Source organism: Manihot esculenta, chromosome 16 (genome assembly GCF_001659605.2).
Source record: "Manihot esculenta cultivar AM560-2 chromosome 16, M.esculenta_v8, whole genome shotgun sequence".
Lineage (NCBI taxonomy): Eukaryota > Viridiplantae > Streptophyta > Magnoliopsida > Malpighiales > Euphorbiaceae > Manihot > Manihot esculenta.
Window position 1 is genome coordinate 28,711,386 of NC_035176.2, and position 142,265 is coordinate 28,853,650.

The 142,265-nt window shown below is 35.3% G+C and overlaps 12 protein-coding genes and 1 pseudogene across 13 annotated transcripts; 5 read left to right on the forward strand and 8 right to left on the reverse strand.

Annotated features, from left to right (window-relative positions):
• Window positions 1–11,666: 11,666 nt before the first annotated feature.
• LOC110608232 (probable leucine-rich repeat receptor-like protein kinase At1g68400) lies at window positions 11,667–14,159 on the forward strand. The gene is made up of 2 exons (XM_021747441.2): window positions 11,667–12,983; window positions 13,089–14,159. Exons 1-2 carry the CDS (start codon window positions 11,720–11,722, stop codon window positions 13,766–13,768), a joined length of 1,944 nt encoding a protein of 647 aa, XP_021603133.1. The 5' UTR covers window positions 11,667–11,719; the 3' UTR covers window positions 13,769–14,159.
• Window positions 14,160–38,926: 24,767 nt separating this feature from the next.
• On the reverse strand, window positions 38,927–39,568 carry LOC110603283 (LOB domain-containing protein 7). Its single transcript, XM_021740981.1, has one exon. It carries the CDS (start codon window positions 39,566–39,568, stop codon window positions 38,927–38,929), a length of 642 nt encoding a protein of 213 aa, XP_021596673.1.
• Window positions 39,569–41,235: 1,667 nt separating this feature from the next.
• Window positions 41,236–43,262, reverse strand: LOC110604075 (acyl-lipid (9-3)-desaturase). The gene is made up of 2 exons (XM_021742151.2): window positions 41,425–43,262; window positions 41,236–41,389 (listed from the first exon to the last, which is right to left on the reverse strand). The coding sequence occupies exon 1, from the start codon at window positions 43,017–43,019 to the stop codon at window positions 41,676–41,678; it is 1,344 nt and encodes a 447-aa protein (XP_021597843.1). The 5' UTR covers window positions 43,020–43,262; the 3' UTR covers window positions 41,236–41,389; window positions 41,425–41,675.
• An 11,120-nt stretch (window positions 43,263–54,382) lies between these two features.
• On the reverse strand, window positions 54,383–60,823 carry LOC110603725 (ATP-dependent zinc metalloprotease FTSH 4, mitochondrial). Its single transcript, XM_021741607.2, has 7 exons — window positions 60,448–60,823; window positions 59,216–59,303; window positions 58,602–58,865; window positions 56,901–57,137; window positions 56,693–56,817; window positions 55,781–56,257; window positions 54,383–55,371 (listed from the first exon to the last, which is right to left on the reverse strand). The coding sequence occupies exons 1-7, from the start codon at window positions 60,472–60,474 to the stop codon at window positions 54,454–54,456; spliced, it is 2,136 nt and encodes a 711-aa protein (XP_021597299.1). The 5' UTR covers window positions 60,475–60,823; the 3' UTR covers window positions 54,383–54,453.
• Window positions 60,824–64,918: 4,095 nt separating this feature from the next.
• Window positions 64,919–68,328, forward strand: LOC110603284 (annotated as a pseudogene).
• Window positions 68,329–70,646: 2,318 nt separating this feature from the next.
• On the reverse strand, window positions 70,647–71,480 carry LOC110603335 (glutaredoxin-C6). Its single transcript, XM_021741033.2, has one exon. The coding sequence runs from the start codon at window positions 71,375–71,377 to the stop codon at window positions 70,943–70,945; it is 435 nt and encodes a 144-aa protein (XP_021596725.1). The 5' UTR covers window positions 71,378–71,480; the 3' UTR covers window positions 70,647–70,942.
• Window positions 71,481–86,349: 14,869 nt separating this feature from the next.
• LOC110603569 (heat shock factor protein HSF30) lies at window positions 86,350–88,093 on the forward strand. Its single transcript, XM_021741326.2, has 2 exons — window positions 86,350–87,051; window positions 87,148–88,093. The coding sequence occupies exons 1-2, from the start codon at window positions 86,737–86,739 to the stop codon at window positions 87,868–87,870; spliced, it is 1,038 nt and encodes a 345-aa protein (XP_021597018.1). The 5' UTR covers window positions 86,350–86,736; the 3' UTR covers window positions 87,871–88,093.
• A 799-nt stretch (window positions 88,094–88,892) lies between these two features.
• On the forward strand, window positions 88,893–91,921 carry LOC110604228 (cytochrome P450 711A1). The gene is made up of 5 exons (XM_021742373.2): window positions 88,893–89,234; window positions 89,440–89,592; window positions 90,325–91,105; window positions 91,299–91,394; window positions 91,479–91,921. Exons 1-5 carry the CDS (start codon window positions 89,011–89,013, stop codon window positions 91,806–91,808), a joined length of 1,584 nt encoding a protein of 527 aa, XP_021598065.1. The 5' UTR covers window positions 88,893–89,010; the 3' UTR covers window positions 91,809–91,921.
• An 80-nt stretch (window positions 91,922–92,001) lies between these two features.
• LOC110604230 (protein IQ-DOMAIN 6) lies at window positions 92,002–94,378 on the reverse strand. Of its 2 annotated transcripts, none has more exons than XM_021742374.2 (5): window positions 94,038–94,378; window positions 93,703–93,948; window positions 93,182–93,409; window positions 92,989–93,102; window positions 92,002–92,895 (listed from the first exon to the last, which is right to left on the reverse strand). In XM_021742374.2, the coding sequence occupies exons 1-5, from the start codon at window positions 94,104–94,106 to the stop codon at window positions 92,191–92,193; spliced, it is 1,362 nt and encodes a 453-aa protein (XP_021598066.1). In that variant the 5' UTR covers window positions 94,107–94,378; the 3' UTR covers window positions 92,002–92,190. The 2 variants fall into 2 exon arrangements, with proteins under 2 accessions (XP_021598066.1, XP_021598067.1); XM_021742375.2 differs by having other exon boundaries at window positions 93,703–93,942; window positions 94,038–94,374.
• A 3,910-nt stretch (window positions 94,379–98,288) lies between these two features.
• Window positions 98,289–103,638, reverse strand: LOC110604113 (mitochondrial carrier protein CoAc1). The gene is made up of 7 exons (XM_021742213.2): window positions 102,842–103,638; window positions 102,261–102,346; window positions 101,969–102,176; window positions 100,599–100,725; window positions 99,658–99,842; window positions 99,054–99,182; window positions 98,289–98,599 (listed from the first exon to the last, which is right to left on the reverse strand). The coding sequence occupies exons 1-7, from the start codon at window positions 103,031–103,033 to the stop codon at window positions 98,498–98,500; spliced, it is 1,029 nt and encodes a 342-aa protein (XP_021597905.1). The 5' UTR covers window positions 103,034–103,638; the 3' UTR covers window positions 98,289–98,497.
• Window positions 103,639–113,173: 9,535 nt separating this feature from the next.
• LOC110603357 (cytokinin riboside 5'-monophosphate phosphoribohydrolase LOG8) lies at window positions 113,174–115,514 on the forward strand. The gene is made up of 7 exons (XM_021741061.2): window positions 113,174–113,557; window positions 113,917–114,014; window positions 114,124–114,154; window positions 114,427–114,526; window positions 114,650–114,720; window positions 114,809–114,952; window positions 115,323–115,514. The coding sequence occupies exons 1-7, from the start codon at window positions 113,444–113,446 to the stop codon at window positions 115,413–115,415; spliced, it is 651 nt and encodes a 216-aa protein (XP_021596753.1). The 5' UTR covers window positions 113,174–113,443; the 3' UTR covers window positions 115,416–115,514.
• Window positions 115,515–120,551: 5,037 nt separating this feature from the next.
• LOC110603285 lies at window positions 120,552–120,944 on the reverse strand. Its single transcript, XM_021740983.1, has one exon. The coding sequence runs from the start codon at window positions 120,942–120,944 to the stop codon at window positions 120,552–120,554; it is 393 nt and encodes a 130-aa protein (XP_021596675.1).
• A 1,362-nt stretch (window positions 120,945–122,306) lies between these two features.
• On the reverse strand, window positions 122,307–125,976 carry LOC110604053 (U-box domain-containing protein 30-like). Its single transcript, XM_021742111.2, has 2 exons — window positions 125,970–125,976; window positions 122,307–123,336 (listed from the first exon to the last, which is right to left on the reverse strand). Exons 1-2 carry the CDS (start codon window positions 125,974–125,976, stop codon window positions 122,330–122,332), a joined length of 1,014 nt encoding a protein of 337 aa, XP_021597803.2. The 3' UTR covers window positions 122,307–122,329.
• Between the last annotated feature and the right edge of the window lie 16,289 nt (window positions 125,977–142,265).

The window sequence follows — 142,265 nt, forward strand, 5'->3', positions numbered from 1 at the left end:
ATGGACCCCGGTGCTTCTCATTCCTTTATTGCTTCGAGAGCCATAGAGCGGTTGGGTTTGATCAGTTCTGAGTTAGAGTATCCTCTCTGGGTCAGTGGACCTAGATGTGACCCATCAGTGGCAGTGTCAGTCTGTCGTTTCAGTCCAGTATTTATAGAGGGTAGATGCCTTCCAGCTGACCTTGTGGTTCTAGACTTGACAGATTTTGATGTCATTCTAGGGATGGATTGGCTATCTGCATATAGTGCTACGTTGGACTGTCGAGAAAAGCTAGTGAGTCTCAGAGACCAGGATGGGTCAGAGTGTGTCTTCAGAGGAGACAGGAGAGGTACACCCAGAGGTATGATTTCAGCCCTTCAGGCTCGTCGTTTGCTTAGGAGGGGTTGTCAGGGGTTTCTAGCTCATGTGAGAGAGCTAGACAGTCAGGTGAGGGAACCAGCCACAGTACCAGTAGTCCGAGAGTTTCTCGATGTGTTCCCAGACGATTTGCCAGGACTACCACCTGATAGGGAGATAGGGTTTGACATTGAATTATTGCCAGGTACCAGACCTATCTCTATACCTCCCTACAGGATGGCACCAGCTGAGTTAACAGAGTTGAAAGAACAGTTGCAGGACTTGGTAGATAAGGGTTTCATCCGCCCTAGTACCTCACCTTGGGGTGCTCCAGTGCTTTTTGTCAGAAAGAAGGATGGATCCCTTAGACTTTGTATCGACTACAGACAGTTGAACAAGGTCACTATCAAGAATAGGTATCCCTTACCTCGGATTGATGATCTATTTGACCAGCTAGCTGGAGCAGGTTGTTTCTCGAAAATAGATCTGAGATCTGGGTATCATCAGTTGAGAGTCAGAGAGGCAGATGTGCCTAAGACAGCTTTCCGGACCAGATATGGGCATTATGAGTTCTTAGTGATGCCGTTTGGATTGACTAACGCCCCTGCAGCATTTATGGATCTCATGAACAGGGTATTCAGTGAGTTTCTGGATCACTTTGTCATTGTGTTTATCGATGATATCTTAGTGTATTCCAGAGATGCAGAGGAGCATGCCCAGCATCTGAGGATTGTTTTGCAGACACTGAGAGAGCATGGTTTGTATGCCAAGTTCTCGAAGTGTGAGTTTTGGTTACGGAGCATTTCCTTCTTGGGACATGTAGTATCAGCAGAGGGTATTGAGGTAGACCCCAAGAAGATAGAGGCTGTAGCTAACTGGCCCAGACCCATGACAGTAACTGAGATTAAAAGCTTTCTGGGACTGGCAGGTTACTACAGGAGGTTCGTTCAGAACTTCTCAAAGGTAGCAGCTCCTATGACCAAATTGACTCAGAAGAACCAGAAGTTTATCTGGTCAGACCAGTGTGAAGAGAGCTTTGAGGAGCTCAAAAGGAGATTGACCACAGCACCAGTGTTAGCTCTGCCTGTTAGTAATGAGGACTTCACAGTGTTCTGTGATGCATCTCGAGTGGGATTGGGTTGTGTATTGATGCAGAGTGATAGAGTAATAGCTTATGCTTCTAGACAGTTGAAGAAGCACGAGTTGAATTACCCTACCCATGATCTAGAGATGGCAGCAGTTATCTTTGCACTTAAGATGTGGCGGCATTACCTCTACGGAGTTAAATGCGAGATCTTCACTGATCATAAGAGTTTACAGTACATCTTGAGTTAGAGAGAGCTGAATATGAGGCAAAGACGATGGGTCGAATTGCTCAGTGATTATGATTGTAAGATCCAGTATCATCCGGGTAAGGCGAATGTTGTTGCAGACGCCCTAAGCCGGAAGTCATTAGGCAGTTTATCCCATATAGCAGCAGAGCGGAGACCAGTTGTGATGGAGCTTTATAAGCTCTTTGACGAGGGATTACAGTTAGAGTTGTCTGGTACAGGTGCGTTGATAGCACAGATGAGAGTGACACCTGTGTTTCTGGAGCAGATAGCTCAGAGACAGCATGAGGACCCTAAGTTGATGAAAATTGCCAGGACTGTTCAGTCAGGCAACAATGCAGAGTTCAGATTTGACAACAAAGGGATCCTTCGTTATGGGAGTCGACTTTGTGTACCAGATAGGGGCAGTGTGAAGGAAGACATTATGAGGGAAGCTCATAATGCGAGGTATAGTGTTCACCCAGGAGCCACCAAGATGTATCAGGATCTGAAAAGGGTTTATTGGTGGCCAGCCATGAAGAAAGAAGTGGCGCAGTTCGTGACAGCCTGTGAGGTTTGTCAGAGGGTGAAATTAGAGCATCAGAAACCAGCAGGAATGCTTAACCCATTACCGATTCCAGAATGGAAATGGGAGAACATAGCCATGGATTTTGTAGTGGGTTTACCAGTAGCGTCCAACAGGATAGACTCGATATGGGTGATTGTGGACAGACTCACGAAATCTGCTCATTTTCTTCCAGTACGGAGTAACTATTCTGTGGATAAGTTGGCACAGGTCTATCTGGATGAGATAGTGAGATTACATGGAGTCCCAGTGTCTATAGTTTCAGACAGAGGACCTCAGTTTACTTCTCGCTTTTGGCGGAGTCTGCAAAGTGCGATGGGCACGAGATTGGATTTTAGTACTGCTTTCCACCCACAGACTGATGGACAGTCAGAAAGGACCATCCAGACCATAGAGGATATGCTTCGCCTATGTGTGTTAGACTTTGGCGGTTCTTGGAGGCAGCATCTACCTTTGGTGGAGTTTGCCTACAATAACAGTCATCATGCTAGCATTGGGATGGCTCCTTATGAAGCTTTATATGGGAGGAAGTGCAGATCCCCTGTTTGCTGGGAAGAGATAGGAGAGAAAGCTCTTGCAGGGCCAGAATTAGTAGACATTACTAGTAGAATGGTGCCCATGATCAGAGAGAGAATCAGAACAGCTCAGAGTAGACAGAAAAGTTATGCAGACGTTCGCAGGAAGCAGTTAGAATTTCAGGAGGGTAATTGGGTATTGCTAAAAGTGTCTCCAATGAAAGGAGTGGTTCGTTTTGGAAAGAAAGGTAAATTAGCTCCACGGTACATTGGACCCTTTGAGGTGTTGCAGAGGATCGGAAATGTGTCGTATAAGCTGGATTTACCTGCTTCTATGGAGAGAATTCACCCGGTATTTCATGTTTCTATGCTCCGACAGTTTGTGTCAGATCCGAATCAGGTTCTGAGTGAGCCTGAAGTGGAGATTCATACAGATCTCACCTATATAGAGCAACCAGTGCGGATTCTAGACACGCAGATCAGACAGCTAAGGAACAAGGAGATTCCGATGGTGAAAGTCCTATGGAACCACCATAACCTAGAAGAGTGCACGTGGGAGACGCGGGAGTCTATGCTCCAGCAGTATCCATATCTGTTTTGAGGTTAGTTTCCTCCTTGTGTTTTGTTTTTGTATGTTTTAGGAACATCCGAGGACGAATGTTCTTAAGGAGGGGAGAATGTAATACCCGGCTAGAATCCGGCACCGGAATTCCTATTATCTGGCGGAATCCGGGGTGTTAGGATTCTATCTAAGGGTAGGAGTTATGTGTTACTAAGGGTTATGATGTGTTTTTATGTTTTAAGGTTAAGGGAAGTGAGTTTTGAGTTGAAATGACCTAAGGCAGTTGAGCCAAGTTCGGCCGCCGAAGGTAAGTTCGGCCGCCGAAGGTGTTCGGCTTCCGAAGGTGAGTTCGGCCCCCGAACGATTGCATGGTCTTGCATGTGATTGGGCAGCCGACGATGAGTTGGCTGGTGAGCTGAGTCATGTTTTTTTTGACAAGTGTTGGCCTCAGATTCTTGCCATGGAATGGCCACGTCTCTATGACTCACCTGTTTTGGGTGATCATACAGAAGCTTGAGGTGCTTGCAAAAGTGTTGAGAGTTGAGAGAAACTAAAGTTACGTTTTTGAGAGTTTGAGAGGTTGATCCGTTTTCCTTTGTTCTGAACGTGCATCTTCCTGTTTACAAAGGTAAGGGACGAGTTAGAACCTGTGTATATGTTTTCTGAAGGTTTTAGGGGGATGTATGGAAGGAAATGCATGTTTAGGTTCTTAATGATAGTTTTGTTGAGTTATGCATGGCTACATGTTTATATGTATGTTTGTTTTGTTGTTTGGGGTTATTAGCTAGTTTTGGACCCCTGTGATCATATACATGAGTATATGTATGTTGAGGAGGTGAAGTTGGCATGGGTTGAGAAGTTGAAGGAAAGAAGGAGAAGGTTTGCCGTTGAAACTGAGTTCTGGATGAACTCAGGTTCGGCAGCCGAAGGTTCATTCGGCCGCCGAACCTCTTGCATGGTGGCTTAGGCTGCCATAGTTTGCCCCCGCGAGCTTGTGCATGTTCGGCTCTGTTTAGGGGATTCGGCCGCCGAAGGTGCCGCCGAAAGTTAGAGACTTTCGTCTCTGGAGTGCCTTGTGGCCTCCGAAACTTGCCCCCGAAAGGGTTCGGCCGCCGAACATAAAGATTCGGCCGCCGAAGGTGCTTGAGTTTCGTCTCTGGAGAGGACATCCGGCCGCCGAACCTGCCGCCGAAAGTGTTCTGTCCAGCTTTCCTTTGCTTGCTTTGCATGACTATTAGAGTGAGTGTAAGGGGATTCTTGGGGAGTTTAAGAGAGTTGGTCATAAGCTTGTTTGGTCCCTCATTTGAGTCTTTATGTGCTTATACAGACCAGAGGAACCAGAGAGAGCAGCAGTGAGTACTGCTCCAGAGATTCAGAACCTGCCGAGTCAGTCAGTCCAGTTAGCCAGAGGTGAGTGGAACTAAACTTATGACTTTAACTTGAACTATAAACTGCTTTTAGCATACCACATGCATCATGGTTATGCCATAGGTTGATTTCATGAGTATACACGAATGTGTTGCATTGCATTGTTATTTGTTGATGTGGGTAAATGCTGAATGATCCCATAGTCACAGACAGGAAGTCCAGGAGCCTTTGACTACGCCCTGGCACGTATAGCAAAGTCCAGGAGCCTTTGACTACGCCCTGGCAGGTATATAGTAAAGTCCAGGAGCCTTTGACTACGCCCTGGCAATGGTAAGTTCACAGGTGTTATATACACATATACATATATGACAGGAAGACCAGGTGCTCGATTCTACGCCCTGGCACAGAGTTACTGGGACTATGTGGTGACAGGTTTACTCTTGATGTGGCTTGTCTGTGATATGACGCATTCCATGAGATCATATTTTACTGAGATGTTTTACTGTTCTACTCACTGGGCTATAGAGCTCATCCCACTCCCTTAACCCCAGTTTTGCAGGTTCAGTATTCAGTGTACAGTGTACAGGAAGGGACATTCCAGCAGAGTACAGGAAAAGAGAAGAGATCTGTAATAGCCTAGAGTGGACATGTAATATTAAAGAGATGTAATAGTTGTTGCTTGACCTAGACCTAGTGATGTATATGTTTTGTACATGATCTGTATATGTATATATGTTTTCCTGTATGTGAAAACCAGGCTTAACAGGTATGAGTTAACCCATCTAGAGCAAGCTCTAGTCAGGGATACAGAGTACAGAGTACATGAGTACAGAGTACAAAGATAGTGCATGCACAGGTTAAGCCTCGGTTCAGAAAAGAGTTTTATTTTCACTGAACATGTATGATCATGTATGAATGTTGCAGGTACACAGAGAGTATAGCAGGCTTGCTACGGGTTCTGGCGGCCTTAAGCCGACCTGAATCCTAGCGCCGGTGACGGTCCTTTTTGGGGTCGTTACAGGTCTACCACAAACACTCCCTTATACCCATTCTTCTTTTGGACCTTAAAAACCTTAGCTTTACTAATGATCGTTTCCATTAGAAAGACAAAGTTGGGCTTGTGTTGAGTTAGTTGATCCCGTAAGGATAGAACTACACGTGGGTTGCCCAATCCACGATAGTTCCAGCTTAAAATACTCATATATCTTGGCGAGTCTGGAAACTAGAATCTGCCCATCTTTTGGCCCATTTGCAAGAGAATCGTGAAAAAATCCTTCCTCTAACCCATTACTAATCAAAACCATATCCACATCCAAACCACCTTCCCGTCTTCTGTACTTTGGGTCTAATACAAGTAAACTCATATCTGATAAGTTCTCATTTGAGTTAAAAGCTAAGGATAAGCCAACTGTTTTTTGCAATCCCCCCATATCTGTCCTCTTTTCAAATTGGTTAGCTTCAATTTGAATTTCTTTATGTAACGATCCGGAAATCGAACCGCTACCGGCGTTAGGATTCAGATCGACTTAAGGTCGCCGGGACCCATAGCAAGCCTAACATACATCCTGTCATACCTGATAAATCCCATACATGATCATACATATTCATAAAACTTTAAACTTTTCACATATACCAAGCTTGATCTGTGCATGCACCATAACTGTAAACGTAAAACCCCTTACTGGAGCCCTCATCAAATGCTCCAGTTGGGTCAACATCTCATATGTCAAGCCTGGTTCCACATGTCTCATCATTAAACATTTACATCAAGATCATGTACAACAGGGATTTACAATAAACATTAGGACCAAGCACAATACTAATCCTCATTATAATACTTTACATTACATCATTTTACATTTCATTACATGTCCACTAACACTCTATTACATGACATAACCATGGCCATTACCCTTGCTGACTCCCTGTGCTATCTCTGGTCCTGCAAACCTGGGGGTTAGAGGAAGGGAGTGAGCTACCAAAACCCAGTGAGCAGAACAGTAAAACAATTAATTAAACACATGCTTTTATGAAATGTATCACATCACAAACAATTCACAACAAGGATAGATTTGTCGCCACTAACCCTCTACATATCCAATCGTGCCAGGGGCGTAGAATGGGCCTCACTGGACTTTCTCTTAACATAACATAACATATCCATTATGCCAGAGGCGTAGAATGGGCCTCACTGGTCTTTCTCTCACATCGTGCCAGGGGCGTAGAATGAGCCTCACTGGACTTCCATACCATATCATAACATATCATATCGAGGGCTAGTAGGTCATCCAAAATCCATCCACATCAACATCATATTATACAATGCATCAAGTTCGTGAGTACTAATGCAAAACAATCTAGTACATATCATGGCATTCCTGATGCATGAACATGCTAAAATTTTATTTACTTTAAAACATAGTTCAGTTCTACTCACCTCAGGCTGACGCTTTACTGACTCTATAGCAGTTAGCTCACTATTGAACACCCCGGTTCCTCAGGTCCGATCCTACACAAGTGGGGTCAAATGAGGGACCAAACATACTCTAACATAACTCTAAACATCTCCTCAAAAACCTCCTAAAACATCATAAAACATGCATGCAAAACAGGCAAAGGAAGACTGGGCAGGGGACTTTCGGCGGCAGGTTCGGCGGCCGAAAGTCCCTTAAGAGTCGAAAGTCATGCACTTTCGGGGGCAGGGTTCGGCGGCCAAAAGTCCTTCCAAAGCCGAAAGTCACAACCTTCGGCGGCAGGTTCAGCGGCCGAAACTGCCCTCCAGAGCCGAAAGTCCAAACTTTCAGGGGCGAGTTTAGGCGGCCTAAAGCTGCCTCCAGGCAGGTTCAACGCCCGAAACTGGCTTCGGCGGCCAAACCTGGGCTCTCCCAAAGGGCAGAACCCTAGCCTCACATGCATATCCAGCCACCCCAAAGCCTCTCAACTCACACCTACTCACACAAAAGCATGCACAAACATATTTTCAAGCATTTAGGGGCTTAAAACTAGCCTATACCCCAACAAGCATCACATGGCATCACATTAAGCATAAAACTAACATAAATCCTAACATTCTAGATCTACTCTAAAACATACATCATATACCCTTAAAACCCCTCAAAACTTACTTAAAACATAAGAGAGGGTGGGGATCTACTCTTACCTCTTGAGGATCGAGAGGAGAGGCGATCCAAACTTGGAGATTAGGAGGAAAAGAGCTCCGGGGGTCTCCAAGCTTCAAAACCTTGATCTTAGCTTAAAATCTTCAAAACATGGTAAAAACTCATAAAAACTCTGGGAGATTTGAAGGAAAATATAAAATCAACCATAGAGGGTCAAGAACTCACCTTTGCCCGAAAATGGAGAGAGAAAAAACTCGTCCATTTTTGGACATGGGGCCTTTTATATGTGGCTGGCCAGACCACCTTCGGAGGCCAAAGGTGCTTCCACAACTCCACCATATTCGGCGGCCGAACTTGAGGTTCGGCGGCAACAAAAGGGAGCCACCTTCGGCGGCCGAACATGAGGTTCGGCGGCCGAACCTGGTATTTCCCTTCAAAACTTTCTTTTCTTTCAAAATTCAATTTTCTTTCTAAATCAAACCATAAAAACAAGTAAAAACATTTTAGAAAACCTTTATTTTACCCTTCTAGAAGGCTTCCGACATCTGAAGAATTCCGAATTCCAACGGAGATTCCACCGGAAGGTAGGAATTCCGATACCGGAGTTTAGCCGGATATTACACTTTACCCTTAGCCGAAACCCTTATTTGATTAAGCATATCACGATACACATGCTTATCTCATTAAGTCCCATTCGTCTCCACAACTGATCTTCCTCCCTGAATCCATTCATCATAATCAAACTCTGTCTTCAACCATGGAGCTCCAATTTGATTTTTGTTGCCTGCTAGTCACACGCAACCATGGGCCATAGGGAAAATATTCTCTAGGAATTCTAGGTAAATCAAACAATTTTGCACAAAACTAACCAGAATGACCAATAATGCCACAAAAATAACAAAAATTTGCCAGTTTTTCATATTTGAAATCTACCTAGAACCATTCTTCCTTTAGCTTGGTTAATTGCATCCTTCTTTCCAATGGAGCATGAACATCCATCCTTACCCTAGTGCACATGAATTCTTTTCAAAAAGTCTGAATAGTTTCTTGGATCAGAAATAACATATTCTCCGATATAATTGCCAAATCTTTTGTCACAAATTCAAATATGAAACTTCCACGTAAATTATGCACTTACACCCACATTTCAAAGCTGGTAAGTTCCATTGCTTTTGGATTATCACCTAGTGCTAATTCACATAAAAGTATAATATTATTGGAGAAATGCCATAGACTACCCTTCACCACTCTCTCTACATCCATCCCATGGAAAAATTGAAAAAGAAAGGCGTTGTTTCTGAGATTTTTTATGACAATACCTTTAATTGGTCTCCATACGCTAGCTATTGTCTACTGGAATGCTGCAAAATTGATTGGTTTATCAGTCAACAATCTACTAACCAAACAAAACTTCCAACCCACATCACCACCATCATTTGTTTTCGAACTACCAACAACTTTCAATCTTGTATCTTCTTTCTGTAGCCGAAGTTGTTCGATAATCTATGCTATTATGGCAGTTGTCTCAGCATCATTTACCATAATAGTTCAAAGAGAAACTAGAGAGAAGAGAAGAGAAAAAGAAAATAAATAAGAAAAAGAGAGAAAGAAAACCGATAAAATAATAAAGAATTAAATAAAAAAACTTGTTACAAAGAACAAGAAAATAAACACTTACAGGTTTAATTTGATGATAAATGCATCTGAGTAACTCACAGATTTCACTAGGTGGTAAGTGTATCTGAGTAAATCTGAGATGTCTCAGTTTTATTCTCCTAACCTCCAATTTCCATTTCAAAAAAAATAAATAAATAAATAAAAACACTCATCCTACAAGAGAAGAGGAGAGAGAATAGTTCAAAATCATTTAGAAATTATAATTTACTTTATTTCATCTCATTCCATAGTTAATTTCTTTATTTCATCTCATTCCATAGTTACTACATGGATATTAGAAATCTTATGAATTAATTTTACAGATTTTTATATTTTAATTTAAATATTTAAATTTTAAATAAATTATTTAATTTTTATAATTAGAAGTAATTTTAATTAATTTTGAATTTAAAATTAAATATAAAAATTTATTTGTTACACATGTCGGTAATATTTTTAATAATGATAAATTTTATTTTACAATAATATATAATTATAAATATTTTATAGTAAATATATATGTAATAAAATATTTTGAATTTAAATCGTGTGTATGAAGTATCTGCAAAAATTAAAAAAGAAATTTTACGCCTTTAATTAGCCTGTTAATATATATAAAAAAAAAATGTCCAAAAACCTCTCGTTTTGGATTTCACCTTCCATTATATTAGCTTAAAAAAAATTTTCATTCACTCTAGTCAAACAGTGTTAAATTTCTGATATGCGTGCATTACATGGCATCTCTGCTCTTTCACGCCACCAATCTCCACCACTCACCAAATTCTTTAACACTTGGACGATATTTGACACACTAAATTCTTTTTAAAATATTGCAAAGTTTAGGTTTTTTTTGGATATTCAATAAAAAAATTTTAATATTTAAATTAATTCACATTTATATATAATATTTTAAGATTATAATTAAACTTTTTAATTTATTATAATTATAGTAAAAATTAAATTTAAAAAATTAATGATAAATTATAATATAATTCTTAAAATTTTACATTATTAATAAAATATATAATTTTTTAATTTAAATTTTATATTGATTTAAATATATTATATTGAATAAATATTTATTATAAATAAATTTTTATTATGTAAAGCATCATATATAAATAATATATATTAAAATATTTTATTAAATATTTATACATAATATTATAAATTATATATTTTTATATTTAAAAATTTTACTTTTTATAATCATATTTTAAATAAAATAAAATATTATATATTTTAAATTATAAATTTTATTTTTTTATATTTTAATTTTTATTAATATTTATAATATTATATAAAAGTGAGACAGAAAATGAATAATAAAATTAATAAAAATTAATGTTATTATAATAAAAATATATATTTAAAAATTATTTCTTATTTAATAAAATTTTAAAAATTATATTATAATTTATTATTACTTTATATAAATTTAATTTTCTTAATTATAATTATAATAAATTAAAAAATTAATTTTATTATTTAAAATTTAAAATATTAAATATAAATATAAATTATCATTAATGTTTAGATTTTTTTATTTAATAATCCGTCCTTTTTTTAAAAAAACTAAGAATTATTTTAGATGTGGTCAGAGTAACGACGAGAACCCGGGAAAGATGGGGTCCTTGAGGTAAATAAATACCCGCCGAATTGAAATCGGGCCAAGAAGCATCCGACCCGACTGTGATGAGGGGGTTAAAAAAAAAGTGGTGTCCACGTGGTTTTGGTTCCATTAGACAGGGGCAGTTGGAATTTTGCCAGATATTGACAGTTTTCTAGAGCTCTGATTCAGGGAGCTCAATTACACTGAGCTTGAATGCTTCTGTCCAAATATGATTGGTTAATAAAACTAAGAGGTGGCAAAATTGAAATTTTATTTCAATTCTGTCAGGACTCGGGAGATCCAGTTGAGTTTACACGGCACACCCCAAGAAAGATTCTTTACCCAGTGAGAGACAGACCGACCGACCGACACTTGGTTAAATTATCTGCTACACTTGTCTCTTCGACGATGTAACGGTAATGGAATGGGTTGGGTTCGTCCAATAAAAGTGGGTTGGCCTGGGCTCTGTTCACTTCGTTCGACGGCTAACCTTGGGCTCAAACTTCAGCAGCCCCATTACGGTCTCGCTAAGGTTTAACGGCCCATACTGTTGATCCATTTCCTCTCAAGCTCAACGCCTAGGCTATTTATAGTCTACTTCCCGTCTTCACCCTCTGTTTCTTTCTTTTTCTTTCACGAGAAAGTGAAGAGCAAAATGTTGACTCGGAATATCTGGATTTCTTTCTTCTTTTGTTTGTTCGTTTCTGGGTTTGCTTCGTCTTCGAACATTGATTTATCTGCTTTGCTATCTTTCAAAGAATCTTTGTTACTGCCATCGCAAGTGCTTTCTTCTTGGGTTAACTCCAGCAACCCCTGCTTGGACTCTTGGTTCGGTGTCAAATGCAACCCCATAACTCAGAGAGTTACCCGACTCGTTCTTGATAATCTCAACCTCACTGCCTCTATTCACCCCCTCGCTCAACTCACTCAGCTGAGACTTCTCAGCCTTAACAACAACCACCTTTCCTCTTCTTTCAACCTCAACTTGTCTTCATGGCCAAACCTCAAGCACCTCTACCTCTCTTACAATCGACTCTCTGGAGAATTCCCTTCCGGGGTATCACGTCTCCGGCACCTTCACCGCCTCGACCTCTCTCATAATTTCTTCTCTGGCAATATTCCGGTAGGTGAACTGGTAATGTTGCCACACTTGCTGACACTTCGACTTGAGGCCAACTCCTTCGTTGGGACTATTGACTTTGTTAACCCATTATCCTCTTCCATTTTAGAATTTAATGTGTCGAAAAACCATCTCGCCGGCGAAATTCCAGCATGGCTAACTCGTTTCCCGGCTAGTTCGTTCTCCGGTAATGATCATCTTTGCGGTAAACCGTTGAGGGAATGCTCTAATCAAACTGTGGGAAGCCAGCCCGTACAATCAGGCAGTCATATGACAGAGAAGAAAGCGAGTAACTGGGTGGTGTTCATGATCGTGGGTATCGACGCCGCGGCAATTGTGGCAGCCATAGCAGCCATAACGTGCTGTTGTTATCATAGGAGAACCAGAAATAGTGGGACCCGCCTAGAAGTTATCAAGAGGAAAGATGGCTCAAATCCCAAAATTGGAGGCTACTACTACGGCGGAGGTGGTGGGCGCAGAGAGAGTGAGGAGATGGTACTTTTTGAAGGGTGCAAGGGTTTTAATGGTGTGAATGATCTGTTGAAATCCTCAGCTGAGTTGTTAGGGAAGGGTTCCGTTGGAACCACTTACAAGGTGGAGATGGATGGCGGAGATGTGGTGGTGGTGAAAAGAGTAAGAGAAAGAAGGCGGAAGAAGGAGGTTTCTGGGTGGCTGAGAATGGTTGGTGGATTGAGGCACAGTAACATTGTAAACCTTAGAGCATACCATAATTCCAAGGATGAGATGCTTTTGGTCTATGATTATCTACCAAATGGAAGCTTACATTCTCTCTTACATGGTTAGTATTTCAAAATCATTCTCATGTGTAGTTTTCTTAATCAATCGTTGAAAATATTATCCTCAGTGGTTCTAATGTCGGTCTCTGAATTTGAATTGATAACAGGGAACAGAGGACCAGGGAGGACTCCATTAGACTGGACCACAAGGCTAAAACTAGCTTCAGATTCTGCACAAGGCCTTGCCTTCTTGCATGGGTACAATAAAGCGAAGCTCTTCCATGGGAACCTCACATCTTCAAATATATTAGTTGATCAGTTTAGCAATGCCTGCATTTCTGAGATTTGCCTCCGCCAACTCTTGCACTCACCCACTTCTTTCTCAAACAATTCCTACAAATCCCCTGAACTAATGCCTTACAGCAGTAACAGTATCGTGCATGGAAATGGAAAGTTCACTCAGAAATGTGATGTTTATAGCTTTGGGGTGATTTTGCTAGAGATTCTGACAGGGAAAATGCCAACAGGGGAGGGAGAAACAAATTTAGTGAGTTGGGTTCAGAGAGTTAAGCAAGAAGAGTGGAGTTGGGAGGTGTTTGATTTTGAGTTGTATAGATCCAAGGAGATGGAAGAACAAATGGTGGCTCTTATGCAGGTAGCTTTACTTTGCTTGGCTCCACTGCCCAGAGATCGTCCAAAGATGAGCATGGTGCATAGGATGATTGAAGATATTAGCACTAAGGGTGTAAAAGAAAGTGGCAGTGCACATTCCATTCTCAATGATCTTTCTTCTGATTCATCTCCTTCTCTTTCAGAAAACGCCATTAACTTCACTAGCAGCAGTTGATTGAAAAATGGAACAGAGCTTGTCGGTGACAATTAAGTTCATTACTAAGTATGCATGTAATATTGTTCAAGTGTTATTGAAACTCTTCCTTCTAATTTCTTAACTGTATGATCATGATCTCGGAAATATCTAGACCTGTTGGCTGGCACACGATAGATATGGCCGTGGGCCGCAGGCTGGTGCCGGTCAGTTGTTGAAGCAGAAGATAGGTTGCAGCACCAACCAGCAAGAAAAATCTAAGTACTGCCATAGAAGGGCTGATATGTTTATTTGCTTGGTGGTCTTGAGACAAGATTTAGCTTTTAATATTTATCATTAGTATTAATTATAATCTAAGATGTTTGATGAAATTGCCCATTTTCAGAAATTAAAAAGGCTTTCGACTTGTCCCCATCTGAATTGTATTATTATTCTTTTATAGCTATTTACGTTCTGTCAACAGTCCAAAAAACCAAATGGGATTATAGCAGTTGGGTTCTGAAAACGAAACACAAATTTCAATGAGCTGTAGAGGGCCATGCAAATTGGACAAAACTAGAAGCTGACGTGAGGACTACTCAGAGCCAATTGAATTGTGAATCGACGAGGTCAAGAGGAGCCAATTTTTTCCTCTCAGGTGATGGTTGGCATTTGGGGTCCACTGCCCACCTAAGGATATTGCTCTAAAGCTGTAGGAGTTGGTCCATTAAAATCCCTTCACATGGTTAGCATTTGTTTGGCTGCTCCTCGTAGCGGTTGAAGGACTATGAAATTGATTCGGCATAAATGGCTCCATCAACAACTCTGCAATCATTGAATGCAACCTCAACTCTAACGTTTACTAAAATCTTTATTCTCCAAATTTCGAATTCGAACCTATTCATCTGTTTATTTTCAAAATATTGTGTGTTTATAAGTCGAAAACGGGGAAAGGGCTAAAAGCAGGAGGCAGCAAGGTGGAAAGGGCTAAAAGCATGAAAGCGAGGCAGCAACATGTTGTGAAGACATTAAAAATGCAATCAACGTAGAAGAGATGGCTTCTCAATTACGCATTACACAAAGAGACAGCACACTCCTTTTGTCAGATTTGATTCCTTTCAAAGCCCTTAATTCAACAGAGTTTTTAGAATCAACATAGCATTAAATATTAATATTTAATATTAAAAATTAAATTTTAAAAATGATTTTTAATTAAAAAGCATAAGTAAATTTTAAAAATAAAAAATAAAGGGTAAAAGGATAAAATGAATTAAGTTTCAGGATTAATTAATGACTATAATCACATAATGTCTTTTATTTTTATTTTTTTCTTTAAACTTCTCATAAAAATTGATGAAAACTTTTTTAACATATTGTTTCTCGTTTTCAATATTTTAATATAAAGATTGGTTTAATTTAAAAATAAAATAAAATAATAATTACTAAAAAATAATTTATAATTTTTAAACTTATTTGTATAAAATTATATTTTTATTTTAATAATACTAAACTATCATGGTATCATTCACAATCTCGTTGTAATATTCACAATTTTTTTATTTTTAATGAACTTTTTAACATTATAATACACTACAGTATTGTAATTTTAACAAAAAAAAAAAAACAGCTAATTTAACTTTACTTCGTTAATAATATATATATAAATAATGACTAATAGTTTAATTGATGGTTGTTAAATTAAATTTTAATAAATATTATAAAAAAATTTATAAAAAAGAGTGTTAATTGATAAAATATAATTATATCTTTTTTATTTTTAAATCTTACATTGAATAAAGAATGAATAAGCTGCCTCTTAAAATTACTATAAATTAATAAATAATATATAGTTACAAAGATATAAATTGAATTTTTTTATTGAAAATATTATATATTCAATTATTATAAAAATTTAATTATTTCAATTATTATCATCATTTTAAAATTATTATATTAGAAAATAATAATTTTTAATTTAAGTTTTGACGATAATAAAAATTATTGTTATTAAATTTTATAACCATATTAATTATATTATTGAAAGACAATTTCGTCATTATTATTATAATATTAATTATCAGTCTTTGTAATTAATATTAATAATTAGTATATAATATTTTTATTAAAATTTTTTAAGAATTTAACGATTTAATGACTAAATAAAATAATTTTTTTAATGATTATTTTTTAATATTTAAAAATAACTTTTTTCTCATTGATAAATATTTTTCTTATAGTATTATTATTTTAATATATTAATTTTCGATAATCAAGTAAACAACATTGTGACATATTGTAAAAATCAATACAAATAATCAATAAAAAAATTTACAAAAATATATATCTAATTTTATTTTATATTAATATAAATTACTAGAGTTTTTTTTGTCTTGCTTCTGCAAGTTAGTTTTCATCTTCCCTCAGCAAGTTAGTTTTTGAATTTGTGTTCTCTTAATCTTATATTAGCTACTTGTTTGTGTGATGGTTCCTTTATCGGGTGAGGCTAATATGGATCTTGCTATTGCTGCTATACATCTTGAAGATTCTAAAGATGTTAGGTGGTTGTCGAAGAGGATGCAATTACGCTTGCTCTCTGTGAACTCCAATTCTGTTTGATTGATCATTTTCTTACGGATAGAGTGATTAATTTTCCTGCAATGACGCATACCATGGCTTCCTTGTGGCGGCCAAGTAAGGGTGTTTGTATTAAGGACCTTGGGATTCCTTGTACTTGTTTCAATTCTTTCATGAAGTTGATATTGAACGTGTGATTGACATGAGCCCCTTGACCTTTGATCAACGTATCCTTTTATTCAAGAGGCTGGAATTGCATGCACAACCTACCCGTGTCTTGCTTATTCATACTTTGATTTGGGTTCAAGTGTATGATTTGCCATTGGGGTTCATATCTAAGCGTGTTGCTACTTCCATTGGAAATTATATCAGGCAGTTTTCGCTTCTGATCCATCCAGTTTTACCTCTCTTTGGTGAACATATATGTGTATTCGGTTTTGTTTAGATGTTTGGTTTCCTCTCAAACGTAAGATGAAGATTAAAAAGCCAGGGGATGATTGGTTTCGGGTCTCTTTCAAGTATGAACGTTTGCCAACTTTTTGCTATCTTTGTGGTAAGCTTAGCCATTCAGAGAAATTCTGTGCTTTATTATTTGATAAGAAAACTTTACTAGTTCCATGACCCTATGGGTTTGGTTTACGGGTGATTGGTCGACGATCATCTCAGCTGATTGGTGATCGATGGTTAAGGGAGGATAATTCTTTGGCAGTTGCAGAGGGCAATGTAACAACAGGTATTTCTCAAGCTAACTGCCTTAACGTAGTGTGCATGAGCAAATTCCTTTTTTGCATGGGTCTGATAAGGTGTCACTTTGTAACCCAAATTCTAATTCTTCTGTGCACGTGACTGTTGTAAACCGTGTTGATGAAGTGGTTGTATGGAGGATGACACTTTAGATGTGATTCCTGAGGAGGGTTGTCTTGCAGCTATGGATGACGTGACTACTCTACCAAAAAACTATGTCTGTCGGGAGAGATGACGATATTAAATTGGAACTGTCGTGGATTGGGCAATCTATGAGCAGTTCAAGTCTTGCATGAGCTTGCAAGAGATACACAACCTATGTTTATTTTTCTCATTGAAACTTTGTCTACCCGGGTTCATTTGGAATCTCTTCATTCTTCTCTAATTGTCATGGGCAAAGTGGTGGTTTAGCTTTGTTTTGGCATAAAGAATCTTATGTATCCCTTATTAGTTATTCTCTTCATCATATGGATGTTTCAGTGTCTGTTCAGGATTTGGGTTCTTTGAGATTGATAGGCTTTTATGGCTCTCCAAATCGTGCTCATCTTTGTAACTCCTAGGACTTGTTACATCAATTATCTATTGTTTCTTCTCAGCCCTGGTGTGTTGTTAGTGATTTTAACAATATTCTGTCTCTATTTGAAAAGCGTGGAGGTGCTCTCAACCAATTTGGCTTATTGATGGATTTCAAAGTGCTGTGGTGGATGCAGACTTAACCGATTTGCCTCTGCATGATAGTGATTTCACTTGGGAGTGAGGCAAGGGTTCTCAAAATTAGATTGAAGAATGCCTTGATCGTGCATTGGTAAATTTTGAATGGTTGTCTAAGTTTAATAATGCAAGATTAAAAACTGTGTCTTACTCCTCGTTAGAGCATTTACCGATTGTTCTAATGCCACAACCTTTACACTAGCAGCCACATTCATCACGTTTCTGTTTTGAAAACAGCCGGTTAAGGGAAGCTGATTTTCGATCTATTGTACAACGAAGTTGGGCTACTTATAAGGGGCAAAATATTTTGACATAACTACATTCTTGGTGGGTTCATCCTAGTGTTTGGAATTCAGCCAAAAAATGAGAACGTTCTAAGATGGTTTCTTTTTAGAAGGATCACGTTCGTGTTCTACGCCATTCAAGACATGTAATTGATGTTACTGCCTTTGATGAAGCTCAACGTAATCTTTAGAACGCAATGCTTTAACGAGAAATATATTGGAAGCAATAAAGTAAGTAATTCTGTTACAAGCAGGTGATGAACATACACGTTATTTCCATACTTCGGCTTCCTCACGACGTCGTAGGGATTGTATTGATAAGTTAAGAGATGCTCTTGGTGTGTGGCATGAAGGATTGAATCCTCTTATGGCTCATATGATTTCATATTTTGAAGATATGTTCCATGGCCAGTTGGTTAATGCATTTTCTATCATATCTTGTCTTTCAACAGTGTAGATGCTCATATTGTTTCTCTATTTGCTCCATTTACTACTGAGAAAGTACGCACTGCTATTTTTGCTATGGCTTCTAACAAGTCTCTTGGTCTGGATGGTTTAAATCCTAACTTTTTCAAAAATTTCTGGGATATTAGTAGCGATGATGTTACTAATGCTTATTTGCTAATTCTTTTTGCAGGCCGATTTCCACATGGTTTTAATGACACTAAAAAAAAAGCCAGCTATAATGAGTGATCTTCGTCCTATCTCATTATGCAATGTTGTTTATAAAATTATAGCGAAGATTCTAGCTAACAGATTGAAGTCTGTCCTTCATAATATTATTGATCCATCTCAAAGTGCTTTTGTCCAAGGTCAAAATATTGTTGATAACTTCTTAATTAGCTTTGAATTTATTCATTATCTTAAATGATGCACTCAAGAATATGATGGTTATGTAGCTTTAAAGCTTGACATATCTAAGGCCTGTGATCGTTTAGAATGGCCTTACCTTCAAATGGTTCTGGACTGTTTGGGCTTTCATGCACATTTTGTCTTATTAATTATGCTTTGCATTTCATCTGTTTGTTATAATATTTTGCACAATAGGAAAGAGTTTGGTCCGATAATACCTTCAAGGGGATTTTGTCAAGGCTGTCCTTTATCACCATATTTGTGTTTTTTATGTGCAGAAGGTTTTTCTGCCTTTCTTAAAAAAGTTGTAGCTCAAGGCAGTATTCATGGTTGTCAAGTAGCTCGAGGGGCTCCTACTATCAGTAATTTATTTTTTGCGGATGACGGCTTGTTATTTTTTAAAAGCAACATAGGTGGAAGCGGCTAAAATTCAAGATGTGCTACACCATTATGAGATGGCTTTTGATCAATCGATTAATTATGCAAAGTCACAGTTGTTTTTAGTGCTTGTGTCTCCTCTTCATCGCCATCGAGTCTCTAATTTGCTTGGTATTGGTTCTTTTTTGAATTTGGGAAAGTATTTGGCTTACTTTCTATAATTGGTTATTTTAAAAATAAAGTTTTTGTATTTATTAAGGATAGGGTGTGGCAAAGGTTGCATACTTGGAAGCAAAAATTTTTGTCCTAGGCAGGCAAGGAAATTGTAACGACCCGAAAATCGGACCGCTACCGGCGCTAGGATCCGGGTCGACTTAAGGCCGCCGGGACCCGTAGCAAGCCTGACATAGGACCTGTAAACCTGTATAATCCCATTCATGATCAACAATAAGCATAAAAATTAAAACTTTCCTTTGCATACTCATCAACCAAACTCAACCTGTGCATAAACATTAACATAACCTTGATCCCTCTGTGGGATCTCATCTGTGCCCTCAAAGGGATAACATAACCTGTGTTGAGCTGGTTTACATAAACATCATCAAAATCTCTAAGATCATGTATAAAGAGGGATACAACATTCTATGGTCAAGCACACACTAACATCCATAAAACTCATTACATAACTGTACTATACTTTTACATTACAATTTGATCATGTCCATTGCTATCTATTACATAAGCATGACTTCTTTACTTTATCCGGACTCCCGCACTATATCCTGAACCTGAAAGCCTGGGGGTAAAGGGAGAGGGGTGAGCTAGAAGCCCAGTGAGTAGAGCTATTAAAACACATTAACACTATGCTCTATGAAATGCATCATAACACAAACAATTCACAAAAGGGTTGGGTGAACTCGTCACCAATTAGTCCAAGTTAACTCTGTGCCAGGCCTGTAGAATGGGGTCCTGGTCTTTCCTGTCAGAACATACATCACTTACCATTTTCCCAGGGCCTACTCTGGCTCCTGGTCTTCAAGTCCCATAACCGTACTAGACCATAGGGTGGAACCCTGGTCTTTCCTTACTCTGTGCCAGGCCTGTAGACTGGGGCCTGGTCTTTCTTACTCTGTGCCAGGCCTGTAGCATGGGGCCTGGTCTTCCTGTCATGGACTAACTGGGTCATCCGACATTCACCCACATCAACAATAATCTATGCAATGCGGCATATTCGTGAAAACTAATGCAATCATCCTATTGCATAATCATGATGCATGAAACATGATAAAGCATTTAATTTAAAAGATTAAGTTTTAGTTCCACTCACCTCTGGCTGACTCTGACAATACCGAAGCAGCTGAACTCACTGCTGAGGTCCTCGGTTCCTCGGGTCCGAACCTACACAGGTGGACTCCAATGAGGGACCAAACATATATAAACATAACTCTAATATATCCCCCAAAAACCCCCTAAAACATTATGAAAACATCACAGGAAATATGCATGAAATGGCTGAACAGGGCACTTTCGGCGGCACCTTCGGCGGCCGAAAGTCCTGGACAGAGACGAAACTCAGCTAGGTTCGGCGGCACCTTCGGCGGCCGAAAGTGCCAGACAGAGACGAAAGTCTCTTTTCGGGGGCAACTTCGGCAGCCGAAAGGCCTGCCTCCCCAGCCATGTTCGACGGCCGAAAGTACCTTCGGCTGCCGAACCTGGTTTCTGCCAAAAGGGCAGAAACTTGGCTCCCTTTGCACATTTCGCCTCCAAACCTTCCAAACATGCATATTTTTCAACCAAAGCATGCATACAAGTTCCTAGGGGCCTCAAACATGCATATACCCCATCTACAACACTTCAAACATACTCAAACAACACACATTGTTCAAAACATCAATATATATCCATAACTCAACATATAACCTAACATGCATTTCTACCCTTAGATCTTGCATAAAACTTGTTTAAAACACATATGGAGCTTAAGATCGGCTCTTACCTCTTGAAGATCGAGAGGAAGACGACCTAAACTTGGAGATCCACGGAAATGAGCTCCTGAGTTCCCAAAGCTCCAAAACTTGTTTCAAAAGCTTAAATCTTCACAACCAAGTGAAAACAAGTGAAAATCTCGAAAGATTTAGAGGAAGAACATCAAAAATGGGTGAGGGACGGCGGAAAGCTCACCTTGGCCGAAATGGGGAGAAAAAGCTCGCCCATTTTCGGCTAAGGGACCCTTTTATAGTGGCTGGCCAGACCACGTTCGGGGGCCGAATGTGCCTCCGCATCCATGCAAATGTTCGGCGGCCGAACATGAGGTTCGGCGGCCGAACCTTGACTTCCCTCACTCATGCTTTCGGGGGCCTAACGTGCCTCCAAAACGCATGCATGTTCGGCGGCCGAACTTGACTTTCGGCGGCCGAACCTGGGTTTTCCTCCAAAGCTATTTCATGCAAAAACTCATTTAATTTCATACTTTAAAACATTAAAATACATGAAAACATTTAATAAAACATGATTCTACCCTTCTAGAAGTCTCTGACATCCGAGATTCCACCGGACGGTAGGAATTCCGATACCAGAGTCTAGCCGGGTATTACATTCTCCCCCCCTTAAGAACATTCGTCCCCGAATGTTCCTCAACTAGTACATGCATAGCAATCAATATAACATACATACATAAACACATAGAGACTAACCTCTAAAAGAGATGAGGATATTGCCGGAGCATAGACTCCCGTGTCTCCCAGGTACACTCCTCAATATTGTGGTGGTTCCAAAGGACTTTCACCATCGGGATTTCCTTGTTCCTCAGCTTCCTGATCTGGGTGTCTAGGATCCGTACTGGCTGCTCAACATAGGTGAGATCCTCTTGGATCTCCACATCAGGCTCACTAAGAACCTTGCCCGGATCTGACACGAACTTTCTCAACATAGAAACATGGAAAACCGGATGGATTCTCTCCATTGAAGCAGGTAAATCCAGCTTGTACGATACATTCCCAATCTTTTGCAAGATTTCGAAGGGTCCGATGTATCGTGGGGCTAGTTTACCTTTCTTCCCAAAGCGAACCACTCCTTTCATTGGAGACACCTTAAGCAATACCAGATCCCCCTCCTGAAACTCTACTAATCTTCTGCGGATGTCTGCATAACTCTTCTGTCTGCTTGCAGCCGTCTTGATTCTTTCTCTGATCATGGGCACCACCCTGCTGGTGATCTCTACTAGCTCGGGTCCTGCTAAGGACCTCTCTCCTACCTCTTCCCAGCAAACAGGCGATCTGCACTTCCTTCCATATAAAGCTTCATATGGAGCCATCCCGATGCTAGCATGATGACTGTTATTGTAGGCAAACTCCACCAAAGGTAGATGCTGCCTCCAAGAACCGCCAAAGTCCAGCACACACATTCTCAGCATATCTTCTATGGTCTGGATGGTCCTCTCTGACTGTCCGTCTGTCTGTGGATGGAAGGCAGTGCTGAAATCCAACCTAGTACCCATGGCATTCTGCAGACTCCGCCAAAACCTGGAGGTGAACTGGGGCCCTCTATCTGACACTATTGAAACAGGAACCCCATGCAGTCTGACTATCTCATCAACGTACACCTGCGCCAACTTGTCCACAGAATAGCCACTCCTGACAGGGATGAAGTGAGCAGATTTGGTGAGTCTGTCCACAATCACCCATATGGAGTCCAATCTGTTGGACGTCGCCGGTAACCCCACTACGAAGTCCATAGCTATATTCTCCCATTTCCATTCCGGAATAGGTAGCGGGTTAAGCATTCCAGCCGGCTTCTGATGTTCCGGCTTCACCCTCTGACATACTTCGCAGGCTGACACAAACTGTGCCACTTCTCTCTTCATAGCTGGCCACCAGTAAACCTTTTTCAGATCTTGATACATCTTGGTGGCTCCGGGGTGAATGCTGTATCTTGCATTATGAGCCTCTCTCATAATGTCTCCTTTTAGCCCTATGTCATCTGGTACACATAAACGACTCCCATAGCGGAGGATCCCCCTATTGTCAAATCTGTACTCACTGTCTTTGCCTGACTGAACAGTCCTGGCAATCTTCACTAACTCTGGGTCCTCATGCTGTTTCTGAGCCACCTGCTCCAGAAACACGGGTGTCACTTTCATCTGAGCAACCAAGGCGCCTGTACCAGACAACTCCAACTGTAGACCTTCCTCAATGAGCTTGTAAAACTCCTTCACCACCGGTCTCCTTTCTGCCGTGATGTGGGATAGACTGCCTAGTGACTTCCGGCTTAGGGCGTCTGCCACGACATTCGCCTTACCCGGATGATACTGAATCTTGCAATCATAGTCACTCAGCAACTCTACCCATCTCCTCTGTCTCAAATTCAAATCTCTCTGACTCAAGATGTATTGCAGGCTCTTATGATCTGTAAAGATCTCACATTTTACTCCATAGAGGTAATGCCTCCACATCTTGAGTGCAAAGATTACTGCTGCCATCTCAAGGTCATGTGTGGGGTAATTCAACTCATGCTTCTTTAGCTGCCTAGAAGCATAAGCAATCACCCTCTCATTCTGCATAAGTACACAACCCAGTCCCACTCGGGACGCATCACAAAAGACTGTAAAGTCCTCTCCACTAGATGGCAGAGCTAAAACTGGTGCTGAAGTCAGCCTCTTCTTGAGCTCTTCAAAACTCTCCTCGCACTGGTCGGTCCACAGAAATTTCTGATTCTTCCTGGTTAGTCTGGTTAGAGGAGCTGCTATCTTTGAGAAGTCCTGAACGAACCTCCTGTAGTAACCTGCCAAACCCAAGAAACTCCTGATCTCTGTCACTGAAGTGGGTCTAGGCCAGTTAGCCACAGTCTCTGTCTTCTTGGGGTCTACCTCAATCCCATTCTCTGACACTACATGCCCCAAGAATGAAATACTCCTCAGCCAGAACTCACATTTAGAGAACTTGGCATATAAGCCATGTTCCCTTAGGGTCTGTAGAACTAACCTCAGATGATGGGCATGCTCCTCTGCATTCCTGGAATACACTAAGATATCATCTATGAAGACAATAACGAAGTGATCCAGGTACTGGCTAAACACTCTGTTCATGAGGTCCATGAATGCTGCAGGGGCGTTAGTTAACCCGAACGGCATTACAAGGAACTCAAAATGCCCATATCTGGTCCTGAAAGCTGTCTTTGGCACATCCTCTTCCCTGATCCTCAACTGATGATACCCGGACCTCAGATCTATTTTGGAGAAACAACCCGCTCCTGCTAGCTGGTCGAATAGATCGTCGATCCTTGGCAATGGGTACTTGTTCTTAGTAGTGACTTTGTTCAACTGCCTGTAGTCGATACAAAGTCTAAGAGATCCATCCTTCTTTTTCACAAACAGAACTGGAGCACCCCAGGGTGAGGTACTCGGTCGGATGAAGCCCTTGTCTACTAGCTCCTGCAACTGCTCCTTCAACTCTTTTAATTCTGCTGGCGCCATCCTGTAGGGAGGGATAGAGATCGGTCGGGTTCCAGGCATCAGTTCTATCTCGAACTCTATCTCCCTAGCAGGTGGTAAACCTGGCAGCTCGTCTGGGAACACATCTAAGAACTCTCTAACCACTGGCACCGAGGCGGGCTCTCTAACCTGACTATTTAGCTCTCTCACGTGAGCCAAATACCCCTGACATCCTCTCCTAAGCAACCTACGAGCCTGAAGAGCTGAGATCATACCTCTAGGTGTACCCCTCCTGTCTCCTCTGAAGACAACCTCTGATCCATCCTGACCTCTGAACCTGACTACCTTGTCCCTGCAGTCCAAGGTAGCACCATGGGTAGATAACCAGTCCATCCCTAGAATGACGTCAAAATCTGTCAAGTCTAGAACCACAAGGTCGGCGGACATGCATCTCCCCTCAACAAACACAGGACTACACTGACAGACTGACTCTGCCACTGATGGATCACACTTGGGTCCACTGACCCAGAGAGGACACTCTAACTCAGAGATCATCAATCCCAACCTCTGGACGGCTCTCGGAGCAATAAATGAATGAGATGCACCAGGGTCCATCAAGGCATATACATCTGAACAACCAATAATTAAGTTACCTGCCACCACGGTGTTAGATGCATCTGCCTCTTGCTGTGTCATTGTGAAGATCCGTGCCGGAGCTGATGGACCTTCACCTCTGAAACCTGCTGAAGAAGAGGCTGCTCCTCTCCCTCTGCCTCTGCCACTGGCCTGAGTCATGGCTGGAGCTGCTGGCTGTGCTACACTGCCTGAAGCTGTCTGCTGGGACTGAGCCATCGGGGCCGCTCTTGGACAATCTCGAGCCATATGCCCCTCCTGACCACATCTGAAGCAAGTGTTTGTCCCAAACCGACATACTCCCCTGTGTGGCCTTCCACACCTCGCACATAAAGCATTATCCGCACCAGAGCTTGAGCCACTCCCAAATCCCAGACTAGATTTGACCTTGTTCCAGAACTTGTTCTTTTTACCCTTGGGTTTACCCCATCTCTTACTGCCTGAAGCTGCTGCACTCAAGGTAGAGGGATCTACCCTTCCCCCTCCCGGAGTTTTAGAACCAGAAGCTTGTGCCACTGTCTGCTTAACTGTCCCCTGTACGATGGCACTAGCCTCCATTCTCCTAGCCATGTCTACTATGGCGTGAAAACTCTCTCTATCTGCCGACTGTACCAAGGAGGAATACCTGGGATGGAGCTTCATGATATACCTCCTCGACTTCTTCTGGTCTGTGCTAAGGTCTTGCCCTGCAAATGGCAGCAACTCCATAAACCTGTCGGTATATTCGTCTACACTCATGTCATCAGTTTGCCTCAACTGTTCGAATTCTATCATCTTCAATTCCCTTGAACTATCAGGAAAAGCCCATCCTGCAAACTCGTTTGCAAACTCTTCCCAAGTCATGCTGTCCACTTTCGGGTTCACATAATTCTTGAACCACTCTCGTGCCTTCTTGCACTTAAGCGTGAACCCGGCCATCTGAATGGCTCTACTGTCATCCGCCCCTATCTCATCTGTAATTGCCTTGACCCGCTCCAAGTACACGAACGGATCATCACCGGTCTCAAACTGGGGAGCACCCAGCTTCATATAGTCTGTCATCTTAACCTTGCTCCCACTGGCTGAGCTAGGTCTAGGTGGTTGAACAACTGGGGCTGCTGGTTCTGCAGGTGGTGGAGGTGGTACAACATTTTCTGAGGTAGGGTTTGCTGGATTTGGATAGTAGGGTGGAGGTGGATACATCGGGTACTGAGAGTATGGTGGGTAATATGGTGGGTATGGCATCTGTGTGGGATAAGGGGTGAAACTAGGGTTATCCGATGTACCTCCCATCGAATACCCTGGATGGTGTGAATAGGGTGGGTAATGATGTGGCTGGACATAACTCGAGGCCTGAATGCCTCCTTCTGATTCTCCCATGCCCTCTTCCGGCATGCTCACACCGAGACTGCCATCCCTCCTCTGGTCTACTTCCATATCCTCAGACACTCCTCCTTGCACTGTTCCCCTTACTGATCTGCTTCTACCCAGATCCAAAGACCTTCTAGGGTCTCTTGCTACTCTGTCCCTGTTGGACCTGCTAGACATTGCCCTAGGCAATGCTGGAGGACGGGCGCTCATGCCCTCATCCTCAGGTGGTACTCCAGTCAATCTTGCTGATCGACGAGTTCCTCTCATCCTGCTTTCTGAAAAACAGTGCACATCAAGCAAGCATTAGCACCATATGGTTCATGTGGGCACACATGAACCCTCATCACATATCATAGCATATCATTAATGCACATGCATAAAATCATGGCATTTCACATCATCATGCAAGACAGGACTCCACATCCTATCCTAGTGGACATGATCTTTTCCTATTGTGCTTGACCTTCTATAACCTCTATGAGCCCGACACTCTAGGTCCGACCATATGAACCTAGGGCTTTGATACCATTCTGTAACGACCCGAAAATCGGACCGCTACCGGCGCTAGGATCCGGGTCGACTTAAGGCCGCCGGGACCCGTAGCAAGCCTGACATAGGACCTGTAAACCTGTATAATCCCATTCATGATCAACAATAAGCATAAAAATTAAAACTTTCCTTTGCATACTCATCAACCAAACTCAACCTGTGCATAAACATTAACATAACCTTGATCCCTCTGTGGGATCTCATCTGTGCCCTCAAAGGGATAACATAACCTGTGTTGAGCTGGTTTACATAAACATCATCAAAATCTCTAAGATCATGTATAAAGAGGGATACAACATTCTATGGTCAAGTACACACTAACATCCATAAAACTCATTACATAACTGTACTATACTTTTACATTACAATTTGATCATGTCCATTGCTATCTATTACATAAGCATGACTTCTTTACTTTATCCGGACTCCCGCACTATATCCTGAACCTGAAAGCCTGGGGGTAAAGGGAGAGGGGTGAGCTAGAAGCCCAGTGAGTAGAGCTATTAAAACACATTAACACTATGCTCTATGAAATGCATCATAACACAAACAATTCACAAAAGGGTTGGGTGAACTCGTCACCAATTAGTCCAAGTTAACTCTGTGCCAGGCCTGTAGAATGGGGTCCTGGTCTTTCCTGTCAGAACATACATCACTTACCATTTTCCCAGGGCCTACTCTGGCTCCTGGTCTTCAAGTCCCATAACCGTACTAGACCATAGGGTGGAACCCTGGTCTTTCCTTACTCTGTGCCAGGCCTGTAGACTGGGGCCTGGTCTTTCTTACTCTGTGCCAGGCCTGTAGCATGGGGCCTGGTCTTCCTGTCATGGACTAACTGGGTCATCCGACATTCACCCACATCAACAATAATCTATGCAATGCGGCATATTCGTGAAAACTAATGCAATCATCCTATTGCATAATCATGATGCATGAAACATGATAAAGCATTTAATTTAAAAGATTAAGTTTTAGTTCCACTCACCTCTGGCTGACTCTGACAATACCGAAGCAGCTGAACTCACTGCTGAGGTCCTCGGTTCCTCGGGTCCGAACCTACACAGGTGGACTCCAATGAGGGACCAAACATATATAAACATAACTCTAATATATCCCCCAAAAACCCCCTAAAACATTATGAAAACATCACAGGAAATATGCATGAAATGGCTGAACAGGGCACTTTCGGCGGCACCTTCGGCGGCCGAAAGTCCTGGACAGAGACGAAACTCAGCTAGGTTCGGCGGCACCTTCGGCGGCCGAAAGTGCCAGACAGAGACGAAAGTCTCTTTTCGGGGGCAACTTCGGCAGCCGAAAGGCCTGCCTCCCCAGCCATGTTCGGCGGCCGAAAGTACCTTCGGCTGCCGAACCTGGTTTTTGCCAAAAGGGCAGAAACTTGGCTCCCTTTGCACATTTCGCCTCCAAACCTTCCAAACATGCATATTTTTCAACCAAAGCATGCATACAAGTTCCTAGGGGCCTCAAACATGCATATACCCCATCTACAACACTTCAAACATACTCAAACAACACACATTGTTCAAAACATCAATATATATCCATAACTCAACATATAACCTAACATGCATTTCTACCCTTAGATCTTGCATAAAACTTGTTTAAAACACATATGGAGCTTAAGATCGGCTCTTACCTCTTGAAGATCGAGAGGAAGACGACCTAAACTTGGAGATCCACGGAAATGAGCTCCTGAGTTCCCAAAGCTCCAAAACTTGTTTCAAAAGCTTAAATCTTCACAACCAAGTGAAAACAAGTGAAAATCTCGAAAGATTTAGAGGAAGAACATCAAAAATGGGTGAGGGACGGCGGAAAGCTCACCTTGGCCGAAATGGGGAGAAAAAGCTCGCCCATTTTCGGCTAAGGGACCCTTTTATAGTGGCTGGCCAGACCACGTTCGGGGGCCGAATGTGCCTCCGCATCCATGCAAATGTTCGGCGGCCGAACATGAGGTTCGGCGGCCGAACCTTGACTTCCCTCACTCATGCTTTCGGGGGCCTAACGTGCCTCCAAAACGCATGCATGTTCAGCGGCCGAACTTGACTTTCGGCGGCCGAACCTGGGTTTTCCTCCAAAGCTATTTCATGCAAAAACTCATTTAATTTCATACTTTAAAACATTAAAATACATGAAAACATTTAATAAAACATGATTCTACCCTTCTAGAAGTCTCCGACATCCGAGATTCCACCGGACGGTAGGAATTCCGATACCAGAGTCTAGCCGGGTATTACAGAAATCCTTCTTAAGACAATGGCTCAAGCGCTTCCAAATTACACAATGGGTGTGTTCTTGCTACTTCTTTCTTTATGTTCTGCACTAGAGAAGACAATAAACAATTTTTGGTGGGGTTCTCATAGAGATTCATCCTGTGGGATTAATTAGATGTCTTGGGCAAGGTTGTGCAATGCAAGGAGGCTGGTGGTTTGGCTATAACGACCTGAGAACAGGGCCGCTACCGGCGCTAGGGTTTAGATCGACTTAAAGTTGCTGGAATTCGTAGCAAGCCTACTATACATCCTGTTACACTTGATAAAATCCCATACATGATCACAAGAAAACATAAACATTCCATGAACCCAGGCTCAATCTGTGCATGTATCAAAACTGAGAATATAAAACCCATACTAGAGCCCTTATCAAATGCTCCAGTACGGTAAACATCACATGCTTCAAGCTTAGTTCAAACATAAACTCATAACTAAAACTTTTACATAAGAATCATGTAAACAGGGATTACAAGGTCAAAAACTAGGGCAAAGCACAATTCTAAAACCATAAAGTAATACATGTCCACATCTATACTATTACAAAAGGCTATACCAGCAACTCAGCCGACTTTCCCGAACTAACTCTGATCCTGCAAACCTGGGGTTAGGAGAAAGGGATAAGCTACAAGAGTCTAGTGAGCAGAACAATTCACAGTTCAACAAATATATGATTGAATGAAATGCGTCACAATACAAACAATTCACATCAAGATGGATTTGTCACCAGTAACTCTCTACAAATTATAATAGTGCCCGGCCCACGGCGGGTGCTCCTCAAGACTTCCTCTTAAATATAACATAAGATAATAAATCCATAGTGCCAGGGGCATAGAATGGGCCTCGACATGGACTTTCTCTTACATATTGCTAGGGGCGTAGAATGGGCATCGACCTGGACTTTTGTATACATCATAACATATCATACTTGAGGGCTAGTGGGTCATCCAATATCCATCCAGAAAACAGTAAATTATGCAATGCATCATATTCGTGAATTCTAATGCAAACAACCTAATACATATACATGGCATTCGTGATGCATGAGCATGCTTAAAAAACTTGATTACTTTAAAATAATAGATTAATTCTGTTCTACTCATCTCTGGCTGACGCTCGTCTAAAACTGACGCAATTATCTCACTGCAGACCTCTACGGTCTCCCAAGTCCGATCCTACACAGATGGACTTAAATGAGGGGCCAAACATAACTTTTATAAAACTCTAAACAACTCTCCAAGAACCCTCTAAAACATACCAAAACATGTATATAAAGCAAGCAGGGGAAGGCTGGGTAGGGGACTTTCGGCGGTACATTCGGCGGCCGAAGGTCCTTCATAGATCCGAAAGTTAGTAACTTTCGGGGGCAAGTTCGGCGGCCTAAAACCCTTCGCAGATTCAAAAGTCAGTAACTTTCGGGGGCAGATTCGGTCCTAAACCCTTTGTTAGTGTATTTTCCCTAGGCCATTATCTTGAACCTTTTTGTATGTCGTTTTGGTTATTAATAAAAGAGATTTTTACTATCATTATTATTTGTTTGCATGTTACATAATAATGATTAATATCCCTGGTTACTTATTATTATGTTGATAATAATAAAATATAACTAGTATGGTTATTGATTGATAATCATGAGATGATTATGTATATGTTGATATAATTCAATAATGTAACGACCCCAAAATAGACCGTCATCGGCGCTAGGATTCAGGTCGGCTTAAGGCCGCCAGAACTCGTAGCAAGCCTGCTATACTCTCTGTGTACCTGTAAATCTCATACATGATCATACATTTTTTGTGAAAATAAAAACTCTTTGCTGAACCACGGCTTAACCTGTGCATGCACTAGCTCTGTACTCTGTACTCTGTACTCTGTACTCTGTACTCCCTAACTAGAGCTTGCTCTAGATGGGTTACTCATACCTGTTAAACCTGGTTTTTCACATACTCTGTAAAACATATACATATATAGATCATGGACATAACAACAGATTTACAACACAACACAACTAAATCAAGCACAACTTTAACACAACTATTACATCTCTTTAAGTTACATGTCCACTCTAAGCTATTACAAGTCTCTTTACTCTTTCTGTACTTTGCTGGACTGTCCCTGTACACTGGACACTGAACCTGCAAAACTGGGGTTAAGGGAGTGGGATGAGCTCTATAGCCCAGTGAGTAGAACAGGAAAACATCTCAGTAAAATATGATCTCATGAAATGCACCATATCACAGACAATCCATATCAAAGGTAAACCTGTCACCATATAGTCCCAGTAACTCTGTGCCAGGGCGTAGAATCGAGCACCTGGTCTTCCTGTGATATATGTATATGTGTCTATAACACCTCTGTACTTACCATTGCCAGGGCGTAGTCAAAGGCTCCTGGACTTTACTATATACCTGCCAGGGCGTAGTCAAAGGCTCCTGGACTTCCTGTCTGGAACTATTGGATCATTCAGCATTTACCCACACCAACAATATAGCTATGCAATGCACATCTTTGTGAGTTCTAATGCAATCAACCTATTGCATAAACATGATGCATGAAAGATGCTAAAAGCAGTTAATGTCTTAATTAAAATGAGTCATAAGTTTAGTTTCACTCACCTCTGGCTAACTGGACTGACTCTGCAGGCTTTGAACACTCTGAGCAAGACTCACTGCTGCTCTCTCTGGTTCCTCTGGTCTGTATAGGTACAGAGAAACTCAAATGAGGGACCAAACTAGCGTATGAACCACTCTATTAAACTCCCCAAGAATCCCCTTAAACTCACTTCAAAACTCATGCAAAGCATGCAAAGGAAAGCTGGACAGAACACTTTCGGCGGCAGGTTCAGCGGCCGAAAGTCCTCTCCAGAGACGAAACTCAAGCACCTTCGGCGGCCGAAGCTCTTCTTTCGGCAGCCGAACTCTTTCGGGGGCTAGTTTCGGGGGCCAAAAGGCACTCCAGAGACGAAAGTCTCTAACCTTCGGCGGCCGAATCCCCCAAACAGAGCCGAACATGCAAAACTCGCGGGGGCAAGCTGTGGTAGCCAAAGCCACCATGCAAGAGGTTCGGCGGCCGAATGCTCCTTCAGCTGCCGAACCTGAGTTCATCCAGAACTCAGCCCCGACAGCAAACAAGCTCCTCCATCCCTTCAAGCTCTCAACACATGCATCTACACACATATACTCATGTATATGTGTAAGGGGTCCCAAACTACCTAAGCACCCCAACAAACACATCAAAGATAACACATAATCATGCTTACATGCATAAACCATCAAAACAACACCCTTCATCACCCAAGCATGCATCTCTACCCAACCTTTAGGATAAAACTGTTGTAAACCATTACAACATGTTCAAGATCTTCACTTACCTTCTGTAAACAAGAAGATGAACGATCTGAACAAAGAGAAATGGATCAACTCCTCTTCAAAGTCATAAAATCTCAAAACTCAGCTTTTTGCTTCAAACTTTCAAAACCTTTTGAAACCTAACACAACTTTGCAGGAGCTGCTAATAAATCAGGGGAGACGTGGCCAATCTTCTGGACAGGGTTTGGAGCCAACACCTGTCCAAAATGCTGACTAAGGAATGCTCAATAGTTGGCTAGCCAACTCAGCTTCGGCTGCCGAATCGCATGCAAAACCATGCAACCTTCGAGGGCCGAATCTGAGCTTCGGAAGCCGAACATTGGGCATTTTCGGCGGCCGAACTTACCTTCGGCGGCCGAACTTGGCAAAAGTCCCCATAAACTTTTCTCTTCAAAACACATAGCATTTTAACTTAAAAACCTTAAAACAAAACATAACACTTAAGCAAACATAAAGCCTACCCTTCGATAGAATTCCAACACCCCGGATTCCACCAGACGACAGGAATTTCGGTGCCGGATTCTAGCCGGGTATTACAAATAATAGATACTTGTTAGAGAACAAAGTATTGGATGGACCCGCACTGAGATCACTACATGGGTTATTGTCATAAGTGAATCTCAAAGTAGTTATATCTTAATCCTTTGACTTGAGATTATCATAGTTTCCAATATAAGGACTGTTATGTTTTAACATAATCAAACATTGTCTTTAATCGGACAATCATAAAGGTTATAATTGAGCATAATAGAAATTATGTAGAGGATATTGAACAATCAAGATAGAATTTGTCCCTTTCTTTGAGAGAGATATCTTCTAGGCCCCTCGATAAGTGAGACTGAGAAATGCATGGCCGTGCTCAAATGAATTGATAATGTGATCAATATCATTTGAATTTATCAGTCTACTTAGAGATCGAGAAATCATAAGTTTGAACATTATAAGTTTAATATTGACCATGACTTATGTTCAAACTAGATATCGTGTGACAAAGGGATTAATATATGTTCTATTTAATAGGCTTTATCGGACTATCGATTCTCATATTAATTGGGTAGTCATAATGTCTTGCTAGAGGCCGCTTATGATTTATGGGCCTTGTGGGACTGGGCCTATTGCCAATTAATATGAGTCTATTGGGTCACACATAAAAGAACATTGTTGATGTATTATATTAATGGGCTAAAAGCCCATTAGTATAATTATTAATAATAAAGATGTTATTATTATTAATATTAAATATTATTATGAGATAATAATATTTAAAAAATCAGCAGTCTATCTGTAACTGTTACAGATAAAAGATTCTTCGATTTTTCATATTAAAATAAACTATCACGTAAGATATTAGAGTATCTGTGAGATTATGATAGTGGGTTATACACACAACTCTTTTGCGAAAAGAAGTGTGGAAAAACTGAAAGACTTAAAACGTATATAACTCCTGCTGCGAATTGTGGGGGAGACGTTTTTTTTTTAGAATTCGTTTTGAGCTGCAGATTGAAACACATAGTATATCCATCAGAGAGAGCTAGCACTCTAGAAGGATAAGAGATGTTCGTGTGGATACCATAGCGGGTGTTCGTTGAAAAAGCAGCACCTTGAGTCCGGAATTGTATCTTCTCGTCGAGTCTAACAGGTTAGTAGCTTATCCTTCCTTTCGAATTAAACGAAGCACACGGATCCCGAGAAGAAAATAAGAGATTTTAATTTTTTCCGCTGCGTGTTTGGGTTGCAGTAAATCTCTGGGTTTTCTAACACCCTTCACAGATCCGAAAGTCAATACTTTCGGAGACAGTTTAGGCGGCTAAAAGGATGCCTCTACCTGCAGGTACGGCGGCCGAACCTGGGTTCTCCAGTTTAGGCAGAACCCAATTCTGCCCTAGCATTCAGCCTCCCAAAACACTATAAAACTCATTTGTAAGGACCTCACAGCAACCAAACCTATTGAACATACCTAAGAGACCTCAAAGACTGCCTCTAATCCAACATGCAACAACTTAAACACAAGAGAAAGCATGCATTAAGTACATTTAAACTCAAACCCTACAACGAACAATAAGGACAAACATGCAACCAAAACCATTAAACCCTCAAAACACAAGCTAAAAACCTTTTGAAAACAAGAGAAAAGCAAGGGTTTAGGTTACCTCTTGAAGACAACTATGGTGACAGCAACCCAAACTTGGAGAAAGAGGGAAATCGATCTCTGGAGGTCTCTAAGGTTTAAGACTTGAAATGCAACTCGGATCTTTAAAAACCGTAGTTAAAAACTTGTGAATTCTCCAGAAATTGAAGTAAAACGGCAAGAAGAACCAAAGAAGCGCATGAGATTACCTCTGTCCGAAAATGGAGAAGAGTTTCTCTCGATTTTTGGGCTGAAGGCCCTTTATAGGTGGCTGGAGAAGCCACCTTCGGCGGCTGGAGAAGCCACATTCGGTGGCTGAACCTTTAAGCCTTACCAAAACTCAAATATTCACCTTATAAAAACCCTATTTTACCCTTATAAACATTTTGACTTCGAGATTCCGGATTCCGATGGAGATTTCCATCAGAAAATGGGAATTTCGATGCCAGAATTTAGCCGGGTATTATATTGGCATTCAAGAATCTACACCTTTTTAATATGGTTATGCTTGGTAAGCAAATGTGAAATTTCTTATCCAATCCAGATTCACTGGTTTCAAGAGTATTGAAGGCTTGGTATTATTTGCATTATTCTATCTTGGAAGCTCCACTTAGTAATAATTCTAACTATACTTGGCATAGTTTATAGGCATCACAAGATTTGATTCATCAGGATAGCTATTGAAGGGTGGGTTCAGGAACTGATATCAATATATGGAGTGATCTTTGGCTGGAAAATTTTTGAATCCATACATCTGTACTGCTCCTCCTCTGGATTATGACTTGTACAAGGTTTCAGCCTTACGGGATGTTGATCGTGGTAGCTGGAATGTCTCGCTCATTAACCAATTATTTAACTCTTATGATAGGCAATTAATTTTTCAAATTCCTTTATCTACAAGACAGGTTAATGATAGATTGGTGTGGATGGGTGAGGATAAAGGTGGCTACTTTGTTTGAAGTACCTATAGATTGTTGTGTATTGTACATGTTTCTCCAGTGCCTCAATCCCTTTAGAGAAAGATTTGGTCTGTTGAGGTCCCTGGTAAAGTTTGAAATCTAGTTTGGTGAGCTATGCATGGTGTGCTTCCTACTGCTACTGCTTTGTTATCAAAAGAGATTGATATTGATGGTGTCCTATGCGTTACATAATAAGTAACTAGGGATGTTAATCATTATTATGATGATAATAATAAAATATGACTAATATGATTATTGATTGATAATCATGAGATAATTATGTGTATATTAATATAAATTAATAATCATAGATATTTGTTAGAGAATAAAGTATTGGATGGACCCACATTAAGATCATTACATGGATTATTGTCATAAGTGATGTTTAAGATAGTTATGTTTTAATCTTTTGACTTGAGATTGTCATAGTTTCCGACATAAGGACTGTTATGTTTTGACATAACTAAATATTGTCTTTAATCAGATAATCATAAAGGTTATGATTGAGCATAATAGAAATTATGTACAGAATATTAAACAATCAAGATAGAATTTGTCCATCTCTTTGAGAGAGATATCTTCTGGGTCTCTCGATAAGTGAGACTGAGAAATGCATGGTCATGCTCAAATGAATTGATAATATGATCAATATCATTTGGTTTTATCAGTCTACTTAGAAATCGAAAAATCATAAGTTTGAACATTATTAGTTTGACATTGACCATGACTTATGTTCAAACTAAATATCGTGTGACAAAGGGATTAATACATGTTATGTTTATTAGGTTTTATCGGACTATCGATCCTCATATTAATTTGGTAGTCATAACGTCTTTTTAGAGGCTGCTTATGATTTATGGCCTTGTTGGAATGGGCCTATTGCCAACTAATATGAGCCTATTGAGCCACACATAAAAAAAGGTCATTGATGTGCGATGTCACATTAATGGGTTAAGAGTTCGTTAGTATAATTAATAATAATATTAATTAAGATATTATTATTATTAATATTAATTATTTATAATTATTATAAGATAATAATATCTGCCGTCTATATGTAATGGTTACATATAAAAAGTCTTTTCAATTTATTTTGAAAATGACTTATCGCATAGATATATTGATATCTGCGATTATGTGTCTGTTACGATTACCACAACTTTTTTATGAAAAGAAAAGTGTAAAAACATAAAGTATTTGAGAGAAAACAAGTGAACAAAACACACCTTCTTTGAGAGTTTTACAAAAAGTATGAGGCGAGTTTTTGTGATCGTTTTCTATACTGCAGATTTGAAGTACATAACTAATCCATCCGTTTAGAGAGCTAATATTGTAGATGGAAACGTTCGTGTGAATAGTATTGAGGGTGTTTATTTCAAAAGCAATACCTTTAATTCGAAATAATTTCTGAAAATGTTATTTTTTTTTTTTTTTTTCGAATTAAATGAAACACTTGGATTTTAAAAAGGAAACAAAGACCTTTTATTTTTTTGCTGTGTAATTGTGACTTGCAATAATCTTTAGGTTTCCTTACAGTTGTTGATGTGCTTTTCTCTGTTATTATCAAATGATTGTGCTCTCCTCTTTACTGTTTGAAATTTATGGTTTCATAGAAATAGAAAGGTCTGGGATTCTACTGTGAGTTCTCCTGTTCATATTGCATAATAATTAATTATAATAAAAGAACAATAATCTATTTAAAGCATTATCTATAGGAAAAGAAAAAACAAATTGGAGAAAAAAATTTTATAATATTTTCTTTATAATGGGATTGCATTATATTAAATATGACGTTAATGTATAAATTAAAATTTTTTTGGAAAAAAAAACTCATTTCAAAGCTATTTTAGAATATCATGGTAATGTAGATTTAACAACTAAATAGTTAGATAAAATATAATTAAAATACGAGTGAAAGATAAACAATAAAAAATAATTGAATTATTATACAAATAATTAAGTGAATTTCAAATTAAAATAAATTAAATAAACTTTAAAAATTAATTGATATAACTAAATTAATAAAAATTTAAAGGGGCTCTATTATTATTTCTTGTTAATTAAAAAAATAAATTAAATTAAAAAGAAGACAAAAAGTCAAAATTATTTTATTAAAAATAAAAATATATTAAAAAGATAATAATAATAATAATAAATAAATAAAATTTAAATTTAATAATTAAATAGCTAAATATTTAAATAATTAAAATGACACAAAAAAATAAAAATATAATAAAAAAAAGAGATATAAGCTCAGGTTGCTTTGGAAGCATATAATTTCTTTTTATTTATAAGAGATATGATCTATTTGTATATTATCTTTATCTAAGTAGTTATAGAGAAATTATCTATTTTACTAATTCTTCTTTTGAAATTTAATTATCTTGTATTTATATAAATATATATATTTAGATTTTCTTAATAAATTCTAAAGTTAATTTAAATAATCATTTTATCATCTAATTTCAAAATACCCTCATTTTAAAATTTTTAATTTTATTATATTTTAATATTTATTTTGAGATTTATTTAAGTAAATGTAAAAATAATTTGAATAATAAAAGTAAGAAACAATTTTCAAGATTTAAAACTTTCAACTTGTATTTAGGATTTTTAAAATTAAGGTTTTTGGTCAACTCACCAAATTGATCAAATACCTTTAAAAGAAGGTTATTTTCTTATACAACAGTAAAAAATTATTAAAGTTAAAAAATTATAAAAACCTTTATCTTACGAAAGGTAAAAAATTAAATTCTTGATGATTTACTCGATTAAATTTAAAATTAAATTAAATTAAAAAAATAAAAAATTATATTTTATTTAAAATATAAAATTAAATTATTAATATAATTATATTGAATCAAATAAGTTCGATTCAATTTACATATTTCCTTTAATATAAAACTATACTGCTAAATTAACTGCTAACGGAGAGTAAAACCAAACCTGCATTGAGTTTAATTCTTTAAGAGTCCAACTGTGTTATCTCTCTCATGGAACTCACCAAGAAATGGTTTAACATCTTGGCTTGCATCCACTGCAACAGCCTCATTACCAGATGATGATGGTTGGCTACCATGTCCACTCAAACCAGATAATGATAACTTCTCCATGTCAATATTGGCAACAGCATCATCAATCTGGTAACTCCTCTTCTGAACAATACTTGGTGTTGGATATCCACTAGACTCAAGTGTGGTAGCGTCATATATATCAATTGGGGAGACCTGCAAATCATCATTCAAAGGGAGTCGCTGATGGAATTCAATCTGCTGGCGAACAAGACTAAGCTGGAGCTGATAAAATTCAATTTGATTTTTCAATTGAGAGATAATTCGGGAACATCCGCCAACAGGGTCTCTAGCACGAGCATTAGCTTGATAGATCATAGACTTAATGGCATTCTTCTTCTCCTCGGAAGTGCGTAGCTTGTTGAGAGTTTTCAAGATTTTGCTTACACCAAACAGTTTGTGGGCATTGAGAAAATCAGAGGAATGATTGGAAGGAAAATAGGGGGCGAGAGGACAATCAGCTGCACATTTTTTGCGGAGGTATTTACATGCAGCGCAAGCTTGAGATCCTGTAGAAGCAGTGATCATGATACAGTGTATGGAGAGAAACCAGCAAATCCAGAGACATGGGAAGAGAAAAAACAGCAGCAGAGTTACCTGATTATGGTGAATAATTGCATGCTTAGATTACAATTGAGCAATCTGATCTGCTTCTGTTTTTAAAATTAAAAAAAAAATTATGAAATACATGATAATTAAGTCTAAAAATCAATCCATTAAAAAAAAAAAAACCAACCCCAAGCACTTAAATTCTCTAATCTTTTATTTTTTAAAAGAAAAAATATTCTGAAATATAAAAAAATTTGCATGTAATTTAATTTAATCAAATCAATAAACACATTTAAATTTAAATAATCGTTCGAATTTAAAAAAATTTAAACAAACCAAATTTAAAACTGTCCAACTCAACTAAATTCGTTTACTTCTCTTTTTGCAAATCTTTTAACTCTCTCCCATAATCATTTTTTTAATTTTTTTATCATTATTTTATTAAAATTTTAATTTATTTTATAAACATAAATATTAAAATTTTAGTAAAATATACCTGTATATTGTTAATGTTATATTTGAAATTTTTTAATAATTATTTTTAATAAATAGATTTATATTTTATATTGATAAAAATAAAATAAAAAAATAAAATAAAAATCTCTGCGGAAGAAAACTTTTCACCCAGGAGAAGTCTCTGCCCTGACCTTGTCTCCATGGGTGAGTATGGGGGCCAATACCTGTCTTCGTCCCATCCCACTGTAATTCATACTCAAAAACCAAAGAATCATTTAATTAGACGGATTGTACGGTAAATCTCCATTTAAAATAAAAATAAATAATTTATTTTTTTATTTAAAATAAAATAATTTAATTTTTATCTTAAAGAAATTATTTTAAAATAAATAAAAATCATATTGTATGGTAAATTGTTGAGTGGAAAATTCTTTTAGCAAGGGGACTAATTTTAAATTTTTCCAAATTCATCTCATCTGTATAATATGAAGAAACTGGTGTCAGAAGGCGAACTGGAGCGTGGAAGTTTCCTTTTATATATTTTGAGGATGAGTAGCTTTCCTTCAAAAACTGTCAACAAAAGCCCACAACTCACCTTCACAAATGGGCTCCGCTGTGCAATTACAATTTACACAACTTTGACAAGGACATTACGCTTTATTCCAAAATAATCCATCAATAAAACCATGGAATGATTCCAACAGACATCTCATAGCCTTTCAAACACAGCTGTGTCCAATGGAAACTAGTGGCAGTTGGTCCCAACTCAATCCTTCCAAGTGGAAACTACCCATCACATAAATTTTGTCTTTGGGTTGGGTAACTTATCATCTATAGAACAAAACAAGTGATTCTAACATGCCATCCTTCCATATGTCTGAAAAGTCCCACTTCTAAAGACTACATCAATTTTCAAGAGTAATAGATCAACTAATTATTAGGTTAACTTATTTGTAATAATCAGAACAAGCCCAAGTAAGTCCAATCTCACTTCATGGGCTGGTGTCTTTCAAGTCATTCATCCACTTCTGATGCTGAATTTGAGTGAAAAAGTTGACTGAAAATATGCTTTTCAAGAGTCTAAAGCATTAGCTGCTGAAGGGATATGCAGGCTAGTAACCTAAATACATCAATTATATGTTGATTGAAAGGAAAAATTCAATTGCATATGAAATCAGGAATTGAGAAGCTAAGGAAATTTCAAAAGATCTTCAAAGTTGAAATTAACTCTGGCAATGGACCAATTACTTTACATTTGATTTGTGATAAAAATCAAATGCAAAACAAATTTACAAAAGAAATCCAAAGGATACTCGAAAGCAAGAAGTACAATACTACTACACATTTCGCTAAATCCCTTTTGCTGCATTGTTGAGCAGAAACAAGAGAAGAAAGAACTACGGCAGCCAGCCTGTGGGCAATCGGCAGAAATGATCTTTACAATACTCCGAAAACTACATTAACCAACTTATGAATATAAAGCTCATATAAGAGACAATTGAAGCGTCCAAGAAGTGACAGATAATTACTCTCCCACTGATATTAAAAATGCCTGAAACACAGCAGGATGTTGAATAGGCACAAACAATTGAGGCCCTGCAACCTCGGAAAGCTTCAGAGGATCCCCATCTCATCCATGAGTATTAACAGCTTCCCAAACTAAATTCTTTGGAACCGGATTTGCAAAATCTCTAGCCTGCAAGGCTGCAGCTCTAAGAGTCCTAATTGTCATTACATTAGCATTCCAAAACGATGCACTATGGTAAGGCAAATTATGCTTCTTGCATAGCTCCCTAACAAAAGGTGAGACTTTTCTAAGATGGCAGCGAGGCAATCGAGGAAACAGGTGGTGCTCAATCTGGAACTGCAATCCACCATGAAACCAATCCATCCAGGAAGAGCAATTTATATTGAGTGTGCCCTTTGTTTGCTTCTCAAACCAATCATTTCCGTTAGGAGAACCAACATAAACATTGGATGAGAAATGATTCAGACAGAACTGAACATGTTGAATGCCAGTAACAGTGAAACTGGCAAGAACAAACATCACTCTCTCTCCCCAATTGGGTAAGCAAGAAAGGAGTAAAGGATACCAAATCCAAAACACAAGTACTCCCACAATCTCTTGAACCCTATTGGGTACCTTTCTCTTAGATAACAAGAGCAAGATAGACTGTGCAAACAAATTAATCCTGGCAACACACATAACAGGATAAAAAGTCCAATGCTGATAACTGACCAAGAACCTAGTAACAGAATCGAAATTCATCTTCCTTTCATAAAAATAAGAGGTCAGTGAACTGAAAAATTTCGAAGATACCGCGAAGAAAGGCATGTGCTGCAGATCTGGATCGAAATCAAGACTATTACAAGCAATGTGATGGGCATTGTGGTTCCTCTTCCACCAGCCAATACTAATTCCTGCAACGCAATTGCCAGTGATAATCTGCACTGCGCGATTGAATCCACGGCTTGTCATGATCTGATAATGCCCAGAATCATGTCCAAGCCACCCGCTCTGTATCCACAAACACCCGGTGAAAGCAGCACAGAGCAGATGTACCCATGTGCTATTCGAGCAAAAAATCCCATAAAAAATCAAAACTAGCAACATTGCCATGAAGCATAGAGAAATAAATGTAATATGCCCTTTCTTTTCAAAAAGACCCATTTTTGAGAACTCAGCAACCAATTTTCTATAGTCTTTTGAAACCTCAGAGACAGAGTAGTCTTCAAGATAATACCCAGTAAAGAACTTGTCGAGATATTTCCAAACGGTACCAGGATGGTAAGCAACGAAGGCGTCTGTAGCATCTTGGCCAGCAAGTTGAAGCAACGGAAGGTCACCTCCAGGGTGAACCTTGGACCAATCGGTGACATTATAGACCTTCCCCTGTATCGAGATCCATAGATCCTCAGGCCTATTATGCTTCTGAAGCTCTGCTTGTGAAACGTACTTCTTTGGCTCCGCCATGGCAGAACGAATAAACTAAAAAGATAGGAAATGTATATATATAAAGGAGATAGCTTCCCCTCTGTTCCTTTCACAAGTCAGAAAGGATTGGAGATTTTATGAGGAAGAGTGGGTAATTGGCTACAGCATGAGAAAGATTATAAATCTGTGTCTGTGTACAGTTTCTTGTTGTGAGGAAGAAGAAGCTCCACATGATTTGTTTAAACAGCAAAGCCAACCAATCAAACAAGAGAAAGTGATGTAACAGATAGAGGGATTTTAAGACGATGGTGAAGATATAATAGGCAATTTCCTTCTCCTTCCCAAAAAAAATAAAATAAAATAAATAATAATAGCAGGTGTAAATTACCTTCATTGCTGATTAAGCTTATAATGATTTGTTTCCTTTTTTTTATTAAATTGATTCTTTCTAAGAATTTAAAATTAATTTGAATTTTTTTAAAATAAAACATTATCTTCTAATATATAAATCTTTTTTAAAAGTTTTCTTTTCAGTGTTTTATAGATTTTTTTAAGTTGCAGTTTAGGTTTATTTTATATTTATTAAAATTAAATAATATATTTATTTATTTATTAATCTCTCCTGCTCCAATACTATATATATATTTTTTATTTTCTTAAAAGAATATATATATTTTTTATTTATTTCCTTGAAGGCTAAGTCTTATGTCAGATATAATAGGGTGTGCGTTTCAGCCATTCGAATTTATGAAATTTAGTTATCTTCAAGGCTAAGTTTTATGTAACATATAATAGGGTGTGCATTTCACGATAACTAAATTTTGTAAATTTTTATTTTGAATAATTATTATTTGATATTAATTATAAAATAAAATTTTAATTTAATTAATTAATTTAAATATTTTTATTTAAATCATTTATAAAATTTATATAAATTTAAAGTTCATAACCTTTTTGTACTTATAAAATTTGATGTTAATCTCTGTGAGATGATGATAAATTTTGATTTTTAGAAGGATTTAATATAAATAATTTTTTAATGAGAAAAAAATGAATTCAATATAATTAAAATATTTAATTAATATATACATGGATCATATAATTTATAAAATCAATAATATATATATTTTATTAATAGTGATATAAAATGTCACACCCATTCTCTAATTTATAGAGATAGACATGACCAGAAAAACTGACAGAACTTCTCCTGAAATTTATACATATAAACACAGAAAAACTGACAGAACTTCTCCTGAAATTTATACATATAAACACATATAACCTGCTATAATTTCAAATTATAAAGTATATAGGTGAGGATTGATAGCTGGACTAGTCAATCCATAATATATTTACAATAAACAAAATATATTATCATTAATTTAAATATTAGAATCAAGATGATGGTTTAAAAGGTAATTTAATAAATATTTAAATTTTCTTATAAGATTATAGTTAAGATTTAAAAAATATTTCAGAGACTAAATAAAGGACTTATTCCTTGATAGAAAAATAATTTTTATAGCAATAGTGATAAATAAAAATCTAAAATAATGTAATAATTTTTCATAAATATAAAAAATTATCTGAACAAATAAATTCAAATAAAGTAATAATTTTAAAACTGTTAAATAATCAAAATGTTAAAGATTATATTAATGGTAATGACAATAATTAAAATTTTAAAAATAAAAATATTGTTAGATCTTCCTATATGAGGCAAGTAGTTCAAATCACATATTAATGGATGATCATGAAAAATTTATCTTTTTGAAAAAAAAATATAAATAAAGTTGAAAAAAAAGGTAGTTGCATGAATATATTTAAGAAATTTTATTTTTTCTATTTATTTGTTAATTTGTCATAAATAAAGTTAGATTATATTTTTTTAGACCATCTTTTTTTTGTTAGTTCTATTGTGTGTAAAGTGATTTTTTTATTTTTTTAATTTAATTAGTTATTGAAAATTAATTATATTATATATGATAATTTTATATAAAATTATATAAAAAAATAAATGTACAATAAAGTAAAAAAAATCTGCAAAAACACATTTAATGAAAAATTAATCACTAAGATGTATTTAAGAATTGATTTTTAATGTGGTTGAAACGAATTTATACTGTTATTGCTCAATTTATAAGAAAAATAAAATAATTAATATTTATTCCATGTTAAAATTAGAGGACAAAAAAAAAGAGTGAGTGTAATAAATTTTATAAATTATTTTAAATTTAATATTAGTTGTGTAAAAATGTGTAATTTGATATTTGTATTTTACCGGGTTTTATATTGTAAAAATATGAAATTAATTATTAAATTTCTTAAAAATTCGACTAATATCATCTAATAAATAAGAGATTTTGCGATTATAAAGGTAATGAAATCTGTTGAATTGGGTTCTCTAAAAATAAATTTTCATGAAATCTCATCTTATTGTTGACAGGGCAATGTTAATAAAAAAAATGAAATTTAGAGCATCCGATCTTATTTTTCATGGAAGAATATTATTTAATTAATTTTTTTATGATGTGACCATATTTTCCAGCTCATAGCTAAATTTACCAAGTAAACTATGGATTCTTTTTATTTTCTTTTTAATATTTATATTTAAGAACGTCATCAAATTAATGTAGATATGCAAAAATTAAATCTTATTTTCAAGTAATTTTAATGTTTCTTTTTTCATACTAATAATGCTTTAAAAAAATGATTATTTTTCAATTTTCAACAAAATTATTTTAATTAATAAATTTTTTTCATCATTATCAATTAAATTAAAATTTGCCAATATAATTTATAGTATAAATAAATAAATAAATTTTGTTGCGTGACTATAAATATTTTATAATAAAATTACAATTATTGTTAAAAATTAATTATTAGTAATAATAAATATTAGTGAAAAATAATTTTTTATTGATATTTACAATTTCTTTATTGTTATATTTTTTTTATATATTACTAATTAAAATTATTTATATTAATTTTTATAGAAATAAAATTAATATCATTGTACAATTTTTGCAGCTAATTTTAATATTTATGAATTCTCAATCTCAAGCTTTATAATTTTGAATGGCAGTTTTCAATATAAATAGAATGTTTGGTCTTAGAATCAACTACCAAGTTGGAAGATAAGCAGCTGTATGGTAGTTGGATGCACATTATTGCAAAAGCATCTCTGTCTGTTTTTTTTTTAATTAAAAAAAATATATATAAAATTACAAAACGGTTCGGAGTGAATATTCATTGGGTTTAATTTTAAATCGAACTGAACTAAATAAATCAAAAATTAAATTTTTAATATTTATAAAAATTGAATTGAATCGATTTTAATCATAAATTAAATTGAATCGAACCAATTTAATTTGATTCAATTTAGTTCGATTTGATCGATTTAAATTTTTAATAAATTTTTTATTTTTTATACTTTACCTTTAGTATTTTAAAATTTAATTGTGATATTTTAACTTTAATATGATCTAATCTCTTAATATTATTGAAAATAATATATTATTATTATCGGTTCGATTTAATTTTTTCAATTTTTTTATCAAAATCGAACCGAATTCAAATATTCAAAATTTTTAAAATAAAAAATCAAATCGAACTAAAATAAATAAAAAATCTAACTAAAATTTTAAATTAATTCAATTTGATCAGTTCTTTTAATTTGAACAAAATACCGTTCAGTATTAACTTTAAAAAAATAAATCAAAAATAAAAATTATTTATTTTTATGGTATAATTAACTTTTATTAAAAATTAAATTTGAGAAGTCTTAACTCTAAAAATGTTTTCAATTATTAAAATAAAAAATGCAAATTGTTGATGATTGTTATAGAATATACCCTTTTCAAGTGGATATGCTTGGGTAGCTTAATTTAGCATGTAAAGAGCAAAATATTTGGTAATGATATTATTGTTATTTGTCCTTGTATACAAAACTTATGAAATAAGAAATCTCTTTGCTAAGAAATGATTTTGAAAAGAACATAAAGGGTAAGAGAAAGATCCTCTCACTTTTCTTGCCATACCCATGTTAATGCTGTTCCACAAATTCAACCATGTTTGCAAGGAAATATTTTATTCACGAAAAGACAAAATAATTTTTTATAATTTTTTTTAAATTAAATTTTTTTTTTCCCACCTACACATTTAAAACTCTGAAAACTTTTTGCTTTTTTTCTTTGAAGTTGATATTATTTTTAATTAGAAGTATTTTTTATTTTAAAATGTGAATTGAAAATTAGAGTATAAAATCTTTTAAATTTATTTAGATACACTTATTATCAGATTAAATTTTTGAATATTTTTAATTAAAGGATATAATTATTATTTTTATTGCTTTTATATATTTTTATCTTATTTAAATCTCCTTGATATTTTATTTATGGACCATTATTATTCACATATAAATCATAAAAATGTAGAATATAAATTTATTTTAATTTTAAACCCATAAAATATAAAAAATTTTAGATTTTTATTATTGGTATAAATTAATAATTTTTAAATTAAATGGTTTTATTACAAAACAGTTATTAAAAGTGAAGGCTATCTAAATAGTTGCCTTAAAAATAGAAAGGGGAGTAGAATTTTATATTTTAATTTATAATAAAAGAAATTTATATTAACATACCGTTAATAAAATAAGTTTTTTTCTCTAATACCATTAAATATTATTAAAAATTATATTTTAATTTTTATATTTTTAAATTTAATTTTTTAAATTTTGTTTGATTAATAATCTCTTAATTTAAATTTTTTATTTTTTAATTAGAATTTATCCTTAATATTTTTATTAATTGATCTTTAAATAGTGTTATAATTAATAAATCCTATAGTTACAAATTAATTCCTCTATTTATTTAATTTTAATATTTTATATATAAAAACTAATAAAATAAAAACTAATTTAAAAATCAGATATCTCCCTTTATTCTAATTAAATAAAAAAAATAAATCATTGAGAAGGTGGAAAGGTACAGATAGGGGTCACGTGCCGTATCGGCGACCGGAAAATGTTTTGAAGGGGATGAAGGTGCCGCAGCGGCGCAGCCGGTGCTCTACCAAAGGAAGCTCCTAACTCCGCCACTGGAAGGAGATATACCTAATTTATGAGATTATATCCTTTCACTTCCAAAGTTGGTTCTTCTTTATTGGCCTTTTGACTGGTTTTCTAGTATGCTTCCTTGCTGTAATATATGAAATTTGGACAGTAGCTTAATCAGTGGTTGGACAAGTTGGTTATTCATTTTTCTGACCAATTGCTTAATCAATTAAGGTTGTCTAATTACTTTGATGCGACTAAAAATTAACTATAAGTTAATAAATATTATATTAACTTATAACAATAACTGCAATCAAAGGTAATTAATAATTCAATGATAATACTCATTTGATTGTTTGCTGAAAAAACAAAATAATCATGGAATGTTTGTTGCCTCTTTTGCTAAGCTTTCCTCTTGTTGCTGCAATCTCTAACTTTTCATACTCTTTTCTCCTTGCTTTTTGTTTTCTATCTCTTTTTTTTAAATTGGGTATTAGGAGTTGGGATATAATCTTAGGAAGCTTTTGGCCATAATTCATGACCATTGATAAGGTGAATAACATGACTGTAAACCCTAATGTAAGTTCTTATAGTATAACATTCATTGACATTTTCTGTGTTATGAGTTAGGGAACATATTTGCAATGACCAAGACAAGTCTCTAGTTTAATGAAATAAAAAAAAACATTTGTTATAATGATGTTAAATTTACATAAAATTAAATAAAACAGAATTTAAAATAACTTATCTTTGCTCATATGACATGAAGGACTGTTGTACATTTAAAGATCTTCCTTCAATTGCTCAAAATCTACTGTCAGTTGTCTTTGTTTTCTATCAATACCACAACATAAGCAATGGGAAATATACAATTATTTGGATAATGGCCACTGCTGAAAGAAGTTGTCTCTCATAAATGCCTGTCAACCAACAGCAATTCAAACATACAAAAGGCCTACAACCATCCTTAAAAGCTTCCTTCAAAGCACTTAAGCATATATACATCCCTTGGAATTTACTATTGCCTTCTTTAAAAATAACAGAGCTACCAGGATTGATTCTCAACAGTTCCAATTTATAATCATGCAACATCCTATATTGGTCAGACTCATCACCATTTAAAGCCTTTAATGCCAACTCCCTTTTCCTCCAAGCTTTGAAAAAACTAATGGTGCATCCAAAATCTGACTTCACTCTTGCAATTACCCCATTTATGCTCCAATTTGGATTAGCTCTAAATGTCTTTATGTAATGAGAAGTCAACCACTTGGCTGTTAAATACCAATTTGAAAAAACTTTTCCTCAATTATGCTCAAAATGAATTGTTTTCATTTGAGTAGATAAATTTTAAATATTGGATCAGCCATGTCTCTATTAAAATCAAATTCAAGAAATCTCAAATTTCCTTCACCATCACAATCACTTGCCTCCACCTCATTGAAATATCTAAGCCACCTGACCTATCCTCTGTTGGCTACCCTAAAGGCCTACCACCTTGATTTGGCCACTCATTTTGACCATCACTCTGATTCACCCTTTCATCTCTTTCATTAACATCATGTATCTCATTGAATACATCTTGAACATCAAGATCACCATCCTCCATATCATAATCTTTGTCTACTACATCTTCTTCATCAACCCCTTCTGTGTGTACACTGGGAAATGTTTCATGTGAATTTTCATGCATCCTATTTTCCTCAACAACTCTTGTTTGATCATTAAAAGTTTGACTATTTCTCTTCAATTACTACACTCTTTCTTCTATTTTCAATTTGATTTAACTCATTTCTCAACTTTTTCACTACCCCATGAATAGTTAGATATTCTACACTGCTCCTGCATATTAGCACATTAGCATCACATCATTGTCACTACTTAATATCTTCAGTCCATCCCTCTAATCTTGCCCTGGCATCCTCCAATAATACCTTTGCAGTATGACAATACACTTTCCACACTTTCCCATCATCATAACTTCATTCATTTTATCTTTGGACAATATGTCTTTTCCAAATAATACAGTGATATGGTACAAAACAATGTCTTCACTATCAAGTAATATGGCATAAAATATAAAAAAATCAAAAGAAAACAAATCACTTTATTGCTTACAACTCCAGTGTTTTTTCGTAAAAAAATAAGAAAAAAAAAAAAGAAAGTTTGTTTGTACTCGTAATCGAGAGAGGAAATCAAATGAGAGGAAAAAAGATGAAAGAGAATAGTCTATGAGCGGGATGAAGATTTGAAAAGAGAGGATAATATAATTTCACGTGGACATTCCATGTCAGCAATTAAACAGAGAAATGAATGGAAAATATTGTTGATAAGTTTTACGATATATAAATCGAATTTGAAAATTAAAAAAAAAAAATGAGTGGTCGAAATAAAAGTGACTAAAAATAATGGACTTTCCGTGAAAATTACCCCTAAACTAACCCCAATAAGATGATGATAGGCTAAGCAAAGTGAAAAAATCCGTAAAGAAAATTATAATGACGTCATTGTGTTTTTTAAAATTAATTGCTTAATTTATATTTCAAAATTACTTAATTAAAATATTTATATATTTTTAAATTAATCTCCTTAATTTTTTCAAATAAAAACTTTAACTAATTTATTTAAATTTGACCAAATTAAAAATGAAATTCTATGGTTGTATAAAAATTTATATGAATTTCCTTTTAAATAAAATCAATTATTTCATTTTTATTTTTTAATAATAACAAACTCGATCATTTCAAACAAAGCTTTTAGATCTCAGATGAGTATTTTAAAACTTTTTGTTACACGTGTCTCGCAAATGCCACGGTTTCGTGGACTTCTCGTGTGCTGGTGGGTGACCTGCGACTTCCAAATACAATCTCGTGTTCTTTTAATAAATGCGCTGCCATTTTTCGTTTTGATTTGTTTTTTGTCAAATCCTATTGAAAAAATTCTTATATAACACTGTTATAAATATATATTCAATCAATAAAAAATAATAGTATATTAATTAAAATTACAATAAATTTTATATTTAAATTTAAATTAACAACACTCTAAATATATAAGGATATGTAAAAAATAATTACTCCACGCTTTATCTTTTTCTTTTTAAAAAAAATTATTTAAATTAGATTTACATGAACATATCATTGGAAATGTGTAATGAAAATCATATAAAATTTTATATATTTATTTTATAGATTATATATATTAATTTATATAAAAATTCTTTTTGTTTTTTATAAATGGATTCTATTCGGTTAGTATAGGACTAATTAGATTTTGCTAATAAAACAATAAATATAAAAGAATTTCTTAAAAATGAGAGGTTAAAAATTAAAAATTTTGAAATTTTAATTAAAAATATTTTTAAATAAGTAAAGAAAGATTATTTATAATTTAAAAAATTATAATATAAAAAATTATAAAAAAATTTAAAAATAATCAAAATATAAAATTGAGTGAAATTTCCATTCCAAATTTTATGAAAGGTGTATAGTTATTATCACATTTTAAAAAATTGTAAGTTTTGAATTTTTTTTTTTAAAAAGTTATCGTGAATTTTTATCTGATGTCAATAATAAAAAATTAAATTTGATCTAAATCTATCGTAACGTATAAGACTGATTGTTCCGTATCACCAATTTTCTATTCTTTAAGGTAATCAATCACATCCTTTAGTTTTTTTTTTTTTAAGTTTTCTTTAAAAAGAAAATTCCAACTTCTTTTTGATAATTTTGTATTTGTACGGAATATTGAAATTTGGGCATGTTTCTTACTATCCTCATGTCGGGAAAATATGATCCTTGAACTGGCTGAAGTTTTTCTTACTTCAGATATGGACAGAAATTGCTCTGCTCTTGCTTTTCATTTAGTGTATTAACCGATTCTTTTCATTTCCTGATAAAGTTATTGTTTTCTACGTTCGTTATTGATGTATTGAAGAAATATTGAAATGTGGACATTTGAGAGAAGAAATTTGGATTATTTGGGTGAGGGACATGGTAGAAAAGGAAGTTGATTAGGAAGAGATAAGGTGGAATTTTGATGTTTGGTTGATGGGAAAGTCAAGGGAAAATAAATTCTTATGAATTAGAGATTTCAATGTGGGTATTTAGTAGATTTTAGCTAAGTTTTAATTATGGTTTAATCGTACTTAATGTTAAAGTTATATTTTAATTGTACAAGGGATATAAGCAAGAAATTATAAAAAAGGTTAAATTATTTTACTCAACGAATAAAAAATAACTAAAAGTTTAAATTTATCATGAATTATATAATAGAGATAAAAAAAAATTAAATTTTATTTTTTAATTTAAATTTATTCTAAACTATTATTAAAAATCTATGGTATTAAAAATTATCGTATGAATTAAGCTTATTTGTCCTTTTAATTACATTTTAGGAGTAAATTTAAATTGAAAAATAAAATTTATCTATACTTTAAAAGTAAATTTAATTTTTTAATAAAAAATATAATTAATTAATAAATACTCTAATAAATGAAAAAATAACACGTGTCCTTTCCCTCTTTCTTTCTTAAACTATCTTTCGTAAATTTAATTAATAATAATAATAATAATAATAACAATAATCTATGACAAGTGGCCAGCTTAAAATTTAGTTAAATTTAAAATTTAGTTAAATTTGATTTTAGTTATAATTTAATTTTTTAAAATTAAAAAGTTGAGATATAAAACATATTGATAAAATGAAGATAAAAAATAATCACTATCACTGTTCCATACATGCTCAATAATTGAAAAATTAGTGTTCATATGATTTTTAATTTCTGTTATTTTAATAATAAATAATTTAAATCTTAAAGTGTCACTCATTTACAAAATATCGTCAAAAATGTTAAAAATCATTGTCAGATTACTTTTTTCATTTAGTTTTTAATAAAATGAAAATAAGAAAAATAAAATTAAAATATAGAAAAAGAAAGAACAATTGAATGGATACCGGTACACCCTACTGATACACAGGGAATGGTCATATTATTGTAATTAATTCTACAGATTCTAGTCAATCTCAACTAGGGACCTAAACGGGTAGGGTAACTGCGAAATTGAAGGTACCTAAACCCGAATCCAATTATATATAAAATTTTCCAATCCGTCCCAAATCTGTTTAGTATTTTCATTTTACTATCCGTACCCGTTCTAAATCTGTTTAACAATACCCGTACAATACCCGAATCCGACCGAACCCGATTTTTTTAAATTGAATTCAATGAAAAAAATTTAAAAATTTAGATCTTATAACCCAAATATCAAACCCTAAATTAAAAAATTTGCACATCTGAATTAGAAAATTTGCACAACCTGAATATCAACCTCAATTATCTATTCAACTAAAACTATTCCTAAGATATGCACAACCCAGCATAGAAATATTGGAGACATACCCGACAGTAGAAATATTGAAGACATACCCGGCAGTAGAAATATTGGAGACATACCCAGCAGTAGAAATATTGAGAGAGAGAAAATTTATCGTCGACTGGGGACGGGCGAATGAAGAAAAGAGGAGAATGTGATATCTGATTGGGCCACACAGTCGTCAATGAAGTGGAGGAGAGAGGCCGATTGGGAATTAGAAATTATAGGAAGGGAAGCAGGAGAAGCGCCGATGGAGAGAGGGTAGTGAAAATGAAAAAAAGGAATTATAGATCAGGGGTAAACCCGCCCGCCTCACATCCCTAATCTCAACACTCCCGGATACGCGTAATAATCCAAGCCGAACTTTTTCACCTCTCCAGCAGCAATCAAGCTTCAGTTAAGCACATATCCCCTTGAAAGTCTATTCAAATCCCTATATGCACATTGAATTGAATGGCCAATTGTCAAGCCACCTTGCAAACCCCTCACCCCTTTTCCGAATAGGTGTAAATAAATCAAATTATTCATAAACTAATTACAGTTTAAGTCAATAAAAATTTAATCAAACTTAGCTTAATTTTTAAATGAATAAAAATTTAAATTAATTTTAAATTTATTTAATAACAGCCAAAATTAAATTTCATAATATTTAGCTCGCAAACAGACTCATAAATAATATTATTAAACAAACTAATATTAATATCATAAGAGAACTAAATTTAAATTCTACATATACTTTCAAATCAAATCTAAATTTTCTAAAATTCAGCTAATTTTTATATATGCTTAACTAAAATTATTTAATTTTAAATTAAAACTTAGTATATATATAAATAAATTGAACTATTTGTAAACTATTCGAGACTAAACTCGACTAGTCTAAACTTATTTACTAAATTAACTAAATTTAAACTTATTAATATTCAGTTTAAATTTGAAATGTATAAACTCGAACTCGAGCTTTTGAAAAATTTTATCGAACCAAATTTGATCTCTTCAAAGTACGCTCGGCTCTGTTCATTTACATCTCTATTTGCCAAGATCAAACAGAAGCAATGCTCTTAGCTTTGGCAGCTGCAGTTGCTGCAGCAGCCGCTGCAGCTGCTGCAGCGGCAGCAGATGCAGCTGGATTTGGAGTAGACGGAGGAGGGACTGGGTTAGATTGCGGTGCAAGTGTCTGCTGATATTGCTGCTGTTGTAGTTGCTGTGAATTCACTTGCACAAGTAGAGCCTTGATTTGACTTCCTGTCAGTGTTTCATGCTCAAGCAACGCATTAGCAAGCGCATGATGCTCCATGCTATGGGTGGTGAGGATGGTTTTTGCATTGTTGTAAGCCCTTTCTAGGAAATTCTTCACTTCTTTCTCAATGAGAAGTCTAGTCTCGGTGCTCATGCTGTTTCCATTGTCATCATAATCATGGGCGACAAACCCAACCTCTTTACTCATGCCATACTTGCTAATCATTGCTCTTGCAAGATTAGTCGCTTGTTGTAGATCAGAAGATGCCCCTGAGGTGACTTCGTTTTCTCCAAAAATTAGCTCCTCTGCAACTCTCCCTCCCATGCACACATCGAGCCGCGCGAGCATCTGCTTGCGGGATATACTCGTCTCATCCTTGTCAGGCAATTGGGCAACCATGCCAAGGGACGTACCTCTAGGAACTATTGTTGCCTTGTGAACTGGTAGAGCTCCATCAGTATGAATGGCCACAAGGGCATGCCCACCCTCGTGAAAAGCTGTTAGCCTTCGTGACTCGTCAGAAATCACAGCCGACTTGCGTTCACTTCCCATCATTATCTTATCCTTTGCATACTCTAGATCAGCCATTGTGACTGCTTTAGCACCATCCATTGCAGCCTTGAGAGCAGCAATATTGACCAAGTTAGCAAGATCAGCACCTGAGAACCCAGGAGTCCCTCTAGCAATGATCATCAAATCAACATCATCTGCCTTCAAAACCTGTAATCCCACAATGAATGATCATGTGTATTAGAATTCAGAACTTGATGATGACAATAACCCCCATAAAGATTTCATGGTCACAGAAACTAATGATCCCCTACCACCAAAAACAAAATTTGGACCATGAATACCGTCACTCTGTCCCTAACCTAATTAGAATCACATCTTAAGGCCCATTTATAACATTAAAATAGATCATTTATTATGATTTTACAACTACAGCGATAGAAATATGGTCTTCAAAGAATAGCAGGTAATGTAAGAAATAGAATTGTCATTATGCATGAATGTGTAATATACGTTCATATTCAGGGAGAGCTTCAATTATATATTCAATAATCTGTTGTCAATTCCAGGAACACATTCTAAAGGTATCTTAAATTTCCCTGCAAGAAGAAAATCATACCTTTGACATGTGGGATTCCATAATCTGTCGCCTTCCTTCTACATCTGGATTAGGAACAACTATGTGGCGATCAAACCGTCCAGGTCTCACCAGGGCCTTGTCCAGTGATTCTGGAAAATTTGTAGCTGCAATTACAATAATGCCTTCATTTTGCTTAAAGCCATCCAATTCAACAAGTAATTGGTTCAAAGTCATCTTCATGTACTGCTGATCCTTTGGGTTACGGCTGCTCCCTATAGCATCTATCTCATCAATAAATATTATACAGGGTGACCGTTTCTTTGCCGCAGAAAAAAGATCCCTCACCCTCCGGGCCCCAACTCCAACAAACATCTCCTCAAACTCACTCCCACTGCATGAGAAGAAAGGAACCCCAGCTTCACCAGCAATAGCTCTAGCTAACATAGTCTTGCCAGTGCCAGGTGGGCCAACAAGAAGAACACCTTTTGGGAGCTTACCACCTAAACGAGTGAAGCGCTTTTACCAGGGAAAAAACAATCATTCAAAGGGAAAAATCAATCTTTTAGTGATATCAAATTTACATGATTAATATATGAAATAAAAAAAAGCATTTTGGTGCTTAGGAAAGTATAGTTGAAACCATCTAGAAGCATAAAGACAGACAACTAGGAAAATTTCACTCTTAATGATCATAGAAGATACTACAATTGATACTAATTAATAACATCAACTAGTTTAGGCATAAAGCAGGCGGACTGTGAAACCAATTATTGAAGATTCAAAACATGCAATGAGAATGTTGAGAAAACCATGAGAGGTGTAATTTTTACAAGCTCATAACATTCATTTTTGAGAACTTAATAACTCTATCATCTGTTCAACCTAAAGGGAAGACATCACCGCGTTGTATACAGAGATGATTAATGGAAAGAATGGCATAAGGAAATCTACCTTTGGATCTCGAAGATAATGGACAATTTCTTCTAGCTCTGCCTTTGCCTCATCAACACCCTTTACATCACTAAATTTGGTATTAGATTCCATGCTAGGTTGCACCTCCTCATGTAGACCAAGTCCTGATACGTTGAAAATAGCAAACCAATGAAAAAACTTTACCCAATTTAAGATGTAATTGAATCAGAATAGGACATCATAATACCTTTACTGATTCCTCTGTCCTCAATAAGTGCCCCTGCACCAGAAATCAACAGAAAGGCCAGGGCAATAGTACGAACAGTACGCCAGAGCTGCTCTTTAAAATGCCCTCCTTCTGTAGCCACCATATGAATAGGTGCACTAGCAGTTCCAAGAATACCATCTTTTATAGGTTTTCCCACATTCTTTAAAGCAGAAACACTTCCTATGCTTTCTTCCCGCCTTGCAGAATTAGCAACGCCTACAAATTTCAAAGGAAACATTTACTTAACAGTTCACAAGCATCAACAACTACAAGTGACCAAGGGATAGAGCAAAAACCAACCATTATCAACTGAATTAAAGACACGTCCAAATTAAAACATGAAGAAATCATTCCAAATTCAACCAACTAAAACTTTGTCCAAACATTCTCAGTCAGATAAAGACAAAACTCAAAATATTGCATGTGGAAACATTTTCATGTGCCTTTAGCACAGTACAGCCAGTGATACATTCCTTATAAGTTCATCACATATGGAGAGGGGCACAAAGCATAGAGGTAATTCTACTATGAAACTCAAAGCTAACTCAAGTTACAAATTTAAATGTTACTTTGGGAGAAAAATTGAAAGATCCACTATTAATTCGATAGCTCATTATATACTTTTAAGGAAATTATATAATATCAAAGTTCTTTTCTCAGCACAAAAAATAAAAAAATAAAAAAATATTCAAACTAAATAATCACATAGCTTAAAGTACTAAAATATGATCAAGGGAATTATTTAGGAAAGACAAGATACAACTGGAAATATATATTCCACCGGTATGATTAAATCTGGCCTGAGGCTTGACTGGCAAGGGGATTGCATCAATGAGTCACTGATCCAACCAGGTCACTAAAAATAAGTTAAGATACATATTAAGGTAAATAAATATGTTTAATTAAATAACTTTCTAGTATTTAAAAATAAAACTCTCAACATTTATTAGGTTATATTTATTTTAATAGGTGTTCTTAAATTTATTAAAAATAATCAAATTATTATTATTATTATTATTGTCCAACACTTATAAGTAATACATAAAAAAAATCTAATAAATATCTCTATAACATTTATGAAAGATTAAATACAGGAAAAGTAAAACCATAAACATTATATTTTATAAAATTTATTGTAAAAATAAAAAGGTTTTTTAATGGCTCATGTCTTTTGGGCCTAAATACTTTACAAACATTAGTTCACAGTTTAAGGATTGGGCTTTGTTTTTGGCCCATAGACAAGGGCCAATCCACTTTTCATTGACTAAGTCACTGGTTTTCATTAGTTGCTTCTTTATCCCGTTCAACTGAAAACCCGATCCAGTTTAGTATCCAGGCCATAGGGCCAACCAGCAGGCTGGGCAAGGTTTAACAACATTGATCCATAGCACTAAGGATCCCAGCAAATGTCTGTATAAGACCAGCCAGGAAAGTATGAATTGGCAGCTGTGCTCCAACCTTGGTGAAGGAAAATATGGACACAGATCATCGATAATTTTGATTATGGAAAAGGATTCTGATGACTTGAAAAGAACTCTTACCACAGTGTAAAATATAGATAGGATAAATAATGATAACACAATGGATGGTCACTATTACAGATACATAAGTGCACAATTCAATTGATGTATCAGCAAAAGTAATTTAAAAAGAAAGAAAGAACGGCCTGTCTATGCTTACCTCTCTGCAAGGTCTTGAGTAACTCACTCTCATCAAGCCTGTCAACTCTCACTAATGCCTTTATATATTCAGAAAGTGCAGAAGTGTTATTATGCAATGATGGTTGACTTTCAAATAGTCTTATTACAGCTTCAGGATCATTTTGGTGGTAAAGTTCTTTAAGATGTGCAACTTCACTAGCTTCACCTGCATCACGCACACTGCGAGCTAAATTGCCAACATAGCTTGATCGAAACCTCCTTTCAGCATTTGAAAGCCCACTCCCTGCACAGAAAAGATGGGAAAACTAAAATAAGCAAGCAAGCTCCATATTTTACCAGACCTGCCAATGCATGAATGCAATGCCTAAAATGATTGTGGTTTCACAGATACTGATTTCTATCAAGGTTCATGCAAGGATTCTAAAGTAAATATGCAAACAAATTAAATAAAGTATAATACAGGTTTAGAAGAAATGAGCGCTGCTCTATTACTTCTATATATTGGCAACAGTGTTTTTACAAAGATGTGAGTGCAATGATTCCATAACACCCTAGAGTGCACTGGGTTGAAAAATCAACAACTTAAATTTATAAGCAAATGACATGAACTTTATGATATCATAGGCAACAGACCTGCATCGTATCCATGCTTGTTAACAGGAAAGTATGTTCTGACAAACAAACTTTTGTACTGTCCGAAATGTGATTGATGCCTTGAAGCCTGTTGAAGAATTAACAAGGAATTCAAGAAAACCAAGCAAGCAAGTAAGCATTCTTCGGTGTTCTCCACATAAAACTCTCTTATTTGTTATCATGAGAAAAGATGATAAGAAAGATTGAAATGTGGGGAAGGAAACCATAAAAGCTAAAGACGGGAGGATGTTAAAAAATAACAAATAATTAGACATGCATACAGAGTTCAACAACTTACTGCACTGAGATCACTCTGTTTCACACATGCACACATATAAACTCATGTGTATTAGCACACATACTAATTAGCAAAATGTATCAAAACAGATGCCATTAGTCCCAAGCACCTGGCACAGTTGCAAATTTTACCATGCATATGCTCCCGAACCATCATCCTCAGACGCATAACTTATTTGGAAGCAATAATCACTGATTTGAAGCATTTTAAATTACTTTTTATAGACCAATTACGATTATCAAACACCAAATTTCCCCTAATTTTTCCTAGGTAAGGTTGTCATCACAAGAGCCCATATTTTAGCCCGACAAACCTTAACCAAATGGCTCCATCTCGCCCAAACACATTCCCACATAGTAAATACAAGTATTTGTTAAATGCAATCCCCCAAAAGCCTCAAAAATTTACGAACAAGACTGCTTCTTCATATGACATCTCCGCTTATATTAGCCAATTATTCACAGGATTAAAATATGATACAGACTTCTGAGCCAGAGAGAACTGCATTGAATATGCTGAGGAAGATTGTTTCTCTAATTACTGGAAGGGGAAAAAAGAAAAGAAAAGGAAGTACTAAATACCTTGTACCAATCAAACAAGCGAGCATCCTAATTTTATTTTTTCCATTTCTTGCCTCAGCATGAAATAAAAGACAGAGATTTGGCACTTATTCACGTGGCAAACAGTTTGTAATCAAATACACCTTGATTCAATAACAAATGTAAATAATCCAGTAGACTTAAGCTCGCTCCAGTATCAAACTTTAGAATCACTATGAAAAATCACAAAAAGAACCCGAAGAAATTCAAGTGACTATTAAATTTAGGGCTTTTCTGCATTCCTCAAATATTTATTGGAATAATTAAAAATATACCACCCAGACATAATAAGAATCCATTAACCAAGTAATCTGAGATAAGCAGCATCAACTGACCTGCGTGATTAGGCGCCTCCAGGCCATGCCCCTGGTTAGGAACCAAAAAGGTCTGATCTTCTTTGCTTCCTTGGCTCCTGTCTCTCTCGCTAAGTATGCGTGTGTCTGATTCTGAAGATATGTTGGGGATGCGATGTAAAGTGAAATTCTTTCAGGTGTGTTTGGATGAGGAGAAAAAGAAGGAAATGAGAAGGTCTCGAGCGTTGGGAGGGGGTGGAGGGGAGAGAGCGTTGGAGGTGGGAAGATAGGCTATGTCTTTTGGGCAGGAGAGGGCGAAGGAGTTCCGACTTAACAAATATCTTTTCGCTATTTTCCCTATTTATTTCTTAGCAACTGCAGCAGCTTCATTTGTGGTGGCTGGCTCCGGTGTGAAATGTTATTTCATTGGTAGATTTTTATTATATATATATATCGAAGCATTAGGAGAATTAATATTAGGCTGCTGGTGTCGTTGTTAGTTTATCTTTATTTTTGTAAAATTAATTTTTTTATTTCTTTATTAAATAAATCATTAATTAGTGTAAAAATAATTAGTATAAAAATATTTTTACTAAAAAATCGTATCATTTCATATTCACGTTACACGTGTGAATTTATTTGAATTTTTAATGATAATTTAAATATAAAATTAAATTAAATATTTTTATTTTTTATAAAATTTAGGAGGCGATGATCATATTTTATTTATAAGAAGACTCTTGAGTGCAGCGATGATAAGATCAGCTTGGCCTAAATGATATGGGTATTGCGATAGAGGAGCCTGTTACTGATACGGGGCGTTTTATGTTTTCTTCTTCCATGAGAGCGCTCTTGTAACAGTCACATGTACAACTAGGGGTTAGTTAGCTAAGCATGGAATTCAGTCCCGAAAGTTAGCATTTTAGTTGATTGAATAGCTGTTATGTAGAGAGAAATATGTATTCTATGGAATATCTTTGAACTTTAATCCAATTTCAGCTCTATGTGAGATTTTTCTGCTTGCTTCCTCTCTTTCTTTTCCTGTTTGCATCGAGTCCAAGAAATGATTTCACGTGCCAAAGGTGGAGATACTCAAAATCCCCACAAAATGAGAAAAAATAGGCCGAAGGGGTTGCTAAAGTCGTTGTTAAGAGAACGTGTATGGCAGCCCAATGCAGTATGACAACCGGCTAGGGGTGAGTGCCAGGGGTGACTGAAACTGTTGGGGAAGAAAGGCAATTTCGTTGCCGCAAGATGGGCAGCCAGCTGCGCTGCTGGCAAATGAGAGCCGTGTGCGTGGAAAATTCAAGAGCATGATCAATTGCATCGTCCGTACCGTTAGGGAAGAAGGGGTTATTTCTCTATGGAAATGCAATGGCAGTAGTATTTCTCGCTAGAGGTAACTTGCCCAATTATATGCTTTATGCATGCGAAGTGATTGATAAAATGCCAATGCGAAAGGAATATACCATATTCACATTCATAGCTTCCCAATTTGGATGTACATATCCGTCTTTTTAAAAATAAGAATAATAATAATTCACGCACTCATAGAATTAGATGGAAAATATGTTGTTAAACATGAAGCAAGAGTACCTGATTATATTCATCTACGAATTTCTTATGGTAATTAATTCTTACATGCTTATGTTCATGTTATACGTCTCCTGTTTTCTGTGATTTACAGCATAACTTGTAAAGTTATATTTGCTTGTTACAAAAAGAAAAGAAAAGGCTTGCTTTTACTTGTTCAAACTTGTAAATCTTTTTTTCTTCTGATATGATTAACTTGCGTGTGTTATTTAGTAAACTGGAAATGTCTGCCTTGACTGCAGACTTTTAGAAACCTTATATTCGCAATAGAAATTGTTTACCCTTCTAAGCATGTATATATTTTTTAGTGTTTACCTGTAAAAAATGTACGATAGTATTAATACTTTTTTCCCATTATCATCCTCCTACTTTTGAGATGATCTTTTGCTGCCTTCATTTGGTAACATTTTCCTTTTGGACCTTTTCATACCGATAACATATTTTTCATACCGATAACATATGAAAAATAGGACCATTTATATCATGATACATGTACATGTGATTCAGAATGGGCACGTGAACCTTTCCATCTGGTTGGATTGGGCAGTAGAAAGTATTGACTTTTGAGTATACCTCCTCAAAGGCTGTAGAGGACGAGCAGACTTCTTCAAAGCTTGGATTACAATGAGACTTTGAACGCAGACGTGGCCGACTTCAATGGTCGATAGGAACTAACCTCTATATGGGTCGGATGAACCAATAGTCGAAAAGAACTGACCTCTATATGAGTTGGATGAACTAGGCACGACCTGATAAAGTAAGCGTAAGAATGTCGATCTCTCACGCCATGGTCGTCTCCTTGGTACGGCACAGGGGTCATCAATAAGGTATGAATTAGCCAGCTCCATATTTATTGTCATGTCGTCCATCATTAATATGTCACTTAACAATGCCCAATACGATGGGATACTACACTAGGAGCGTCAGCGATTAGAGGTATATATATCATCGAATTAGTCCAAAAAGAGGGGGCTTCTGCTTCTCCAAGGGGAAAACACTCTCTCTCTCTCTCATCGTCGCACAGAGTCACCATCACACAGAGGGAAACATAAAAACTCATCCTCCATCTCTCGGGATCGAGCTATTCTCTTCTCCTCTCTGTCTTATTTTTCTTGACAATTTTAAAGTTTATATCTAACTTGAGCATCGGAAGGTCTTCACCGGAGCACCCCGGTGAACCCTTGACCTTTTTCCATATTTTGATAGTCCTTTTTTCAAAATCGGTTATAGAGGAACCCATATGAAATCTCCCATGCATCCACCCCTTATCAGTCCAGTCACATATCAATGAACGATCCATCGAATCGAACCTCTGTCCAGGTATCTGTATATGGATCTCGCTTCATCACATCCCAGCAATGGATAGACATTTTTATTTTATCTTTTGCTTCTTTCTTTTTTTCTTTTTTCTTTTTGCATCTGTTCACCAGGTTGTACCATTTGAAGAATAACCAAAGATATTTAGCATATCTGCTCTTAATTGGTCGTAGCAAATAACATATTGGCAAGAGTAGTGTAAAAGTTATCAGTAACAGTATGACAATTAATTCTCTTAAAAAGGGATTTTCTGGTGTTAAGTGATAATTTTGTTGAGGTATTGAAAGGCAGTGTGGAAGCCTTATTTAGGAGTGTGCAACCGATTGATTTTATTCGTAACTTAACCAAGAAAAAGCAAATTGGATTTTAGGAAAAACTTTACTTAACTAATTTGTAGAGATCAGTGAAACCAAATGAAACTAAAGGAAATTGGTTTATTCAATCGGTTGAGTGCTGCTTTCCATTTGCAATGATCTCAAATTTGTTCCCACTCCTCAGCCTCTATTCATATTGAATGAAACATTCAAATCAGACTCCAAACAAACTCATATTCAACAGTTAAGTAAATATATACTTTTCCAAACAAATTCACAAATTCCAAAGCAAAACAAACCCAATCCTACACAACCATCCTTCATATTTCAGAGCAAACAAGCCCAATCTAACAATTGAATAATAAAAAAGATATAGAGCAAGAAACTCAAGTGGTAAAAGAATAAAAAAAACAATTAAAGGAAAAAAATTATTAACTAATTTTGGGTGCCATTACAAATCCATTGGGAAGAAATGAAGATTGAAAAAGCAAGCACCAATACAGCAAAATGAAATAATGACTAAGCCACAAATATAGAGAATGATTGAAGCTGGGTAATGATATGCTGTTGGCGTAATGAGCCCAAACAGACTGGGGAAGAGGAAGACCAAAGAAGCAATGCCAGTTAGGGAGAAGGAAGAGCCCTATGGGTGTGAGTCTGTGGATAGAGAGCAGTGGTCAGCGGGTCTGTGGCCAACGTATATATTCTAGATTTGAGTTGAGAGAAGAGGAGGCAGGAGTGCTGTGTAAAAATAAGGAAGAGTCAAAATAGCATAGTATTAGAAATGGTTGGTTCAATTATTGTTTTATGTTTTTAGTAAACTGATCAAACTGAAAAACTATTTTTTTTAAATGCGGGTTTGGGGGGGTTCAGAAAAGATGTGTAAAGACCCGTTATTAGGATATTTGTGCTTTGTTTTTTTCAGGCTTGTTTTATTATTCCTCGGGCATTCTTTTGCTATTCCAAAACTTTCAACTTGTGGGTTCCCACTTTCTAGTAACTTAATAGACAATATTCCTCCTTGAAGGGCAATGCATTGTGATCTTCGATAATTAGAATGTTTCCTCAAAATTACAAATTTCCTTTTTCTATTTATTATTATTATTTTGTATGCATGCATTGTGTAATGAGGAGCATTAGGTGCTGTAGTCGTAACAGTATAGAAAACATGGAAGTTTTCATGAAGATGTGGGATAAAATTGTCAATCGTATCATATAATAAATGCTAGAAAAAAAATGCTAAAAAGAGGATCAATTGGTCTTCGAGAATTAAGGAACCATTGAAAATTATGCTAAATTCTAGTCCTGCACAATGTCTTTCTGAGAATATCACCGATGTGTGTGTTTTAGCAAGGAATGAACTGAGAACAATCAATGAGGTAGAGCTGTAGAGGCAGTGAATTTAATACAGGTTACACAATATTTTTGAAATATATTATAAATAAAAATCAAATAATTAAAATAAATTCTGGTCCTGCGCAATGTCTTTCTGGGAAGATCACAAATTTGTGTGTTTTAGCAGGGAATGAACCGAGAACAATCAATGACGTAGAGCTGTAGAGGCAGTGAACTTAATACAGGTCATACAATAATTTTGAAAGATGTCATAAATAAACGAACTACAATTGAACTTAAGAATCTTATATTCTTTGATATTAAATGTCATAAATGGACTACAAAATATTTTCCCCATCTCTTTCAGGTTGGTTGTTTGACTTTTTATTTCACCAAGTTGAACTTCTCATGCAGAACCTTTTTCTTTGGGCATGAAGTTATGTAATTCATGTATCGTATTTGTATATGCTATTTCAGTCAATTTGCAAGATCTGACACTGGGAGTCGCTTTGGTCCTGCGGTTCAGCCGATTACATTTTCAGCTTAAAATTTTAAGACATTAAAAATGAAATCTGTCTTTTTTTAATTAATTTTATTTTAAAATAATATGTAAGGTAGGTAGGCTGCATCATACTCTTTGGCAAAGAACATTATGCTTTTGCACCATCAAGCTACATCTAAATGGATTGTCACACAGAATATTGGAGATGAAGCTAAAGGAACCTCCACGTATATAGTTATATGACACAGATATACAGTCAATCCTCTGTCATAATAATTAAAACGTAAGATTCACCTTGGTTGAAATTGCCCCATAATTTGCTTATTGTTAAACCAACCAATTGTTGGTATCTTGGAGTACTGTAGTAGCTTTCTTGGTAGCCAACTCCAAAGTATCACTGATCAGGGCATGAGCAAACCTATGAAATGTAATTGAAAATTATTAAATATAATGTGATAGAATCAATCCATCCTGTAAACCGTTTCATGCTCTTATGATGATTGATCAGAAGTTCCAAATAAATCAGAAATATCTCTGTTTGATTATTTTGCATTTTTGTTGCACAATTTTATGGTCTTAAGTATCACTTTTTCTGCAGGATCTTTATAGAAACATGCTAAGAGATGGCACTTGTCAAGATGGTTTCTTTCTGTCTGCTCATCTGTCAATTTCATTGCTGGGGCTGCAGCTGGTTGCACAACATTAATCTTAATTTTCCACCTGATTTGCAAACACACGCCTTGCAGCTGATAGAAGAACTGATGTTCAACAATTCCAAGGTATCTACCATTTCCTAACTACCATCTGCAATAAAGATGGGATTGCAGGAATTTATAGAGGGTTTTCTGCCTCACTGCAATGAATGGTAGTTCACCAGGATCTATATTTTTGGGGCTTTGATCAGTGGAGGAGATTTTGTCTGAAGATGCTAAACCTGAATTGGCATTGTGGAAGGGTTGGGTAGTGGCACAAGCACTCACTTCTTTTGGGCTGTTGTCAATTGGGAGGCAGATGATTATGCAATCTGGCCTGGAACAACCAATGTATCGTAGTACACTTGATTGCTGGAGGAAAATTTATAGGACAGAAGGGGCAGCCTCATTTTTTCGTGGGGGGTGTCAAATATGTTTAGGATTACAGGGGCAGCTGCCATATTGGCTTTGTACGATGAGGCGAAGAAGTTTGTAAAATGGGGTGGGCTGTAGCAGGAAGTAGTTTTGTTAGTTCTTAGTCTGAAAACAAGAAGAAACCAAAAAAGAAAAATCTTGTGGAGTGGAAATTATTTGTACATAGCTGACGTGTAGCACGTGTCCTAGATGGCATTCATTAACCAAATCAACTTTTGAATCTCTGGAAATTTACTCCTTGTGGTTGATATAAGATTTTTATAAAGTTTATTGGTCTTCATTATTGGCCTTTGAGCTCTTTTTCCTTTTCTTTTTTGGGGTAATGGTTTTCCTTGAGGTACAAGTTAAGTTTGCAACTGGACAACAGGTCTGTTTTCTGATTGCAGGCTGCAGATTTTTATCCATTTACTTGTGTATGTATATAGAAGTGATGATGTGAGTGATGGGAAGTAAAAGTTAACTTTGCACAAGGTGAAAGAAACCTCTGATTTGAAAAGATGAGGAAACTATAATAACTACAAAAGCTAACCAATTGAATTATTGGAGAAGCTTTTGTGTGGGTACTCAGTTATCTGTATTAGTGGGTTCATAATAGAGAGGAAGAAACAACAAGGGAAAGAAGAATATGCCAATGGAGACTTTCTTGCTGCAATGTCTAGCTGGGTTCTACCAACTAATAATCACAGGTAAATTATTCATCTTGTATTAATAAATTACTTGCTCTACTATTGAAAATACTTGCATTGATGGTTTCAATTGGACAGACACAGTATTTAGTTTAATGGTTTCTCTTTCCATGCCTGTGTTTTGTGGAGTGACGTCAAGTTTGAGTCTTGTTCTGTACGTGGCAGTTGGTGATTGGTAGACCAACTATCTGGGGGAGGCTTTAACTGGAAAGTGGAAATCAATGACGCCATTAGAAGCCTTGAATAGCTTGAGCATAGGTTTTAGCCAAAATTGGAGCCGTTAAGGTATGTTTTGTTTGTTTATAAAAATAGCTTAGCATTAATTTAATTATACTGCTTGATCAAATATTATAATGTTAATTATATAAGTAACCATTATAGTTTAAATCACATGTAATATCAAGAAAATAAATTTTGACAGTTTACATAAAATTGATTTTTCAGAGTTTATGACTACTATTTTCAATAATATTGATCGAACTTAAATTTTGTTGGTAAAATAATGTAGTTATTGATTGATAAAAGATGTAGGAAGGAATATAATTATTATTTAAAAAAAAAAAAGAAAAGAAAAAAAACTTGTGGAAGTAGAGTGGGAAGTCCTCCACGTTCCTCATCTAAATAAGAAATAAAGAAAGAAAGAAAGGTAAAGCAAAACAAGCAATGACTTCATCATTGAAGAAAAGGAAAATAAAGAAATAAAGGGAAAGATGCTTTTTAGAACTTTAGACTGAGAGTTAAAGACAAAGTGCCCAACCTCATAACCCTACCATTGAGTGGGGTACTTTGGATTTGCTTAATTCTTCCCTTTCCTCTTTATTTTTTTTTCAATTATTTAATAATTAGAAATGGGTTTTATTTTCTTAATCATTATAATAAATTTGTTGATTTTGTTTAATGTTGGCACTAATGGGAAGAATCACAAGTAGATTCTTTTTACGTTCGGCTGTAAAAGATTCTAGATGGGTCCCATCAGTAGTGTTATATCAAGACCATTGCATGGTTGCCACGTCTGAAAAAAAATTTTAAAAATGAAAAATAAAATAAAAACACACTCTTATTGGGATTGTGGTTGTGGTTGTGGTTTTGTTGATGTTAATGTCATCAAGCATCTTCATCACTTATGCCTGTCTTTTCCAAATACAAAGGAAAACGGTCCCATTTCCTCAACTAAGCTTAAGCATTTTATATTTTTATTAATATCATTTTTTTAATAGTTGCAAGTATTAACTATTTAAGTTAATTTTAAAAAAAATCAAGTTTATTTAACGATACATATATTTTATACAAATGAAAAAAATATGTATTTGCGATTAAATCTGTTATTCTTTATATTAATGGTCTTATGTATTAAAACTAAAATTTAGTACTTTCAATAGTAATTTAGTAATGGCATAAGTAATTATTAGTGATATTCTGAAATTCAGAGAATAAGTTTACAGTGTGTGTAAGTTTGGCTAGGAAATATCACTCCTTCCCTTTTATTGCTTTTCCCTTTTATTGCTTTTCCCTTTAATCGTTAGTGATGTATAATCACGTTTCTGCTACAGTATCATCTGTCTCTATCACTTAGACCGTACGTACGGACAAGTAAAAATATCTCTCCATACCAGGCGGCCATTTAATTTTCCGGCGCGCATACTGATAGGATTGCGAAGTAACTGGACTGGCTATTCTGCCCCACGTCATATCACAGGGTCAGATTATCTTCTGATGGACTCGCACTCATGCTTGATCCAACTTACTCCATATTGTCGGGTTAGGGTTTGTGATGTTGATCCAATTTTCTTGAGAATGACCTAATGGATTTTGAACCGACATTCTTTTTCAGAGTTCGGTCTACCACGGAGTGTGAGAGACTCGGCGGTCATCAACTAGTATATTAGAAAATACAATGTAAACTTTCTTATTTAATTATATTACTTATAATTTATGTCAATTATTCTTTTTAATTTATATGAAAATAACTATTGGGCTATCTTTTGATGGAGGCATTAATGTATTTATAAATATTTAAGTATAATAACCAATGAGATCAATAACTTCGAATCCCTTTTATTTCACCTATAAAGAAAACCATTTTCGAGAGCTCTTTTTACCACATTTGAAGCTGATTATCAAAACCATTGAACCTTTTAATTATATATGAATTTTATTAGTACTCTTTATTTTTTTAATATAATAATCAAACAATTAAAAAATAATTTTTAAAATATATATTTTCACATTTTATAGTTTAAATTCACTTTTCATTATTGGTAGACAAATATAATGTTATGATAGGAGAAAATAGAATTGTATTTTACATTGTCGAGTTTAAATTTTAATTGGAGTTAATTATAAATAAAATATACAAAGGAAAAAAAAAACCTAAAATCGAAGGAAATTCTAAATGGAGGAATGAATTAGAGCAGGAGTTGTTAGCCTAAAAACGGCACGCTTTGTCTTGTTTCTAGTTTTATTGATCCAAGAATCTCAATTTCTTATACAAATTATTAATTAACTAAAAAAAAAGACATAAAATAATGGTCCCCATAACTTTTTTTTATCTCAACTCCAAGCTCAATTTAATATTTATTTATTGCATACACTAAAAAAAAAACCCTCATTGATGAGTTTTCAAAAATAATAATAGTAAAAGGATGGAAAATCGAGGTTGTGAGCTAAGAAGATAAAATTCTATATATAATTCCATATCAAATTCTAGATTTTGAGAATTGAATTGTGAGGTGAAGGTGCAACCACAAGATGTCTCATGCAAGGTGACAATTTTGGCCCTCACTTGCTTTTCAATTTTAGGCCAACCCACCTTCCCAATTTGTGCCCTCCAACCTTGCAATTTTTTCTTTTTAGAAAATTTCCATACCCATTTATAAGCTACCTTGATGATACAAGTATGCAGATTTTGATACCATATGCTACTCATCTTTCCACCATTAGTTCTTCTTTCCACATTCTAAGATTCTTGATTCTTGATTCTGATTCCAATCAATTGTGTCATCCTTAACGTTTTCAAGTTGAAAATTAATATTCAATTTCTTATTCTGTGTTTGTTTGCCCACTAATAGACAATTAGTCCTTGTGATTTTTTTTAGAAAAAGTTGATGAAAATTGGTAAATTTTGAAGTAGAAAAGTCTTTGCATGATTTTGGAAGATATTACTTTCAATTATTGTAAGAAAATTTGTCACTTCTTCTTCTGACACTACCACTCTCCACCCTCGTCTTTCTCATCCCCCAAAATCAGATCAATCAACATCATATTCAACGGCCTTGATTTTTCTACAATTGTTACTGGACCCAGTAATTCCCAGTCCCAGATCATCATCAGAGAAAGAGGGAGGAAGAAAGCAAGAAACAAAGCAAAATAGATAAACAATCACATAATTTTTATCAAACCTGAAGCATAATCACAGACTTTCATATGCTAATTAAATGGGTTCATCTCTCTTTCTTTCAGTATTCTGACCATCAAACAGTGAACAGCTTAATAATAATAATCATAATTAAACAGAAAAATTATTTCCTGCCCTAGCTACCTTAGCTAATCTTATGTTCACTAACAGTAACAGTCTTAGAGAAACCCCAAATCTAACATTGAAATCACATATTTCAATTCGGCTTTTTCATTAATAGTTTATGATGATGATGATGATATGGAATATCATACCCACAGAGCTCCAACTTCGACGAGCTTTGGGACGAGGTGGCCGCTGAGGTGGAGAGCGACGAGTGACTCGAGGCCTCCAACGCAGGTTCCGCCAATGAAGACGGCGGGAGCAAGATTGCGAGGGGCCGCATCGTCGTTATCATGAGAGGGAGGTGGAGGAGGAAGAGCAGAGATCTCATGGTCATCTAACTCGATGACAGTGGGGTGAACACCGATGGTCGCGAGCAACTTCTTCATGACGTGGCACATGCAGCACGAAGATCGAGAGAATATGATGACCGGATGCTCTGATATAAGACGTTGGATTCGTGTCTCGACAGATTCAACGGCGTCGAAGGATAAAGAAGAAGAAGAGGAGGTGGCGGTGGGAGGAGGAGGGCTGAGGTCGAGACTGACGGCGTCGTTCGAGCAACGTCGCAGTCCTTGCATCGCCAGAGATTAATTTTGTTAGTAGAGAGAGAGAGTCTTAGTGTGCTCGAAAGAAAGAGTGAGAGAGCGAGAGAGTATATGATGTCAACGGGCGCAAGTGGGAAGTATTGAAACGATGAGTTTTTATTTATAAATCAGAGAGAGAGAGAGCGAGGAGGGTGAGGGTGGGGTTGCTTACATCACAAACTACTGTTTCATTTCCACTACTTTATTTTTTTTAATTTATTTTTTAACTAAAATTTTAAATATTATTTCCCACTTTTCATGCTCACGCGCCATTTCAATAACATATGCGTGCCACGCGGCAAAAATCATAGGCCAATTTACAATTATCGCTTCGGCTGCAGTTAATGAAACTATTATTTTACATATATTAGGTGAAAATTATTAAAACATGTGAAATTAAGGGCCACAGATGCGAATGATTGGAGCGTGAATTACACGGAGGAAGGGAGTCGTTGGGAGATGACATTTGTCATCACGGTCCTCACATGATTGTGAGAAATAGGACGTATACACCGAAGAATACTCTCTCCTCTGCTCTTTGCACAGACCAGTAGTTACCTTACCCATGTGATGACGTGGAGTGATGGTGGGCCCTGAGCTGTAATGACTGATGACATAATCATCGGAATGGAATTACACTTTCCCCGTCACCATGACGATCCCAGGACGAAACGTGGCGGTTGTTTTAAAGTTTCCTTCATGCATGGAGATTGTGGGCTTCGAGGGATAAAAAATTTGAGTGGGCCCTTTGCCCACTTTTGGGTTTGCGTATGTGTACCTAATAGAGAATGTCCACGTAATTTGTCAGCATGCCGTGATGCTGATGGTGGATGTGGTCCCTACCATCATAAAATCTGGAGGGACTCCTTAAAATTGCACCGTTGATGGTGGTGAATATGGTGTCCGCCATATCTGGGATGCATGACTAGGGATTGCATCCACCTTCTCCATTTCAAGCCACCCAAAGACTCCGATATTTTTTCCCCCTTACTAGATTTCTAATTTCCCTTTACCAAACAGATTTTTCTAATCCCCAATGCATATATATATATATATATATATAGTCTCTCTAGCCACTGTTGGAGAGATATTCTCTTTTTTTTTTTTTCAAAGTTTACTATTTTATTATTTATTAAAATTCATGAAACTTAGCACACATAGATCACCGAAGAGCGTATCATATTACTTTTTAATTTTAAAATAAGTGTACTTTTTATCGAAATACTGATAATATTAACTCGATTAGATAATAATAAATAAAAAAAATTTTGTTCTGAATTTAGTTCGTTGAGAATTTGTTATGTTTGCATGTGCTATTTTTCTTAATTTTTTTATATTTTTATGAATTTTTATATAATTTTACTTATAATATGAAAAGTTTAGTAATCGTTTCAAAAATAAAGTGACCATTCGATTTTAAAAAATTTTAAGTTGTGACCATTCGATTTTAAAAGGTTTTAAGCTGTCAAATGGACTAAGACTTAGTCTTTTTGAATTCCATCCTAGGTTGGATGTTGTATTGTTTTGGACCCTACAAACTTTTATGCATATTTTGTAAGAGATTTTTGGTTTTTTTTTTGTTAATAAAAATTTACCTTCGATTAAATTTTATATAATTGATTTTGATTATCCTAAATCTAAGATTTTAACTCTTTAAAATGATTATTGAATTATTAAATTAAAGCTTATTGAAATAAATAAATAAATATTTAATTACCAAATTATTAACCTAATCGTTATGTGCAATAACTATTGAAGTTAATATACAATTTAATGATTATATATTTATAAGTAGTGCTATCAAAACAGGTTTGAGCCCGCAAACCGCTCACAATCATTTGTACTGTTTTTGGATTTGAATAAGATATTTGAAGTTTATTTTTAATATAGATTTTTTTAATTTTGTTCATTTTGGGATCGAGGCTGTTTAGACTGGACTGAATGAGTACATGAATTATCTATTTTAAAAATATAACATAACATCTTTTTATTTATCAATTTTATTTTTTTATAAATAAAAATTAAAATGTGAATAGCAAGGAAAAAAGTAGATAAATAAAATGTATTAATTTTTAAATAAAAATTAAATGTTATTGATTTAGAGGACAATGATGTTGATTGATATTTTTTTATTTTGTATAATTTTTACTAAATTTATTTTGTTATCTAAATGATTTTAAAAGGTTTTATTTAAATTTTTTAAAAAATATAAAGTTAAACTTATTTGTTAATTATAATATATTTTTTTATTTATCTATCGTTGTTAGTATAAGTGAATTTAATTAATTTTTTAATATTAATTTAAATTTTAAAAAATGGGTTATTTCCGTTCGTAGATCCGATGCGAACCGAGCTAAATCTAAATAAAATGTGAGGTGGTTGATGCCCACGATAACTATTCTGACGTTTAAGTCAGTATATTGAAAAAAATGGCGAATGTAAGGATTTATTTAGAATTCAAGAGTAATTGTATAAGAATTGCATACTTTTGTCTCTGTGATTATTAGTTTTATACTGTAAGAAGATGGAGTTAACTATAATATTTTTTGAAAATTCAACTGATGCCGGATAATTGATTGGGGATCCCGTGATCACAGGTGTAATGGAATCTGCTACATTGTGCCTGTTAATGATAATTTTATGTGAAGACTCGTCCTCTTTAGGAGAGGACGAGTTTTGATGAAGAACTGGGTGCTACGGTGTCCGGATCTTCCATTCTACTGGTGGGATCCCGTATCGGCCTATCAGACTCTTATCACGTAACCCTGTCCTATAATGATAGCTCATGACTTATTTTAGACGATTGTTATATTACATCAGAGGTTTTTCTGCTGGTCTTTAATTTTTCAGATTTGAAAGTGATAGTTGTCTTCATAATATGGGGCATGTAGCTAATTTAAATTGATCTTTTCCTGCTCATGTTACTTTGGCTGCTCTTGTCCATAAATAATGATTGTCTTGTTCTTCAAGTCGCATTCAAAACTTGTCATCAAAACCATCATATAAAACTCTACTTCTCCTCCAGATATTACTTTTGCTTACAATGATTTGTGTGCTTTAGAAAAGTCTCGGCCACTTCACTTATTCGCACACTTAAAGTAAATTCTATTCACTTTTAGTTTCATAGCAATGAATAAGAACACTTCTTCTTCTGCTTCTGATGGAAGTTTTGCCTTAAACTCTTCCTTCGATGGTCCTAATCGTGCTCCATCTCCTATTGTTTCACTGAAAGTAGTCCATGAAGGCGAAGGCAGTCTGATCAGTGACATCCCTTCCATAATAATGGAGAAAGATATATATCGTCTTCACGACAAATACCACATCTCTCAAAAATCTTTCGCGTCTTTGCTCCATCTCCGAGTGTTCGTGCAGATGACTAGATCCCTGTGGAGGATGCCATCATAGTCTACGAAGAGCAGCTGAAGGCAGGTCTTTGGTTCCCCATGGACCTATTTTTCATTGAGGTCCTTCGATTCCATAAGGTTTCAGTTGCCCAGCTGCATCCCAACAGCTGGAGAATCTTGTTGGCTTTTCGGTTCATTTGTTTCAATAACTATATTAAGCCAAGCGTGACCGTATTCTCACAACTATACCAGTTGGTTACTCGAAAAAATGAAGAGTTCTAGTTTTTCAGTGGGAGAAAATGCCAGACACTATTTGACCGGATACCTTCTTCCTTAAAGTGATGGAAGAACAAATTTTTTATTCTCCGCCATCGAATGTCCGAGGGTTTTGGTCCCCTTCGTACAAGTTGGAATGTGTATGTGGAGTTTGTGAAAGGATGGGGTCTAACCACGAAGGAATAAGAAGAGGCTCTGAACTTCCTCTTGATGATGGCCAAATCCCAGAAGATGGACATCCTCGAGGCGGTAAAGAACGCCATTTTGTCTTGGCAAAGCCAACTCCAGGCTCGAGGTCCTTACTCGCTAGATTTCCCTGCCTTAGGAAAAGCACCTCTCTGGCCAGCAAGCAGAGTATTTCTCTTTTCAACCCTTTTTATATTTCAAACTGCCTTACTTATTCACTTTTTGTTCTATACAAATATGGCCAGATTAAAAGTCAAATTCGTTGAGGCTGCCCGTGCTGCTTGGAAAGGCAAGGCTGTTGCTAGAGCGACCGCGCCTTCGCCTAAGCGTGTCTCGTCGCACCGAGAAGATTATCACTCTTCCTCCTCCCCTTGCAGCCGAGGAACTAGCCTCCACTCAACCCGAGTCTTCTACGAGGGCTGAACCTAAAATAGTTCCTGCCCAAGCTGTAACTTCAGAAGGAGAGGTTGAAGCAAAAGTCTTGTGGACTCAGAGAATCCAGCACCTGGCTCTAGGACTGACTCAGACAACCTTTCTTCTCAAGAGGCCCCGGATGTCTGTCCTGATAGCTAAGAACACCTTGCAGCCAGGAGATCATCATCACTTGTTGTCGAGACAGACGATCTCTACAACAATATCATCTGCTCCATGATGGAGAGTGCGTTGTGTGCATACATGGCCAGGGAGCGGGACAAGACTTTGAGGCTAGAGTTTGGGGCACAGGAGACGGCAAAAGTCTCCTACAAGAAAAGTGCTTGAGACTGAAGGCTCGGGTTGATGAAGTGGAGGGGACCATAAAAGAGACGTTAGAGTCTATAGACAAGCTCTAAGCGGACCTGGATTAGGCAAATACATAAAAGTCAGCTCTTGAGAATCGAGCAAAAGCAGCCGAGGATCAAGTGGCCCTACTTCAGTGTCAAGTCCAGAAGCTATAGTCTCAAGTTGAGGAGAATTAGGTCGCCTCAAACAGAATCGCAGAACTAGAGGCTGAGTTTTCAAGAGACAATGGCCTGGGGAGGGGAGATGTTCATTGAGGGTTAGGACTCGGTCAAGAAGGAGCTGGTAAAACGATTCCCTTCTGAAGACTTTACCTGGATAGACGACATCTTCCTAGAGGAGGAGGGAGATGAGGACGAGCAAGAGGAGAAGGGACAAGCTGAGGACAATCCTACCAACCGGGTCTCTACAAATGATACAATAGGTGTAGAGAATGAAAATATAATAGAGGCTTGGGAGGAGGAAATTGAAGACATCTCTCCTCTTATGTAATCTTCTGTAACGAAAATATATTTTTTCCATATCTTGCCATTATCTATACTGACTCGTCCAGGATACTCATCAAATCAAAACTTAAATAATCATTTTAAAAGACTGGCTAAGGGGTTAACACCCAACTAAAGAATCTGGTAAATATTACCTTTGCTAAAACATGATTAAAACAGACTTACCAATAAAACATAACACTCGGTCACTAGCCTAACTAGTATCTTCTTTGTGGCCATAAAATAAATAACTTGAAAAGTTTGTAGAATGGGACCAACACCTAGGCATATGGCCTAGCAGATACGTACCTTGGGCATGAAATGCCTTATAGAATTTCTTATAAACGTGGGGCCAACACCTAGTCATTGGGGCTTGGCGGATACTCACCTTGCGTCTTGACATAAAATGTCTTAGTAACTTTTTATGAAGCAAGACTAACACGGGCCTGACATAAAAATTCTTAAAAAATTTTTTGTGAAGTAGGGGTAACACCCGATTGCATAGCCTGACAAATACTTGCCTTATAGTCTGATATAAAATGCCTAACACTCGGATTAGGTAGCTTGGCGAAACTCGCCTTATGTCCTGACATAAAATATCTTATTTAGCGGGACTAACATCTGAATTAGATGGTTTGACGAAATTCGCCTTATGACCTGACATAAAATAACTTATTTAGCAAGATTAACACCTGAATTAGATGGCCTGACGAAACCCACCTTGTGATATTAAGAGTCATCTAAAACTTATCATTTTTTTTTAAATCAATCTAGACATGTATTAAAAAAAAATCATTTTACACTTATAAAATCTAATTTTATAACATTTTATCATTATCAAAATCAAGGTCATTTGAGTTATGGAAATTAATGATGTTTAATCCTTTTTGTATCTAACACTGGAAGAAAAGTAACTAGGTGGAGTTGTATTCTCTTTTTTTCCCCTATTTTTCTTTCCAAAGTTTTGCATGCTTAATTTTATTTATGATATCATTGATTATTATTATTACTGATAATTTTTTTTTCTTTGATATATGTTCTGGCAACATATCCTACAAGAAATTACTTTTAATTTAATTGAATTATTATATAATGATGTCTGATTTATATTTATTTTAGACTCCATTTATTTTAAGAAAAATATTTTTTATATTTTTTAGCATTTAAATATTTAAAAATTTTAGTAAATAAAAAATATTTTTCTGATAAAAAAGTAAATCATTTTTTTAAAAAATAACTTTTTTTTAAAAAAATCATTTTTATATTGAGATATTTATTAAGATTACTGTATATATATATATATATATTTTTAATAAATTTTATTTTTTAATTTAAAATTAAGCAATAAAAATTTGATTTATTTTGTTGAAAAATATTTTTATAAAAAATATTTTTTATGAGAAATATTTTTCAAAAACAAATTTTTTTTGGCAAATAAATAGAGTTTTAAAATAAAAAATTTTTAAAATAAAAATAAATTGAATTGTTTCGCTCTAAACATGAGAATTAATTAAAAAAATAAAAGAAAAGATTAACTTAAATGTGTAGAGAGATTAAATGAAAATTACTGATAAAATAAACCGAGTATAATTTCACATAAAACTAGATAGCTTAAGTGGAGATTGTTAAAATTTTTAGATTTATTCTCCATTTATTTAAAAGAAAAAAATTACTTAAATATTTGTATTTAGTATTAAAACTATTTTCCGAACTATTGTTAGACATCAAGCCAAGAAAAGTTGGTGTGCAAAAGGTTGAAATTGTTGAAAGAGGAGGTGGTGGTGGTGGTGGTGGTGATGGTGGTGGTGGAAAATAATGGAAAGCAAGATGATGAAGCCATATAGTAAAAATATGGTTAATTGTGGAGTGATTGGTCACCATGCACAAAAGTCAGATCTTGAGATGTGAAGTCGTAGGTTTGCAGATCGTCTTGTTTGACATCAGGCAAACAGGATCTCTTTCTACTTTCATTGATGATTTCTTCATCAACCCTGCATGCCTGCATTAACTTCCATTGTCTAAAGGGGAAAATGGAAAAGCTAAAGCTGATGAATTGGATGCCACACTCAAATTGGCAGGCAACACTCTTTTTTTATTTTCTCTTTATTTCGAAAAAAGAAAAGTATGTAGATATTTACCACGTAGGTAAATTTCTAAATTAAAGAAATTTATTTGGTTAATAATAATATATAAAAATTATAATATTATTTTATTTAAAAATAAATTTTATTTTAAAATATAATAGCACTCTTTTTATTTTTTTAAGAAATGATAGAACCATTTAATTTATTATACGATCATAAAAAATATTTATACAGTCAGCATTCAAGAGGAGCTTAATACTAGATGAAGGCAAATCAATAAAACTCATACCAAAAACTCCACCATGCATACTATTTGCATGATAATCCGCTACCATATTAGCTTCCCTATATATTTTCACGATCTTAACCTCCCATTCCCGCTGGATAAGACCTCATAAAAATATAATAGCACTCTTTTATAAAAATACATCATAAAATATGAGAGATTTATTTTTTAAAAAATTTTTTTAAAAAGTTTATTGACTCGACTAATCAGTATTTTTATTGAATAGACCTGTTAAAAAAAATAAACTGCTCCCTTTTAAAAAGTGATTTATATTCAAAATTTAAATCTGAAATATCTGATTAAGAGAGAAATGATATGCACATTTCATGTTTTTAAATTTTTTTATTACTTAATTTTTAATTATCTTATAAATATGTAATCTTAAACATAATTTTAAATATCTTTAAAGATAATTATAATAATTCTTATATTCTATAAAGTTATTTTCCTTTTTCATACATCACAATTATATATAATTAATCACAATTTTTAAATAATAGTTTATTAATTAATTTTCTAAAATTATTTATATTTAATATATATTAAAAATAATATTAATTTTAAAAATAACTTAATAACTAAGTAATATAAGTGAAATGTTAGAAAATTCTCCCTCTCTGTCAACTTTGGCTCAAATATTGATAAAGCGCTCTCTCCAGTGATTAGTTGAGCCAATGAGTGTCGAACGATAGATAGTGTATAAAAATATATGTTTATATATTATACACCCTTTTCCATTATGAAATAATCATATAATTAAATAAATAAAAAATAAAATTATTATTTAATTTTTATATTATAAAAATCCTTTAATTTTTTAATTTTGAGAAATATATTAAAATAATTTTAATTTTTTTAAAATTCTAGTAATTATCTTATAAATTAATTTTAACAAGTTTAATATTATAAAAAATTTAAAATATTTTCAATATGAAAAAATTAATAAATTTATAACCAGACCATTTCTATTTATATTTAGATTTGCAACCACACATGAATCCAATTCAATCTATTTTATTCATTGACTAACCATTTAAATTATTAAATAATTAATATTATATTAATTATAAAATATAAATAAAGAGTTATTCATTTAAATTTTAACTGTAAATCACTTATCTATTTATATTTTATTAAAATTATAAAAATATAACTGAAAAATATAAATTAAAAATATAATAAAAGTTAAATTAAATTAAGGTATTATATTTCAAATAATAAAAAAATAAAAAAACATCTAATTAATTTTATAAACTATACACTATTAAATCTTGCAAATTACATTCTAATAATAGAAAAAAGTTTGACTTTAAAATAAAAATTATAACTTTAATTTTAATTTTTAAAGAAATTAAAAAATTGAAATAAAAGTTAAATTAATTTCTATATATTATTTTAATTTTTTTAAAATATGGGTAATTTTAATTTTACAGAAATTAAAAATAAAATTACAAGTAAAATAATTTCTATATATTATTTTAATTCTTATTTTTAAAAATATGACTAATTTTAATTTTATAGAAATTAAAAAATTCAAATAGTTTTTACATATTATTTTAATTTTTTTTAACATGTGATTAATTTTAATTTAACATAAATTAAACAAATAAAATAATTTATACACATTAACATAATTTTTTAAATATAGTTATTTTTAATTTTTATAAATATTAAAAAAATATTACAACTAAAATAATTACAGAAAAATAAAATAATATGGTGGTAAAATATATTATAGGAGTAAAAATATAATTAATTTAATTATTTTAAAAAATAAAAATAACTGAATTAAAATAATTATATTTTAATAATAATAAATTAATTTAATTATTTTAAAAAATAAAAATAATTGAATTAAAATATTATATTATTCTAATAATAAAAATATAAAAAAATTAATTAACATTATATCTAAATCAACATAAAAACTAAAAAAAAGAAATAGAGTTAAGATTAAAATATATATTTAATGTAAAAGAATTAATTAATAAAATATTATAAAAATTGAATAAAATATTCAAATTGATCTAATATTACCTTTTACTTAAATATAGTTATTTTAATTAAATTAAATTAATTAAATTGTTTTAATATTTAAATACACTAATATAATATGAGATTAAATAGTAAATTTTTTAAAATAAAATAAAGGTAAGAGGAAGTTGTAACACACTCGCGTTATTAGAGAGTGAAAAAAGAAAACTAATAAAGAAGAACCCGCCTCCGGCGTAAGCTAAGCTACCACATGTCCGTACCTTCCAGAAGCTGTTGAGTGAGCTTAGGACACACAGAAAAATTGTACAACTACTGTCAGCAAATTCGTACCCGGATCCGCACTTCCCACTTACGGGGCTGGATTATCACATTCACCCTTCCCCCCCGGCTCACGTTAGAATCAACCCCCTTCCTCACGTAGTTTTAATAGGCTGTCGGCGCCGCTGCCTTTACTTATATTTTAGGCCGTTGACTGGTTGAGAATGACACATGGGTGACGCAATCTGAAATGACAGTGGCAGGTCACGGGTGGTCCCACCAGTGACGCCATGATCTGAATCTTTGTCGGCTCATAATCGCAAGTAAGTTCCCTCTCTGCCCATGCTTTAAAAACGAGGGCATCTCCCAGCACATATCTATCAGTAATGATGCTGATTGCTTATTAGCCGTAGATGAGGCGGGTGGTGGAGTGGGCCCCATATAATGACTCAATCAGGCAGTGTTGAGATGGGTCCATTAATTAGTGCAACTATGGTAGGAGACTAGGAGTAGCATTGGGGTGTAAATGAACCAAACTGTTCGTGAACTATTCGAGGTTCGATTCGATAAAAACTCGATCGAGTTCGATTCGATTTCTAAACGAGCCAAACTCGAGCTTAATTTTTAGGCTCGTTTGGTAAACGAGCCAAACTTGAGCTCTATAGTATTCGGCTCGTTAAGGCTCGTGAGCTCAACTCATTTCTGAGTTCATGAGCAGACTCGCGAATAGACTCGTGAACAGTCTCGTTAAGTAAACTGAAATTACTATCGTAAGAAAAATAAACTTAAACTCTACATATACTTTAATGAGCCAAATCTAAATTTTTTAAAATTCAGCTCTATATAGTTTAATTACACTCTTAAACTTGCATATATTTGGATCATTGAGATTTAAAAACTCATCTTTATAAGTTTACATACTAATTTGTAGATATACTTATTTAACTAAAATTATTTTAGTTTTAAATTTATTAATTTTAAACTAAAACTCATTATACATGTAAATAAATTAAATTACTCGTGAACTATTCGAGATTCAGCTCGATTAAAGCTCGACTCGTCTAAACTCGGTTGCTAAACGAGCCAAGCTTGAGCTTCTTAATACTCGGCTCGAGTTCGATATGAGTAAAGCTCGAATTCGGCTCAAGCTCGAATTCGGCTTAAGCTCGAAAAAATTTTAACGAACCAAGCTTGAACTCTTCAAAATTCTACTCGACTCGGTTCGTTTACACCCCTAAGTAGCAGCTCTAGAAAGGGGTTTAATGAATCAGCTTTTAGGGTTAGGGTTAGGGTTACGTTCCAATATGCAATTATTAGAGGAGAAATATTTATTAGATATATAAATTTCATATATTTACATTTAAAATTTATGATAAATAAAGTTTATTATGATTAAATTGTATGAAAAATCTTGAATCTAAATTCCTAATTTTGAAGTTTGATTTGAGTAATATTTAAGTTGTAATTTTATGAATTTATGAAAAGGAGAGAGCACGTGGAGAATAAATAATTGAAGAAACTTTAAAGTATTGGGAGGGACCCATGGATCACATAGAGCATTTATAACGGGCAGCAAAATGAGTTGTCACCTACGCTAAGATATGCTAATCATGGTAAAAAGACAACCTGGTAGGCGACGCTGCCTAACGTTTTCATAACTATGCCTAACCTCCTATCTATTTTTTTTTATTTTGCTTTTAATTATGATTAATATGTTAATCAATTTTTAATTTAATAATATTGAAATTATTTCAAAATTACTAAATATTAAATATAATTTTTAATTACAATCAAAACACTGCTAGAAGGAATATAATTCATTTGTATAAAATAAATCTAAAAAAATTGGTATGAATGAGTTGAATATATTTTTTAATTACTTTTGAATTTTAAATAATTTTTTATATTTTTATTTTATTTAATTACTTTTATTCGAGTATTGTTAAATTTTTTATGACATGATATTATATATTTATGTTAAAATAAATAAATTTTTTTTTATTTTTTTAGTACAAATTATTTTATTATTTTACTTTTAATTTTTAAATAGGATTAAGATTTTTAATAATCCATTTATTAAATTTTTTATTTTATTTTCATTTTTTTATAGATTAAATAATAAAAATACATGAATATTAAATATTATTTTTTAAAATTAAATATGAAAAATACATGAAACGAATATTGAATGTTAACCGATAATAATTCATAATTTTTTAAATATTACTATTTTTATTTTTAGTGTATTTTTATTATAAGCTACTTAGATAACCACCATGGATTTCAAACACCAAAGTCGCCGTTCAGGTCCATGACGAAAAGATTAGACCTAATTCTATCGACGACTCAAAATATTGATTCATTATCAGGAGATCGACCCAAGACTCATATTAATGCACCTGATTGAATAGGACCTGAACCCAACAGAAAAAGACCTGGTTCGGTCGATTAGCTAAACCCACAAAACAACAGATCCCACACATTTGGTATCATGGTAAGATAGGTACCGAAAGGAATTAAATAGCCGTCTGACAGTAGAAGGAAAGACCGTACGTCCGTTCGTCCATTCGTCTGGTCCTGCATAATAACAGTATAGGGTATTGTAACAGGGTGGCAATTACACGTCACAAAACGATAAAAGGAAAATGGAATAAAAGGATACGCAAAAAAAATAGAAACCAAGCTTAAACACACATACTCTAACCCTATCCTAGTTTGAATCTCATATCATCAATTGGCGCCATCTGTGAGAAATGAAGGAAATCTTTTCATCACTGTAGTTTTCATCCTCATAACACCCGCTGAGATTCACATGACCAACCACGGCGAAAAACCACACATCGGAAACACTCAAAACGACCTGATTTCCACCCATGAAGGTCCACACTTTTCATTCTCCAACCCTACAGCTCCATTAAACCAACCACCTATATTGTTTAATCTCTTACCGAGTTTGGCAGGGAACGTGCCTAGAACCACCCTATATGATCAAGAGCGGCAAAACATGGCTCTCCAACTATAAAACACTACCCAATGGTTAGGGCAAATGTTACAGCGAAGGAGACTCAACACTCCATTGAGTGTACCACCTGTGGTCGAGGGCTTTAACGTTAATGAACCCCAACTTACCTTGAACCACCAAGTCCCTTAGCAAAGCAGCAAGCGGACAGGCGAAAAAGATGGAGGGGCTTGCAGAAGAAATGAGCCTACAGCTAGAGTAAAGGGTCGAGTAGTGAGAGAGCTCATCGAAAATAACGAAATTGAAAGTTATTCCTCCGAGCTAATGCGAGAATCAGTAAGTAAAGAGCTGGAAGGAAGCTACCGCTTGGAGAAGCGGCCGAGAAAGGAAGAGGTGGATGTAGACTAAAAACTAAAGAGGCTAAGGGAGTAGCTCTTGGCAGAACTGGGGGCACGAGATAACAGTAACCCCTTGCTACCCACCTCATCCCCGTTCACGAGATTGGTGCAACAGAATACTATTCCTAAGAAGTTTATGATGCCGTCGATGGCAGAATACGATGGCACAGGAAACCCCTGAGAGCATGTCCTCAACTACAAAATATTTATGGAGCTTCAGACCCATTTTAGTGCTCTAATGTGCAAAATCTTTCCTACCACCCTCACTAGACCAGCTCGAACATAGTTTAACAGTCTAGAAGCGGGGAGCATTAAGAGTTTCATAGACCTGACTAGTGTATCTATCAGCAGATTCATTGCAGGGGTCCTGGCGGAGAGAAAAATGAGTTACTTGGAGACAGTCAGGCAAATGAGGAATAAGTCTCTGAAGAAATACGTAGCCAGATTCAACTCTAAGGCCCTGCAGATTTCTGAGCTCGACGAGGTCAGAGCGATAGAGGCCATGTAGAAAGAGACCACATCCCCAGAGTTCTTTGGCTCGTTATGTAGAAAGCCACCCACCTTTCTAGCCGAACTAATGAAAATGGCTGAAAAATACATAAGGCAAAATGACGTCTTAATCAATAATAGGTTCGCACGTGCTCTGTATCCCTTTAGCTGGAAAGAAACTTATGATATACAAGCTATAAGCGTTGTGCTGATAAGAGATGAAGTTGGAATACATAAATTTATATCAATAAAATGCTGAAGGATCATATACATGAATATTGAGAAGTTGACATTTAAGTAAGAAAGTTCTTAGTGTACCTCACATTTGTCCTGTTGTTAATTTTTTGAGACATAATATTATATATTTATGTTAAAATAAATAAATAAATTATTTTATTATTTTACTTTTAATTTTTAAAAAGGATTAAGATTTTTAATAATCCATCTATTAAATTTTTTATTTTTTTATCCATTTTTTTATAGATTAAATAATAAAAATACATGAATGAATATTAAATATTAATGGATAATAATTCATAATTTTAAAATATTATTATAAGTATTATTATTTTTAATTTTATTCTATTTTATTAAATATTATTATTTATTTTAATGTATTTTTATTATAAGCTACTCATTTATTAAATTTTTAATTTTGCTATTTATTTATTTTTTTAAATTAAATATGAAAAATAAATAAACCGAATATTGAATGTTAACTGATAATAATTCATAATTTTTTAAATATTACTATTTTATTTTTAGTGCATTTTTATTATAAGCTACTATTACTAAAAAAATTTATATCTAATAAATATCATTTAATATTGTTTTTTTTTTTCAAAAAGAAGACAACAAATAATAAAATAAAAAAATGAATCTGGACAAGACACGCGTCTAGGTACATTGCATGTTCATAATTCGTTTGTTTAGATTGTGAGAATAGAAAAGAGAAAATAAAATTAAAAAAAAAAACTTTTCTTTTATTTGGATATTAATCAGAGAAAATAAAAGAGTTGAACTCATTGCAATAATCTTAAAATATTTCTTTTCAAATTAAAAAAAAAAGAAAATGTTTGAATAATCAAATTAAAAAAACTCCTAAAATTAAGGGAATTAGTCAATTTCTAGAGGTTTGTTATGTGATCTTCCACTCTCCATTGAAGTTTCTTTTTCGAGTCTAATATAGTTAGTTCCTACTTTCTAATACCGAAACAAATATATTTACAAGGCCCAGGCCCCGGCCCAGGCCCAATTCATACAGAATATTAAATTAATAAAGAAGGTTATATGAAATGCAGTGCCTTTCTTCTGGGCCTTTTTTTTCTGCCAGGAATTAATTCTTAACTAATATCATCTGCATTTGTTTTATAAAAAATATTTGTAAAAAGATTTTTTAATTTTTATATTTTTAATATTTAAAAATAATTAAAAAAATATTCTTATAGGAGAAGAAAATTAAGCTAATTTTAAGGTAATTTAAATACGGTGTAAATAAATATTTACCAATGCGCAAATCATAAACCATGTGGCAGACTCTAAACCAACCAAATAAGCCCACCGTGGCACCGTCCACTCTCCGTTCTCCGAGCACTGAGCATCTTCCATTTCTACAAGCTTCGCGATTAATTCTCCCAAAAACCAACTTCTTTGCCAAGTGGCAGAAACTTGTTGCAATCTTCAGAAAAAAGCTTGACACATGGACGGACACGAGCTTAACAGAAGTACCAGACAGACAAAAGCTTGACTACCAAGGAGCGAGCTTTTGGCCATTGTAAGGAAGTCTTGGGACTCGTATGTACAATAAACAAGTGCAATGGAGGAGGGAGTTGTAATTAAAGAGGACAAGGAGACAGTGGTGGCATACGCTGTAGGAGTTGTGTCTTCTTCTTCCTCGTCTTCAAGCTTCCAACCACAGCAAATGGAGGTTCTGCACGAGGTAGGTCCACCTCCATTTATGACCAAGACTTATGAAATGGTTGAAGACCCATTAACAGACTCTGTGGTTTCATGGAATAGAGGCCGCAATGGCTTCATTGTTTGGGACTCTTACAAGTTCTCCACTACTCTGCTTCCTAAGTACTTTAAGCATAGTAACTTCTCCAGCTTCATTCGCCAGCTCAACACATATGTAAGCACTGTAATTAATCAAAGAAATGATCTTTCTTCTCTTTCTGTTCATTTATTTGCTCTAGTAAGGTCATATTTCTGTCACTTGATGATGCAGGGATTCAGGAAGATCGATCCTGATCGATGGGAATTTGCAAATGAAGGGTTTATGGGAGGGCAGAAGCATCTCCTGAAAACAATAAAGAGGAGAAGACAACAGCAAAGTGGACTTCATGATAAAGTGGGAGAATTCGGATTAGAAGGTGAACTAGAAAGATTGAGAAGAGATCGAAATGTGCTAATTGCAGAAATCTTGAGACTTCGGCAGCAGCAAAAGCAGTCAAGGGAACAAATATCTGAAATGCAGGATAAGTTACAAAATACACAGAGAAAACAACAGCAGATAATATTATTCCTCGCTAAGGCTCTCAGCAATCCATTTTTGATGCAGCAATTCTCTGAGAGAAGCATACAGAGGAGAGAAGTGAGAGATGTTGAAATTGGGAGCAAGCGAAGACTCACGGCAAGCTCAAGTGTGCAAAATCTGCAAGACAAAGCTGCTTCTGTGGCAATGAATGTGGGCAAAATTGTAGAATACAAAAATCAAGAATTGGGAACAATAGAAACAGAGATAGATGCATTTTTGTCAGCTGCCTTGGATGGTGAATCAAGTAGTGATGTCAGAGATCCAGTAGCAGGGTCTAATAGTGTGGACAATTTGGGTTCCAGGAATGAGACGATTTGGGAGGAGTTGCTGAATGATGATATAATTGCTAGCAATCCAAGTGAAAAAGTCATCTCTGACAATAAACCAGAATTTGATATGGAGGTTGAGGATTAGGTGTTAGAAAATCTCAATGGCTGTTGCAATGTCGATTCTTAAATTAATGTGCACTGAATGTCCAATGGTGTTGTGTCGTATAAAAAGTAACCCTTTGTGTCCAATCATTTTCTAATTTGAGTTTCGAAACCACAATGATGAAGGAAGATTGTTGGGTACGAATGGATTTTGCAAATGGAGGAAGGATTCAGAAGGGGTCAATCGGCGATATGGAGGACCTGGAAACAAGGTCTACACTGAAAATTCAGAAGGATATTCATAAAATTTTCTTCTTCACAATAAACGCTAGGGCTGTATTTAGAATAAAAACTTTTATAAAAATTTAATTTAATTAATTTTTTAATATTTTTTGTTTAAAATGAAAAATTTTAATTCTTTTTAAAAATTAAATTCTTATATAATTTTAAAAAAATCATTTAAATATACTAAAATGTAACTTTTCCATATATATGTATCGAACCTGTGGTGGGACCGAGAGAGAATCCCATTCCACGTGTTGTCCATCCATGTCCGAAGGCAGAGAATGCTGGGTATGGGAGTGGGGGGCGGTGGTATCAGGATGCAGACAAAACCCACATGAAAGGTATCCCACGTTTTTCCTTAACTTATCCCATTTCTGGATATTCCTTTCCTAACAAAACGAACATCTTCCCAATCTTTTTTATATTATAAAAATTAAATAATAATAAAATATATATAAATTTTAATACGAGGATGAAAAATAAATACTCATATAAATGCAACCGAATAAATTTGTGAAGTTTTATTTTTAATTTTTAATTTTTAATTTTTAATTTTTAATTTTTAATTTAAAAAAATAAAAAATAAATTTATTTTAAATATTTATATATTTTTTAATATTATTTTATTTATTTATCATGTGATTTATTATTATTATTATTATTTTTTTGTATAAGACAAAAGATTTCCTTGATGAGCACCCACGTGATAAGTTGACGGTTAAAAAAATAATGCACGGGGTATCGATTTCATTAAAGTAATCATTCGAGTCCCGACAACACTACATCAAATTCCCCAAAATGATGCTTTAGAGTTTAGAGAGACTTCTCTATTTAGCTCTCTTCTTCTCCGAAACAGAGCCACCAGCTTACTGATTCATACCCAATTCAAAGACTGATCATGGTTCTGAGTATGGCAGAAGCGTTTTTTAATAGTGTTCCCATGCTTACAGTTATTTTCACAGCTTTGGCCCTAGTGTTGGGCTACTTGTACAGGCCCTACTGGGGCGTCAGGAAGGTCCCAGGCCCTCCAGCAATCCCGCTCTTAGGACACCTTCCATTGCTCGCCAAGTATGGCCCCGACGTATTCTCTGTTCTTGCCAAGCAGTATGGTCCTATTTTCAGGTCAGTTTGCAGTTTTTGAACTGCTTATCTTGTTAGGAATTGAGATTTTGCGGAAATTTCTTTTATTTGTTCTGAGAGAGATAACATATACTTTTGGGTATAGTTGCAAACAACTTGTTTGATTAAATTGGTGAAAGGCAAGAGTTTTGTCAGCGCACTAAATGATTTGGTTTGTGGGTTTGTGATTACTATGTGTATGGAGTAGGTTTCATATGGGAAGACAGCCACTGATAATTGTGGCGGATGCAGAGCTTTGTAAAGAAGTTGGAATAAAGAAATTCAAAGATATCCCAAACAGGAGCATTCCATCTCCCATCTCAGCTTCTCCTCTTCATCAAAAAGGCCTCTTCTTCACAAGGTAATATGATCACAAACACCATTCTATATATACTTGGCCTATGACTATCACTAATTTAGCCACTGTGGTTAAAGGGTTTTTATAGTCATTCAATTATTAAAACAATTTGAATTAGTCATTTAAGTCGCAAGTGTTTTGAGATTTGCGTCAGTTGGATATGTTACATCAGTATTAAAGTCACTTGAATAAGAAAATTGGGAGAAACCCCCCCATGGCACAAGAGTTCTGGAAGTCAAACCCACATTGGGATTTGCTTTTAACGGGCTTGGGCAGTGTGAATTTGAATTAATTGGATGGTATATAAAAGGAAAAAAAGCCACTTGAGTCGGAAAAATTGTGAAAAACCCCTAATCCAACTAATTAACCAAGCTAGACATTTTGAGCTAGTTGGACCTAGCTTGTTACTATTGCACAAGCTAAAGTCAATCATCTAATTTTAGTATATAACAATGCTTATCATTTTTCTAAATATATGTAATCTTAAATATTTTATAAGATTATTAAATATTTAAAATGTAGTAATCCATTCCTCTGGTTAAATTTTAGTTTATTTACTTCTTATTCATTTTGGTGTAGGACTAAATTGGTGAGAATTTAATATAGTAGAGGGTTTAACCTGTTAAAAATTTATCTCTGCATGTACCAGTTAGCCAATCCCAGTTGATATGTTAATAGCCTATTAATGAATATGAAGAAATGATCAGAACTCGATTGTGCAATTTGAAATTTCAGGGATACAAGATGGTCAACCATGAGAAACACAATATTATCAGTCTACCAGCCATCACATTTGGCCAGCCTAGTGCCCACCATGCAATCATTCATTGAGTCTGCAACTGCGAATTTCCAATCCTTTGAAGAACAAGAAGAAGATATCACTTTCTCTAATCTCTCGCTCAAACTGGCCACAGATGTTATAGGACAAGCTGCATTTGGGGTTGACTTTGGCCTTTCTAAGCCACAGTCAGCCAAGAACATTTCTCATAACCAAGAGAATGGGAATGAGGTCTCAGACTTTATCAATCAACATGTCTACTCAACAACACAACTTAAGATGGACTTATCAGGGTCCTTTTCGATTATAATTGGTCTTCTTATCCCTATATTGCAAGAGCCTTTCAGACAGATTCTTAAGCGAATTCCCGGCACTATGGACTGGAAGGTTGACAGGACTAATAAGAATTTAAGTGGTAAGCTAGATGAGATTGTAACGAAGAGAATGAACGACAAAAATCGGGGTTCCAAGGACTTCTTGTCTCTCATATTAAGTGCAAGGGAGTCAGAAACTCTGTCAAGAAATGTTTTCACTCCAGATTACATCAGTGCAGTTACATACGAGCACCTTCTTGCCGGATCAGCAACAACATCATTCACATTATCTTCTATTGTTTATTTAGTTGCTGGACATCCAGAAGTTGAGAAGAAGTTGCTTGCAGAAATTGATGGGTTTGGTCCACCTGATCAGATGCCAACTGCTCATGATCTTCAAACCAAGTTTCCCTATCTTGACAAGGCAAGTCTCCTGAGCTTCATTCCAAAATATTCAATTAAGGTTTAATAGAACACATTATTAGATTCCCTTCCTGTACCCATTGTTCTGTAATATAGTGGTGCAAAATGTTGATCAGAAACAAAACAGGACAAATGAATATATGATTGCATAGTTCAACCTATATCAAACTAAGAAGTTCATGACTTGACTGCAGGTGATTAAAGAGTCCATGAGGTTCTATGTAGTGTCCCCATTAGTTGCCAGAGAGACATCAAAAGATGTAGAGATAGGAGGTTACCTTCTCCCAAAGGTATTGTTGTGTAAAGATCATCTTACACACAATGGATCAAGATGTATCTACTATTGTACTTACTATTTATTCTGTTGTGAGCAGGGAACATGGGTTTGGTTAGCACTTGGAGTTCTAGCAAAAGACCCAAAGAACTTCCCCGAGCCAGACAAGTTCAAACCTGAGAGGTTTGATCCTAATTGTGAAGAAGAGAAACAAAGGCACCCTTATGCCCTGATACCCTTCGGAATAGGGCCCCGAGCTTGCATTGGCCAGAAATTTTCCCTACAAGAATTAAAGTTGTCACTGATACACCTATACCGCAAATTTATATTCCGACATTCTCCAAACATGGAAAAACCTCTGGAACTTGAATATGGCATTGTTCTAAATTTCAAGCATGGTGTAAAGCTTAGAGTTATAAAACGAAGATGAAGAATGTTTTATGCAGTTGTAGGCTGTTCTCAGGTTTAGTATTAAAATAAGGCCTTGATATAGTTGTAAGAGGATGCTTAGCCACATCTATGGTCATTCCAAATTATTTGAAAGTAGTGGGTATCTTATTCTAGATTAATTCCAGGCTTTGTCAAAATCCAATGATCTTCTTCTAGTTCTGAAAGCAAGGAAATGAGATAAAATACACAAACTCATATACATATGGCAAAATGGATAACCCTCAAAAAGCAAACTCAGGGATTCTTGATCTGTTTTGACTACAGCTAACTAATTGCACAAATGCTCTTAATTAATACACAATCTCAGAATTAGAGAACAACAAGCTGTTGAACTTCCTGAAAACATAACCCCATCAATCTATCTAATCATACAGGGGATTATCCGTTCCCCTGAATTGTTTCATCGAGTTCTTATCCAATCTTGTTGTCTGACAAAGCGGCTTAGATAAATTAACTGAAGGGTCAGAACCAGCACTGCTTTTCGAATCAGCGTTTGAGAATGCACCTGACCTTTTCAGAAACTGAAACTCATCCATGGATTGCCTTTGAATTCTATGAGACAATTGATTAGATGTTTTTCGCTTTGCTTTGGTTGACTCGGTGAGATTCATATAGCTTGGCCTACTATAACCACCCTCCTCTATTCTATCCAGAGGCAAGCCTGTGTTTCCTGAAACTGGTGTTGCAGATGTACAAATTGAAGATGAAGCTGAGCTTTCATCATAGTGAAATTCAGAACTTGGGCTTGATGATGAGCGAGTAACGTGCCCAATTGGAGGCTTTGCAGAGATCCTAGTGGTAACGTTGTTCTTTCTGACTTTGACAAAGCTTTGTTCAGAAGATTTTGTATTTTTGCTCACAAGGGAATCTGAACCGGACTTTGGTGGTGGAGTTGTCTCAGAAAGGTCAGTGTGGGATTGTTCCATCAATCTAGTCTCCCATGGCTTAGCTGCCATCCAACGTTCTAGCCAGCTCCATCCCCAGCTATTCTTATCAAACTCATGATTCTTGAAAGTCGATAACGAGCCATTACTTCGAGTGTTTGAACTGGGGTTGGACCTCCATTGCTGCGAAATCAAAAGATTCGACAAAACACTTGGCTTATATCAAAGGAGCAATTAAGACACCATAATTCATGTAGAATTGTAATATTTGGATACCTTCTGAGCAAGAGAGTATGCAATTGCTCTCTCTCTCTTGAAGGCTCCTTCATGCCTCATTTGTAGCTTCGCCTTAATATCTTCCAATGTTCCCTTGCTATCACACCATCCTTCCTGGAAATTTACAAGGACAGATGAAATGAGAGCCAAAAAGATAATAAGCCACATTCATTTTGAGGCTTCAACTTGATACCTCAGCTTGTTTCAAGAGGTCAGACTTGCTTCTCCGTTCATATAGCATTTGCTGCACAGCCTGCCCTTCTATGGACATCCGCACACGACGAGCCCTGACTCGAGCCTGAACTCGAACAAGAGCTTGCATGCACCTAAGTGTCACTGCAGCCTGCTTCCTCACTTGTCGACCCCGGACTAGTGCTTGAAGCCTTACCACTCCTTTCAAGGCCCTCAAAGCCCTCCTCGCCTACAATTCATCACAAAATGTTTACCTAATACTATTCCATAACAATACTATTTCGGTCGTGCAATGACAACTGTATTATAGACTAATAGAAAACCTCCATGCACGAACAATGTGTTTTAGAAGTTCAAATCAACTGTTTTTACCAATTTATACATGAATCCTTGTATGTATAACTAATTTCCAAAGAGAAAAGATGTATTTGTTACCAAAAAGAGCAAGTTCTAGGTCCCAAATGAGAACATTCAACTTCCTAGAGATAGAGAAGAGAAGAGAACAAAGAGAAACCCATTTACCAAGAATCCACGAAAAGCTGTTTGAATCCGAATGGCGGCCCATTCTTGCCTCACAACCCTGAAATCCTTGGGAGGAGCTCGAACCACAGTAGCCATTGCAGCAGTAAAAGCATCCGTAATTGGTGAAGATCCTGAACATTCAGATGCTGCTCTATGACTCCCTTTGAAACCCTTCCATGAAGACCCCAAGTCACCGGAAGAGCTTCTCCACAGCTTCCATTTCTTGCTCTTACCACCCATCTTCACCTTAAGGAAGTCAAGTCATTGTTAGTGTCAGAACATTGTATGCAAATCAGATCCAGCAAAAAACATAAAGAAATTAGTTTGCAGCTTACATTTTCTTCCTTATCATTGGACTTCTTGAGACCTATAAGAGATTTTACCCATTTTCCTGAGGCACCCATTTATGAAAAAGAGGACTTGCTCCAGCAGAACAAACAATGGAACTACTGTTCTTTTGAGATATAAAGCTCCTAAAACTTCAAAGAAAAAAGTTTTTTAGAGAAAATGGTGCAACGAATTTGAGATGGAGAACTCCAGCGTGAGAAGAAGAAGAAAAATTTGAATGGGTATAAATCCAAATCTGAAAACTTTGAGAAAAACCAGAGAAAGATGGAGAGAGTGGGGAAATAGAGACGTGGGTTTAGTGGGCTAATGGGGTTCTGATATTTGAAATTCAAACTAACAACAGACAAAACGACCAGTCCCGCTCGATTCCTAACGAGGAGTTTAAGATATATTGCCCCTGTTTTTGCACAATATTACGAAACTAGCCGTCGGTGCTCATGGTAAAAAATTCTAAAAATCATGAAAAGGCACAACTGAAAAATCCTTTGAACCATGCAAGATTAAAAAAAAAAATGCCTAAGGCATGCCGACAGTAAAATCTTAGCTGCTCAGTCATTGGAAGATTTGGTTTTGTTGCAAATAATTATATTATATTAATAATAAGGTATTTAAAAATGGAAAAAAAAACACTAGTTGGCTTTGTCCTTTTGACATTATCTGAGAAGCAATTCTATTGGGTACTGTAATGGGTCCCAGCTTTCCATTGAATTTTTGATTTCTGGGTGTTCAAAAGTTTGTTCAATTTTTGTTTGATATTATTATAGTTATATTATAAAGTTGAAAGTTCAAACCAATGTACTTCCTAATAAGTTGTGAATGGCAGGTTGTCTAATAATTCATTTCTGGCTTTTGAAAATTTTGAATTTTTGTATGAGATTTGCATTTCAGAAACCCAATTAAAAAAACACCATAGGCTAATGGAGGTGATATTTCTTCTGAATAATAATATATAGCTGCTGCAGCATTACAAAGCCTGGAGAGAGCATACAGATACTGAGCTTTGGAGACCACAGAAAAACCAAAGTAAACAATAAAGACAAGTGATGGCGTTGAGAATAGTGCTCTTTTGTTGCCAGGCTTTGACACCCAGTCCGAGGTTGAATTCTCTTTTTACTAGTAAGCCTTTTCTTTAATCATTATTATTATTTTATTTATTTATTTTCACTTCCCACCAAAGAAATTTTTTATATATTATGCGTGCCGTTTGATCAAAATACTCTAGTAGGTTTATTAATTTACAGGAGTTTAAAAAATTCCCAGTTGGAGTAGATTTGACTTTGCATTAAACAATTGAAACGAACACAAGCTGTTTGTTATGTTGCGCAGCAGAAGGACAAAACACAATCAACATTCCTAGATGTTAAAGAATTATGGAGGATGATCAAAACAGCACAAGCTCGCTATATGGATTCAATACATACTCAAGCAAGCTTTACGCAGTTTGATCGCTTCCTTTTCTTTTACCCTTTTGGCTCTTTGTCAAATCTCTGGAAAAGAAAAAGATCATTCTTGTTTGGGTTGTCAATTATACGGCAACCCTGGCCAGAGATAATGCAGCTTATAAAGAAAAAGGAAGAAAGGCTTTAATCATTCACGTTTATGGGCGAAAGGGGTTGGCCGTTTCAGGCACTTGATTTTGATGCAACAGACTGATTTTCTCTACTGCCCTCTGGTGGGACGCCTCGCCATGGTTTGATTTGAATTATGAACCAAATCAATCAAACAGTTGTAGTTCTTAAATTAAACTAAAACCATCTATTAGGGGTTGGTTTTCAATTTCTTATCCTTGAACCAAAATTGAAACTAGCCAATTTGAGCCGTTAATTCTGAACTTTAACATAATTAGGTAATTTTTTTTTTTTATCAATGATAAATTCATTAATGAAACCAAGGTTTGATTGTAGAGAAAGAAAGCAACCCATTACAACTTGAAATAAAAATAAAAGACCATATAAAATTCATACATTTGAATCTTAAGATTCAATTATAAAAAAGTTAGATCAAGGATCAAAAATAACTAAACTCAACACCTCATTTAATAGAAAATCTACAGCTGCCTAAGCCAAAAATGCCCATGAGTGAGAGGGTATAATTTCTTTTTGGCTGTGATAAAAAACAATATTAAACAGTTTTATAGTGGATTAACTGGATTTTTAAAAAGAATTATTTCTTTTCAACTGGATTATTAGCGATTGTAAAGTTATTTTTTCGGCAAACGGCTTAACACTATTGTAAATTTTGAAACAAGTTAATTTATTGCTCATTCTATATTACACGTGGCTGTATATTATATTAGATTTGATTGGCTCATCTAGATTTTATTTATACTCCTCTTCCAACTTAACTTCGTACTTTTATATATAGTATTAAAAAAATAGTAAACTATAGTTTAATACTTACGGTCTAATGTGATTAATAAATTAGTTTTTATATTTTTAAAATTAAATATTTAAATTTCATTAGTAAAAAAATTATTTTAAATATCTAAAATACTATCTGAGCATTTAAATCATTTTCAATATAAGTGAAGAATTTTATTTTGTGTAAACTATATTTTGATTCTTAACTTTTAATGTAGTTGATAAATCAGTTCTTATATTTTTAAAATTAAATTACTAAATCCTTTTATATATTAGTTTAAAATTTAAAATTAGTGGATGGTCAAATTTTTTCTTCTGAAAGTATAATTTTCTTTCTAAAATACTCTTTATAAAAGTTTACAGCCTATTTGAAAGTTACTTAGTACTACTTAAAAATAATTAAAATTATAAGTATTTTTTAAAAATTTTAAAATTATAAGTATTAAAATATTTTAATAAATGATAATTAAAAAAAGATATTAAAAATTAATTAAATGAGATATTATAAACAAAAGTTAGTTAATAGGGATTTAAGTATTCTTTTAAATAAAAAATGAAGAATTAAAATATTTAAATTACAATAGATGAGGATAGACTAATTATAGAGAGATTTAACTATATAATTTTAAAAATATAGGGACTGATCCATTAATCATACTAAAATTTAAAAATTGAAGTGTAATTTATCTATTGAAAAATGATAATAAAGATATTTTTTTACTTTTAGAGGGATTTAAGTATTTTTTTTAAATAAAAAAAAAGAATTAAAATATTTAAATTATAATAGATGAGTACAGACTAATTATAGAGAGATTTAACTGTACAATTTTAAAAATATAGAAACTGATCTATTAATTATATTAAAATTTAAAAATTAAAATATAATTTATTATGTGAAAATTAACTAAATTAAAAATAAACAAAATAAGCATTCAATAAAATTACTTTGTTTCGTTTAAAATATTTTTTAGAAAAATAATTTTAACAATTTTTTAATATTTGAGACAATCAGAAAATTTAATCAATAAGAAAATATTTTATTATCAAGGAAAAATTAAATTATTTTAAAGAAAATAACTTAAAAATTTATTAATATATTTTATTTTTTAAATTAAAATTAAATAATAAAAAATAAATTATTTTATTGAAATAAATTGTTATATTAAAAATATTTTGAATAGAAAATATTTTCCACATAAAATATGTTTCAAATATAAGTTGTTTTTCACTGGAGGCAAAATTTAAAAAATTTCTAATTTATTTTTTAAGAAATAAGTGGAAAAATATTAATGATCATAAAATATATAATCTAAAATTTATTTTCCTTTATTTTTTTTTTCAACACACGAAGCAAAAAATTTTCATAAACAATTTGTTATATCTGCAACTTCAATTGTTTTTTTTTTTTTTTTTTTTTTGGAGAAAAGCAACTTCATTGCTGTCAAAATCTAATCCTTCTCAATGATCGAAGATGACTCACATAGGAATATAAGGACGTTTTATTTGGCTTAAAAATTGATCAAACGATGTTTTCAACTTGACCACGTTCTATTCTTCATTCCCTCCTCAATTGTATTTTTTTTCTTCTTTTTTTGAAGATCGTCAATCGTATTTTAAATGAAAAAATAATTTTAAAATTTGTATAATTAAAATAACTCCTATATTCCCGGTCCTCTGACGAAAGAAGCATGATGGAATGCATAATAAATAGGCCACAGCAGGGGAAGAGAAAATGAGATAAATCGAGTAGTCACAAGGTTGTATAATCTCAATCCCAAATCAGAAGTGCACAGGAACACTAGATGCAGATTGTTTACCAAAGGATTATTTTCAGTTCCTGTTTTTAGGGTCTAGTTTTATGAAAATTTTGTAACAAACTTCTCAAGAATCTTTTGCTATCATTGATCAAGTCATTGTTCTTCTTGCTAAGCGGCCAACCCATAATAAGTCTTCACACAATTTGATAATCACCAGAATGATGGGTCCATACCACACATTGAAACCTTTTGATATGCATGCCAAATGTTAAGATGTTGCTAATAAACACAAGTTTTCAAGGGTTCTTGTGTGCTAATTTGGTCAGAGATTTATCCAGTCGAAACTGATTGGGAGTTATGACGGGGTGGAATTCGAAGCCAAATCTTCATCATGTCATATGCAGTAAAGCCGATAGCCACAGAGGGAACAATCTGAGAAATGAAGTAGTGAAACTTTGTCAGCAGCATCATTGCATCCATAAATATGTGATTATAAAGCAATCCACATGATAAAGGAGACAGGGATGAGGAAACTCTAAATACTCCCTTGTAATGTCTCAGGGCTTGAGGAACAAAACATTATCATGAAAAATCTTCTCATGAGTTATTAGCATCCTACAAAGATATAACTTCACACTATACTTAGCTCAGTACCAAACAATATACATCCCATATTTCATAGATATGTAATCATTCTTGATCTATTTACTCCAAAAGAATAACAAATTAGATGAGAACATAATCAATTGATAGCACCTACAGGGAAACCGGCTCATTATATATAAATTCTCACAAATCATACATGAAGCAATTACTAGTATTAATATTGTCAGAAGACGTCAATAATGGGTAATTGAGGCAAAAAGAAAGAGTAAGGTATTGTTACCTTGATGTAGTTAATGCTCAGGCCTGCAAATAACTGTCTCCAACCTTGATTGCGGACTATAGTTGACAGCCCATCCAATGTACTCCTGTATCTAACTCGACCTTGAATTGAAGGTTGCAAATTTTCAACCTGTCATATAACATTCGATAACCTTTAAACCTCAGATATACAACATCCCCCCCCCCCCAAAAAAAAAAAAAAAAAGATTTTATATCAATGAGTGTTGACATTCAACTTTACCTAGCCTAACCATATGGTCAAAATATTTATTACAATTTGAAACCTGGTTACAGTGATTTTGACCTACTTTGCCTGTGAAGAACCTATAAATGATCCGACACTTGAATGATTAGCCGACATGGCAATTACATGCCATGCCATGAGATTCAGATTCAAAGTAGCCAATCTAATACCTAAATCAGTACTTAGAAATCTATATTTGATCTTGTCCATAATTTAATTGATGAAAATGTTCAGAAAATAAAAGAATCCTATAGATTGAATTTGAATCCCTCTACCATCAAATATTCATCGCACAGAATATTAATGCCGAAAATAGAAAACAGAGAAGTAGCAACATCCTATCATAAGTGTTGTATAATACCTGCATCTGTCTCCTAACAACATCTAATGGGTACGTGAAGGTCTGCCCAAACAACCCAGCGAAAGCTCCACATGCAAGCCGCATCATAATGGACTTTTGATGCTCTTCAGGAACGTGCCTCTTAAGCTCCTCATAGACATAGAACTTCAAACCAGCATAAGGAAGGATCCCAAGGAGTGTAGGTCCTATGCAGAAACAAAAACTTCATTATTACCAGTCCATTTGCCATTGCTTCTGACTGCATTTTGGAAAAAAAAACCCTTTTGGATCATTTTTCAATGTACAGTTTCTAGCCAGTTTTGAACGAACTGAGGTTTTACAACCAAAACATGCAAATGCCTTCTAATTTTCTCTAATTGCTACTTAGCATATTTTAGTCTCTGTTTTTCTGACTAGCAGTTGCAGTAACAGTACATATGGACTCTAACTGAACTCGCACATAACTTCACATATTAGGATGAAAATTTAAACTATTCCAAGATTAATGGCTAAACATTAAGTAACCAATTGGCATTGGGGGGTAAATCACAAACACTAAAAAACGTCAGTAAAATTATCAAGGTCAGCCCTAAAAGGAAGACAAATGTTTCTGAAAAGCACAAGCCTTCATAAAACTAGGAAATTCTTAATGACTGATGGGTTGGTCAATCTACTTTCCACAATCTATATACCCCAAGCCCAGTCAGCCCAGAAATTGAGCTGGTATTAAAGCCTGAGCCCAGCTAATGGCCATATTATTTAATGCAAGCTTAATAATCATGTCAGATTGGGTTGGGCTTTTAATTGAGAGTAAGATCAGGCCAATATCAGCAGGCTCAAGCCCTTTTAACTAATGCTGGACTTCCAGCAACTTGGTCCACATCACCCCAAGTTAGAAGTGTTTCCAAACCACACCAAGACAGAAGAATAAGAAAAGAAGCATAATATACTCAGTTACTTACCAATTCCTCGATACAGTGCACGTATTCCCCCTTCCTTGTAGACACCTCTAAGTACATCTTTTAGCCCACCATAAGCAGGTGGAACACATACACTTTTACATCTGATACTTCCACTTGTATCCAGGACCTACAGAACCATTAGAATTAAATTAAAGAGAGCGGCATATCATGTAACAAACTTGATATTTTTGGACTCTCAAAAAGGAAATTGCTAAAGCACCTACAGAGTATGGATACAGTTTAAATGTATCTCCAAGTACGAACTATAAGAAAACGAAGAAGTTATAAAAGCATCCTAGAAAAAACATTTTTAGGTTATTCATTTGTTATAATCTCCTATCCACTGAGTGTACTCAATGAAATATTGTTGCCTAATCATCAACTTTCATAAGCCACCTAATGTACATCCACAGTTCCACACATAAAGATTTAACTTTCAGGAAGTAAATGATGACAAGCATGCATTGCTGAAATTAATCCTTTGCACACATCCTCGTGGGGATGGAGCAGGGGTTGCAACAAAAAGTATCTAAACTTCTTACTAAGAAGAATCCCTGAGACTCCCAAGCATTGGTCCATAGTTCTAATAATGCTTTTATCTTATTAAGTGCTTCCAGCGATTAATTATTGTTATCAATGTTAAACAGAATTCAAAAGGAAAATAAAAGAGAGAGAGAGAGACCTAGTTTAAAAACTAGTAAACTACAAGAAACATTAAAAGTTAACATGTCAACTAAGAAATTCTGCACGAAAGATCTTTAACATAGTAGCAAATTAAATACATAATCAATCACCTTTTACAACAGATTCAAATTAGAAGATAATAGAAAAAAAATTTAAATAAATTTATATTATTCAATAGGTGTATACAACAAACAAAGCATTATATTTGTTCCTGAATCATGAAATGATTATAATCAGCTCATTGATAGTTGTGCTAGAAATGAGCAATGCCAGTATTCCTTCCTCTAATACTTTAGGAATCTGTGGAAAACTAATAGGAAGTGGGTACTTATAACAATGAATCTTTAGCATGTTCTAGAAGTTCACATCGCTTGAAAAAACAGTCTGTCTATTGATATCTTTAATTCCAGAGAAATGCAATGGTGTTTCCATAATTCTTATCACTGTCACAGAAAGGAAATAATATTACAAGAAGAATGGAAGATTAAAACTCACAATTGTCAAAGACAAATCCATCTTCACTAATTTACAGAGCAAAACACAATCAAGGCACATAAAGAAAGTAAAATTTTAATCAGTGACACAGAATAAAGTTGCCAGTAGCTACTCTTTATACCAACATTCCAAGGACTCCCGACAAAGTCAAATAAAGTTAAAGCCTTATCTACAATCACATGAGTGATTACCTGATAAGCAAGTTTAGTGCGAGCCAAATCTAAGGGATAGGTGCACAAAACTGCAGTTCCTCCAGCCACTGAACCAGCTAATAAATCTACAACAGGTCCTGAACCTAAAGCAGGACAATTACTCAAGATCCAACCACGATACTGCTCATATGTCATGAAATGTAAGGCTGCATAAGGAACAATCCGAACAACACTAGCTCCATTTCCCCTAATAAGAAGCCAAAAACGTGGATTGTTATTAATATCTCAGTGAAAGGGATAAAAAGTAAAATGAAGAAATAATTAAACTCACTTGTAAAAGCCAAGAATTCCCTCATGCTTTAATAATTTCTTCAAGGAATGAAACACCCCAAGAGATTGAAACCCTTCAGTTCTTGTCTATCAAAGATTCAAATGAAGTAAATTAGGAAGACTCTACAGAAACGCACAAATTGATTGGGAAATTCAGAAACACTAGAATTCTGAAAAAAAGGCACAAATTACATAGCATGACAAATGGTCAATTGGCAATATGACAAAGTAAACCTGATTTGCATAAAGGACATGAAATTGATGCAAATATTCAAAATAAGTAACTTCATTATAAAAAAAAAAAGAATTTTAACCAATACCAATTTCACAAAATCACATCATATGTACTGAGAGGCTAGCTCCAAATGGTAAAATAAGTTGCACCAGGCACCTTCCAAATACTTTTTATTTAGTTAATTGTATGATAAACTCTTTTCAGCAAAAGTACATAGGAATCTATGTTCGCAAAAATGTTCAAAACCAAATGCATTCTTTTCAACTGACCAAAAATGACAATCAAAATCAAATACTCATGCAAATAAAAATTCACAAAATTTTTCTATAATCACAGGGAACCTTCACCTGCAGCAGTATTTTAGTTCTCTCAAGGGGTGCAACAGCAGTCTTGGCAAATCCTCCTGCAACTCCACCAGCAATGAGCTCCTTAACATAAACAGGCATAGTATCGACATAAGAAAATTGTCGTCGAGTAGGTGAACCATCAACTAGATCAGCCATATTAGTCGACAGTGTAGACTTTTGCGTAGAACCCATCTTAAAAGTTCCAATTCAATATTCTAGTACCAAGAACTTCGTGAAGTCGATGAACTAACAATTAACCACCCTGCAAATTGAAGAACTCCTTATCCCATCTATCTCTAGGGATACAAAATGAAAACGCCTTTTTTTCAAACGATAGTTCCAATGGCCTGAAAACACCCAGAAAATAATTGGGCAAGTTCACAAGCCGATCCTCTTCAATAACAATTGTAAGATTCATCAACAGATACTAATCTCAGAAATCCAGGAAGCAAATCCTTTCAATTCCACAATTCTCCCATGGATCTACGCCGACAGCAGGTTCAATTTTACAGATAAAATAAAAGACTTGAATCCAAATTCATCGGAAACAAAAACCCATCAATCTGATAAAATCAACCAAACCCCTAAATTGATCGGGGAATGTAATTTAAATTGTTTTGTGAGTCACTGAGTTCGGAAACATCAAAGGCGAAACGAAAACAACCGCAAGAGTTTTGATTGTAGAAGTAAACTTATGAAGAGCAACAAATGGAGGAAGCAGGGATGCTTCTCCAACACTTCGTTCGTGACTTCGATTTCCCTCTCTCGTCTCCTGTTTCTCACTAGGTGGGCGCGTTGCTATTTGAATAGGGAAGGTCAAGAGGAATGATTTTGTAGGATCCGGTACATTTTTGCTTCCCTGGACTTTAGCTGTCCCACGTTAACCTCGTGGTCATGCCATTGTCTTTTTTAATTTTCTTGGTTGGTTTTTCTGCCGCGCTCTATAAGGAAGAGTCCGATTTGGATTTGGATTTTGATTCTAATTCTAATGCTGTTCCCTTGTCCTGCCATTTGACTTCCTTTGGTTTCTTGTAACACGGCCTTGGCTTCCATTAGTAGTAGCAATGAGTCTAGTATTTATAGGTATTTGTTCTATCCAATTTCATTCAAAAGTTTATTTTTTAATTTTTTAGATATATTATAATTAATAGAGATATTTCTTTATTTTTAAAATTAAATTCTTTAATTTTTATTGATTTTGATATTATGTCCATTTTCATTACTAACAATCAATTTTAAATTTAACAATATGCATAAAGTATGTATAAATATATTGAATTAAAATAAATGATATTTTTTTAAAATAAAAATTGAGAATTGAAGATCGAAAAAATAAAATCTGAAATATCACCTATCATGTTATTAAATTTGCGAGTACATATGATATTAGCGGATAATTATAAAATTCATAGCCTCAAAATAATGAACCTAAAGGGAACCAATAGGCCAAAGCATAGGCAAGAGGCCCCGTGAACCAACTCACACTACAACCTAGTCACTCTACGTGTGTAGAATATGGGCACGCAACAATTCCTCGTTGCCGCCCGCAATTTGGGCATTAAAGTTGTAACGGACGGATGGGAAAAACAGACGCAAACGTCTGCAAGGAGGCTCCGTAGAGCATGCGAAGCCGCATAAAGAAACATCCATTCAAGCACATTTACTATTATATAAATACTTAAATTCATATAAAAATTTTATGTATTTAAATTATGATTTTATAAAGGATGATTTAAAAATTAAAATCTACCAAAATTTATAAATCATGCTTTTAGGAAAGTAACGGTAAATAAATAAAAAATAATGATAAATTATATTAGTTATTAAATTTTAATATAATTAATAAACTATTTTTTATATTTTTAAAATTAAATATTTTTTTTAATTAATCCGTTCAAACTTTTATTTTTCTAATTTATTTCTTATCGTTAAAAATATGAAAATATATTTTTATTATTTTTAAATTAAAAGTATTAAAAATTCATGATTTTATTTATTCTTTTTCATCTATTAAATTTTAAATAATTTAATTATTCATTTTTTATTTGAATAAACATTTATATTTTGTACATATTATTATTTTCAATTAACTTTTAAGTGATAACTTTAAAAATGAATTTTTCACTTAATTTTTAAAAGTGACTTATAATTTTAACTATTTTTTAAGTGATGCAAGTAATTTTAAATAAATTATAAATTTTTATAAAAATTATTTTAAAAAAATTATATTTTTAAAAGTTTGACGATAAACTCACTTTAAACTAATATTTATAATTAAAAAAATGACCGTAATTAAATTTATTGTTTATTACACTAAAATTAAGACACCAAAATGTTATTTATTTAATATAAAATATTTCACCAAATATTAATAGAAATTTAAATATTTATGAAGATATTTTAAATATTTATTTTTTATTTAATTTTTTATTAATTGAATTATAAATAAAAAGAATTTTAATTTAAAAAGATTGATTATAGAAAATTTTATGTATTTAATTTGGAAATTATAAAGATTATAATGAAATTTAAAAATTAAAGTGTGAGTTATTTTGAAATTTAAAAACAATGTATAGCAGTGAGAAGAAATTTTTTTATTTTGAAATTAATTTTGAAACGCTGGCAAAGTCAATACGTATGCATGCCATAGGAGGTGTTGCTTGCCAATAATCAAACAATTTCCGATGTAAATAAAATTTTAAAAAATAAAATAAAAAAGAATAAAGACATAATTTAATCATTTATCTCTTTATTGAAAGTCATTTGCTTTATCCTAATTACTTCTTTAGTTTTTAAATTATAAAAGTAATTCAATTTATGTAATATTATTTTTCTTATATTTAGATATTAAATTATATACTTTCTCGTACATTGAGAAGATGTTATTAACAATTTAAAAGTTAAAGTGAATAAAATCAAAATAAAATTGAGGAATAAAATGAATTTTTTGAATAAATCAGCAGTAATAATTCATTTAGCCCAAAAAAAAAAAGTTTGAATCCTGCTGTTAGTATACAGCACTAAAAATTGCTATCATTTAAATTTTGTTATATATTTAATTGTAAATTATAGATAATTTTATTTATTATATAAAATGTAGAATATATTTTTATCCAAGGATGCATGTAATAAATTTTAAATCTAGATTTGAAGTGTGTAACTATTGGAAAAATAATAATAAAATTAGATAATATTTTTAAAAAGATTCCTTTTGATGCTCAGCTTAATTCTTGCATTAAAAATAAAAAATATTTTACTTAGAAAAATCAAGAATATTATCAAAAGTGTTTTTTTATAATGTTTTATACGTACAAATGTTTTTTTTTAAAAACACGAAAAAAAATAATATTTTAGTCCCAATTTATTTGTATTTTAAAAATATAAATATTTTACGATAAAAAAAATACAAAAAATATTGTATGGAAATATATCATGGCTGAATTATTAGTATCTGTTTCTCTAGATCATAGCAAATACCTTAGGCTTCATTTATCGATTCCAACAAGAGATAGATCTTTTCTTTTTTGAAATACAGAATGCGGCAATGGTTATATAATTGGAAAAGTAGTTTTTAAGCAAAGCAGGAAATGAGGCTTTTTTAAAGTCAGTGGCATAATCTATTCCACAATATTGTATGAGTGTATTTATGATCCCCAAGAGTATATGCGACAAATTATAAAAAACAATGAATTATTTTTAGCGGAGTTTGAGATCAGATGGCGCTTATAAGATATATTGATTTTCGTGGGATGTATATGTGGATTGAAATCTTATAGAGGTATAGGCTTTTGAGATCTTCATTGCTTTAATCTAGCATTATTTGGCCAAGCAATGTTAGCGGTTGTCTGTGGACGACCATTCTTTATTTGCTCATGTGTTCGAAGCTAAACATTATCCACATGATAATTTTCTTGATGCTAGCATTAGAAAAGTTTGTTGGCTGCTCATTATTACGTACTGGTTTATGTTGGCATATTGAAAATGGTAAGAGTGTTAATGTTTAGAAGAATCCATTCTTGCCTATGATAATGGTTTTTTAATTTCTTTGCCTCTTGTCTTAGGTTTTCTTAATTTAACCGTTCATGGTTTAATTGATCAGTAAGAGAGGTGTTGGAATTATCTATGTGGTCTTTTTTTACCTTCAGATGTACAAAAAATTCAATGTTTATTGTAGTTGCTAGATTTGACATGGATGATGTTATCGCGTGGCACTTCAATTGTAATGGGCTTTACTCGGTCAAATCAGGATACAAGGTGGCTTTGTCTTTGCAATCGTCCAATTTAATATCGAGTGCATATGTTGATTGGCGAAGTTTATGGCAACTTAATGTTACTTCTAAATTGACAACTTTTTATGGTTTGTCACACATAATTTACTTCCCACACGGGAGCGTCTTCAGCATAGGTGTATCTCACTTGATGTTCATTGTTTGCTGTGTCACACAATGAGGATTTGTTACATGTGTTGGTTACCTGTCATTTTGCAAGATCTTGTTGGTCTCTCTTAGACTTGTTTATAGATTCATTATCTTTTTCTAATTATCAGGAGTTTTGTTCTCAGTGTGTTGTTAACCAACCTTTGAATACTGTATCAAGGAGGTGTATTTTAATGTGGCATATATGGAATGCAAGGAATCGACTCATTTGGGAAAGGGTTCCTTCCACTCCTCGACATGCGTCTCTATTACTAATCACTATGTTCATGATTGGATAGCAGCATGCTCTTGTCGAGTACCTAGAGATATGACTCCTGTTTAGGCTCCCCAACTTGGTAGATGGACTCCATTGCTTTCTGGGTGTTTCAAATATAATGTTGATGCATTGTTGGATGAAGAAAACAACTTAACGCATATAGTGTGGTTGTGAGAGATGCTAATGGTAGCTTGAATTTTAGGGTGTTTTCCAAGGTATTTGTTCATCAAGTATTGCTGAGGCCTTAGCTTTACCTGAAACTTTGATTGGGTTAATCCTGCATGTCTTTGCAAATGTAACTATTGGAGTGGATTATTAGATGATAGCCAATGCAATGAATTTTTCTATTTCTGAATTTTCTATTGCTAGTTTTATAATATCTAATTGTAAAACCATCTTATCCCAAAATTCTAATCTTTGTGTATACGTAGGTAAGCCAATATGTTAGCTCATAATTTAGCTAGAGTGATATATTTTTATGCGAATTCTACTATTTAAATAGTTTTACCTTTAGTTTATAATGATTTTTTATTAATTGATTAATGATATTTTTATCTTTATTTGAAAAAAAAATTCTATATTTTTATATTTAAAAAAAATTCTAATAAATTCTCATGAAATTATAAAATTGATATAAAAAAATTGAATTCTGAATTAGTGTTTTTAAAATTTAAGGAATAGGTAATATTTTTCAACAAAGTTGAGATTGTTATTGATTCTTAAGAGATGAACAAGTGGGATCCACTGTAAAAAAAATTGATGGAACTCTCTTGGTTGTTTTGTCCTTATAGATCATTGTTTTCTAACATATCTATCTCCGTATTGACAAAAAAACGTGCTTGAATTTTCAGAGTATCTAATTTATGATAATAGTCTTTTAACAAGGAGGAAAAACCCTGACAAAATTTGCTGGAAGAGCACTGTTTTCTTTTCTTTCTCTGGTTTGAAATCATCAAAAAAATGAGAAAGATTCACGAAACAAATCAAAAAATTCCCTAACGTAAGTAGATAATCATCCATGAATGAACCTGTCAAGAAACCTCTTCTTCCTCTTTTTTCGTCACCTTTTTTTCTCCTTCTTGAGAAGCAACTGCATTAACATCACCGAAAGAACTCTGCGTAGAAATCGACACGGAACTCGTAGACTTGCGATGATTCGCTGAAATTTTATCTCCATTGGCATCGTAAATCTCAGGCTCATCTTCATTTCGTCGTTTACATTTTTCTCCTAATATAATCGTCTTCATCCACACCGAATCCTCATGTTTCGCTTTCGCTTTCTTCTTCTGATTGTATTTGTCCTCTCGGTGATGATCTCTTCTTGCCATAGACATGCTTCTGGGCATTTTCATGCTCATGTTCTTGGCAAACTGTCGAGTTGACGCAGATTTTGTCATGAAATTATTACAAGAAAATGCCTCTCTTAATTGCTTCGCAGGTGGCAATGGAAGTTCCATTCTTCCTGGGACTTCGTTTTCTTTACCATCTTGTGATTTTACAGATGCTTCTTCCCCTGCAGTCTTAGTTGTTTCCGATGGTGACGTTGAAGCAGAAGGTGAAGATGGAGTATTGAAAGTAAGATTACCGTCCCCTTCATTTGAAGGAGAGTCTTTAGTCTCTGATTTTTTTCCAAATCGAATACCGCATAAGGTGGTGGAAACAGCAACAGCCGCAGCCATGCCTGCGAGGAGAAGAGAAAAGGAAAGTGCTTGATGAATCGAAAGTGATGGATCATCAGCTAAAGGGATTTTTCTTCCCATAACTGATAATAAAAAAGGCAAATAATCTGCCTTTCCTTCTTCTAGCTCCAATGGTGATGAGATATCTAAAAAGATCGTTGTTTTTTCAGATATGGTGGCTGAAAATGGAGAAAATGAGATGGGTTGCTGCTGGCTTTGTAACCAAAAACAGATTGCTTGTAATTAGGAGTTGAAAGGGAAGGAAGAAGGGGTGAGGATGCAGAGTTTGTAATTTGGACAGCTCTTTTTCTATATGCTCCAATATAGTAAATCCCATGATTGACGGTTAAATTGGTTATATTTTGAAAATCCTAAAAATATCAAAAAAATAAAATTATGTTTTCAGCTGAAAAATATCATATTCCAACAACAAAACAATTTATTTTACATGAAATGAATTCAAATTAATTTTTACAAATATTAATTTTTTAAAATAAAAATTTTAATTAAAAATAATTAAATTTTTTATGCCAAATAAAATAATTAATAAAAAATTAATTAAATTTAACTTTTACGAAAATTTTAATTTCAAATAAGGATTCAATTATAAAAGTTCTCAAATTAAATAATTTAAGAAAATAATTAATTGTGAAAATCGTAGTAGATACTTAGAAATAGTAGTGAACACGACCAAAAAAAAAAAAAACTTTTTGATAAAAAAACTGTTGAGCCAAAGCTTTTAAGAAAGGTGAGATGTTGAAAGCAACCATGGAGAATATCATTTGATAGAGCGGCGGAATTAGGGAGGGCTAGGGGAACCCGGGCCCGCTGAAAGATTTTCATAGTTTTTTAATTATATACTGTAAAATTTATTTTTTTTAATTAATTAAAATTTTAGATCTTCTATTGGCCCTCCAATACTTTATAATAATTTCTTATAGCTACAATAAATTTCAAATTTTAAATATAAATAATTTTTAATACATATTACCATTGAAGCATTAAAATTAACCGGTTGTTATCAAATGAATGCAAAAATTTATTTAAATATAATTTTAAAATATTTATATTTATAAATTAAAATTTAATTAGTGTTAAATATGAGTCCGTTCTAATTAAATAAAAGCTAGTTAAGACCGTAGAGCGTTAAAGATTTTTATAAAAGATAAATAATTTTTATGTTAAACCGATAAAAAATTCAATATTTAATAATTTATTTTTAAAATTATATATAATAATTATATATTATATAATTTTATATATATATATTCTCTAATTTAATTTGATTCGGTACTTAAAAGAATATAAAGAAATATTACTCTATTAGAAAATTTAGGTGCAATAAGCTCCGTGTGCCTTTTTTATTTATCATCGTGTTGTTTTCTCTCTTAATTTGAAATTTCTAATTTTCTGATAGTTATTTCTCTTTTACTTTTCAGTTGATTCTTATGTCTTTGTAGCTGTTACAATAGAACATCTCTTTTTACTATTAATTTAACTTTGTAGTGACCAAAGATTTCTGTGACAATGAAGATCTAGGCTATATTATGTGAAATAAATTTTGTTTGTTGAATCGGGGAGTCTTAAGGGTTTACGAGCGTTCAGTGAGTTGTTTTAATTTTTTAGACTCTAGAGACCTTAATTGTATTTAGTTTTGAGTTTTTATTTAGATTTGAGTTTTGATCCTTATAATTTTTATTTTAATCTAAGCCACCTTATAGAATGAAATTTATATTTTTGAGAAAAAAAAGTATCGTATTCAATCTATTCACCGAATAATTGATTTAAATTATGAATCGAATCGGATCAATAATTTAATTAATTAAGCTCTTTCTTTTTAACTTGGTCTAGAGAGACTTTTCTCTCAAAGATTTTTTTTTGAACGATTTTCATTTCAAAACGCATCGTATGAAATCTACCCACTTAATAATCATGTATGATTTTATTAGGGTTTATTTGAATTTTTTTTTTTTTTATGAAATGAATCATTTTAAACAAGGGTAAATCTTTCTTGGCTACCTTGTAACATTATTTTAAGCTACAAGAGAGGCAAGTAAAGCCATCACTGAAATGAGGGGCAAGATTGAGAGGGTATAAGGGAGTAAAACTGAAAGAGAAAAAAATTACAAGAGATCTAATGAATTGAGATTTAGTAAGAATAAGATCTAGAGTCGGTGTTTTTTTTTTGTAAGCTTGAGCTTTTCTTGATCATTGTCAGCCTTTTATTTTTCCTTCCTTTTGTCTTTCTTGAGCGTACCATTACTGATTTAGATTCTGGCATAGCTGGTAGGCCATGCAGAAATAGTTCCGGAAGGTTCAAGGTTCTGATATTTATCCATTTAATTCTTTAATCAGCCTTTAAGGAGCATGATCCCTATTTTTTTGGACTTTGCTCTAAATGGATATTATAAGTTGGCTGGACTTAATTGATTCTTGGGCTCCTTTGGACCTCGGCCAGTCTATGAGAACAAGCACTAGTTGAGCTCAGTACCAGCAATGATACATTATGGGCCTTCACCATGTCTGCCCCTGACCAACATGATATGGGCCATTGTAGACCTATTAGTGAGAGACCCATTTGTTATCAAGTTGATGAATTGAGATCCAGTAAGAATAAAGTTTAGGGTCAATGTATTTTTTTGTAAGATTGAGCTTTTCTCAATCATCCTTTGCCTTTTATTTTTTTTCCTTCTTTTTGTCTTTCTCGAGTGTGCTGTGCCTTACCTACATTTTGACATAGCTACTAGGCGGTGCAGAAAGAGCCCTTGAAGGTATAAGGTTTTGATATTTACCAAGCGGCAATTTAATTTTTTAATCACCAATGGACGTTATAAATTTACTAGATCTAATTAATTTTTGGGTTTCTTTTGGACTCTAATCCGTCTATGAAATCAGACTTTAACTGAATTCAGTGCCCCAATAATATATTATGAGTCTTTTTTATGTCTGCGTCTGACTAACATAATATGGATAACTATACAGCTATCGATCCGAGACCCATTAACGGAGATGTGATTTAACACATTTTTAATTAAAACTTTAAATTTAAGTTTTTATAAATAGATTAATATAGTTTCAAATAATTAGTAAATTTCCATTCATACTTTTAAAATTTGACACAAAATTAAATAAAATATTAAAATAATATATTTTTTTAATTATCACAATGTGATCTAGATAAAATTAAAAGTTAAAGAATATAATTACAAAAAAATTTTTTTAACCAATAACACACAGCTTCTCCACCTTCATGCGAGTGTGTCAACTTTAGTAAATCATTTATTTTGAACATATGTTGATAATTATAATAATATAGAAACATAGGTTTTTTTGCAATTTGTTTTTCTAATATTATGGTTTCGAGTTTCCTTGATAAACTAAAGTTAAAAAACCAAATAATAGTTTAACGAAAATAAATTACATTATTTTTATATTATATATAAAAAAAACTTCAATGTTTATATATTTATAGATGTATATTTTCCTGATGGGCAATTAATAATGTCGTACTTCATCATTCCTGGTATCCTTACTTTCCCATTGTCATTCTTGGAATTCTCGAGTGTCCTCCAGATTCCTCAATTTTGCAGGGCAACTTAATAATAATAATAATAATATACTGTAAAATCAAAATAAAAAGATTATTTTATTGGTGAAAAAAAATAAAAATATTTTAATAAATTTTTATAAATGTAAAAACTAATAACAAGCGAATATCTAGAGATTAAATAACCTTTTTGATGATGATGTTGTTGTTCAGAATTTTTCGTTTGACCGAGGGAAACAAAACCATTATTTATTTGGTATTTGTCAATTATTTTATTTAATTGTGTATTAATAAATCTTTAAAGCCGACAAGGAGACGTTGGATTAGAAGGGCGAATGGAGCATGTGGGCCTCTCACTGTCTCTTCTCCAACTATATAAGAACGCAAGACCTTTTACTTTTTCCAATTTTTATTTGCTTTTTATTGTTTACTTTTCAATTCAAGATCAACCCAGATTGTTTTTTCTGCTCCTTTCTTATTTTATCATTGATTTCTCAAAAAGTTTTTGGTGGTTACAAGTAATATTATCTTAAAGATTTTTCCTTTACGTTTATTGTTTCCTTCTTTTTGTCTTTTCTTGTTTTTCCTTGCTTTTTTTTTTTTGCTACTCTTTTCTTTTATTATTATTCAAATGGTTTCTGATTGAACTGAGAAAGATAAAAGATTGCATTAAATAGATTGCTAATGGAAGAAGCCAACCAAAGAAGCAAGTTCAGGAAGATGTGCGTGTTCTGTGGAAGCAACTCTGGCTACAGACAAGTCTTCAGTGATGCTGCTATTGAATTGGGGGATGAGCTGGTTTGTTATTTTACCTGCGCTCTGTTTGATGTGTAGAATCAAGGTCGCCTCTCTCGATTATGGGGGAGTTCATAGAAGAATGAAATTTGCTAATCGTTTTTTACACATGTAACTTTTTTTTTTTGTGAAATGGTTGTTTCATGCATTAGATTGGATTTTCTCTGCTTCCTAATTGGACTTCTTTGATTGTGCTGGCCTGTGGTCTCAGTACAATCGTATTGTTTATGATTATGTGCTTCAGTGAATGAGTTGTAATTGGGTGTTTATGTGATATAGAAAATGGAGATTTCCTTGTGCATCCTTTCAATGCTTGCTCTTGATGCTGTTTGTGAAATTTGCTTAATGGGTTTGGATTACAGGCAAAAAAGAGGATAGACCTGGTGTATGGTGGAGGCAGTGTTGGGCTGATGGGTTTGATATCTCAGAAAGTGTATGATGGAGGCTGCCACGTCCTTGGGTAATAAAGAAACTAGTATTGAAGAATATACTGCATTTTTCAGCATTTGAGCTGTTATTGAATTCAAGCAATGTGTTTGTTGGCCTAATAGCTTTTTTTTTCAATGCAGGGTCATTCCTAGAGCACTTATGCCTCTTGAGGTACTAATTGCGGGTGTATTTTGCTCTTTTTTTTTGTCCCTTCAAATTTCTCTTCTATTCTTAAAATCCTTTGGACTGATATAGTTGTTTGAGATTGATATGTTTCTGGTTTTCACCGTTTAGTTATTTAGATTTTACAGTTGGTAGCATATTCCTAATGCTTCATGTTGTAGATCAACTTAGGACCCCTCTATAATATTAGATCTACCCTCTTTGGGAAAAAAATTATATAGTTACATTGTTGGTTATTTAATTTTTGTTGGCAACAACAGATTTCTGGTCAAACTGTTGGAGAAGTAAGAATTGTTTCAGATATGCATGAGCGTAAGGCTGCTATGGCCAGAGAAGCGGATGCATTTATTGCTCTTCCTGGTAGTGACCTTTAATATTCATATCTTTTATGAAGATAATGAAAATTAGCAGCAAAGTATTGTTCCTTAGCTTCAGATGAGGTGCTTGTACTTGCAAGTACTAATACTTGAGTCATTGTTTTAGGAGGATATGGAACCATGGAAGAACTATTGGAGATGATCACATGGTTACAACTTGGAATTCATAAGAAACCGGTAACTCATTGATCATCATTCTTCATGTTTGAAGATCTAACTTTGCCTTTCTTTGTTTTACATTGTAACCAGTTATTACACTGGACAGGTTGGCCTGCTAAATGTTGATGGTTACTATAATTGTTTGCTTGCCATGTTTGACATTGGTGTTCAAGAAGGTTTCATAAAGCCTGGTGCTCGTGACATATTTGTCCATGCTCCAAGTGCCAAAGAACTTTTGGAAAAGATGGAGGTATAATCTTAAATACTATCAATTAGAGAAAGTGTAGTCTTAACAGCGACGCTCCCCTCTGGTAGTGAAAAAGGAGAAAGGAAAAAGACTTGATGAAAACAACGCATAATAGTAATGCATGTGTTCGTATTCCCTTGAAAATTAGAAACATTCTGCCAGTTCTCACAAGAAGTATACAATTTGTTTCTTTCCTTATACTGCAATTTTAACTAGTAGCTTACCACACCATATATGGTTGTTCAAAGCCTATTGACTGGACATAGGAGAAATGGGAAAATTTTATTTTGACTTTTTCTCAAAAAGAATACTAATTTCAGCAAAAATGGAGCCTTATTTGTTGTGACAACTTCTATTGGGACTTCTTTTGCAGCTATACGCTCCTTTGCATCAGCAAGTTGCTCCTCATGAAAGCTGGCATATGGAGCAACTGGGTAATTATCCAGCACAACAAAATGCACAGTGATTGGTGGTAGGCCATTCTCTTAATTTGATTCCTGATGTAATTCAACATCATTTGTGTACAAGAATCTTTTTAAGTGGGACCGCATATTATTCATGACTAGTGCTTTTGTCGTTTTAATGATTTGAATTCTGTCAGAATTATCCTTGCTGTTTCACAACATTCTTTGGTTTATGGTCAATCAAAGCCACTGTTATGTAGTCTTATTTGGTAGTTACCAGTTACTAAGGTTTTCATTTGAAATGAAAACAGGTATAAGTATTTTTAGAGAATCTTCTAATGCATAGTGAGATGGTCCCACAAAGCAGTGGCTTAAGTGGACTAAGTGGGTTGGTTAGGAGAACTTTGGTCTTTGAGACTTACCCTATTGGTAACCAAATTAATCTGATTTCTCATATTCAAGTTCCTAATTAGCAATCCCAAGATTGAAGTTATTCTCTTGAAGAATATAGTTAATCTATATTATGGAGTGATGTCAATAGTAAATGTAGAACTGGCTGCACTTTATCCTGCAGCCTTTCATAGAGGAGTTTCAGTTATGATGTTGTCGTTTGACTTAAAAGTCTGTCCATGTTCGGTGTTTCTAATAGAGATTACTCCTTTGACCTTTAAGTTTTCGATGCTTTGCCTTCGTAGAAGAAGATGTCTTCATTGCCCTTTTTGCTAGAATCTTTTAGTCTTATGCATTTGGAAGCATCTTGAAGAGAGCATAAGTAATGAAGTCTATTAGGTACCGATTTGAGATGAAGGACAACGGATAAGTTGCTAACAACTGGTATTCTTACTCCATATGTCTTGAACAATAAGCTTTTCTTCTAAGTTTCAATTATTTTTATGGATTCTAGCATGCAACTCGATGCGACTTTGATGTGATTTACAGTAAATCAAAAGGTCTAGGAGGACTTTAAAAGAGAATACTGCTCTTCCTATAGTACATTCTCAATCAACCCAAATCAATCCCCTTCCTTTCTCCTTGGGTTCTTAGCTTTTAGATTATGCTTTGATGGGATTTAGATAATTCAGTCATTTTGTTGGCAATTCAATGAGAGAAACAGATTGGCCCTTTACAGCAAATTATGGCAGTAGAGCATTCTACAGTAGTTATATCTAATAATTTAGGCTATGAAGAAGCCTTGCCATTGGCCCTCCGGTCCACAGTTCCATCCATAAAGTAAGAAGCAGGGACAATCCTTATAGAGTAAAATGTTGGGAGTTTGGATTATTGAAGTTAAATTATTGAAGATGGCAGAATAATGACACAGCAAACTAATTTGTCCAGAGTGTTAGGAGCCCAACTGACCTGTCACTTATGGAAAAATGAATTGTACCTTGTTTGGGTAGGATTTATTTTGAAGGTGCCATTGCCAACTGCTGCAACCAACATGGATTCCCCTATGGTTTTGCTTTCTGAGAGGGTCCTGCTGATGGTACTGTCCTGCTCTTTTCTTTTGTCCATTGATTTACTGTGTCTGTACTGGAGCTTTTGTGGGTAAGTTTGCTTTTTTTTTCTAATTGCTTTACCCTTCGTTCGCCTAATTTATTTTATAAGAATTCATTTTATAAGAAAAGAATTCAAATGAATCGTGATAAAATCATACAATATTTTTAAAAATTTTCTACTAAACCTAACTTTAATAATATATTTAGATTAAATAAGTCAAAGAGTATAAATTCAATACCAATTTCAATACAATTTAATCAAATAAGGTCTTTTAAAAAATATATAATTTGTTTTCAATATTGATTTATCACATTTAGCCTCTAATATTCGAATTTAAATAAATGTATCATTTTAATAAAAAACAACTAAGAGGAAAACTATTTTTTAATAAAAATAAAAGGGTCAATAATTTTTAACATATCTGAAGAGATTTATTAATAATTATTTAAAAAAATGTAATGATTTACTGTTTATTCGATTTTATTTTTTGACCTCAGCAGAAAATGAGACTTCCAATTGAAAGACAGTGATCCTGAATTTATGCATCCCTGCTTAATAAGAATCAAACAATACACATGTGGGTTGGAAGAATCTAAACTGCCCAGATCCTTCTTTGGAAATCCAAATAGTCTCTGGGATATCAACACTGTTAATTTATATATCAATGTACGAAAAGGTAAAACTCTACGATCCGGAGAATTTTAAAATCTTTGATATCGTGTTAAATTTGAGTTAGATCTAACTTTAAAATTTAATTCAAAGAGGAGGAGTGCATAAACCATTTATAAAAGACATATTATTTTTATTCTAAAGTGTGATATTCAATAATTTTTAATGGATTATAATTTTTTTTAATAATTTATAATTTGAATTTTAATTAGGTATATTATATAATATATTAATAAAATTATTTAGGAAGTATAAGATGATTTCGATGGAGCCCTACATGTGTAGCTTTATATAAATGACTCTCATGATCTAATCTAGGGCTTATCACATAATGAGAGAAATTGGTCAGAGGCTCAATGGAGAAATTTCAGGATGATTAGTAAAAATAGACTCTTTATGTTGAGAGATGAGAGAATATAATTTTTAGGGTATTGTATAAAAAAATATCTTATAATTTTATTAATTTTTTTAATTTATATTAAAATAATACTTATAATATTAGATTGTTAATAAATAATAATAATTTTTAAATGATAAAAAATATTAATACATAAATTATATTACGAGATGTTAATGTAATATAAATTGTAAATTTCAAAACGAAAATAAATAAAATTACATAGTATTTTATTTATTTATTTTTAATTAATAATTATATTACGATATCAAATAAATACTATTTATTAATGATATGATATATATTAATTTAATTTAAATTAAATTATAAACTTTAAAGTGAATACGAATGAAATTACAAAATATTTTTTTTATTAATTTTTCCTTCTTATCTTACCATATTTATAGAAAAAAAATAATGGGTATTTTTCATGGTTAAAAGAAATATATTCTGCTCTGTTTTATAGTTTATTCATAAAGAAAGGCAAATTCCTTTAATAAAAGTATTTTTTTTACTTATTATTTTATTTCATATTAAAAATATAGTAGATTTATAATTAAAAATAGTATAAAAATATAAAAAATGAAAGATTATATTTTTTGAAAATATAAAATATATTTAAAAAATGTTAAAACTCTTGTTTAGAATGATAAATTTTTAAAGAAAATAATTTTTTTTTAAAAAAAAATTTTGTGTTTGGCAAAACCAATTGTATAAAAATTCAATTCTCTTTAATTTTAAATTAAAAATAAAACTTACTAAAATTATTAAAATTTTACAAGCAATGATTTTATTTAAAGTTATTTATATTAAAATTATTTAATTAATCCTTAAATTTTTTTTATTTTTTTTCTATCCTTTATATTTTTGTTTATTTTAATTTTAAATTATTTCTTATTTTTAATTAATAATTACACTCTACAAAAATTATTTTAATTTTATAGTGACTATTAATGCTTAATACATTTATAATTAATATTAAAAATTTATTATATTATTTTATTAATTTAAAATAATAATTTTATATTTTAATAATAAAAAATTACGTAAAATTCATATTTTAAATGTGAAAAAAATATTAATAATATTTTTTTAATAATGTGATAATAATTGTTATTTATAAGAATAAATATTTATATTTAATTTAAAAATAATAAGAATGATGAATAAATTAAATTAATTTAAATTTTATTATTAATTTATCTAATATAAAAAAATTATTTAAATTTTATTATATTTAAATTGATTTAAATAAATATTTTTTTTTATAAATAAAAATGAAATCGAATTCTATCGATGATGAAATTCAAATTTTTTCTTATGTGCAAAACAGTTTTCAATTTAGTTTTAATTCGATTCTCATTGAATAATTAGAATCAAATTAAAATAGTATTTATGTATATAAAGAAAAAATCATGAATTGAAAAGGAGATTCTTATTTGCACAAATGGTACTTTGAACTTGGAACGAGCATGAAAAAATTAACGATAATTCTTTATCTTTTGAGTTGTTCTGCCGGATCGGTTGCTCAAAATCTTTGATCTCTGCTCGGACCCGATAAAAAAATGAGATCACTTATTATAAACTTGTTGAGAATGATTTTGATCTAGTTTATAGTTTATTAAAAGTAAAAGGCACTTTGGTGGGATCTCACGAACAAAAAAAAATTGCAATTAGTTTGATAAACATCGAATGACATTGTGCAATTTTATCTTTTTAATATAATTCTTTGGTTCATTTTGAGATTCGTGAAAAAATGTGCAAACTCCTAGCAGAGCGGATATGGGTTTGATTCAAAGATAACAACAGATTAATTTCTATGCAATTTTGGTTCAAATGAGACTAACTAGTTTCAATCTAACTACATTGTCTATCCTCTATTAAAAATAAAGAATTTCACAAAAATGATTTGTTTGATCTGCTCCTTTACACGTTGGATCAAGGAAGCATTTCCAAATCCTTGAGAAATTCCATTGAAATTTTCCAACCAACCAAAATGATGAGAAGAGCAAGAAAAATAAATTAGAAAAAAAAAAAAAAAAACCCATAAACAGAGAGCATCTCAATTCAATACACGACCTCATCAGCAATGAAAGAAGCTATTACATCAGATTAATCAATCACATTAACATGGCAATTCTATAAGGCTTGATGGAGGGTAATGTGATAAGTTGGCTCTTTCTTCTCTTAAGCTCTGCCTCTTCATCTAAATTGTATAAGCTGGCTCTGCTTTAAATTATCATCATCACCAACAAGGCCAACTACAAGGTTCAACAACAGAGAAATTCATTATCCATCCCACTCTACAAGTAAAAAGACAGCACATTAGAGGCTTAGACAACAAAGCCTCAGATAAAAAGCTGCTGAACTCATCATGCAGGTGTTAGAATATCACACACACAAAACCCCAATTAGTTTTCATGGCACCATCATCACCAAGAATTGTAAAGAAACTGACAGATTACTTGAAAACCCTTTTTTCCAAATACAAAAAGAAAGAAATGACAATCAATTAACATCAATCTATAAAATTTTAGTGACAAAATCTTGAATAGCGACGCAAAGACCTTGCGTACAGACACAGAACATAAGAAGAAACAAAATGAGGGTTTGTAATAATACCTACAAAATCTCACCACCATCCATAGACAACTTGGGTGAAACTATCCTTAAGCCACCTGAAACTCCTCCTAAAAGAGCCTTTTACTTTGCCCTCAACACTGTACATTTTGTAGCTAGCAACCCTTTTCTTCCTCTGAAACTCAGGGTCAGCTAAGCTCCAAGACTTTGAAGAAGAAGAAGAAGAAGAATACCCAGAATTTTTCTTGCCTTTCTTGAGCTTAAAGTCCTTGGCCGTGTAGTTGTTGTTAGCCATCTGGGTCTGCGCATAAGAGGCACTGTAGGATCTGAGATCATAGGAGGTGGTGGTGGTGGGAGGCCTTGGCGGACCATAGTAACTCTCCATCTGCATCGCTGTAGAGCCATATGAATATGAATATGATCTTGATCTGTTGTAGTCGTCCATGGATTATTGCAGAAAGAAAGGGAGAAGTGGAGGATACGAAGGAAGGGGGTGGCAGGGTGGGCTTTGTTTTGTTAGGTGGAGCTATGTGATTTTTGAATCTTGAATAGAAATAATGGAATCGTGGGGGCCAGCGGAGGAATGAAGTGCAATGGGGTTTGTTTTTTGGACAGACTTTTGATTGAATCTAAATGGCGTGTTTAAAAGAGAATCATTTTGTCTACGGCAATTATTAACTACTTTTCTCGTATACTTCAACCTTGACTGGTCAGACGACTCTCCTCTAGTTTTAACCTCGACTTACTTTTTTCTTTCTTTTTAAATTTTAAGTTAGGTTAAATTCTCAAAGAGAAAATGTTAAAATGTTTATAAATTTTTTTTATGATATTAATAATAATAAAATAATATAAATTTTACTATAGAATATGATAATGTTTAGGTTTAATTTTTTTTGGTAAATTAAAAGTGATATCCGTTACTTTTTATTCATTTTATCGTTAATTGATTAGTCAAAATTAAAAAAAATATATTTTAATATTAAAAAATAATTTTTTATTATTAAAAATATTATTATTTTATATTTAGACTTATTTTGCCTTCTAAATAAAAGTATAAAGGTTTAATTGATGAAAAAAAAAAGTACAAAGGTTTCATTGATGAAAAAAAAATTCAGATTTATGATTATATGACCTTAAATAAAAGTATAAGGATTTAATTTGACTAATATTTAAAAATCTTTTTCAGTTTTGAAATAAACTAAAGATAAAGTTGGATAAATTAATAAATATCTTTCTTAGTTAACACAATAAAAATATAAGGATACTTTAATATAATCTTAAAATTATAGGGTATTTTAATTATTTAGGATAAATTTAATAATTAAAAAACAAATAAAAATTAATAAATATTTTTTTAATTAACAAAATAAAAGTGTAAAAATATTTTAATATAATTTTAAAATTATAGAGACAACTGCACTTATAAATTTAGTGTAGTGATAAATGAATATGAGTAAATCTAATCGATTTTTAAATTCTACTCATTTAATTTTGAATCTCTATTTAAAAAAATAAAAAAAAATATCCTCTCTTCTAAATTCTGCTCGAGAGTCGATAAATTCACATGAAGAAACAATATAAAAAATAGGGTAAACTGTAATTTAGTCCCTCTGGTTTAGTGAAATGTAACTTTTCGTCCCTCTGTTTTAAAAAACCTTCAATTTAGTCACTGTAATTTTTAAAAACTATGCCATTAGTCCCTCCCGTTAGATTTTCAGTTAAATCACCGTTAATTTTAGTTTAAAAGACTAAAATACCCATTCTCTCTCCTTCCTCTTCCTCTTCCTCCTCCTTCGTATTACGTATATATCAACAAACTGCCATTTTCCTTCATTGTATCGTTTTAGTAAGCTTACACTTGGAAATGAAGATAGTAGCTGTGTAATTTAGACTACACAATTTCAAGAGCTGAGCTGATCTCTGCTTCAGCTCAGGACTACAACCACTCTGTATTACAAGCAGCAATTTCGCCGCCAAGCCTGCCTCCACAGCAACTGCAGCACATTCTTCTGGTGCAAGTTGACAAACTGCGCACAATATGGATAATGCAAGCCGAGTACACTTTTCAGATACTTTCATCAACAATCTCACCATGTTGGGTATCGTTTTGGGGCAATCCTTCAAAGCCAGAATCCCATCTGAAAGAGTTGAAAGAATCTCTAGAATGTAAAGAGCAAACTCCAAGCACTCATTGTTCAAACTGGGCAACAGCTCCATTAGATGAGGAATTGCCCCAATGCTTAAAACGGAGTTCCTTACAGATTCAAATGAATAAAGGGTTTTTAACAAACCAAGTCCAATCTTTATCCCATTTGGATGTCTCTTATCTTTCACTAACCTCAACAACCCAGCTAAAAGGCTCAAGCTTGACACATTTTCAGAGTCGAAATCCTTCCCTTCTATCAGCATTGCAATCAACTTCGTAGAATTAATCTTGGTCTCAATTGAACCCTCGTTTAGCATGTCCACCATTAAAGAAATCTTGGCAGGTTGTAATAAATTTGCTGTGGATGTGAGATCAAGATCCAAATTCACAAGAATCCCAATTACCTCAAACCCAACGGCGTGCATAGTAAAAGGACCCAACAAGGAAGAAACCAACGCAACTCCGCCGTTATCTAGAACTGCCTTCTTTGCTGTGGCATGTTCGGCGACAATCTGTCTAAGCTCTCTTAGAGCTTGAACTCTAGATTGACCCTTAACCTTCTTTAGAAGGAGATTGGGAAGGAGAAGAAGAAGGAGATCGGAAAAGAGAAGAAGAAGAAGAAGAAAAGAAGAAGAAGAAGAAGAAGGAGATCGGAAAGGAGAAGAAGAAGAAGAGGAAGAGGAAGGAGAGAGGAAGGAGAGAGGAAGGAGAGAGGATGGGTATTTTAGTCTTTTAAACTAAAATTAACGGTGATTTAACTGAAAATATAACGGGAGGGACTAATGGCATAGTTTTTAAAAATTACAGTGACTAAATTGAAGATTTTTTAAAACAGAGGGACGAAAGGTTACATTTCACTAAACCAGAGGGACTAAATTACAGTTTACCCTAAAAAATATCAATATCACAGCCATTTGGAAAGTTTCTCGCAATTTAAAAGACTCACAAAACAATTATACTTGAATTCAGTCTATTAGAATTTCAAAAGACTAATAAATAGATTTTACCATGAAGAAATTATATGAGATTCAATTCAGTATTTTAAATCCATTGTAAACTCGTCCAGTAAAGTTTTCAATGTCATTATATAGCCACCTTCAGTAATTATGCTTTCATGGATTTTATTCTAACTTGGGCTAAGCACTTCACAGACGTGGGGCTTTCTAGGATTCCTATTGGTAGGTAATCTGAGGGGCCATGATTTTTTATTTTTATTTTTATTTTTTTAATTATGTAAAGTTATTTTATTCTTTAAAAAAATATTATTTAATTCGTACAAACACATTAATTAATTTATTAATTTAAAAATATATTAAAATATTTTTAATATTTTAAAAAATTTATTAATTAGTTATTCGATTAATTTTATCGTTAAATATTTTATTATTTAATTTTAATAATTTTAAAAAATTTATTAATTATTTTTTTAAATTTTTTAAAAAATTTACTAATTAGTTCATTCGTATTAAATATATTTTAAATTGTTTTATAATATTTAATAAAAATATTTAAAAAAAATATTTTTTACATTTATTAATATTTAGTATATTTATAAAATTTAGTTAATAAAAACTATTTTTCTAGTTAAAAAAAATTCATTTTAATAGACTTTCTCTTTTCATCAAATGAAGCCATTTTCTAATTTTGACAATTTTATTAAAAATTTTATATATAAATTAATTAATATATTTTATTTTTTAAATTAAAATTTAACAATAGCATTGATCCTGTTCAGAATAAATTGATGACATTATTAGAATGGAGCTATGTTGTGTTTAGTTCAATGGAGTTGTAATGTGATCAATCCACCTGCAAGACAGAAAACGTGAGGTGGTTGACGCCTATAGCAGTTACTTTGATGCTCAAATCAATAAGAGTAAGAGAAGAGCGAGTATAATCTTTAAAACTCAAAGTATTGGTATGGGAGAATAGTATGTCTTTATCTCTATGATCGTTTTCCTTTTATATTATAAGAAAATGGAGATAAATATAGCATTCCCTGATAATCCGGTGATGATGTGGCCGACTCGTGAGTAAAGGATCTTCAACGGCTAATTGGTCGGGAATCCCGTGATCACAAGCGTAAAGGAAATATGCTGAATTGTAGCTATTTAACAGTAACTTCATTATAGAGACTCGCCCTAAAGTTGAGAGGGTGAGTCCGTCCGACCTGGGGCAGACCTTTGCTGAAATGCCCAGGCCTTCTTTTCTACGGGTGGAACCGCATATAGGTTTATCAGATTCTTGTCATGTGACCCTATCTTATGGTGACAGCTCATTGCCTGCCTTGGCCGAGTTTTATATGTCATCAGAGGTCCTCTGCTAGTTTTAAATTCTTTAGATTCGAAGGTAAAAGTGTTTTCATGATCTGGGTCATGTGGCTTGTTTTTCTGGACTGAGCGCACGATGTTCGTGCTTTCTTCTTACTTGCTCTACCGACCAGTCAGGTCCAAGATCTTATCTGGCAAAAATTGATATGAGCAATATAGTAATGTCTTGACGAGTTTTTAAGCTCTCTATAGCCCTAGGGATCATCCGGGTATCTTCTAACTGTTACAAGCCCCTTGGCCTTTTCCAGTCTTATCGAGCCGTCAGGCGTTTTTCAGCCCTGGCGTTCATTTTTTAGCCTTAGCATTCTTTCAAGCATTTTCTTGCCCCGATCAACCCTGACGAGCTTCTGGACATTCTCTAACCTTTGCGAATTCCCTAGCTTTTTACAGCCCTGATAGGCTTCCTGACTTTTTACAGCCCTGACAGGCTTACATGTATCTTTACAGCCCTAACAAGCTTCTGAGCATTTTCTCAACTCTAACGTGCTCCTTGGCTTTTTATAGCCCTGATGGGCTTTGTAGCCTTTTTAGCTCTGACGTGTATTTTTCCAGCCATAACGAGCTTCTGAGCATTTTCTTAACTCTGATGTGCTCCTTGGCTTTTTACAGCCCTAATGGGCTTCTTAGACTTTTACAGCCCTAATGGGCTTCTATGTATTTTTTTTGCCCTAACAAGTTTCCGTGCATTTTTCTAATCCTGACGAGCTCCTTGGCCTTTTCGAGCTTCCGGGTTTCTAGCCCTAACGAGCTTCCGGACATTTTTCAACCCTGCCAAGTTTTCGAACATTTTTCTAGCCCTTACGAGCTTCTTGCAAACTTCATTTGCCCACTTGGCAACCCGTCCTGCCTTCGTCGATCATCAAAAAATCTCACCCGCCTACAATGTGCCTTCGCAAAAAGTTTTAGATTTTTATGAGTGATTGGCGACACATGCATGTGATTCTCTTTTTGTGAGACGGGACCGATGCTCTCAGTCGTGTGGTCTGGTTCATACCCGCCATGCGACTTAGCATCAAATGCCTTAGAAACTTTTTGTTGAAGCGGGACTAAAACACAGTTGGTCGACCTGGCATGTACCCGCCTTGCATTTTGGCATCAAATGCCTTAAAAACTTCTCGTGAAGTGGGACTAATACCCGGTTGATCGGCCTAGCGTATACCCGCCTTGCGGCCTAGCATCAAATGCTTTAAAAATTTCTCATAAAACGGGACTAATGCCCGGTTGGTCGACCTAACGTATACTCACTGTAACGACTCGGAAACCGGACCGCTATCGGCGCTAGGATCCTGATCGACTTAAGGTCGCCGGGACCCGTAGCAAACCTAACATACATCCTGTATACCTGTTAACCTGGGGGTTAAGGGAATGGGGTGAGCTACTAGAGCCCAGTGAGCAGAATAGTAAAACATTATATTAAAATTCATGCTTTCATGAAATGCATCACATCACAAACAAATCACCTTAAGGATGAACTTGTCATCAATAGCCCTCTACGTATCCAATAGTGCCAGAACGTAGAATGGGTCCTGGTCTTTCTCTTACATAACATATCATAACATTCCAATGTGTCAGGGACGTAGAATGGGTCTTCCTGGACTTTTTCTTACATAGTGCTAGGGACGTAGAATGGGTCTTCCTGGACTTCCATACCGTATCATCATCATATCATACCATATCATTTCATACGAGGGCTAATGGATCATTCAATGTTCATCCACATCAACAACATAATATGCAATGCAACATATTCGTGAATTCTAATGCAAACAACCAAATATATCTCATGGCATTCATGATGCGTGAATCATGCTAAAACTTTCATTATTTGCTTTGAAACATAAGAAGTCATTCTACTCACCTCAGGCTAGCTCTGAAAAGACACTGAAGCAACTATCTCACTGCTGGGGTCCTCGGTTCCTTGGGTCCGAACCTACACAGGTGGACTCAAATGAGGGACCAAACATAGACTAACATAACTCTAAACTATTCCCCAAAAATCCCCCTAAAACACCTTAAAACAATCATAGAAAACATGCAAAGGAAGGCTGAATAGGGCACTTTCGGCGGCAGGTTCGGCGGCCGAAAGTCCCTCCAGAGCCGAAACTCAGCCACTTTCGGCGGCACCTTCGGCGGCCGAAAGTCCCTTCCAGAGACGAAACTCATGCATGTTCAGCTGCACCTTCGGCAGCCGAAACTCCCCTCCAGATCCGAAAGTCCAACTTTCAGGGGCAGGGTTCGGCAGCCAAAAGCTTGCCTCCACAGGCAGGTTCGGCGGCCTAAAGTCCTTCGGCTGCAGAACCTGAGTTCTTCCAAAGTAGCAGAACTCAGCCTCCTCATGCACATTTTGCCTCCCAAAACTTTCAAACATGCATTTAGCTATTTTACAACATGCATACTCAAGCAAACAAGCATATAGGGGTCTCAAACTACCCTAAACCCCAACACAAATACATATAGCAACTCATACAACATACATTATCCATAAACTCAACATTAACCTTAACAACAATCAACTACCCTAAATATGCATTTCTACCCCATAACCCTTCATAAAACTTGTTTAAAACATGGGATAAGCTAAAGATCTACCCTTACCTCTTGAAGATCGAGAGCGGAGGCGATCTGAACTTGGAGATGGGAGAAATCTAGCTCTTTGGGTCTCCAAGCTCCAAAACTTGATCTTTAGCTCAAAAACTTCAAAAACAAGTTAAAACTTGTTAGAACTCGAAAGATTTGAGGAAAATCATCAAAACCAACCATGGGAGGGCATGGACTCACCGTTGACAAAAATAGGGGAGAAAACTCGCCCATTTTCGGCCATGGGGCCTTTTATAGGTGGTTGGCTAGACCACCTTCGGAAGCCAAAAGTGCTCCCTAAACTCCACAATGTTCGGCGGCCGAACCTGGATTTCCCTCTATGGTCATTTTCATTCAAAACTCAATTTCTTTCTTACTTAAAACCATAAAATACTTAAAAACATTTTATAAAAACATGATTTTACCCTTCTAGAGGTTTCCGACATCCGAGATTCCACCGGACGGTAGGTATTCCGATACCGGAGTATAGCCAGGTATTACACTCACCTTGCGGCCTAGTATCAAATGCCTTAGAAACTTCTCGTGAAATGGGAATAACACTCGGTTGGTCGGCTTAGCATATACCTGTAATACCCGGCTAGCTCAGGCATCAGAATTCTTACCGTCCGGTGGAATTCGGGGATGTCAGTGTTGGTAGAAGGGTAAGAGAATGATTTCTCAAATGGTTTAAGTATTTAATGTGTTTTGAATGAGTTGTGGCTTAAGTTTTGAAGAGAAAAGACTATGGGGACTTTTTCCATGTTCGGCCGCCGAAGGTAATGTTCGGCCGCCGAAAGTGTTATAGATTCGGCTTCCGAAGGTCATGTTCGGCCCCCGAACGTTGCATGGTTTTGCATGCAGGTTTGGCTGCCGAAGGTGAGTTGGCCAGCCCTCTATTTCAGCGCCTCCAGTCGGTGAAATGGATGGATTTCTATTCCTTTCACTTCCTGAGGTGAGGCCACGTCTCCATGAGTCACTTGCTTTGTTTTTATCAACTTTGTAAAGTTTTAATGAGTTGGTTTGTGGTTTGTAAAGGGAAAAAGAGAGGTTTGGTAGTTTGGAGAAGGTGAAGGGAAGGTGGTGCTTATTCTTAGGTTCAGGTTGATCAGCTTCTGTTTTCAGGAGGTAAGGGCAGCTTTTTACCTTATTTTAATGATTTATACCAGCTTTTAAAGAGGTTAAGGGTAGAGTTGCATGTATAGGGTTTAAGTTTAGTTTTTGATGAGTTATGCATGAAAGCTTGTCTATGTGTTGTGTTTGTTGTTTTGTTGGGGTTGTAAGTTAGTTTTGGACCCCTTTGTTCATATACTTGAGTATATGTGTGTTGAGGAGTTGTGTTATGCATGTTTAGAGAGGTGAAAATGATGGAGGAGCTACGTTGCGGGTGAAGCTGAGTTCTTGAAGAACTCAGGTTCGGCAGCCGAAGGAGCATTCGGCCGCCGAACCTCTTGCATGGTGGCTTAGGCTGCCACAGCTTGCCCCCGAGTGTTTTAAGGTTCGGCTCTGTTTAGGGGTTTCGGCCGCCGAAGGTGCCGCCGAAGGTTAGAGACTTTCGTTTCTGGAGTGTGTTGTGGACCCCGAACTTTGCCCCCGAAAGGTTTCGGCAGCCGAAAGTGGAGATTCGGCCGCCGAAAGTATGCAAGTTTCGGCTCTGGACAGGACATTCGGCCGCCGAACCTGCTGCCGAATGTGTTCTGTCTAGCCTTTCTGTTGCATGCTTTATGTCCTTGTTCTACGAGCTTGTTAAGGGGTTTTGGGAAGTTGTTTAAGAGTTGTTAAGAGTCTGTTTGACACCTCATTTGAGTCCATTTGTATAGGATTGGACCCGAGAGATCGAGGAGGTCACCAGTGTTAGTGGTGGCAGCGTCAGGTCAGTTTTTTGCTAGAGGAGCAGAGGTGAGTAGAACTCAATTTAATCTTTTATACTGAGAAAACAAAATGCTTGTAGTATAATTCATGCATCATGGATGCCATGATATGTATTAGGGTGATTGCATTAGAATCACGAATATGGTGCATTGTATTATATCCTGTTAATGGGGATTGGACCAAGACGACATCAATAGCCCGTCGAGGGAGTTTTGAGGTCATGTCTAATCCAAGTTGTGGAATGTTTGTGTTGTGACGCATTTCATGAAAGTGTGTAGTTAATGAACTGTTTTCAGTGTTTCTACTCACTGGGCTTTAGAAGCTCATCCCTTTCCCTTAATCCCAGTTTTGCAGGTTCAGTATAACAGGGAAAGTCAGCAACAGCAGAGTGTTGATTAGAAGACTGCATGTGTAATCGAATAGTGTGGACATGATGTAAATTACAGAACTATATGTAAAGGCATGTAATAGCTAGTAAGTCAGTATGAGATGGTTTAGAATGTGCTTTGCCTAGTGTTTGTTTATCCCTTGTATATGCATGTATCCTGTTTTCCGTTTCTTGATGAGAACTGTGTCAAACCAGACTTACTCAATGTTGTGTTTCGAAAACCCAGTGAAGGATAACTGTGAGGGAAGATAGGGTTTCATTCCCTTGACCCAAGACCAGTGCAGAGGGAAGACCAGGTTTGATTCCTGTGAATCTATGGTAGCCAAGGTTAACTTATGATATGCTGACCCTACAGAGTGGGTTCTATGTTTCAGCGCATAGTGCATGGAGGTTACTTGGTAAGTATCATTGGTTTAGCCTTGAGGGCTATTTCAGACTGAGATGTCTGATGTTTTAAAGGGTAAGTCTGGTAGTTTTTACAGAGAAAGAAAGTACAATGAGTAGTCGAGTTGGATCATGTATGGGATTTTACCAGGTACACAGAGTTCATAGCAGGCTTACTACGGGTCTAGGCGGCCTTAAGTCGATCTGGATCCTAGTGCCGAGCACTTTGGGCCGTTACAGAGAGGTACCGGTTTCCGGGGTGTTACAGATGGTATCAGAGCATAGGTTCCTCAAAAGTACGGTGTGTGAGCATGTTTGTTCAAGGATGAGAGATCCCACATCGGAAAGAGGTTGCTTCAGTCATAGCAAGGCAAAGCACAATAAGTAAAATCATGTCCATTAGGTTATTACGTTTTGTTTTGCATGCTAATGTGAAATGCCATGATGGATGCTATGCATGTATATGTTCTATGTTCATGTGTCTTTCATATGAACTATATGTGTGCTAATGTTTGTCTATTTGTGTTTTGTGTTTTCAGAAGAGCTAAGATGAGTGGAATTAGTCCTCAGATTGATTCAGATCCGTCTGAAGGGTCTTTTGATGAAAGCAGGGAAGGACTGGATCTAGAAAGAGTATATGGAGATAGGAAAGAGAGGGAAGTGGATGTGCAAAGAAGGGATATAGGTTTGCAGGTGAATATGGACAACGAATCTTTAGAGGATATGCAGGCCAAGGATGCCAGATTTTCAGTTATAGGAGAGAATGATCCCTCTACTTGGAGTACAGCTACCTCAAAAGGAGTGCAATGGGGGAGCACTAGTAAGCAAAAAGTCAGAGGCCTTAGAAGGTCAAAGAAAAAGGAGTTCTGGAATAGGATAAACCCTAGTTTGTATAGTGATGCTGGTCCGAGTTCTAGACCAAAATGTCTGAGGTGTGGACGGTTGCATAAGGGAGTCTGTCATGTAGGGATAACAGGATGTTATAGGTGTGGTCAGGAAGAGCATATGATACGTGAGTGTCCTGTTGCGCCTTGGATAGTTCAATCCCAGCGGACATTTTCTGGTAGAACTGTTCAGCAGGAGGCAGCCACATTTGACACAGAGGTGCCAGGTATGCTTATGTTGTTTTTGACTAGTCTGTTGTCTATATGTTGTGAGATTCATAGAGGAAAACCGAATTATAGGAATACTGAGGAAAGTGAATAGCTAAGAGATTAGGGAACGAAAGAAAAGGTAAAGAGAGAATTGCTATGAAATGTGGTAACCTTGAATGGATACTTGCAGTGATACTTGCAGTTATAGTAAAAGTGATCTTTTCATCTCATAGTATAGAGAGACAGTACAAGAGAAGATAGTGTAGAGTAAAAGACAGAGAAAAGAAGAAAGATGAAGGTTAGAAAGAGAATAGAGGTAGTTTGGGAATAGGTGGTAGTTGAGGCAGAGAAAAGGGCAGTCTTTTCTTTAGTAGATTCCCGAGGGAAGTTCCGTTAGCTTTGGCTTGGATCTTCACCCTGATTCTATAGGAGGCTATCACATTGAACACGGTGACGTCAGGTACGGTCACTGGAAGTGTTTGGATGTGTATGCTATTTGGTTTGGACCCTAGTGTTTCGCTTTCCTTTCTGTTTGTGAGCCTTAACTAGGGTGGCTTTGATGACTTCTGGGCTTAGAGAGTTTTCTTTGGGTTAGTAGACCCGAGTGTGATCCATCTGTGGCAGAGTCAGTCTGTCGGTTCAGTTCAGAGTGTGTTGAGAGTAGTGGATACAATCCAGCTGACCTTATGGTTCTAGAGTTGACTAGTGATGTCAATCTAGGGCGGATTGGCTAGCTACTCGAGGTACTACCTGAGTCTGCAGAGACAAGGTAGGAAAGGTCAGAGTATAGAGCCTAGCATGGATCAGAGTGAGTCCTGAGAGAGGACAGAGTATAGGAATGCCTAGAAGTTGGTGTCAGCCCCGTAAGCTCATAGGTTTTCAGGAAAGGTTGCTAGGGGGTTTTCGCTCTTGTGAGCAAAGTTTGCAGTCAGGTCAGGGAATCAACCTCAGTGCCAGTGGTCGTATGTACTAGATGTTTCCAGTATGGAGGCTTGGTAGCTAAGGGGTTTTATCTGACTTAGTACCTCACCCTGGAATGGTCCAGAGTTGTGATGGGAAACGAAGGATGACTTCTTGAGCTGTTATAGTACCGGTCAATGGTGACGAAGTATGTCTAGTTAGGAGTAATCTAGAAAGAACAGCGACGACGGATCGATTGTGGTTTTCCTAGGGAAAACCTAGATTTGAGTATTATCTGTTGAGAGGTAGAATGTGAACGTTAGAAAAGAGATTAGAGGAAAAAGGATAAAGAGAAAAAGGAGTCAGGATCAGAGTAGCGCAGCAGAAGCTGTAAAGTTCAGGCATAGATTTCGTTCTTGATTATTTACTTGTTTGTTTTTAACATTCGAGGATGAATGTTTTTAAAGGGGGGAAGATTGTAATACCCGGCTAGCTCAGGCATCGGAATTCTTACCGTCCGGTGGAATTCGGGGATGTCAGTGTTGGTAGAAGGGTAAGAGAATGATTTCTCAAATGGTTTAAGTATTTAATGTGTTTTGAATGAGTTGTGGCTTAAGTTTTGAAGAGAAAAGACTATGGGGACTTTTGCCATGTTCGGCCGCCGAAGGTAATGTTCGACCGCCGAAAGTGTTATAGATTCGGCTTCCGAAGGTCATGTTCGGCCCCCGAACGTTGCATGGTTTTGCATGCAGGTTTGGCTGCCGAAGGTGAGTCGGCCAGCCCTATATTTCAGCGCCTCCAGTCGGTGAAGTGGATGGATTTCTATTCCTTTCACTTCCTGAGGTGAGGCCACGTCTCCATGAGTCACTTGCTTTGTTTTTATCAACTTTGTAAAGTTTTAATGAGTTGGTTTGTGGTTTGTAAAGGGAAAAAGAGAGGTTTGGTAGTTTGGAGAAGGTGAAGGGAAGGTGGTGCTTATTCTTAGGTTCAGGTTGATCAGCTTCTGTTTTCAGGAGGTAAGGGCAGCTTTTTACCTTGTTTTAATGATTTATACCAGCTTTTAAAGAGGTTAAGGGTAGAGTTGCATGTATAGGGTTTAAGTTTAGTTTTTGATGAGTTATGCATGAAAGCTTGTCTATGTGTTGTGTTTGTTGTTTTGTTGGGGTTGTAAGTTAGTTTTGGACCCCTTTGTTCATATACTTGAGTATATGTGTGTTGAGGAGTTGTGTTATGCATGTTTAGAGAGGTGAAAAGGATGGAGGAGCTAGGTTGCGGGTGAAGCTGAGTTCTTGAAGAACTCAGGTTCGGCAGCCGAAGGAGCATTCGGCCGCCGAACCTCTTGCATGGTGGCTTAGGCTGCCACAGCTTGCCCCCGAGTGTTTTAAGGTTCGGCTCTGTTTATGGGTTTCGGCCGCCGAAGGTGAGCCGAAGGTTAGAGACTTTCGTTTCTGGAGTGTGTTGTGGCCCCCGAACTTTGCCCTCGAAAGGGTTCGGCAGCCGAAAGTATACAAGTTTTGGCTCTGGACAGGGCATTCGGCCGCCGAACCTGCTGCCGAATGTGTTCTGTCTAGCCTTTCTGTTGCATGCTTTATGTCCTTATTCTATGAGCTTGTTAAGGGGTTTTGGGAAGTTGTTTAAGAGTTGTTAAGAGTCTGTTTGACACCTCATTTGAGTCCATTTGTATAGGATTGGACCCGAGAGATCGAGGAGGTCACCAGTGTTAGTGGTGGCAGCGTCAGGTCAGTTTTCTGCTAGAGGAGCAGAGGTGAGTAGAACTCAATTTAATCTTTTATACTGAGAAAACAAAATGCTTGTAGTATAATTCATGCATCATGGATGCCATGATATGTATTAGGGTGATTGCATTAGAATCACGAATATGGTGCATTGCATTATATCCTGTTAATGGGGATTGGACCAAGGCGACATCAATAGCCCGTCGAGGGAGTTTTGAGGTCATGTCTAATCCAAGTTGTGGAATGTTTGTGTTGTGACGCATTTCATGAAAGTGTGTAGTTAATGAACTGTTTTCAGTGTTTCTACTCACTGGGCTTTAGAAGCTCATCCCTTTCCCTTAATCCCAGTTTTGCAGGTTCAGTATAGCAGGGAAAGTCAGCAACAGCAGAGTGTTGATTAGAAGACTGCATGTGTAATCGAATAGTGTGGACATGATGTAAATTACAGAACTATATGTAAAGGCATGTAATAGCTAGTAAGTCAGTATGAGATGGTTTAGAATGTGCTTTGCCTAGTGTTTGTTTATCCCTTGTATATGCATGTATCCTGTTTTTCGTTTCTTGAGAACTGTGTCAAACCAGACTTACTCAATGTTGTGTTTCGAAAACCCAGTGAAGGATAACTGTGAGGGAAGATAGGGTTTCATTCCCTTGACCCAAGACCAGTGCAGAGGGAAGACCAGGTTTGATTCCTGTGACTCTATGGTAGCCAAGGTTAACTTATGATATGTTGACCCTACAGAGTGGGTTCTATGTTTCAGCGCATAGTGCATGGAGGTTACTTGGTAAGTATCACTGGTTTAGCCCTGAGGGCTATTTCAGACTGAGATGTCTGATGTTTTAAAGGGTAAGTCTGGTAGTTTTTACAGAGAAAGAAAGTATAATGAGTAGTCGAGTTGGATCATGTATGGGATTTTACCAGGTACACAGAGTTCATAGCAGGCTTACTACGGGTCTAGGCGGCCTTAAGTCGATCTGGATCCTAGTGCCGAGCACTTTGGGCCGTTATAGAGAGGTACCGGTTTCCGAGGTGTTACAATACCTACTTTGCGGCCTGGCATCAAATGCCTTAAACTTTTTATTGAAGTGGGACTAACACCCAGTTGGCTAGCCTGGCATATATCCATCTTGCGACTTGGCATCAAATGCCTTAAGAAACTACTTATGAAACAGGAATAACACTTGGTTTGTCAGCCTGGCATACACCCACCTTGAGGCCTGACATTAAATGTCTTAGAAACTTCTCGAGACTAACAACCAGTAGGTCGGCCTGACATATATCCACATTGAGGTCTGGTATTAAATGCCTTAGAAACTTCTTGGACTAACACCTTGTAGGTAAGTCTAGTTTATATCTGCCTTGCGACCTGACATCAAATGCCATAGAAACTTTTTGTGAAGCAGGACTAACACCCAGTAGGTCAGCCTGGCTTATATCCACCTTGAGACCTAGCATTAAATGCCTTAGAAATTTCTTACGACTAACACCCGATAGGTAGACCTGGTGTATAGCCTTGTGGCCTAGCATTAAATGCCTTGTTATGCGGGACCTATGCTCGGATGGCCTTGTGACCTTTTATGCATCTGTTTATTTTCACAGTCCAACGCCTGGATTATATGCAGGACCTATGCCCAGATGGCCTTGTGGCCTTTGTTTGTTTATTTTCGTGGTCCAACGCTCAGATTACATGTGGGATACATGCCCGGATGCCCTTGTGGCTTTTATTTGTTTGTTTTCGTAGTCTAACGCTCAAATTATATGCGGGACATATGTCTGGATGGCCTTATAGCCTTTATTTATTTGTTTTGTAGTCCAACTCCCAGATTATATAGCGAACCCATGCCTGGATGGCTTGGTGAATTCTCACCTTGTGACTTGGCATGAGATGTCTTGCTATACGAGACCCATGCCCGGATGGCCTTGTGGTCATTTTATGAATGTGTTTTCATGGTTAAATGCCCATATTTTGATCTGGCGATTGCCTTATGACTTGGCATGAGATGCATTGCTTTGTGAGACCCATGTTTGGATGACTTTGTGGCCGTTTTATGAATGTGTTTCAGCAATCCAACGCCCGAATTTTAGCTTGGCGACTGCCTTATAGCTTGGCATGAGATTACATGTGGGACCCATACTAGGATGGCCTTGTCGCCTTTATTTGTTTGTTTTCACAGTCTAACGCTCAGATTATATGCATGTCTGGATGGCCTTATAGCCTTTATTTATTTGTTTCGTGGTCCAACGCCCGGATTATATAGCGAACCCATGCCTGGATGGCTTGATGAATTCTCGCCTTGTGACTTGGCATGAGATGCCTTGCTATGCTGGACCCATGCCCGAATGGACTTGTGGTCATTTTATGAATGTGTTTTCGTGGTTAAACGCCCAAATTTTGGTCTTGCGATTGCCTTATGACTTGGCATGAGATGCATTGCTATACGAGACCCATGTTCGGATGGCTTTGTGGCTGTTTTATGAATGTGTTTCAGCAGTCCAACACCCAGATTTTAGCTTGGCGACTGCCTTATAGCTTGACATGAGATACCTTATTATGCAGGACCCATGCCCGGATGCTCTTATGGCCGTTTATGAATGTGTTTCTGTGGTCCAACACCTAGATTTTGAATTCGCGACTGCCTTATGACCTAGCATGAGATGTCTTGCTATGTGGGACCTATGCCTGGATGGCCTTGTGGCCATTTTATGAATGTGTTTATTTCTGCAGTCCAACACTCGGATTTTGATCTACCATAAATGCTCCCTATCTTTTTGAAGAAGACTATTCCATCGTTCTTTATCACTAAAGAGTACAAACATATGAAAAATGCATCATTAACTATTATTAATAAAAAATTTATTTAGGTCTCAAATTGTAACGATCCGGAAACCGGACCGCTACCGGCGCTAGGATTCAGATCGATTTAAGGTCGCCGGAATCCGTAGCAAGCCTACTATGCATCCTATATACCTGATAAAATCCCATACATGATCATACATTTTCATAAAAACTTTAAACTTTCACATATACCAAGCTTGACCTGTGCATGCACTCTAACTGAAAACATAAAACCCCTTACTGGAGCCCTCATCAAATGCTCCAGTTGGGTCAACATCTCATACATCAAGCATGATTCATCATATAACATCATTAAAATATTTTCATAAGGATCATGTACAACAGGGATTAACCATAAACATTAGGGCCAAGCACAATACTAATCCTCATTACATTACTTTATATTACATCATTTTACATTTCATTACATTACATCATTTTTTACAATATATGTCCACTACTATACTATTACATAGTCTTTACCCTTGCTGATACCCTGCGTTACCTCTGACCCTGCAAACCTGGGGGTTAGGGAGAGGGGTGAGCTGCTAGAGCCGAATGAGTAGAACTATAAAAACAGTTAAATAAACATATGCCATCATGAAATGCGTCACATCACAAGTAAAATCACATCATGGATGGACTGACCCAAAAATCCCTCTACTCTGTGCCCGGCCCTCGGTGGAGCTCCTTAGGACTTCTATTACATACATAGCTCTGTGCCCGGCCCTCGGTGGGACTCCTCAGGACTTCTGTTACATAAAATAATATCTAGAGGGCTAATGGGTCGTCCTGTTGTCCATCCACACCCACAATGAATAATGCAATGCGACATATTCGTGGATTCTAATGCAAACAACCTATTAAATATCATGGCATTTGTGATGCATGGATCATGCTAAAAAGGATTTCATTGCTTTGAAAATAAAAGAAGTTATGTTCTACTCACTTCTAGCAGATGCTGGACTATCTCTGAACCAGCTAACTCTGTGGGCCTCCTCGGTTCCTCAGGTCCGATCCTACAAAGGTGGACTCAAATGAGGGACCAAACATACTTTAACATAACTCTAAACATCTCCCCAAAAACCCCCCTAAAACATCTCAAACATGCATGGAAAAACGGGCAAGGAAAAGCTGGACAGGGAACTTTCGACGGCAGGTTCGGCGGCCGAAGGTCCCTCTAGATCCAAAAGTCAGGCACTTTCGGGGGCAGGGTTCGGCGGCCGAAAGTCCTTCCAGAGACGAAAGTCACCAACCTTCGACGGCATATTCGGCGGTCGAAACTCCCCTCCAGAGCCGAAAGTCCAAATTTTCGGGGGCGAGTTTAGGCAGCCAAAATAGCCTCCACAAGGGGTTCGGCGGCTGAACCTTGTTTCGGCAGCCGAACCTGGGTTCTCCAAGAAGGCAGAACCCGCTTCCGCCTCAAGTTTTTCGCCTCCAAAACCTCTCCAAACACCCACAACAAGCATCCAACTTCTCAAAAACATACATATATCCTTATCCATGCATATAGGGGCTTAAAACTAGCCTAAACCCCAACAAACATCATCATGACAACACATATAGCATATGATCATCATAACCCTTAACCTCTAGAGCCACTCTAAACATGCATAAAAACTCCCTAAAATCCCTCAAAACATACTTAAAACATAAGGGGAGGTGAAGATCCATGTTTACCTATTGAAGATCGAGAGGATTGATGGTCCAAACTCGGAGATGTAGAGGAAAATAGATCCGGAGTCTCCAAGCTTCAAAACTTTGCTTCTGTAATACCCGGCTAGACTCCGGTATCGGGATTCCTACCGTCCAGTGGAATCTTGGATGTCGGAGGCCTCTAGAAGGGTAAGAATCATATTTTTATAAAATGTTTTAATATATTTTATGTATGTTGTTGATCATGTATGGGATTATACAGGTTTACGGGTTAGATGTCAGGCTTGCTACGGGTCCCGGCGGCCTTAAGCCGATCTGGAGCCTAGCGCCGGTAGCGGTCCGATTTTCGGGTCGTTACAGAGTGGTATCAGAGCCCTAGGTTCATATGGTCGGACCTAGAGTGTCGGGCTCATAGATGTTATAGAAGGTCAAGCACAATAGGAAAGATCATGTCCACTAGGATAGGATGTGGAGTCCTGTCTTGTATAATGATGTGAAATGCCCTGATGATATGCTATGATATGTGATGTATGTGATGCGGGTTCATGTGTGCCCACATGAACCATATGATGCTAATGTTTGTGCTATGTGTACGGTTTTTCAGAAAACAGGATGAGAGGAACTCGTCGATCTGCACGATTGACTGGAGTACCACCTGAGGATGAGGGCACGAGCGCCCGTCCTCCTACATTGCCTAGGGCAATGTCTAGTAGGTCTAACCGAGAAAGAGCAGTAAGAGACCCTAGAAGGTTTCTGGATCTGGGTAGGAGCAGATCAGTGAGGGGAACAGTTCAGGGAGGAATGTCAGAGGACATGGGGGATGATATGGATGTAGAGCAGAGGAGGGATGGCAGTTTGGGAGTTAGCATGTCAGAAGAGGGAATGGGAGAGTCCCAAGGAGGCACTCAGGCCTCGGGATTTGTTCAGCCACCCCACTACCCACACTTCTCACAACATCCCGGGTATTCGATGGGAGGAACATCAGATTACCCTAGTTTCACCCCTTATCCCACACAGATGCCATACCCACCATACTACCCACCATATTCATAGTACCCGATGTATCCACCACCACCCTACTATCCAAATCCAGCAAACCCTACCTCAGAAAATGTTGCACCTTCTCCACCATCAGCATAAACCCTAGTTCCAGAAACCCAATTACCTAGGCCTAGCTCATCTGGTAGGAGCAAGGTCAAGATGACTGAATATATGAAGCTGGGTGCTCCCCAGTTTGAGTCAGGTGATGACCCGTTTGTGTATCTTGAGAGGGTCAAGACTATTACAGAGGAGTTAGGGGCTGATGACAGTAGAGCCATTCAGATGGCTGGGTTCACGCTTAAGTGCAAGAAGGCACGAGAGTGGTTCAAGAATTATGTGAACCCGAGAGTGGACAGCATGTCCTGGGAAGAGTTTGCAAATGAGTTTGCAGGTTGGGCTTTTCCCGATAGTTCAAGGGAGTTGAAGATGATAGAGTTTGAACAGTTGAGGCAGACAGAGGATATGAGTGTAGAGGAGTACACGGACAGATTCTTGGAGTTGTTGCCTTTTGCTGGGCAGAGTCTGGATACAAATTCGAAGAAGTCAAGAAGGTATGTCATGAAGCTTCATTCCAAGTATTCCTCCTTGATTCAGTCCATGGACAGGGAGAGCTTCCATGCCATAGTAGATATGGCTAGGAAAATGGAGGCCAGTGCCATCATTCAGGGGACAGTTAAGCAGACAGTGGCACAGCCTTCTGGTTCTAAAACTCCGGGTGGGGGAAGGTTAGATCCTTCTACCCTGAGTGCAGCAGCTTCAGGCAGTAAGAGATGGGGTAAACCCAAGGGTAAGAAGAACAAGTTCTGGAGCAAAGTCAAGTCTAGTATGGGATTTGGGAGTGGCTCAAGCTCTGGTGCAGATAATGCAGTTTGTGCGAAGTGTGGTAGGTCACACAAGGGAGTATGTCGGTTTGGGACGAACGCCTATTTCAGATGTGGTCAGGAGGGGCATATGGTTTGAGAATGTCCAAGAGCAGTCCCGATGGCTCAGTCCCAGCAGACAGCTTCAGGCAGTGTAGCGCAGCCAGCAGCTCCAGCCATGACTCAGGCCAGTGGCAGAGGCAGAGGAAGAGGGGCAGCCTCTTCTTCAGCGGGTTTCAGAGGTGAAGGTCCATCGGCTCCAGCACGGATCTTCACAATGACACAGCAGGAGGCAGATGCATCTAACACCGTGGTGGCAGGTAACTTAATCATTGGTTGTTCGGATGTGTATGCCTTGATGGACCCTGGTGCATCTCATTCTTTTATTGCTCCGAGAGCCGTGGAGAGGTTGGGTCTGATGACTTCTGGGTTAGAGTGTCCTCTCTGGGTCAGTGGACCCAAGTGTGATCCATCAGTGGCAGAGTCAGTCTGCCAGTGTAGTCCTGTGTTTGTTGAGGGAAGATGCTTGTCCGCCGACCTAGTGGTTCTAGATTTGACAGATTTTGACGTCATTCTAGGGATGGACTGGTTATCTACCCATGGTGCTACCTTGGACTGCAGGGACAAGGTAGTCAGGTTCAGAGGTCAGGACGGGTCTGAGGTTGTCTTCAAAGGAGACAGGAGGGGTACACCTAGAGGTCTAATATCAGCTCTTCAGGCTCGAAGGTTGCTCAGGAGGGGATGTCAGAGGTATTTGGCTCATATGAGAGAGCTTAGCAGTCAGGTTAGAGAGCCCGCCTCGGTGCCAGTGGTTAGAGAATTCTTAGATGTGTTCCCAGACGAGCTGCCAGGTTTACCACCTGCTAGGGAGATAGAGTTCGAGATAGAACTGATGCCTGGAAGCCGACCGATCTCTATCCCTCCCTACAGGATGGCGCCAGCAGAATTAAAAGAGTTGAAGGAGCAGTTACAGGAGCTAGTAGACAAGGGCTTCATCCGACCGAGTACCTCACCCTGGGGTGCTCCAGTTTTGTTTGTGAGAAAGAAGGATGGATCCCTTAGACTTTGTATTGACTACAGGCAGTTGAACAAAGTCACTACCAAGAACAAGTACCCATTGCCAAGGATCGATGATCTATTCGACCAGCTAGCAGGAGCGGGTTGTTTCTCCAAAATAGATCTGAGATCTGGGTATCATCAGCTGAGGATCAGAGAAGAAGATGTGCCAAAGACAGCTTTCAGGACCAGATATGGGCATTTTGAGTTCCTTGTGATGCCGTTCGGGTTAACCAACGCCCCTGCAGCATTCATGGACCTCATGAACAGAGTGTTTAGCCAATACCTGGATCACTTTGTTATTGTCTTCATAGATGATATCTTGGTGTATTCCAGGAATGCAGAGGAGCATGCCCATCATCTGAGGTTGGTTCTACAGACCTTGAAGGAACATGGCTTGTACGCCAAGTTCTCCAAGTGTGAGTTCTGGCTGAGGAGCATTTCATTCTTGGGGCATGTGGTGTCAGAAAATGGTATAGAGGTAGACCCCAAGAAGGTAGAAGCTGTGGCTAACTGGCTTAGACCCACTTCAGTGACAGAGATTAGAAGTTTCTTGGGTTTGGCAGGTTACTACAGGAGGTTCATTCAGGACTTTTCGAAAATAGCAGCTCCTCTGACCAGACTGACCAGGAAGAATCAGATGTTCATGTGGACTGACCAGTGCGAAGAGAGTTTTGAAGAGCTTAAGAAGAGGTTGACTTCAGCACCAGTGTTAGCTCTGCCATCTAGTGATGCAGACTTTATAGTCTTTTGTGATGCGTCCCGCGTGGGACTGGGTTGTGTACTAATGCAGAATGAGAGGGTGATCGCTTATGCTTCTAGACAGCTAAAGAAGCATGAGTTGAATTACCCCACACACGACCTTGAGATGGTAGCAGTAATCTTTGCACTC

Coding starts and splice junctions, on each gene's coding strand:
- LOC110608232 (XM_021747441.2), top strand. CDS start 11,720: ATGTTGACTCGGAATATCTGGATTTCTTTCTTCTTTTGTTTGTTCGTT. Junction 12,984..13,088: donor CTTACATTCTCTCTTACATG/GTTAGTATTTCA, acceptor AATTGATAACAG/GGAACAGAGGACCAGGGAGG.
- LOC110603283 (XM_021740981.1), bottom strand. CDS start 39,568: ATGATCACTGCTTCTACAGGATCTCAAGCTTGCGCTGCATGTAAATAC.
- LOC110604075 (XM_021742151.2), bottom strand. CDS start 43,019: ATGGCGGAGCCAAAGAAGTACGTTTCACAAGCAGAGCTTCAGAAGCAT.
- LOC110603725 (XM_021741607.2), bottom strand. CDS start 60,474: ATGGCCTGGAGGCGCCTAATCACGCAG. Junction 59,304..60,447: donor GGAGGCGCCTAATCACGCAG/GTCAGTTGATGC, acceptor ATTCTTCAACAG/GCTTCAAGGCATCAATCACA. Junction 58,866..59,215: donor CAAGCATGGATACGATGCAG/GTCTGTTGCCTA, acceptor TTTTCTGTGCAG/GGAGTGGGCTTTCAAATGCT.
- LOC110603335 (XM_021741033.2), bottom strand. CDS start 71,377: ATGCAAGGACTGCGACGTTGCTCGAACGACGCCGTCAGTCTCGACCTC.
- LOC110603569 (XM_021741326.2), top strand. CDS start 86,737: ATGGAGGAGGGAGTTGTAATTAAAGAGGACAAGGAGACAGTGGTGGCA. Junction 87,052..87,147: donor TTCGCCAGCTCAACACATAT/GTAAGCACTGTA, acceptor TTGATGATGCAG/GGATTCAGGAAGATCGATCC.
- LOC110604228 (XM_021742373.2), top strand. CDS start 89,011: ATGGTTCTGAGTATGGCAGAAGCGTTTTTTAATAGTGTTCCCATGCTT. Junction 91,106..91,298: donor AGTTTCCCTATCTTGACAAG/GCAAGTCTCCTG, acceptor ACTTGACTGCAG/GTGATTAAAGAGTCCATGAG. Junction 91,395..91,478: donor GAGGTTACCTTCTCCCAAAG/GTATTGTTGTGT, acceptor TGTTGTGAGCAG/GGAACATGGGTTTGGTTAGC.
- LOC110604230 (XM_021742374.2), bottom strand. CDS start 94,106: ATGGGTGCCTCAGGAAAATGGGTAAAATCTCTTATAGGTCTCAAGAAG. Junction 93,410..93,702: donor CAGCTTTTCGTGGATTCTTG/GTAAATGGGTTT, acceptor GATGAATTGTAG/GCGAGGAGGGCTTTGAGGGC. Junction 92,896..92,988: donor CATACTCTCTTGCTCAGAAG/GTATCCAAATAT, acceptor TTGATTTCGCAG/CAATGGAGGTCCAACCCCAG.
- LOC110604113 (XM_021742213.2), bottom strand. CDS start 103,033: ATGGGTTCTACGCAAAAGTCTACACTGTCGACTAATATGGCTGATCTA. Junction 102,347..102,841: donor GAACTAAAATACTGCTGCAG/GTGAAGGTTCCC, acceptor AATCTTTGATAG/ACAAGAACTGAAGGGTTTCA. Junction 99,843..100,598: donor TGCACTGTATCGAGGAATTG/GTAAGTAACTGA, acceptor GTTTCTGCATAG/GACCTACACTCCTTGGGATC.
- LOC110603357 (XM_021741061.2), top strand. CDS start 113,444: ATGGAAGAAGCCAACCAAAGAAGCAAGTTCAGGAAGATGTGCGTGTTC. Junction 114,015..114,123: donor GGAGGCTGCCACGTCCTTGG/GTAATAAAGAAA, acceptor TTTTCAATGCAG/GGTCATTCCTAGAGCACTTA. Junction 114,953..115,322: donor AACTTTTGGAAAAGATGGAG/GTATAATCTTAA, acceptor CTTCTTTTGCAG/CTATACGCTCCTTTGCATCA.
- LOC110603285 (XM_021740983.1), bottom strand. CDS start 120,944: ATGGACGACTACAACAGATCAAGATCATATTCATATTCATATGGCTCT.